General features: G+C 41.3%; 11 protein-coding genes and 1 non-coding gene across 21 annotated transcripts; 8 read left to right on the top strand and 4 right to left on the bottom strand.

The window, feature by feature from the left end:
* Nucleotides 1–2,663: 2,663 nt before the first annotated feature.
* Nucleotides 2,664–7,272, top strand: LOC103711771 (inosine-5'-monophosphate dehydrogenase-like). The gene is made up of 4 exons (XM_008798041.3): nucleotides 2,664–3,808; nucleotides 4,249–4,428; nucleotides 5,615–5,872; nucleotides 6,960–7,272. Exons 1-4 carry the CDS (start codon nucleotides 2,810–2,812, stop codon nucleotides 7,029–7,031), a joined length of 1,509 nt encoding a protein of 502 aa, XP_008796263.2. The 5' UTR covers nucleotides 2,664–2,809; the 3' UTR covers nucleotides 7,032–7,272.
* Nucleotides 7,273–10,825: 3,553 nt separating this feature from the next.
* Nucleotides 10,826–11,209, bottom strand: LOC103711811 (glycine-rich cell wall structural protein 1.8-like). The gene has a single exon (XM_008798095.2). It carries the CDS (start codon nucleotides 11,207–11,209, stop codon nucleotides 10,826–10,828), a length of 384 nt encoding a protein of 127 aa, XP_008796317.2.
* A 9,368-nt stretch (nucleotides 11,210–20,577) lies between these two features.
* On the top strand, nucleotides 20,578–22,752 carry LOC103711810 (subtilisin-like protease 4). The gene has a single exon (XM_008798094.4). The coding sequence runs from the start codon at nucleotides 20,578–20,580 to the stop codon at nucleotides 22,750–22,752; it is 2,175 nt and encodes a 724-aa protein (XP_008796316.2).
* Nucleotides 22,753–27,245: 4,493 nt separating this feature from the next.
* Nucleotides 27,246–29,651, top strand: LOC103711809 (subtilisin-like protease). The gene has a single exon (XM_008798093.4). The coding sequence runs from the start codon at nucleotides 27,266–27,268 to the stop codon at nucleotides 29,558–29,560; it is 2,295 nt and encodes a 764-aa protein (XP_008796315.4). The 5' UTR covers nucleotides 27,246–27,265; the 3' UTR covers nucleotides 29,561–29,651.
* A 5,722-nt stretch (nucleotides 29,652–35,373) lies between these two features.
* On the top strand, nucleotides 35,374–39,097 carry LOC103711769 (ubiquitin carboxyl-terminal hydrolase 21-like). Its single transcript, XM_008798038.4, has 9 exons — nucleotides 35,374–35,610; nucleotides 35,700–35,771; nucleotides 35,885–36,005; nucleotides 36,109–36,219; nucleotides 36,748–36,920; nucleotides 37,020–37,355; nucleotides 37,438–37,557; nucleotides 37,631–38,030; nucleotides 38,252–39,097. The coding sequence occupies exons 1-9, from the start codon at nucleotides 35,572–35,574 to the stop codon at nucleotides 38,650–38,652; spliced, it is 1,773 nt and encodes a 590-aa protein (XP_008796260.2). The 5' UTR covers nucleotides 35,374–35,571; the 3' UTR covers nucleotides 38,653–39,097.
* A 1,913-nt stretch (nucleotides 39,098–41,010) lies between these two features.
* On the bottom strand, nucleotides 41,011–50,318 carry LOC103711768 (probable ADP-ribosylation factor GTPase-activating protein AGD8). Its single transcript, XM_039118922.1, has 7 exons — nucleotides 50,167–50,318; nucleotides 49,789–49,907; nucleotides 46,663–47,089; nucleotides 46,096–46,356; nucleotides 42,145–42,270; nucleotides 41,735–41,836; nucleotides 41,011–41,444 (listed from the first exon to the last, which is right to left on the bottom strand). Exons 1-7 carry the CDS (start codon nucleotides 50,233–50,235, stop codon nucleotides 41,337–41,339), a joined length of 1,212 nt encoding a protein of 403 aa, XP_038974850.1. The 5' UTR covers nucleotides 50,236–50,318; the 3' UTR covers nucleotides 41,011–41,336.
* A 3,925-nt stretch (nucleotides 50,319–54,243) lies between these two features.
* On the bottom strand, nucleotides 54,244–61,344 carry LOC108511475 (exosome complex exonuclease RRP46 homolog). 7 transcript variants are annotated; one of them, XM_017843953.3, is made up of 6 exons: nucleotides 59,733–61,308; nucleotides 59,256–59,276; nucleotides 58,586–58,658; nucleotides 58,443–58,510; nucleotides 57,838–57,957; nucleotides 54,244–54,714 (listed from the first exon to the last, which is right to left on the bottom strand). In XM_017843953.3, the coding sequence occupies exons 1-5, from the start codon at nucleotides 59,757–59,759 to the stop codon at nucleotides 57,865–57,867; spliced, it is 282 nt and encodes a 93-aa protein (XP_017699442.2). In that variant the 5' UTR covers nucleotides 59,760–61,308; the 3' UTR covers nucleotides 54,244–54,714; nucleotides 57,838–57,864. The 7 variants fall into 7 exon arrangements, 1 of the variants encoding a protein (XP_017699442.2); XR_005508293.1 differs by having other exon boundaries at nucleotides 57,838–58,510; nucleotides 59,106–59,276; nucleotides 60,727–61,342; XR_005508292.1 differs by having other exon boundaries at nucleotides 57,838–58,510; nucleotides 60,656–61,339.
* Nucleotides 61,345–69,124: 7,780 nt separating this feature from the next.
* On the top strand, nucleotides 69,125–71,880 carry LOC103711767 (transcription factor MYC2). The gene has a single exon (XM_008798035.4). It carries the CDS (start codon nucleotides 69,418–69,420, stop codon nucleotides 71,479–71,481), a length of 2,064 nt encoding a protein of 687 aa, XP_008796257.2. The 5' UTR covers nucleotides 69,125–69,417; the 3' UTR covers nucleotides 71,482–71,880.
* A 3,215-nt stretch (nucleotides 71,881–75,095) lies between these two features.
* On the bottom strand, nucleotides 75,096–79,615 carry LOC103711765. Its single transcript, XM_026806462.2, has 3 exons — nucleotides 79,418–79,615; nucleotides 75,947–76,059; nucleotides 75,096–75,664 (listed from the first exon to the last, which is right to left on the bottom strand). Exons 2-3 carry the CDS (start codon nucleotides 75,992–75,994, stop codon nucleotides 75,200–75,202), a joined length of 513 nt encoding a protein of 170 aa, XP_026662263.2. The 5' UTR covers nucleotides 75,995–76,059; nucleotides 79,418–79,615; the 3' UTR covers nucleotides 75,096–75,199.
* A 107-nt stretch (nucleotides 79,616–79,722) lies between these two features.
* On the top strand, nucleotides 79,723–79,807 carry TRNAM-CAU. The gene is given in 2 exon segments: nucleotides 79,723–79,760; nucleotides 79,772–79,807. It is a non-coding gene; the product is annotated as a tRNA-Met (tRNA).
* Nucleotides 79,808–80,303: 496 nt separating this feature from the next.
* Nucleotides 80,304–89,774, top strand: LOC103711808 (protein HAIKU1-like). 2 transcript variants are annotated; one of them, XM_039118892.1, is made up of 3 exons: nucleotides 80,304–82,174; nucleotides 88,421–89,435; nucleotides 89,539–89,774. In XM_039118892.1, the coding sequence occupies exon 1, from the start codon at nucleotides 81,001–81,003 to the stop codon at nucleotides 81,949–81,951; it is 951 nt and encodes a 316-aa protein (XP_038974820.1). In that variant the 5' UTR covers nucleotides 80,304–81,000; the 3' UTR covers nucleotides 81,952–82,174; nucleotides 88,421–89,435; nucleotides 89,539–89,774. The 2 variants fall into 2 exon arrangements, with proteins under 2 accessions (XP_038974820.1, XP_038974818.1); XM_039118890.1 differs by having other exon boundaries at nucleotides 88,421–89,774.
* A 4,724-nt stretch (nucleotides 89,775–94,498) lies between these two features.
* Nucleotides 94,499–101,306, top strand: LOC103711764 (putative WEB family protein At1g65010, chloroplastic). Of its 3 annotated transcripts, none has more exons than XM_039118888.1 (4): nucleotides 94,499–94,688; nucleotides 95,569–95,776; nucleotides 95,881–98,137; nucleotides 100,928–101,306. In XM_039118888.1, the coding sequence occupies exons 1-3, from the start codon at nucleotides 94,669–94,671 to the stop codon at nucleotides 98,119–98,121; spliced, it is 2,469 nt and encodes an 822-aa protein (XP_038974816.1). In that variant the 5' UTR covers nucleotides 94,499–94,668; the 3' UTR covers nucleotides 98,122–98,137; nucleotides 100,928–101,306. The 3 variants fall into 3 exon arrangements, with proteins under 3 accessions (XP_038974816.1, XP_008796253.1, XP_008796254.1); XM_008798031.4 differs by having other exon boundaries at nucleotides 100,909–101,306; XM_008798032.4 differs by lacking the exon at nucleotides 100,928–101,306 and having other exon boundaries at nucleotides 95,881–98,401.
* The last annotated feature ends 1,390 nt before the right edge of the window (nucleotides 101,307–102,696 follow it).

Genomic DNA, 102,696 nt, shown 5'->3' with positions numbered 1-102,696 from the left:
GCCCCGGACACACCCCTTGTCACCACCGCCCCAACTGGCAAATTGAAGCTGCTCTCTGTGGTCGGACTGCCCAGCTCCTCCGAACCAGTTCTCCCGGCTTGAACAGTGGTCGACAGAGCATGGGAAGCACTCGCCACAGTCTCTGCAGAGAGGCAAGAAACTCCCTTCTCGTTGCCTAGCTCCACCATGAAAGCTTCACCACCCTCTCCTCCTTCGACACGAGCCGGTCCACCAACATCAGCCGCCGCCACCGGCATCATCAGCGCGCCCCGAGTCAACCGAACCGACCGGCTCGACGTGGAGCCTCCGGCATCCGGGGAGGGGGGGGGAGCACCGCCCTAGCAGAGCACAGCCCATCAACTTCAGGCCCCGCCACCGGCTCCGCCGTCGACATCCCCTCACGCGTCGGCTCCATTCCGCCCGACGCAACACCACCCTCAACCGGAGAGGCACTCGGCTGCAGCGCCGATGGAGACTCCACGACCCCCCTGCCGGGACCTCCGGTCAGCTTCGGCTTCAGTCGAGCAGGAGCCCTCGCCGGAGGCAGGGAGGCACTCCGGAAGTGTCTCCTCCCAATCTCCCTCCAGCGACCCTCCCGACCATCGAAGGACGAAGATGAAGCAGTTCGGGATAGGCCCTGGGTCGGCCCCGCCCCCAGCGCTGGACTGGGCTTGTGCGGGCTCCTAGCCCGCTTCATTGGGCTTGGGCTCTGACCCCTGGCCAACCCATGGTCCACCTGCTGGGCCGACTCATCCGGGCCCGACTTCTGGCCCATCTCCTCTGCTGGGTTCCGGGCCAACCCAGTCAACTCAGGCAGCACACCGAGTTGGGCGAACTCACCGTTCATGGCCTGCGAGCCGCTCGCCTCCCCCGTCGCCGGCGACCTCCGTCTGGCCAGCTTGGTCGGCTTTTGCCACCCCTCTGTGTCAACAGGCGACTCGGGAGAACCCACCGCCACGCATGGAGAGCTCGGCCCCGGCTCCGGAGAGCGGTGAACCGGTGGTGCTTCACCCCTAGACTCAGTCGTCTTCTTCATCGGTTTGGTCCCCCTAGGCTGCCAGATCCTGGAAGTAGACAGCCACGGCCCAAAGGGGAGCCGATTCCCCTCTGCTAGACCCATCTTCACCGCCTCCTCCCCATCCTTCGACTTCGATGACGATGCCTGCTGAGCGCCATGGTCGTCCGCAGCTGCAGGCATCACCGGAGCAGGGGAAAAAGAGCAGGCATCCTCTCCATGACCAAGACGGCCGCATTTGTAGCAGAACCCCGGGAGGTTTTCAAAGCAAAAGATCTGCCAGTGCAAATCCGACCCAACCCGGATGAATGTACCTGGCCGGATCGGCTCCCGCGCATCCAGTTCCACCTTAACTCGTGCGAAGCCCAGTTTCCGGCCGAGATCTGTAATTTTGTCCAGTGCCAGGGGACGGCCAGCCTTAGCAGCAATGTTCCATATCATACCTTTCGTCCAATACTCCATTGGCAAGTTTGGAAGACGAAGCCAGACGATCAGCCGGCTGAGCTGCCTGTTATCCGGAACAAAGTTCGGTCGCCACCTCTCCATCGCAAGAAGTTGGCCAGCAACTAACCACGGTCCAGCCTCCATGGCGGTTTCCCGGTCGGTCTTTGTCCGGAAGCCGAAAGCGAAGGTGTCATTTGATAGCAGGAATTCCTCGACATCATAGTCGAGCTTCATCACCGTCCGCATCTCACGGCGAATCCATTCCCCCGGCACCCGGCGACCCGCACTCCGCACGATCACCGCGGTCTCCCTCCACGCCGCTCTAGCCACCTCTCCCTCCTCCGGCGATATCTCCACCACATCTGTGAAGCGCAGTTTTAGGGCCTCCAGATCCTCTTCCGGGATTTGATGATTCGTCCAAAGAGGCAGCCTCGTCGTCCCCTTCGTGCCCTTCGCCACATCCGCCCACGACCGAGCTGACGTTAGGGGCCTCGCCGGCTTCTCACCCTGTCCCACCGCCGGCTTCGCTCCCTGGCCCACCGCCTCTGTCTTGGGATCGGTCGGCGCCATTCGTGTAGCCCAGGTATTCGACCCCCTGGGAACCCGAAGATTCGTCATTTCCCGAAGATTCGTGTAGCCCAGGTATTCTGTTGTTATTGCCCGTCATTTCCCTTTACAATCACTCATACTAACCGTTATAATAGCCATCAGTTGAAACGGAACAAATAGCAGTGATTTTGGTGGATTCAATTATGGGGGATAATTGGAGTGTCATTGGATTCGTCAAACGAAATATATCTCCCAGGATTAGTTTATGGATTAGATTTTTATTAAATTATTCTATTTATGTGAATAGATCTTTAAGGATTAGTATATATCTTCCAGTTTATCCAAAATAATTAAGATAATTATTCACCCAAAAAATATAAAAATAATTTAAAAATTCTAATACCCGGAATAATCGGAGAATCGTCATCACGCTTCCATCCTGTTACTTTCCCGGTTATCCTCGAACGCTTTCCCAAAAAAAAAACCGCCCACCCTATTCATTTCCCACTCAGCCCCTCGGAGTCCATCCATCTAAACCGTCCATCTATTGGCCCCGCCATCAGGTCTCTCTAATAGGCCCGGAGAAATCCCACTTCAAAGTGGGGCCCGCTGCATATCCGGCGCCACCTAAAAAGGGCACAATGGTTACTAAAAAACCCTATTCGGCTCTGCCCATTGATCCGTCGCCGAAGCATCAGGCCGGCACGCATCTCTCTCCGGAGGCTGGTCTCTCTCGCCGCCTCTTCCCCTTCCTCCCGGCAAAGCCCAAGACCCTAGAAGCCCTAACCTAGCTCCGGCGCCATGAACGGACCTTGGTCCGAGCTCGAAGACGGGTTCGCGGCGGGGCGCCTCTTCTCCCAGGGCGTCTCCTACACCTACGATGACGTGATCCTCCTCCCCCACTACATCGACTTCCCCGCCGACGCCGTCGACCTCTCCACCCGCCTCTCCCGCCGCGTACCCCTCTCCATCCCCTGCGTCGCCTCCCCCATGGACACCGTCTCAGAGGCCGCCATGGCTGTCGCGATGGCCGCCCTCGGCGGAGCCGCCATCGTCCACGGCAACGCCTCCCCGGCCCACCAGGCTGCCATCGTCCGCTCCGCCAAGTCCCGCCGCATCCCCTTCGTCACCGACCCCGCCTTCTTCTCCCCCTCTGACCGCATCGCCTATGTCACCGATTTCAACTCCGCCCTCTACGCCCTGGTCACCGAGTCCGGCACCGCTAAGTCGAGGGTGGTTGGCGTCGTTGCGCTGTCCGACTGGGAGAGCCTTGCGGACAAGAACGTGCCGGTCTCCGAGTACATGCGGCCGGCCCCGGCTTCGGCTCCGGCAAGCTGCGATTTTGAGCAGGTGGCGGCGTTCTTGGCCGGGGAGGGGCTGGAGTACGCGCCGCTGGTGGCGGTGGACGGGGAGGTGGTGGATCTGGTCATGGCGGAGCAAGTGGAGAGGATCCGGAGCTTCCCCAAGCTAGGGGTGCCATCGTTGGGTCCGGATGGCAGGTTCTTGGTGGGGGCGGCCATAGGGACCAGGGAGGAGGACAAGGAGAGGCTGGAACTTCTTGTGAAGGCTGGGGCGAACGTCGTCGTGGTGGACAGTTCTCAGGGGAACTCCATATATCAGATTGACATGATCAAGCATGCGAAGAACCTGTACCCACAGCTGGATGTGATTGGGGGTAATGTGGTCACAATAGCCCAGGCACAGAATCTGATCAAGGCCGGTGTTGATGGGTTGAGGGTGGGGATGGGATCGGGGTCCATCTGCACCACCCAGGAGGTCTGTGCTGTGGGTAGAGGGCAGGTACAATCACTCTTTCGTCTGTTTTACTGCATTCCATCCTCCAAGGCGTGACACGTAATGGCTACCTGAAATACTCTGTTTTCAGAATTATTTAGAAAAGTTCATGCATTGACGTTTCTATTTGAAAATAGTTGGAAAGTTCAATTGTATTTATTTATTATCATTGAATATTGATAATTAAACTGAGGATAGCAATTGAATAACAAATTCTGATTAATTAACGTAACGTCTGCTAACAGAAGCGGCTTTTGCATGCAGTGGTGGTGTTCAAGTGTTGGTTTAAAATGTCAAAGCACTTCCTTTGTATAAATGATGCAGCTTTTGACAAGATTTTGATTGCCCTTCCTTTGAGCCAACTCTCCTTGCCGTTGCTTTTGTTGCTTGTAGATTTTATATATTGTGGCTCCTCTCTAATACTACCTCTGTTTTGATTATTATAGGCAACAGCTGTATACAAGGTTGCATCTTTTGCCAAGGATCATGATGTGCCTGTAATTGCTGATGGTGGGATTGCAAATTCCGGACATATTGTTAAAGCTTTGGTATTAGGGGCATCTACTGTTATGATGGGCAGCTTTTTAGCTGGCAGCCATGAGGCTCCTGGAGTTTATGAGTATCAGGTGTGCCATCTAAATATGAAAATCTTCTGAAAAAGGAAAGAAAAAAAGATATTTCTTGCTTAGCGTCTTCAACTATAATATCTTTTTGATATAATTTGTGGTGTAATAGAATTTGTTTTCTGAGATATACTTTATACCCACTTCGTATTGATGGATAATTATCCATTATTTGGTATTCATGTTTCTTTTAGGTGTTTTTTTTGAGTTACAAACTTAATTGAACACGATCCTTTCATTCCAATTTCCAAGGATGGTTTTTCAATTAGTTTATATCAGTTGATGGATTTTCTTTCTTGGCTTTTTCTTACGTGACATTTATTGAATTTCTCATCTTGGTTGATATTAAGCTTCAGACGTAGAACATGCTTTATGGCTTCCTCTATTTCTCTTGTTCCCATCATGTTTTGCTTTAGCTTTTTACTCCTTATTAATGCTCTGTGTTCTGGAGCATAAGCATAAATGCCATCACATTCTTGAGAGGGTTCATTCTTTAGTTTCTTTATTTTCTTTCATATCCATTTTTGGCATGAGGCATTTTGATAGGGATGTCCATCAATAATTATACCTTTTTAAGTCCACTGGCACATCACTCTTCGGTGGCTATATTCTTAGACTTCCTACTATTTTCATCTTAATAGGTTTTGCAATGCTCGATCAGGCAAACTGTAACTTCTAACTAGCCTAACTTCAATTAAGTTTTCAAAATTTCCCCAAATGATTAAAAAAATTCAAAAATATACAATAAATACGAGAGGCTCTAGTTTTCGCTGACTTGTTTATAGAATAACTTTAGGATATTTATATGTTATTCACTATGTTACTATTTCTTTGCACTTTCTTTCTCGATCTTTTGGTGTAATACCTATGTTCTGTACTTCAAAATTTTTCCCATAGCTGACTTATACTCAAAAGCTGAGCTTCGACTATGCTTCTGTGTGTACAAAGTTTTCTGTTATGCTCTTGACAATCAAAATAAAATACAAATTAAAATTTCAGACTTTCCACCTAAATATGGTTTTAACTGGTGGCTTTGTGTCTTATGGTATTTGCCTTCTATGTAGCATTATTAATGAAATGGAAGCTCTTTGACAGGACCTTCCCACAAAGAAGTGTTATTGGGGCAACCATTTTTTTTAATCTCTTTTCTCCTGTTAATTTTGTTTCATCTGACAATTGGCTTTACCAGAATGGTCGCCGAGTGAAAAAATACAGAGGCATGGGCTCTCTTGAAGCTATGACCAAGGGGAGTGATGCCCGATACTTGGGTGACACACTAAAGCTGAAAGTTGCTCAGGGAGTTGTTGGAGCAGTAGCAGACAAAGGTTCAATATTGAAGTTTATTCCCTACACAATGCAGGCTGTCAAGCAAGGATTCCAAGATCTTGGTGCATCCTCTTTGCAGTCGGCCCACAATCTTCTACAATCAGAGGTGCTAAGATTGGAGGTATGTTGGAAGTTGTGTTTTCAAATCTTGCATGCTTGAGTATGGCATGTGTTGAATATCCCTGGAGCTACGGTAGTGTTCTTTGGATCCAGTTTGCTACTGAATCTTCTCATTTTCAAGAAATAGTGCTTGGAAAGCCTTTGGATGATAAATTCATTATTTTCTGGAATTTGTGTTCCAAAAAAGCAGGCATTATATTGTTTACAAAAGGGATACCTGGAGAAGTTAGCTTGAAAGAAACAATAAAAAGTTTTTGTAATCTCATTTGTTTTCTGAATGATGACTCAGAAACTTGTTCATATATCATGAGTGCTGCAAATTATACATCAAAACTTACCTGTCCTTAATCTTATTTGGTATCACTTACTTTATAGTACATTGTATCCAGTAGATGCATGTTAATTAGATCTAAGTAACATTTGATTTGGGGGAGTTTTGAAGTATGCATATCATTGATTAATGAGTAATAGATGCAGTTGTTGGATTCTGAATCTAAATAGCCTATTATTGTTTTGATAGGTATTTGACACATCCTATTTGTAGATTCTTGTTCCCCTCCCCCTTTTCAGGAAGAAAAGGGGTGCATGGTGAAAAATTTGTTGACTCTGTCATCAAAGAGTTCATGATAGATCCATTCACCCATTGATTTTGATATGACTTTAGTTGTTAAATCTTGCATAGAGGTTAGGAATTGCCTTCATGTGTTGGTTTCCTCCCTTTGTTTGGTAACAGCGCCATCCCTTTTTTTAAGTTAGTATGTGATTTTTTTGGAGGTATTTGAGGAGTTTAAAAGTATTGTGGTGGGCAACCTTGTTATATTCGTTTACATGGCATGAAAGATTTGTGATTTTTTTGTTGGATGGTGAACTATGCAGTTTGTCAATACTAAAAGCATCTCTTTTTTTGGTATCAAACTTTCTTGAAGGACATTTTGATCTAACCCAAAAAAGGTCATTTTGAGAAGCAACAGAACCAAGAGAAGATATTTTGGTTATTCTATGTTATTGTCCAGAGCATGTTGGAAGTTTACTGTTATCCTTCCGTTGAATAATAATTTAATCTTTGCCTACGATATCTTGTCTTTCAGGTCCGGACAGGGGCTGCACAAGTTGAGGGAGGGATACATGGCTTAGTTTCGTATGAGAAGAAACCCTTTTGAGGACTGACAAAATGTTTGTTTCTGATAGAACCTTAATATTATAGTTCTGAAAGGTATGAATTTGGTTAGGCTGACATTCTTCAGCCCAAAAATTAGGAAGCAGTCCTTCCATTCGCTTTGATGTCTTGCAGTTTTGCTTCAATTCTGGAATTTTCTGTAACCTTCAATGAAAATGTTGAACTTTATAAATAACTGTTGGGATCTTATTGTGAGATTTAATTGAAGTATATTTTCTTGATCATGCCCCTTTACTACTTGGAATTTTGCATGAATTTGGAAATCTACAATGTAGGAGTGTAGCATGTATAGCTAAATTAGCTGGAGATCCATACTTGGTAAATTCATTAGAAATCACTACTGGAAGTTACATCCTGCTACATTTATTCTTCAATCAGCAGAAATAGTTTTAGTCCAGCCACCATTGAAATGCAAATCTTGTGATACAAAGTGATAAGCTGCTTTTCATGGGCACTGAATTCTGTTGGGGTGCTTATAAAATAGAATTTTCAAGTAGGACCTCCGTCCCCGAAGCGAAGAAAGAGGATCGATTTCTTTTTATTATATAAATTTGATTTCCATTTTTTTTTTAATGGGAGTAGATTAAATCTAGTAATTGAATTTGATAGTTTTGAAATTTCTTACTTGAAGTTTCCAATCCAATAAAATACTTATTAGGTTAAGTCTTGGGTCTCATGTCAATTGTGAAATATCTCGTTTGTTGAAATGATTCCTAAAAAAAGTCAAATTGGCATCTGAGGAGCATATAGTGCCATATCTTGCTTCTGTTTGATTCATTGGGCACCCAAGAGTTCTAGCTTTCATGTTTACCACTTCATATAGCCATAAGTTTGAGTCACCAAAGGTGCAATTGGGACTGACAAGCACTTAGATGAAAAGTTGATCACCTTTTTGGTGGAGGTTTAAGGTTTGACTCATGGGGGTGGCCTGGATGTGGATGATATGGCAGGTTGTGTAAGAGGTGCTTTCAAGGTCTGTATATGCTAATTAACCATGTAATTGAGAGACCTGAATGGATAAATATGAACTTGAGCTGGATGCTCCATATCACCATCTACTGCCTAGTTGAGGTTTTACCTTATATGTACGGTCAGTTGAGGTTATACCTTAATTTTTACAGCTTGTTTGGTTTTATGTTGTTTCTATAGCTTATTCGACATTGCGCCAGTTGAACATACATTTATCCACCCTCCCTTCTAAAAATAATTGTATACATTCATCATAGTGGTTTGCAGAGTGAGTTGAGCTTCTGGAGGTAAAGGGAAGCCCACTTTTGACACTAAAATCGCCTCATGACACCCAAAGCTCGATCTTTCCTTATTAAAGAAAAGAAACCGAGAGGGCCTCATCACAAACCTTTCCGTTGGACCGTGCCTCGCATGTTAATGGTTCCTAAGGCTAAAATCTTGCATCAGTCAATGATCTGGTAGTAGAATTAGTTGCTATTTGACTGACATTAGAGAAAGTATTCATCAATCATCATCCATCTTGAAGCCTATGTGTCTGATCATCCAGTGTGTAGCTTATACAAGTAGAACTGAATAATGTAAGCCATATAACTAATAAAAACAGCGGCACTATTGGTGGCCAAGAGGACTGGCAGCTCACTTGATCTCAAATCAACCTGTAATTTAGAGTATGGAGTCTGTGAAAGACGCCCAATTGAGCTGTTGTGTGGGATTTGATATCCAATATCAGACCCGCAACCTATTGCATTGGTTCTGCATCAGCATCAATATATGGTGGCAGGGGCACACACGGGGTGGTTTAGCAGGGGAGCGAGCAATGCTTTCTATGGTTTGATGCAATTTTGCAGCAGCTCAATGCATTTTGGACCTGCCGCTGGTTCCTTTGAAGCATGGTTTGCGTGCAATGACTTTCCAGCCTATTAGCTCCTGTAGTAGGTTCGGCACATTCAAAACATTAAGAAAGCCTACGAGAGGGAAGGCCAGAAGAGCTAGAGCATCCTCTTCTATTTGACACACGCCGTTTACTCCGGAAGTGTCTTGCGGTTCAGGTCAGGCATGTTCTTTAGAAAGCGAATCTGGCTGCTGACTACGTTGCCCCATTTGCTGCTCATCATTCGGAAGGTGTTCTATAGACTCTGCTGTCTTCCGTTCTTTCTGCTTTGTGTAGTCTTATTGCTAGTGATGCAACTGGTTGCGCTCACTGAAAGCAATGTGGCTAGCCGATGTACCATATATATATTTGATTAAGACTATTATCATAGTGGCTTTTCTGCTCCTTATGCGATATGTCTATTTCCCAGCATCTGCTGGTGGGAGTACCTTGGTGGTCAAGGATTGGTGCGGTACACGGGCGTCCCTGTGCTCCGTCTCATCAATCGCCATGCACGGGGAAGCGGTGAAATATTTTTCTTTCTTTCAGTGATTTATTATTAAAATAAACCTTTTTCCAGTTTTATGAGTTGGAGTTAATAGATAATCATAAAAAAAATAAGGCACTTTTGTTCTCTTAGGAGGACCTCCAAAATTTCAGTTTTTAGTTTAGCAAGTTTGTTGATCATGCTAGTGACTAGTGGTTAACTGGCTTTTGTATGTTATCCTAGTATGTTGCTAAATAAAAATGGAAGTGAACAATGATGATACTATTGCAGAATAATATTTATAATTCATTAATTCATCCCTATATGCTAAAGGGAAACTCAGTTTGATTTATGCGTTTTATCATTTGGGATAGGGACTTTTTCAGCTGTCATTTCTTTTTCCTTCTCTTAAATCAGAGAGAAGAGACAGTTGAATTTTCCTTGGAGATGCCCTATTTTGAGAGGAGGGCATCCTCTCAAATGATCTTCATATTAGAGGTTGCAAAAACTAGGAGGCATCATGAGTCCACAAATCTTGCAACACCAGCGTATTCATGTTTTTACTTTTTATTGTAGCGCAGGACATTATGAGCCACCTTTTTTTAAAAAATGGATTGGAATATCTTAAAAAGGTTCAGGATTTGGGTTAGCAATGGCTTTTGGTGATATCTTTCTTTGTTTTTTTATGGGTCCTTCTGTCTGCGTAACAACAAAGTGTGATGCTGTTGCGTCTTTTGGCAGTTTTGTCACCTCATAAAAATAACCAGCATCATTATACACTAAGCGTACAATCTTCCATTCAATGCATATTATGCATTTATAATTGAGTCAATTAAGCTTGGTTTCAACATGAAACAATCCATTCCAACATCACTACTGCTGATGCGCTCGACTTCCAGATAAGCACACTTTAACATTGGCACCCCGTAACCACACTTATTTTATATTACTAATGGTTGAAGAATAATAATATAGGACGCCTTCCAGTAGTGATAGGGGACCGCCCTCATGGACGGTAGCCATAATGCACCCCGGCATACCCACCTCCGGCGCCACTCCCACCGCCTGCACCACCACCATACCCTCCAGCTCCTCCATAACCGCCACCTCCCCCACCGCCACTCCCTCCTCCGCCACCATGCTCTCCTCCACCGCCATAGCCCCCACCACCTCCAGCTCCACCACCACTCCCGTAACCACTGCCACTGTCTCCACCGCCATAGCCACCCCCACCACCGCTTCCACCACCACCGCCATAGCCCCCGCCATGCTCTCCTCCGGCTCTATACCCTGCACCACCACCGGAGCCCCCGCCTCCACCATAACCCCCTCCATGTGCTCCTCCAGCACCATAGCCGCCGCCACTACCGCTGCCACCACCGCCGCCACCTCCATATCCGCCACCGTTCTCTCCACCGGTACCATACCCTCCTCCACTGCCGCTACCACCTCAGCTTCCATATCCAACTCCATGCTCTCCTCCAGCGGCACCATAACCACCGCCTCCTCCACTGCCGCCGCCGCCGCCACCACCACCACCCTCCCCTACTCCATACCCAGCTCCGCTTCCACTTCCACCACCACTCCCATATCCAACTCCGTGCTCTCCTGCTGCACCATAGCCTCCACCGGATCCGCCACCTCCTCCACCACCATAACCTCCAGCAACTGCAACTCCACCTCCGGCTCCATCGCGGGCACCGCCAACAATGCCGTGGCCAGCACCATAAGTTCCTGCCTCTAGAGTCAACAGAGCTCTAGTGGCTGAGCATACGGTCACTCCCAGCAGCACTAGTAGTGCCACAGGAACAACCATTCCAGTACTAGTAGCCATGATGGGAGGTCTGTGTCTTATCGGATGGTGGGAGGAAGAGTCATGGGTAATTTATAGGGTTTGGGCTGCCCAAAGCCGCGTTCTTCCATTGGCCTTTGGCGCATGGCAGTGGTTGAAGGCATATGGGAACGGGTAGGATTTTGTTCCCCCATTGGGATGGCCCGGGCCCACGAAGGTTCCCCCTCCCTAGTGTTGCGCTTCCTCTGGCCTGCACATCCCTTGGAAGTATGTTATTTCTTCTCGTGACCTAAATTCCCTGGCCAACTTTTCCTTTGCTTGGTCGAGGATGAGTCATCTGAAACTCTTTTCACACCGGCAACCAAGGACCTACCAGTAAAAGCTCTAGGCATGCAGCGAGCACTCTCATAATCTCATGCAGCATTTCTAGAAGCCGGATTTTGGATCGCACTAGGTGCGTCTTCTGCAGTTGATCAATGTAGTTAGTGTCGCCAAAAGCTGCATTAGCTCGGTACCTATTCTAACTATAAATGGTCCTTTCAGTATGTGTAATAACCTGGAAGGCGGTCTAGTGCAAGCTTAAGGTTCATGTTTCGAGAGAAGGATGGGAACCTATCCAGCTTCATCTCAAAAAGAAGATTGATGAAACAAAAAAACTTAATGTTTAGATTTGAACATAAATAATTTGATGGACTCTGCCGATGGAGATGGACTTTTGGATGTCTAATTAGGATCAATTAATTTATAGTACTTAATGATCCCTGATGCTATATTGGATATAATTCTTGTCACCTTCTCTCCACCCCTCAAAGAAGAAAAATCCTTGCCACCTTCTGATCTTTCCTTCCGATCTGACAGAGACACTCAGTTGTTGAATATGGGTACGTATATTGTGATACTGTTATGCAAATCATGCATGAGGTTTCCATAAGAAGCACATCTCCTTTGCTTTTCTTAGAGAAAACCATCAATTGATTATCAAAGATAAGTTGAACAGTAAAATTATCGGAATCTTTTGCAATTGATATGTTTTTCAAAAGAATACAGTTTGAGGACTGTTTGCTTTGTAGGATTAGTTGGACATTCTCTTTAGCTTTAATGATTTAGAAAGCACTACGCGTCTGCGAGGTCAATTAGCCCACTTAGCCCACTAAAAAATGCATAGCAATATTCTGCTTATTGGTTTCCTAATCATGCAAACGATCTGCTATCATCATCCTTAAGTTTGGTAATATTCTATTCATGATAATTAACTATTCCTATCTTATGATCAATAACGAAATAGAAGTAAAAATGCAATCGGATAGCATGGAAATGGTGGCCTCCAACTAAGCATCGCAGTAGTTGAGGCTCCGTAGCGCGCAGAATCCTGTGCATACATGAGCACGACGAAACGATGCCAATCTTGGCAGCAGTGGTAGTGGTGGTGCTGTCTTTCTCTTATCATAAGAAACAACAAAAATGAGATTGTTATGCTGTTATTTCTGCATCTAAGAAGAGAAATAGGTTGGTATATATCGATCCCATAATCTGACTTCAAAAATGCTTTGCATAGGCTCTAGAAAAGCTTTATGAACAGTAACTCAGTTTTTAGGTCTAGTGATTTATTTCATGTGCCGTAAGACTATAAAAGCATCTTATTACGCATTTTCACTCGTTGAATGGAATATGGTATGTTAAACAAGAAACAGAAACCGCCAAAAAAAATTTAGAAAATGACTAACGATCGTGAGACTCGAAGACTCATTAAACCCAATACAGTCATAGAAAACTAGTCCCATCTCCTGGTTCTTCAATGTTGTAGCGTAATGTATCTGTGTGCATTACTGCAGTTGCGACTGATGGTGACATTGCAATTCCTTATGCAAGCATTCCTTCACATGTGCGTCTATAAAGACCTGCACTTATTTAGCTTTCGGTATATTAAGACTATGAGATAGCACTACATTATCATTTTTTCTATTGTCTCTTGAGAATACTTAACATAGCATATTAAATATTGTTAAGTATATGTGTGTGTGTGTGTGTGTGTGTGTCCGCATAGTATGAACCATAATCACAAACAAGCAGCTGTAGTTTCACTAATGAATTGGTTTGGTTTGCTGAATGGCACCAGTTACAGCCAATAGAAACTAATGAATTGGTTTGGTTTGCTGAATGGTTGGAACCTGCAATATTATTTGTGCAGTTAATGAAGCTAATAGGTCTTAACCTAGCTAGCTAGTCTCCATGAAAGACCTTTGATGAATCTCATCGGTACACCCTCGATATAAAGGTTAGGTCTCACGGGCGCCGACACGCTAAGAACCACGCGCTTGCTTTTCGTGAGTGCTGCCGCTCGCATCCTTAGTGCACGCGAGGTGAGGATAGTAGCTTCCTCGAATGTCTGGTTGCCCGCACGTCCGTATCTCACAATTGTCAACATTCCTTTTATTTTGAATCAAAAAAGTTTTGCCTTTAACCCCACAATGTTTACCTGCAAATCCAGAGCTCGAAAGATTTCCATGTGGGCCGGTGTGCTGGTTATGGATGTCTCTCTCTATTACTTTGGGGCCAACCCATGTGGTTTCTGCTCGGAGTGCAGTTCTACGAGCAACCACCGTGCTGCAATATTGCCTGCATTGGTACGTAGAAAAGAAGACAGTGCTCATAGTTGAAAGAAATTTCCTTGGAAAAGAAATTTTATACCATTTAGGTAGTAAATAGTTAAAAGCAAATACTTGTGTTTATTGATGGCGGAGATTGTTACATCAAGTAAAACGAAAAGTAACAAGAATACATAATATTTACATGGTTTGGTTTATTAACCTACATCCACGTGTATAGGTGATTCAAAAATTTCACTATAAAAAAATGGAAGATTATATAGCACAAGTTTTTCGCTCGAACCCTAACCTCCAGAGTAAGTCGGTTTGGACTCGAATTGTAAATCGGGTTAATTCGGCCCTTGGAGGCTCTGCCCTACACCCTTCGGCTAACTAATTGTATGACCTATACAAAATAAATACAACGGTCCTATTTGGCTCTACAAACTCAAGTCACACCCAATGGAGAAGTGCTGCTTTTACTTACCGCGTCCGCGCGACTATAACTTTCCGCGGTCCGAGCCGCATCATGCACGATGATGGTGAGGATCAATGGAAGATGGACGTGATGCAACGGGTGGATCCCCTGCACTTCACCAAACCTGTCCTGTCCAGCTTTTGCAATTCTCCGCACCCATTGGTCTCCAGTTCGACTTGCACAGGTCGTGGTTGCAATTCCAGCTTGCACCGCATCCTCACCCACTGATCTAAGCACAGGTCATGAGAAAACGATGGGTAACATGCGAAGAAGGAACATGCAGGACAGCCGAAGCGCAGAAGCGGACTCGTATTTGGTGGGGACAAAAGTTCATGCGCTTAGCTATGTGCCCAACCACTCCCCAGTAGCCAACTCCGCACCTTAGCCAGTGGGAATTCCCTGCTCCCCGATTCTATAAATAGCCACCCTCCCCTTGTTCCCATTCCATCCGAGGCAGTGCATTCCATAGTTAGCTCTTAACAAATTCCCTGCATGGGTACTGCTACTCGACTGGTTAGTGTTGCACTCCTAGTGCTGCTAGGTGTGACCATTTGCTCGGCCACTAGAGCTCTTCTTACTCTAGAGACATTGCCCTATGGTGCCGGCCACGGCATTGGTGGCGGCGGAGGTGGTGCTGGAGGAGGCTATGGTGGCGGTAATGGAGTGGGGTGGCAATTTACTCCCGGTTATGGTGCGGTAGGGGACCATGGGGTTGGCATGGGTGGTGGCTATGGTAGTGGTGGTGGAGGTGGTGCCGGCTATGGAGCTGCTGGGGAGCATGGAGGTGGCTATGGCGGCGGCGGCGGCGGAGGCTCTGGTGGTGGGTATGGAGTTGGAGAGTATGGTGGTGTAGGTGAGCATGGAGGTGGGTATGGTACTGGTGGAGGAAGTGGCGGTGGTGCTGGCTTTGGTGCCGGAGGTGAACATGGCGGCGGCTATGGAGGCGGTAGTGGAACTGGTGGCGGGGGCGGCTATGGTGCTGGTGGAGAACATGGTGGTGGCTATGGAGGTGGCGGCGGTACTGGCGGCGGTGCTGGCTATGGAGCTGGGGGTGAGCATGGTGGTGGCTATGGAGGTGGTGGCGGAACTGGCGGTGGTGCTGGCTATGGTGCTGGGGGCGAGCATGGCGGTGGCTATGGAGGTGGTGGCGGCACTGGCGGCGGTGCTGGCTATGGTGCTGGTGGCGAACATGGCAGTGGCTATGGAGGTGGTGGCGGAACTGGCGGCGGTGCTGGCTATGGTGCTGGTGGCGAGCATGGTGGTGGCTATGGAAGTGGTGGCGGCACTGGCGGCGGTGCTGGCTATGGTGCTGGTGGCGAGCATGGTGGTGGCTATGGAAGTGGTGGCGGCACTGGCGGCGGTGCTGGCTATGGTGCTGGTGGCGAGCATGGCGGTGGCTATGGAGGTGGTGGCGGCACTGGCGGCGGTGCTGGCGGTGGCACTGGCGGCGGTGCTGGTGGCGAGCACGGCGGTGGCTATGGAGGTGGCGGCGGCACTGGCGGCGGTGCTGGCTTTGGTGCTGGTGGCGAGCACGGCGGTGGCTATGGAGGTGGCGGCGGCACTGGCGGTGGTGCTGGCGGCGGTGCTGGTGGTGAGCATGGCGGTGGCTATGGAGGTGGTGGCGGCACTGGCGGCGGTGCTGGCGGTGGCACTGGCGGCGGTGCTGGTGGCGAGCATGGCGGTGGTTATGGAGGTGGCGGCGGCACTGGCGGCGGTGCTGGCTATGGTGCTGGTGGCGAGCACGGCGGTGGCTATGGAGGTGGCGGCGGCATTGGCGGTGGTGCTGGCGGCGGTGCTGGTGGTGAGCATGGCGGTGGCTATGGAGGTGGAGGTGGCACTGGCGGCGGCGCTGGATATGGTGCTGGTGGCGAGCACGGCGGTGGCTATGGAGGTGGCGGCGGCACTGGCGGCGGTGCTGGCGGCGACACTGGCGGTGGTGCTGGCGGCGGTTCTGGTGGTGGGCGTGGCGGTGGCTATGGAGGTGGCGGCGGCACTGGCGGCGGTGCTGGTGGTGAGCATGGCGGTGGCTATGGAGGTGGAGGTGGCACTGGCAGCGGCGCTGGATATGGTGCTGGTGGCGAGCACGGCGGTGGCTATGGAGGTGGCGGCGGTTCTGGTGGCGGGCATGGCGGTGGCTGTGGAGGTGGCGGTGGCTGTGGAGGTGGCGGTGGCACTGGCGGCGGTGCTGGCTATGGTGAAGGTGGCGAGCATGGTGGTGGCTTTGGAGGTGGCGGTGGGAGTGGTAGCGGCGGTGGCTATGGTGCAGGAGGCGAGCATGGTGGCGGTTACGGTGGTGGTGGTGGAAGTGGTGGTGGTGCCGGGTATGGTGCTGGGGAAAAACATGGCGGGGGTTATGGAAGCGGCGGTGGTGGAGGTGCTGGAGGTGGAACCGGCTATGGTGCTGGTGGAGAGCATGGAGGTGGATATGGTGGTGGCGGAGGATCTGGTGGTGGTTCTGGTTTTGGTGGTGTCAGTGGATACGGAGGCGGCGCAGCTGGTGGCAGGGGTGCCGGAGGTGGGTATGGGGGTGGCCACGGAGGCTACGCTCCTTAAGAAGGCCTTCAAAATGACAGGACATCACCTCTGTCATCTATATATGATTACTAGGTACGAATAAGTTTTGGCTGCTGGGTGGGCTTAAAGCCTAATTTAGAACGTTCTGAACCTCTTTAGGTTTGAATGGCGTCTTACCGTTAGCTCCTGTTGCTACTCTTTATCAGTAGTAAGAATGCAATGATGGTTTGCTCCAATGAAAAGAAAGTTCCAGTGCACAATCTGCTACTGAAACGTGAAAAGTAATTTTCCCATGGAACAGGTTCTGGGAAATTCTTACACCAACTTTGAGATTTTATAGCGGCTAATCCTTAAACAATTAACCTTTACAAATTGTAGTAATTAAAATAAATATTTCATCTTCAGAGAAAAAAATGATCACCTTTATAGTGACAAAAAAAAAGTTCCTTTCACCCTATGCTTTGAACCATGGAAAAACAATGCAGAAACGAAAAATAGGACCAAGAGCACTTTTTTTTAAGCGCAGGCGCACACATACACCACTTTTCATGTTTACAGAACACAAGCTTTGAGACATGCTTTTGCAAAGTCTAAATAACCATAATACAATAGCTATTGTATCTTGCACAATGACATTATATGGTCAAGGATGCTTTCTAAAAGCATAAAGTGTATGTTTTAACTTTTCTAGCTCATATATTGATTTACAAGCAAGGAATAAGCTTTTTGAGCGCTTGTACATTTATTTATGTTATTATTATATTAAAATTAGAAGAAATAAATATCATTGGAATAAGAACCATCATTTAGCGTTTTGACCACACTTGTATTAAGATTATATTAAAAATAATTTTGTCGTTCTATTTTCAAATAAATTCTACTTACATCTACATACTCAAACAATAACTTTGTTGTCCCGTTATTAATCAAGGTTTTAGATAGTATGTTATAACTGTTACAATGGTGGTTGTGATAATGGCCTTCATACCCTCTCATTGTAATAATGGAAAACATGAATGTGTTATTTGCATTATAATTGCCTGCAATAACATAAATATGGACCATTGTTTTTTTTTTTGCCTTTCTTTTTATAAAATATTATTTTTCAAAATTCAAACTTTTTGCAACAAGTTTTTCTTCAAAAGTGGTTGGATGGTTTAAATGTAATATTTTTTTATTCAACGTAAAGTGAACAAAGATGACACAAATTTTTTACCATAATAACCATCAAACTTGTGATTGGCCTAATATAAAAGTTAACGTTTCGATGGGTCTGTTAAACAACATATTTGAATCTTTGCACTTAGATTTTTTTGTAAAAACATTTGAAATTTTGACAAAAACATTTGAAATAAATAAATATTCAAACTATATGCCATTTATAATAGCAAGAAATCATATTAAATTCTATAAACAAGACTTATCCAATCCATGCCCCGAGTGCAGAGAAGGAACGATATGCTTTTCTTTGTGCCTGAAACCATTCAGTTTTGTATATTTGGTTCCTTGATCTTGTATAAGTATCCAAGATCTACTCAACGAATAACCGATGTGGAACTAAACAAACGTCCGCACGAGTCTTCACATACTCTCCTCGTGCAAACCCTAACGTTCTCGTAGTCAGCCTCAATGGATCCGTTCTACAGTATTCCCTAGTCTACATAAGTTATGAGCTGGGTATGCTCTGATATTATTTATAACAACCTAGGACCTCACGCAAAATGGCTAGCCGGAATGTATTTTTTAAATTCTTTGATTATGTATAAGTGCCTAAGAACTATCCAACGAATAATCGATGTGGGACTAAACATACGCCGCACGAGTCCTCATATACTACTCGCCCTGTTTGAAACATGGAAGTTCATTAATATTCATCTCCTCTCCTCAAGCTTCTTATTTGTGCTGTTCCAATACCCTCTTCCTCCAACACCACCATTTCTAGCCTCACGTCTTCCCATATTTTTACGATTTCTCTTGCACACGAACCACACGCCATCTCCTCCTCATCCATCCCTTCTCTTCTCTGTACTTGATCGCTATTCTCTCAGTATCACCCGGCTGGAGATGAACATAGTAAGAAGAAAACTAAAAGATAGAAAAAAAAAGAAGGAAGAAAGAAAATGCTCCAGAGCCCATCTCTGTCCCCTCTCTTCTACCCATGCATCTTCTTGCGCTTCCAGTAGCATACTCCTTCTCCCTCCCTTTCTTAACAGAGAAAAGGGCAATGACAAGGTCTAGTAACAAACGAGTCAAAATGATGCATCTCAGGCGACTGTTGGATGTATTGTCCGGGTGTGGGTGTGTGGTTGTGTGGGCTTCCTGCAGTTGATGTTGACCACTATCTTCTTGACCCATTTTTTCCTCTCATCTCAGCCTCCCTCAGTACCTATATTGCTACAATGGAACGATTCCTGAAGCGAGGCATCCAATGCTAATCACACAGAAGGAGAGTTCCTCAAAAGTAAACTAATATATAAAATTGTTTTTTTTATAGTTTCTATTCATATAAAAACTAGTCTTCCAAGCATAGTGTACAACGGAACCGAACATAGCTGACGGTGGCTGTGTGCGGACAAAGAGAGCGGGCCGGTTTTGCTCAGAAAAAAGAAAAGCATGGTGAAACTGGCATCACAATAATTGATCAAAAAGATGGATCTTCATCATTTTGGACTTGCTCAAAAAATTGTAGATCTCTAGGAGGTCATCATTTTGATTCATTTCACTTTAAGCATTCATAGAGTGCCACATGCCATGAACTTGCTTATAATGCAGCACAAATATCTCCAATTTCATGTCTACCTTTTGTTTTAATCAAGGAATTTATTTGCGCTTTGCACTTTGCTCTATATATACTTTGTATTCTTGATATTGTTGAGGCGTACAAATCTAGATTGTACAAGATGATTTACATTTCAGAGCTTTTTATGAAACATATAATCAAAAAAAATTGATGACAAAATTAATGTTTACATTAAATTTTATTTGGTCATCAGTATTGGTTATTATATGCTAAACATCAATTCATTGTATGAGCTTTTAATCATAGTACTTATTTACATCTTTTTTCGCTTTCCTCTATATTCAGTATTCATGACATGGTTGAGGTAACTGATGCCTCATAATCTGCCTCCATATTATCAATATTCCTAAAAACATGCACGCGCACACACATACAAAAATAATTAAAAGATCAATCCAAAGATTAGTCTACACTCACTGCAAGAAGTAGGCATGGATTTTTTTTTTCGTTTTAAAGGAAAAGGAAGCCTATGTAATGCAGCTGCATCACTCTCCCTTGTGTTTCCCAAGTTAGTTGCTTTGCATCCGTATAACTTTACATGCCGTGGACGTGACGATAATGCCGCATTATTGTTTTTCTTCCATCCAACCTTCGTTGTTTTATATAAAAAAACCCTTCTTCCGACTGCCGTGCAAATTATTTCCCACATGGACATCCCTGTACTGATGCCTTTACAACCAGCTTCCATACTATCGTAGCTCTCTTAATAACAAGCGGTTCCTTGGCCTTTTCGTCAGAGTTCAATTTGTCTATTACCAATACTATTTTCAGGTCTCTGGTTGCCGATTGATACCTCTAGCTAGGCGTTTAGAACCTGCCACTTACCCTATCTTTCCATCACTGCTCTCGTCTCTTATATAAAGAGCAGTGCCCTCTTGTTTTTCGCACTGACCATTTGTTCCTCATGGAGATTCAGAAATCCATCTTCTTCTTGTTTGTGGCCTTCCTCTTGTCTCTGTCCACTCCAACTCCTCCCTTGGTGCACGGCCAGCTTCTGCCAATCGTCCATGACCACGGAGCCAATGCTACCGCAATGAGGACCTATATCGTTCACGTACAAAAGCCCAAGGGCACCAAGTTCCTCAGGTTCAAGGACCGAGTAGCTTGGTACAAGTCCTTCTTGCCTAACACGACCGTCGACTCAGGGGAGCCACGGTTGATCTATGCATACCGCCATGTGATTAGTGGCTTCGCTGCGATGCTGACTCCCAAGGAAGTGGAGACCATGGAAACAATGGAAGGCTTCGTTCTAGCGCACCCTGAGATTGAGCACGTAGCTCAAACAACCTCAACTCCCGATTTCCTGGGTCTGAGCCGATGGGATGGCCTCTGGGTTGATGCCTTCTACGGCCAAGGGCAAATCATCGGTGTAATCGACAGCGGTGTCAAGCCCACTCATCCTTCCTTCAGGGAGCACGGGAATATGCCACCACCACCATCAAAGTGGAACGGCAGCTGTTACTGGGGCCCCCCCATTTGTAACAAGAAGCTCATCGGCGCCATGGCTTTCAGGCATGGTTTGTACCCCAACCCAAGTGACAGCGATGGCCATGGTACTCACACGGCTAGCACTGCCGCAGGAAGCTTTGTTGATGATGCCGAGGTTCTTGGCCAAGCGAGGGGCACAGCATCTGGCACGGCACCTAGGGCTCACCTAGCAATCTACAAAGTGCTATTCAACAGGCCAGGACGACCATCCACAGGCAACAGCAGTGATGTTTTGAAAGGCATAGACCAAGCTATCCGCGATCATGTCGACATCCTTTCGATGTCCCTTGGCTCAACCAATATAAGTCTCTCCGAGAGCAGCATTGCCAAAGCATCTTTTGCAGCGATCACAAGGGGAATCCTTCCCTGTGCCGCCGCGGGAAATGACGGGCCGTTCAAAAGCCTTATAGGCAACGATGCCCCTTGGATTCTAACAGTCGGAGCAAGCACCACGGATAGAAGGATAAGGGCGATTGTGAAGCTTGGAAATGGGGTGGAATTCTATGGAGAATCTGGCTACCAGCCTAGCCCATCCAATTCCACACAGCTGCCGTTGGTGTTCCCAGGTGCTCTGGGAACAAGAGATACCATGTTCTGCCTGAACGGCTCCTTGGATACCTTCAACGTAAGTGGCAAGATCGTGCTCTGTTCGAGCGGACAGATTGATGAAGTTGATGATGTTGAGAAGGGCAAGATTGTCGAGGCGGCGGGAGGGGCCGCCATGATCCTCTTGAACTTTCTTCTTATGGGAAACACCACGTCTGCCGATCCTCATGTCCTCCCAGTTGCTCATGTTGGCGGCGTCGATGCACGAGAGATTGTAGAGTACGTCGGAACGATGCAGAACGCCACCGCGGCCATCACCTTCAACGGCACCCAATTCGGCGTCCATCCAGCACCTGCAGTAGCCTACTTCTCCTCCAGAGGTCCCAGTCTCAGGAACGGCGGCATCATCAAGCCAGATGTCATCGCACCCGGCGTCAATATATTAGCCGCTTGGCCATTTGAGGTCGGGCAAAATCGTACGAATACTTCCAGAACTTTCAAATTTGCGAGTGGCACTTCCATGGCCACACCTCATGTCTCTGGGGTCGTGGCGCTGCTCAGGAACAATCACCCGAATTGGTCGGTGGCTGCGATCAAGTCAGCAATCATGACAACTGCGTACACACAGGACCGCGATGGCAATCCCATCACAGATCAGTACAATGGCACTGCCAGCGTCTTTGTCATGGGCTCAGGACATGTCGATCCAGTGGCAGCTAATGATCCTGGTCTCATCTATGATATCCAGCCCCATGATTACATTCGTTATCTTTGTGGCAGTGGATTCGCAGATAGTGAAGTCACTGCTATAGTTCAAGGCTCCGTGAATTGTTCTCGAGTGCGTGCAATCAGTGCAGAACAATTGAACTATCCTTCAATTGGAGTATATCTTGGTTCGAATTCAACTACGAAGACTATCAAACGGACAGCCACAAACGTGGGAGATGCCAATACTGTCTACAGGGTCCGATTTGAAGAGCCAGAAGGAGTAAGAGTTGATGTTTCTCCTAATACTCTTCAATTTTCTCAGGTTGATGAAAAGAAAAGCTATAACGTCACTCTGAGCGTTATCGGAGGCACCGCTCCAGTCGCAGGTCAAGTTTCGGAAGGGCATCTCGCCTGGGTATCTGGCAAGTACTATGTGAGAACTCCCATTGCTGTCACATTTACCTAGAACACCATAACCAGCAACCCCTCCAGTTTCTTCATGCATGCTTTTCTTCTTCGTGGTTTCTAAGTCTTATGATTCATAAGTTGTAGCATTCATGAGTTATGAATGGCATGTTACAGCGCTCTTCGTTTCGCAAAATAAAATGATAGTGGTGTCATGATTTACAATCGTGAAAACCTTGAGATGTCTTCTGGGATATGATTTATCTTAAACCTTGAGATGTCTTTTTGAATGTAATGCGGAGGAAGTGAGAGATTTATGTGTCCGTTTCGAGAGAGAGAGAGAGAGAGAGAGAGAGAGAGAGAGAGAAGAAAGATTTACGTGTCCCTTGGGTTATTTTTGGTTATATGGAAATGTTTTCGAGGAAATATCGTGTTGAAATCCATTTGGCCCTGCTGCTCCTTTTGGGGTCGTCCCAGCCAACTCTACGGCAAAAATTTGATCGAAGGGATATTATCTGATTAAAGGCTTGACTAGGAAGAAGGTTTTGCCTCAGCTTGATACATCCCATTCCTCATCATGGTAGCCTACATTTAAAGGTGGCCCTTAAACTGGATAATCATTAAGAGTGATTTTTCTATGCAAATAGTCTGTCTTCTCAGGTCTACCAGGTTTGTGAATGTGACGGTTCTATATATGAGTTAAAGCTAGTACTTCATGCATAATTTTTGAAAATTCTGCACAGCCATTAATTTTTACCTTGGCTTTTTCCAGAGTCCTTATGACCCTTTCTCCTTTTACTGCCATCAAACCTCTAAAATACTTGTTCCTTCGCTTCCATATGTCGATAGCATTATTTTCTTATAGGAAGTGGTTTGGATGATATTATCTATATTTTACATATATGCATTATTATTGGAATTTTCACGAGCTTATATGTTTTTTTGGCCAGAAAGAACAACCTTGTCCTTGTGTACTTCTCATGCCAAATGATATGAAATTTGAATGGATTATAATTGCAATCACTAGGGCAGCATGCTGCATTAATCACCTATTCACTTTATAATATCTTAGTCTAATGCAGGGAATATACAGCCTTGAGCAAACGTAGGATGGTTTTCTGGTTGAACATTACCCCCCAAAACAGGGGAAGCCAGAGCCACCCTACACTGACCCCATCCTATCCCATCCCACCCCACCCCACCCAAGCTTTAACCTAGGCTTCCAAGACCAGGACATTTTATCCGGGGTAATAGGGGGCCGAAGTCCTAAAATACTGAGGGCTGACACTAGGAATAGAACTCACCGACCTCTTGTCTAAGAGGCGAGAGAATACCATCCGAGCTAATGCTCGATGGTCATCTCTGGCATCTATCTTTCTTGCATCTAGCATTCTTATAACATTTTTCTGAGAAATAGCATTCCTTCAGGCTATAATGCGACATGCCATGAATTGCCATGAACATTATCTGACAGAGCATTATTGCCTTCTTCTTCCGCATAGGCTTCCCCATGATTGAAACCTTCATGATCTGCTTCTGCATTATTAAGCCCTCTAAATGTGAAACCACTTAAACTGGATCTCCATTATTGATGCCACTTATTACTGTCGATGCTTGTCTTCTGCTTGTGAAAAGTACTCGGAGCATTGTTCTCCAACTGTCATATCGTCAATGCTCGCGTCTCCTATATAATGATGCGATCAAAATAGTGATTCTGATAATGGCAGTTCTCGCCTGTTTCCAGCAGCGTAGCATTTCCATAAAACCTTCTGATATGGCAGCTATGCCATCCTCATTTCGAGAATCCCATGAATATACTCATTTCGTATTTTGACTCATGTTATATATAATAAACCCTTTTCAACATCATAGTAGTCTGGAACTTGTAAGTCTAAAATTGGCCTCCCTTGTCATAAAAAAAAAATGGTTGTATGTCTAAAACATTCTCCATCTGTAGTAGTCTTGTTTTTTGTGAGTATAATTTTAGAGATCACATAACAACCTACATCATCTATAATATTTTTCTTTATTAACATGCTCCCGTATCAATTTATATCATTTTTTTATTAGCATGATCTTGTTAGAGTGATTTTAAAGATCACATAATTAACAACTTGTATCATCCATAATATTTTTCTTCGTTAGCATGATCATATATTAGTCTATATTATTTTTTTATATAGTGTTTATACACGACTATATATAACTTCTGAGATGTATTGAATATGATAGAACAGAAAAATAAAATCACTTCTCTCTTTCTTTCTTGTTTTTCTTTAATTTTGCTGAAAATATTTTAATGCGTCGTCCACATGCACGCTAGGGTGAACAGCTCCGAGGGGCCCTTTTTTTTTGGTAGAAAACGACATTCATATAGCTCTTATATGGGTACAGCCTGCCAAGTCAGAAATAATAAAATGATACAATGGAGAGAGAATCTCAGTGTCAGTAGTCCAAAAAAACTCTTTGGAGTGCCGAGCAACATAGAAGGCAACCCAGTCTGCAACTCTGTTCGCCTTCCGATACACGTGTGCTACCTGGAAGGAGGCCAATTTCCTAACCAATCTGCGAGTCTCACAAATCAGTGGATGACCATCCCCATATCGATCACCTCCCCGTATCCAATCAATCACTGTGGAGAAATTCTCCTCGAGTTATATCCTGTCTGTATCAAGTACCCTCCTTGCATAGAAGATACCCTCGCATGCTGTCCGAAGCTCAGCCTCAATGACAGTCAAATCAGGAGAGCGCCGACCTCCTGCCCCAACTAAACTACCATGGTGGTCTCTGATCATAAATCCCACTCCTCCATATACTTCATCCGCCGACATGCTGTGAGTTTCTCTCCGTGGGGGACTTAGCCCAGAAGAGATGCATGGATGGCTCTAGTTCTGGCTGCAAATTATTATAAATAGATGCCATGGGGGTTTTAGAGCCAGATCTAATAGAACCAGCGTTCCTTCACATAAAAACTCCAGGTTGCCAACTAGCACTAAACAATCTGCACATATGATATACATGATCAAATTTAGTTCCGAATTCCATAATGACCGTATTTTTTTTGTTTGAGATGCAAGGAGAGATTGAAGCTTTTTGTTATCAAAAACTAACTTTTGAGTCTACCGAATAAAAAAAGACTAACTTTAGGGACTGAGAGCTTACCAAAATTAGATGAGGAGGGGAATGAAATATATCTATAGTTGTGTCTGTCATCTCCTATTCATTAGGCTTCTCTTAATATATGTTTCTATTTTGGAACAGTTCTTCTGGCATCCAATGCTAGTCGTACCAAAAGATGGCTTTTTTTTATTTTTAGTATTATTTTAAAATTATGAGATGCAAGAGTTTTGTATTTGTTGTTCTCTTCGTTTAGAAGCCAACTTTCTATCTCTAATTCACCTCTTACACAAGTGCTACGTACCTACACTGTAAACCACCTACATCCATTTATATGCAGGCCGGATGTGTATTGGATGCAAGATCCACTTGGACGAAGGGGTACTGTAATTTACTTCGCCTTCATGGATAAATCATTACCTCTTTTACGGAAAAAGAAAAGAAAAGAAAAGAAAAAAGACCATGCCACCTCTTCTTAAATAATAGAGAAACATATTGCGAACAGTCTTGGCTGCATTCAGGGAGCAGCTTCTTCCTCTAAACCATGCTGAAAGCGTGTTAAGGACCACAAGTACACCAAACCACACGGACCACACGTCAAATCACCTAAATCATGTTGAAATACCTAAAATGGGCACAAGTTGTGCCCAGTGCCACACCATACCTGAACCGTAATTGACTACATCTTAGGACCAAGTCGCCTGAAATCTAATACCTTGGATACCTTGGGAGGAATTGCCTGTCATTTATCGGGTTACCCTTGTGAGGAACTAGCTGTCAGGCTTACTCAAAGATGGAGGTCTAAACTCTTCTTTTCATCATCGATCATGCTATTTTCACATATCAATTTGCCATCGGGTCCTTCACACAATTATCACATGCCGTTCTTTGATTTTTCTAGGGAAGATTATTTCATTACTTTGGTTTGGCTGCCGTTTGAGTATTAGGCCTTGACCAAGTTTTGATTATCTTTTGATCTCAATTATATATTATATATGTGCACAGCTAGTGTCTTATATCATATACATATTAATGGTTAAGTTTGACATAGTTAAATCTATATTAGGCTCAACCTGTGATCGTTTTATATGAAAGATTAAGGACAAAAATAAGTAAAAAGGGGCCAAATTTTTGATTAAATGAACCTCTATCATCAAATGACTGCAAGAAAGAGGCCAGTAGAAAGTAATTTTCTGTTATTTAAAAAATGCGTCACACTCTACATATATAACATGCCTATATTGCTCTATTATTATTTTCTGATCTCTGCCAGAGCTCTTTTCTGTCTGTTTCTTTCCTATAATTCAGGCTCCTTAATAATCCCACCAATTATTTAGGGTCCCTCCAAATATCTTCCCCTTCTTTCTTGCCCACGCTTTCTGCTTTATGGCTGCATAAAGAAGGCAGCCCCATTCACTTCTCCCATATGCACTCCACGCTGCTCATTGGCAAAGGGTATGGAGACTCATCAGAAATCTCTAGTTATCCACTTCCTCGCTGCCTTCCTCTTCGTGTCATCCAGTCATCTACTTTTAGCTCAAAGCCAGCTTCTCCCCATCATCAACGACCAGGTGGCCAATGCTACCCAGATGCATACCTACATCGTTCACGTAGAAAAGCCCAAGGGCACCAAGTTCCTCCACTTCAGGGACAGAGTAAATTGGTACACGTCCTTCCTGCCCAACAACACCCTAGACTCCGGGGAGCCACGGATGCTCTACGCTTATCGCCGTGTGATCAGTGGCTTCGCCGCAAGACTGACCCCGGAGGAAGTGGAGGCCATGGAAGCCATGGATGGATTCCTGCTGGCGCATCCGGAGAACGAGTACGTTCTCAAAACAACCTACACGCCAAAAATGTTGGGCCTGAACCAATGGGGCGGTCTCTGGTATCCCTCCACGTTGGGCCAGGGGAGGGTTATCGGGATGATCGACTCCGGGATAGATCCTACTCACCCCTCCTTTCAGGATGACGGGATGCCGCCACCCCCGAATTACTGGTCCGGCAACTGCTACTGGGGGCCTCCCCTTTGCAACAACAAGCTCGTTGGGGCTGCAGCGTTTAAGTATGGAAGGACGACGAATCCCCAGGATGACGATGGCCATGGTACACATGTCGCCGGTACGGCGGCAGGAAACTTCGTCAACGACGCTCACGTTCTTGGCAACGCCAACGGCACGGCGTCTGGGATGGCACCTAGAGCTCACCTGGCAATCTATAAAGTGCTGCATGATTTCCAGGGCAAAACCAGTGGCTTTGATAGTGATATATTGAAAGGGATAGACCAAGCCATCCGCGACGACGTCGACATCCTCTCCATGTCTCTTGGTTCATCCAGAGTGCCTGACTATCAGAACGGCGTTGCCAAGGCCTCATTCGCTGCAATGACAAGGGGGATCGTCCCTTGCGCGGCTGCGGCGAACGATGGGCCTTTCAAAAGCATCATGGCTAATGATGCTCCTTGGATCCTAACAGTTGGAGCGAGCACCGTGAGTAGAAGAATACAAGCAATCGTGAGGCTTGGAAATGGGATGGAACTGCTTGGAGAGTCTGCCTACCAGCCGGAGTCCTTCGAGTCGAAGCAGTTGCCCCTGGTGTACCCGTGTGATCTACGGACAGCTGATGCCTGTGGTTGCAATGTCTCGATGGCCAACTTGGACGTCCAAGATAAGATTGTGCTGTGCTGGAAAACGATCATTGATGTCCACCAAAAAGCCAGCATCATCAGGAATGCCGGAGGGGCCGCCATGATAGTCATGAACGTTTGGGATCAAGGTGAAACAACCGGCGCCGAGACTCCTGGCCTTCCGGCCTCCAATCTCCCCCTAAGTGCTGCAAAGCAGCTCGTGAAGTACTTCAGAAGTACGGCGAATGCTACCGCAACAATCATTTTCAATGGCACGCAGTTTGGAGCCCGTCCGACGCCGGCAGTCGCCTCCTTCTCTTCAAGAGGGCCTAGCCTTAGGAACGGGGGCATCATAAAGCCTGATATCATCGCTCCCGGCGGGAACATTCTAGCAGCATGGCCATGGGAGGTCGGTCCCAATCCAACGGGCACATCCAAGACTTTCGATTTTCTGAGTGGCACCTCCATGGCGACGCCTCATGTCTCCGGGGTCGTGGCCCTTCTCAAGAACACTCACCCAAACTGGTCACCGGCCGCCATCAAATCAGCACTCATGACAACTGCACGCAGGTTCGACAACACCGGGAATCTCATTGCCGATCAGTTCAATGACACGGCTGCCAGCGTCTTCGCCATGGGCTCAGGACATATCAATCCTGTCGCTGCCAACGATCCAGGCCTGATTTATGATCTTCATTACTATGATTATGTCCATTACCTCTGTGGTTTGGGGTACACAGACAGGCAAGTTTCAGCTATTGTTCGTGGCAGAGTCTACTGCTCCCAGGTCCATCAGATACGTCCAGAAGACTTAAACTACCCTTCAATCATGGTTCACCTTGGAACTTCACCTTCCGCGACGACGGCGGTAAATCGAACAGTGACCAATGTAGGAGATGCTGATACTGTCTACACGATCGAAGTTGAGGAACCAGAAGGAGTCCGTGTAGACGTTACTCCTGCTACGCTGCAATTCTCCCAGGTTGATGAGAAGCAAAGTTTCGATCTCACATTCAGCCACAAGGGCTCCCAACAGTGGAGCGCAGGAGAAGTCGTAGAAGGGCAGCTTAAATGGGTATCCGGCAAATACCTTGTCAGGAGTCCCATTGCAGTCACATTCCTTTAAAATGCTATGCGCTGGCCTCCTTTAATAATAATTACTGCTACTGCTTATAATCTCCTTTGTAAAGCTTTCCTGAAAATAAAAATAATAGTTTCCTACGTGAAGCCCCAAACCCTAATTATACTTTATGCTTAATACATATGCAAGACATGTTTTATGTTTACAAATTGAACTTCTCTTTAATATAATTCCACCAGTGATCTCTTCAAGACCAACTATGGTTTTAGCAATTATGCAATTATCTTTTGCCAGATGCATATATAGATTTCTAAGCTACAGAACATTATGCAATAAAATGTGTCAAAGCACTTATCAAATTCCAGTTGGTAATGAATCAGGTTTGATTATTACACATATTTACTTGTTCTAATTGCATGCTCTTAATTATTCAATTTGCCTCCTTGGCGATTTCTAGTGTATTCCTGGGATGGAGACTCAACCTGGTCATATAAACGGCAATGTCACCTCTACGATGTATTTTCCACAATGCTTGACCAATTCTTCGGAGTTAGAGGAAGATCGACGCTGAACAAGAAGGAGCTGCTCTCGATGTGAGATCAACAGTAAAAAACTATCAATCATGGCAGCAGAAACTAAAAAGAAGGAAACGTTGTGTTCATCACAAACCAGTGTAAAATCCAGTTTAGATTGCAGAACAAGTAGTCCAGAGCCTTACTCTAATGCTCCAGCCTCACAAAGATCAATTTGATAAAGGTGTTCACTTTGCCATCCTTTAAATTCAACAATCATGCTGTTTCAAATGCAATGACAAAACATAAAAAACGTTTAAGATAATTCAAAATCTGAAGCAAACATTCAACTGAGTTTGGTCACTACGAACTGCCAAAAAAAAAAAACTTTTGTTAGTCAAATAATTAATTGATAATCAAATTAGTTCAAGGACGTCACCAGAAAACTAACCTTAACCATCCATTTATTTGCAGCATTAACAACTTACCACGAGGTTTGTGCATATTATTAGGCTGTGAAACTCATGTTCTTCACTCATATAGAGAAAAATTACTTTGCTCTTATTTGATCCAGAGAGACAATTGATGAAATCCGTCATTGCGCAAAGATAACTCAGCTTTATTGGTGTTCACCTTTTTCTTTTCTGGGGAAGTGGGGTGTGAGGGGTGAGGCAATGCTCGCTGTTTCAAGAGTAAGTCTAAGCAAGAGAACTACAAATTAAGAAATCAAAGAGGCAAGAGAGGGGAGATTATTGACAATTGGAAAGGGGTGACGAGCTGCATGTGGTCAAACTTAATTACCAGGCAACTACATACACCTTTTTCAACTCCATTCTTCTCCCCTATTCTCTCCTAATCGACCTCTTCTACTCTCTCTCTCTCTCTCTCTCTCTCTCTCTCTCTCTGTGTATCCCTTACCATCGACCTTCTGTGGTGCCTCCATGTAACGACCCAGGACCTCACTCAAAAAAATTAGCTGAAAGATGTTATTTAGATTCCTTGGCTTTATACAATAATACAAATATCTAATATCTATCTAATGCATAGCTCATAATCCATTCAAATAACATCGTGCTGCACTATCCTCTAGTCCACATGGGTCATGGGCCGGATATGCTCTGATATAATTTGTAATAACCCAAAATCTCCTCCAAAAAGATTAGCCGGAAGATGTTAATTAGGTTTCTTAGTCTTGTATAGGTATTTAGGATCTATCTATTGCATAGCCGATGTGAGATTAAACACACATATGTGTGAGTCTTTACATTCATCCATCCTCCACCTTCTTTATTCCCTCCTTTACCTCCAATTCTGCCTAGGCAACTCCATATCACCTAAGTGCCATGTAAGTACCCTAGCCATCCATATAACATTGTTCTTTTTTGGAACCCCAATAAGTAGTCCAAGTATACTCAGAATAAAGGAGGGGAAAATGGCAATGGTTTGCAGATAACATATTCTCACAAAGTCTTTTGGATGCAAGAAATTAAGAAGTCTATAAGAGCACCAGGAGCCTCTATTACAAGAAAAAAAAACACAATATCCCAAAATTTGTCATTCAAGATGACTCAAGGATCTGATTCAATGTTAATACTGGACGTATTTTCTTCTATCTATTGCACAAAAGAATGATAAGATTAGAAAAATATCTTGCTAAAGTAGAATGGAAATAATACACATGAAGATGAAGTACGCCTTCAAGTTTTACAAACAGCGGACACTGAAATCAGGTCCAGTGTGCAATTTTCAAAGAAGCTGGTTGAGGTATGATAAAAGAACTTCCTTAGCACATGAAGAAGTACAGTAGACAACATCTACTTTAAAAGGACCAAGTGCATGAAATTGTGTATGTTTGCCTAGCACAAAGATATTTATGTTACTTGCTAGGAAAGAACAACCAAAATTCACAGATGACAGGTAGTAATGACCGTAAGATTCCATAATGAATAACAGATAATACCGACCTTCAACAAGGCACTATTGATATCAAAATCCAATTACATGGAACAAACTTAACTTTGAACAAAGGTGAAAATAAATTATTTACTATCAATTAAACAACATAGCTTTCTTAATGCAAACAACTCACTCACGAGGAAGCCTGAAATGTTTTTCTTGTGGCATGCTGCTCTATTGATCCTTGTGGCATGTAAAGTAATAAATTTGTGGAGGCATGTCAGAAGCAATGCCATTATTGCTTTGTCATAGTCAGCACTCCAAAAGTAATTCTCCAAACGGGTCCTTGAAAAAGTTGTAGCTCATATCCTCATGAAAGCCAGAGTCTGCTTGGTCCAAAAACTTTAAAGCAAAAATCAAGAAAGACATATGTATGAAACTGAGATATGCCGTAGATACATCGATTATTTTCCTTTTCTTTATGATGGGTGAACTGGTATTTTTAGACTCTGTTGGCAATGTCAACTCGGTTGCCATCAAGTCAAAGTAGTTCTAAAATCACCTTGTGCAGAAAATATAAACCAAGGAACCAGAACTTCAAAAATTCATGAAGGTTTAAAGGGGAAGGAAGATTGAATCACAGATTCAGAACATTGCATGTTATCTAGTCTGTTTGATTGCCACATCCGCGTAGTAAAAATATCAAAAACAATTCGCACATCATAAATTTTATAAATACAGATAAACGCATTAAGCATGTCATCATGCATTCTATGTCGAGAGCAAGCTTCATAAAAGGAAATTTACATCATGCATTTCCAATCCCTCTCCGCACACACATGCACACAGCATGCGTACAAATGAAAAAAGAAAGAAAGAAAATGAAGAGGAAGAAGAAGGTATATACGTGTGTGTGTGTGTGTGTGTGTGTGTGTGTGTGTGTGTGTGTAATTTTTTGTTATTGGGAAGGAGAGGTCAGGCTGCCCAAGATAGAGCAGATGATGCTCCCTATTTTGATATGTTAACATTCTCTGCACTGTAATCTCTAATCTTCTTCCTTCAAAATCAGCACAAATGAATGTGCTATATACACTTGCACCTTGTGGGTCAAAGCCACCTAAGTACAACATCAACCATAAGCATTCCTTTCTTGAACCAAGTCAACATCCAGTTTGTGCAGGGTTTGAATGTTAAGGGGGACCAAGCGTGTACGTGCTTGATGCAAAGTACACGTCTCTATTGAGCACTGCTTTTCTATATTTAAAAATAAAATAAAAATTAAAGTTGGCTTGAAATTATAAGTTCTAGACCCACGTGGCATTAGAAAACTTATACCTAGCTAGGGATGAAAAATAAAGATCAAAATAACCTTCTATTAAAAGGATACTAAATTTGATCATGTTTTTGTCGAAAATTTTTTGATCATATATCAATGATATGGAGTTATAAATAAAGAGGTTTAGACCACTACTCCTTCCCTACATTGTCTTTTGATTGGGCATATTTGAACACCTAGAAACCTTTTAAGGAATTGCTTATGTTACTTCAGCTAAAATTTACCACTATCACGAGTCTACAATTTGAGTTACCTTCATAAATTAACTTTGACTGAATTTGCCATAGCACATGAAGGACTAACAAATGAGTGTAGCGAAATTTACATGTTTGGTGTTAGCTACAATTCCGCCAAATTTTGGATGAAGCAAATTCAGAAATTTTATTAAACTTGTTAATTTAAATATAATATCAAAGTTACAAGCTACGTATCCCAATAGCTGCGGTTGAAGGCTCCACAGTTCCAACATGCTTGACAACTGTTCATTAGTCATGCATGATGCATCTATCAACTGTGGATAACAAAAAAGAAATAGAATATGGGTTTGATCATCAACATATACCAATGTTGATCCATGCATGGACTGTTGGACTTGCTAATGTCGGAGGCGGTGATTGAGATTTACCTTTTGGATTGATCACCATTTTACATTGAATCCATATTAGATGGAAAATTTACACATTACTTTTAATTCCAACAATTATTTTTTGTTTAATCTCTTGATTTGTAGACTGTATATCAGATGTAGCTAACTACGCAAGTAAGAAAGGCCCAATTTCATGCAAAAAGAAATAAAATAAGTAGTAGGACTAAAAATAAAATGCTAATATTTATGGGCTAAATTAATACGATAGATAAGCAAAGAACCAATAATTTTATCTCACATGAGATCTTAAATCTGTATGAATACCACTGACTCACATAAAACCAGATAAAGGAACTCTAGGCTCCAAATCATTAAGCTAAAATAAATCTAGCATGCAATATTAAATTATTAACACACCTGAGTCAATATTTTCTAATTTTTATTTCTTTGAATATTGTTAATTAATAAATATCAAAACCAATGTCAAAAAAGAATTGCTGGTTTTGATTCTATCTGCCATTTTTGGTATTTCTGCTAAAATAAAGAAAAATCTCCCATAGATAAACCAAGAGATCTATCTCAATATTTGAGTTCTATACAATCTAGAAAAGGACCGGCTAGTTATTTTTTGAAAAAATTCCATCTCTAGCATCAACTAATAAGAGAAATTTCGGGGCCTATAAAGAATAATTAGATAATTTTTTTGTTTTAGAGGCAACTCAGATTTAATAAATCGACCAGGGGGACTACAATATTTTCTAATTTTTATTTCTTTGAATATTGTTAATTAATAAATATCAAAACCAATGTCAAAAAAGAATTGTTGGTTTTGGTTCTATCGGCCATTTTTGGTATTTCTGCTAAAATAAAGAAAAATCTCCTATGGATAAACCAAGAGATCTATCATCATCAAGATTTCCATATTTGAGTTCTATACAATCTAGGAAAGGATCGGTTAATTATTTTCTGAAAAAATTCCATCTCAAGCATCAACTACTAAGGAAAATTTCGGGCCTGTAAAGAATAATTGGATTTTTTTTTTTGTTTTAGAGGCCAACTCAGATTTAATAAATTGACCGTAGGACTACAATAATTTTTAATTTTTAGTTCTTTAAATATTGTTAATTAATAAATATCAAAACTAATGTCATAAAAGAATTGCTGATTTTGATTTTATCTGCCATTTTTGGTATTTCTGCTAAAATAAAGAAAAATCTCCTATGGATAAACCAAGAGATCTATCATTATGGAGATTTTCAATATTTGAGTTGTATACAATCTAGGAAAGAACCGGTTAGTTATTTTTCTGAAGAATTCCAGCTCAAGCACTAACTAATTGGATAAATTTTTTGTTTTAGAGGCAACTCAGGTTTAATAAATCGACCGGGGGACTACAGTATTAGACGCCTTCAAACGCACCACCAGTGACGTGGACGCGCTGGTAGCGATCGGTGCACTTTCGACGGTCCGATCTTACGCTGCGGTTTAGAGTTTAACTTCGACCTGGACTCGGAAAATAATCGGAAGCCGCGCTATGGAAATAAGATTCCCCCGCAAAATCCGATGGCGCGTCCTCTCTTTCAAAAGGCCGCGAATTCTTCACCCCCTCGGCCCCTCGGCTTCGATTTCTTATGATAATAGGAAACCCCATCTCTAATTCCGAAACCCTAACTCCGCTTCCGAGTCCCACAGAGTCGTGGATATACGAAGGAAACCCTAGCTTGCCATGGAGGCCGAGTCTCTTCATCCTCCTCCTCCCCAGACGGTACGCGTAATTTTTTTTCTCCAGATTCTTCAGTATTCTCTCAGGGTTTTTGCTGAATCGTTTCTTCTTCTTCTTCGGTAATCCTGCAGGAATCTGATCCGGGAAACATGGAAAGATCCTGGCTTTCGCCGCCTCCTTCGAATTACCAGCCCCGCCTCGTGGTAATTAGCCCCAATCTACACTAATTCTATCCTTTTTCGATCTCTGTTCTCCTATAGAAATTGCGTCTTTTTGTGATTCTATCGTGAATCTATTTGTTTCGGTTGTGGTTTAGGGAGCCGCTCTCTGGAATTTAGGGAACACGTGCTTTCTCAATGCGGTTCTTCAGTGTCTCACGCATACGGTTCCTTTAATACAGAAGCTTCGATCGGTTGATCACTCTTCTACTTGTTGTGGTATTGGATTTGGTTCCGCTCAGTACAAAGACTGAATTTTTTTTCTCTAATGTCTTATTTTTTTCCGAGTTGGTAGACATTAGAATTTGGGAAAATTTTACAGGAGGCAATGGGGATTTCTGCTCTTTCTGTGCGCTGAGAGAACACATCAACCTCAGTATTGTCAAGTCAGGAAACGTTATCTCCCCCAGAAGGATTGCTGATAATATGAGCAGTATCCTTTGAATAACCTCATCTACTTTATATGGCTTCTCTGGTTTGGTCTTTGGATGATTAGTTTCTATTCATCTGTCCATATATTGATATCTGATATTTTCTTTGATCTGATGGGCGGTTATGAGTTTATTTCTGCATTCTCAAGTCGAATCTTGCTTGGATTCTGAATTATTGACTCGATACAATTCTTTACCATTTTTGTTGCCTGTAGTTACAACTATGATGATCGATGACCCTTGAACTAATCTGGTGTAATCTAATAATCTAGTAACAGTTGGAAGCTTGAAATTAGGGTGTTTCCCTCTTTCGATATAATCCTAACTCGGGTTTTAAGTTTTGTAGACTTAGATGCAGCATGATTGTCTTGGTGCCGTATATTTCTTGAGCTGAGAGATAATTTGAAGATATCTTGGTGCTTCAAATTTGGTTTCATTTGATCCAAATTAAATAAAACATTTTTCCTTGTGCACACAGAGAGAATTACGGATTAATATAACATTGTTCTTCTTGACCTTTTGATTACCAGAAATATCATCTTGTTTTCAGCTGGGCAATCAAGGGGATGCCCATGAATTCCTCCATGCTTTGCTGGATAGCTTGCATGGCTGCTGTCTGGACCCCATCTTGAAGGACCACCCGTCTTCATTAGAGAAAGATAGCCTTGTCAAGCAGGTTTTTGGAGGGCGTCTCAGAAGCCAGGTAACTGCCGCTAAGTCACTCCTTTACTTGGTTACCGGCCTGCGTCTCCTTTTAACTAATATTAACATCGTTCCTTTAATGGCTATGCCATTGGTTCAGTTGCGATGCTGTGATTGTGGTCACTGTTCAGACACTTTTGAGCCCCTGCTTGATCTCAGCTTGGAGATTGGTGATGTTGACACCCTCACAGATGCTCTGGTGTCTTTCACCAAGGTGGAGAAACTTGATGATCCTGAAGCCAAGTTCACCTGTGAAGGCTGCAAGGCTCAGGTGTTGGTGGAGAAGCAACTTAAGCTGGACCAAGCTCCAGAAATTGTTGCACTTCAACTCAAGCGATTCAAGAGCATTGGATTTTTTGCTACAAAGATTGAAAAGTTTGTGGAGTATCCATTGGAGCTGGACTTGAATCCTTTTCTTAGTTGCCCAGAGGATGGGGTAAGCATCCCTTCCATTCCCCACTGAAGTACATTTTGGCGCACAAATGAGTTCTGATCATTTAGCATGCTTTACATGGCAGGCGCAGTTAAAATACGACCTATATGCAGTCCTGGTGCATGATGGTTCACCTTATTCTGGGCATTATTACTGCTTCGTTCGTTCCTCTCCAACAGCATGGTTCCAAATGAATGATTCCGAGGCAAGTGTTCTACCAATATTTTATCTACTACGTGGGTGTGCTTATGATTCTAATGAAACCATGTCTGTTGCAGGTGGCCAGAGTTTCTGAAACCCATGTGTTAAAGGAATCAGCCTTTATCCTTTTCTACATAAAGCAGGGATCCTCGCCCTGGTTTTCAACCTTAATGGAGGCACAGAAGGTACCCGACCTGGATGGCAGCAATGATGCGTCCCCAGTATCTGTGTTGGATTATGTAGATCGAAATCTTGTTTCACCTTCTATTGGAGAGACTAGTTGCAGCAGTTCAAGAGAAATGCAAGGGAAGGATGAAGACCCCAGCCAATGCTTTAATTTTTCTCCTGTTGTAGATGAAGAAAGATGCCATGATGCAACTCCTAGCGCTTGCTACCACAGGAGCCTTGACGAAGGGTCTTGCAAAGCTATGCCAGACAAGCTTAATATCGTTGGTATTTTCCAAGATGAGCCATTGGGTAAGGGTTTTCCATCAAAAGGAGTAGTTAGAATATTAAGATCTCTACGTAGAAAGCCGCTTTCTAGTTTGTCGGCTTATATTGCTCTCATTGCTATACATGGGCTATTTCCTTTCATCATTATCCGTTTTCTTGTTTGAAATCGAGTGATACTTTAATGTCGAAGGCAATTTTATTCATTCATTATATTCTTTTTACCTCTTTGTGCCATAATTTTACAGAAGATGAGAAGGAGAATCACCTTATTCCACAATTCCAAGGGGAATTGAAGCTCACTAGGGAAGTAGGGAAACCCACCCTCAACACCATGAAGGATGTGCCCATGAACGAGCCACTCAAAAGATTGGTGCGAGGCATGCCTGGTTCACGGAGGTCAAGCATTCTGGCCTGCCTTGCTACGCAGCACAAGCCTTTACATAGGCGACCTCTTCAGGATAAAGGCCAGCTTCCCAGTAATAAAAGAATGAGAGCGAGTTTAGATGGTTCTTCCAGGGAAGCAACAGCGGCAGCACAGCTAACGTCTGCATCTCGCCAGAGCCTTAGCCCTCGCTCCATCAGACGTGGTTTGTTTATAGATGACTCCGAATTGGATCTTGAGCTTGTCTCTCGTCAGTCAGAGTAGCCTCCATAGATGATTACCCTGGCCGCTGCATCTGCCTTCGCCTATTCAGGCTTGATGATTAACCATCCTTCCATCTAAAGCTTCTTTTCGCTAAAACTTCATGTCAATGTTGATGTTTTCAGACTTTTAACCCATTCTTGTCCAAATGCTCTATCCTCTGTGTAACTTCGTTAAAAATATTTTTTTTTGTAGTTCTTACATGATTTTTCCTCTTCTCATATATTCTTCCTTGAGGTAAATACTTTGGCTCTTAGGTTGTCAGAGTATCACATAAGTACATGAATCTGGTGGGTGAAATAGCAGTTTATCCACAGCGCCAGAAAGTTTGTAAAGGCGAAAAACTGGTCTGTTTTAGAAGGTGTTATGAGCATTTAGCCAAAATGACGTACAGTCTGCACTTTATTGTCATAGGTGATCTGATGGAATATATCTCATTTCGTTTTTATCGTTTTCGAGCCTATTTCAACTCTTAATGTGAAACAATTCTGTCTTGTTTCTTGCGTTCGGTATACAATCAATTGCCCTTGCATCAACTTTGACATACAATAATCAGAGTGGGCCTTGTATCTGCTTAGACTGTGGGATGGAAGATGAGAAAATTTTGGAAGGGTTCAAGAAATTTGCCAGACGCTAGGTTTCTCTTATGAGCCCGGTTTTTAGTCCGATGCGCGGTGACGTGGTTAGGTTTCTAACTTAAGAGTTAATCCCTCCAACGCCCCACCAATAAAGTGATGTTAGACTAGTATTAAAGAAAAAATGATATTTTTTATTGACATTCCTAACGTGTTTCAAGTTTTCCCAGTAATTTTTCCACCCGAAGACGAAGAGTTTACTGTTGTCCTGAATGCCACCAAAGGGTACAGTGACTTCCCTTATCCGCGCCTCCAAGGGATTTTTTTTTTTTGGTTTTCTGATGGAAGACTCCAAGAGATTATTGGACTCTTAATTATATGAGCTGTCTCTTTATCATCAAGCTGTCTCTTTCATCCGTGAGGTCTTTCTTCTCCTTCTAAATCTTTTTTTTTCTTTCATCTGGAAACTGTGTATTGATTCACTTAAAAGTATATTGTTAGAATGTTGAATGATTATTTTGCTAGTTGTGTATCACCTGATCGTGCAGTATGTACTAGTGAATACTAAGTTCTAGAGGCTATGTATCGATTTACTTGAGCTATATATTGGGTTGCTATTAGATGTACATTAGAAAAACTTACAGTATGTATTACTGATGAGTGTATATCACTTGGCTAGTGAGCATCATATCTTAAAAATTATATATCGATTTATCAAGAGGTGTATATTGGAACGTTAGATTACTATATTGCTAGGTTTGTATCAACTAGCCATATATTATATAATGGTCGATTTACCTAGGTATGTATTGAGATGTTAGATGATGATATTGCTAGATATATATCAACTACCTATATACTATATAATGATGCACATAGTATTCTAAAAACTATATTTCAATTTATCTGAAAATTTATATTGGATTGCTACAAGATGTGTATCAAAAAAACTTACAGCTTGTATCAGGAAGCTGATGAATTGTATTACTTGATGAGAAAGAAAAAGAATGAGATGGATTTTTTTTCGTACAGTCTCTATTGGTACATAAAATTTTTCATTTTTATTTTTTTAATTATAAAAGTGACAAACCCAGTTAGTAAAAAAACTATTTTTATTTGTCTTCTCTTTTTTTTCCGTATGATATATGCGGGTTTGCTCGGTAGCGCATGATGGAGAACGGCGTACATATTCCGCCAAGGGCGCAAAAATAGTATCTGGCTCTACGAACAAGATTCTGAGCAAACTGTGTCGTTAATTGTCCATTTAGTTCCAAATACTATAATACTAATGACTACTAATTGGCATATATATAATATAGGGAATCATTTCGTACCTATTTCATTAACAATATCAATCCAAGTTGGAACAAATTACACTATCTTGAAACAACTGGAGGCGGAACAAATTGGAGGAATAAAAATCGAGGTTGGGATTAGTCATACCACCTAGATATGATTTTTTTTTAAAGGAAAGGGAGGGCGACCCATCTGATATAAGTTGCGCTGGTTCAAATACAAGACGGTATATAATTCAAGACAAAACCAAAACCAATAGTGACAACTACAGTAATGCCCTCCTTCACAATTAGGTTAACCAGCATAATGATCCTAGATTGTGGTACCAAGGATCCGCACAAACGCAGAATAGAGGGATCCTGTTTCATTGAAGGCACGGTACTAGCTTGCCTTTGCACGCCCAGAGCTGTATGTGAAATGAATTCCTATCACTGCTTACCTGATGTTTTGCAATGAAAAAATTGTAAACTCTACAGCAGAGGAGCAGCACATAAACATAAATGATTAAAACATGTGCAACTTTTCAGGCATCAAATTTGCCGAGTCCATAAATACAAACCCCAAACTTTTTGGAGCTTCAAGAAGTATAAAATCCATTCTGCTATGGGTTCTACAGCTCCGAATGCTTCCACTATTACAAAAGTAGGTCATGCACGGTAACTAGGAAAGATGAACAATGTATCTCTGCGAAAAAAAGGTATGATATAGATTTAAGATGGTAAGCTAGCAACCTCCCTCAATGTTGAGATTGATCCTTTATTGGAAAAGGTAGCTGTTCTTTAGGCATGTACATGAATGTGACCACATGAAGCCCACTCAGAGGATTCTATCCTGAAGATCATTGATAAGGCTGGAAGCTAAAGATGTCAATCTTTTCCCGGTCTCCCCAGCTATGTTCTTGAGGGAGGATATATCCTGTGTTGCCTGAGAAAAACAAGATATTGAAGCAAATCATTTGGATAAAATACATACTGCAAACACCTGAAGGCATCAAATTCGATGGTTTGCTTCTCAATAAATAGTTAAGGTTGTAAAGGCAACATCATTGTGGCGGCGAATAGCAAGCACGGAATAGAACTAAATACAAAGACCAGTAATCACTCTTCGTGTTCAATCATTTCAAGAAATTCATGGATAGTCTGCATTTCTGATGTTGACCTATCAAGTGGAATCTCCTGGAATCATCATATAATATCTCATGTTCAAGAAAGTACCTGGAAGGAAATTCGGTTGATAAGGTCTGCTGCACTGAGGTCAAGTCCAGAATCAATCGTATTGTGACCAAAGACATCAGCACTCGAAATGGAAGTTGAGCCCTATATAGAGGTATGTTAAAACCAGTGGCTTTTGAACAGTAATCCAACTTCTTAAGCATTAATGTTTAGAATCTGATAGTTGAAAAAAATAACATCCAAATCACAGTTGATCTGCCAAACCATCCGCAACAGAATGCAATAAAATTAACAAGCAGAGCTCCAGAGATGAGAAACAGGATTTTACACAAATCATGATGAACTAACATAATGCTGATATTATATATCCCGAAATCTACTAATATTAGATAACCTGAACATTTTATATATAAGATTTCAGTAAGATTTGTGATAACAGCAAGAGAGCATACCGAAAACTTTTGCAGGGAAATTTGAGCCTCCTTATCAGCATCTTTGTTCTGATCACCAAAGAATTGGGCTGATGAAATTGATTTTGCATTTGAGAATTTCTGCCTTGCTTCATTACTTTCCTGGATCTGAAGATCATCATGCAAACTAAAAATCTCAGAGCATAAATTCGATGTCCAACAACAAGATCAAGTGCCAAATGATTTGAAATGCCTATTATATAGTTGTCCACTGCATAAACCAACAGATCCGTGGATCTAATTATGATTGGTAAAAGAACCATCTTTCATGACATACAGTGGACATTATGACAGTGCCTAGACATTCACTGGGAAACAAAATGCATATCTTTTAAAACAGCCATTTTAATGCAACTGAATAATTGATAAAGTTCTCATGTTCTCAAACGAGGTTAATCCTTATGATCATATGCATGAGCTTCGGTTAATCCTTAGCCCACACACGACCAGCCATTAAGTAAAAAATCCAAAAACAATAGAAACAAGATACAAGGAAAGATCTGTACTGCAAAAATTAGTGACACTAGAATAACCTTGCACTACTTTGAACCCTAAACAGACTTCTATTCCTTAATAAACTAGGACTCCCAAGTACAGGACTCTTTCCACTTTTTTGTCTCCAGAAATAAGAAAGAAACAAAGCAAAACTTCGCCCATAAAGTTACAGACTAGAGAAGAGGCAAGGATTAAGAGGAAGTTAGCAAGAGGCTTCATCTCATGGCTAGCCCTGTGTAATGGCTGCAACTTCTCTGTCCTCCTATTTAGCCCCAATTAATTTAGCTGGAGTAAGTTATGGCCCACAGAAACAAAAGTTGGCATGACGCTAATTATAAAGATCACATAATTTCTAATCTCAGCACCCCATTATCTAATCACCTAGTACAAACAAAAATATCCTATTTAATCTCCTAAGATTGACTCAGTCGCACCCAAATCATCCTCTTATGGACATCAAGACACAATTTTCTTCCTAGATTACATCAAATGTTAAGCAGTGTCATGTAGATATCATGTAGCAATAAGTGATGACACTCTGATCCTAAAACCCTCTAGTGTCCAAGTAACACTGATGATTGCAGAAGTTCTTGGATGATGTGTGACCAAAATTTGCAATAGTTTACAAGTCAATCTTGACTACAACATTACAAAAGGTAAGAATTAGGATAAGGCCTATGGTTAATTGTGCAAAAGGTAATCTTCGTAGCACAAAGCATCTCAATTCATGAAAAGAGCATCTTCCCCAACATCACTAAACCAATAGTAATCCATAGATGAGAGCTGCTAGCTTCTTGGATGAGATGTCACCGTAGCCCCATATATAGGCAAGGCCATAACCATGCTAGCAGTACATCACCATCCCACTAGGGAGAATTGCATTCCCTCATCTCAAAAATGCAATGAAATTAATCTTGAAAGTTCAGAATGATTTTCTTCACATAAGAACTTGTCCCTCATCATCATGATCATCTCCACAATGCCAAGATTCGTAGTTAAGGTATATGAATTACCGCTTGAGTTTGTTCCACGATCTATCAAGAAATAAAGCTAATCCCGATTTTCTTGCAACCTTACTAGAGAAGGTGACCCAGAAAACTAAATCTTTAAGAGCCAAGCAATCTTTTTCAATTTAGGGAACTTACTTACAGTTCATGATCTGACTTCTTTTGATTTTGGAATGCTTTCTCCTTCATATTGAAGAGATTGATCTTTTCAAAACAAAACGATCATCCAAACAATTTTTAAAAAATAAACATGCTTATTTTATATGGTACGATATGGTTCCCAAACATGACAGAGATATTATTTTCACCAAAGCCTTTAACAACCAACAGAAACATGATAGAAATAGCATTTGAATAAGAAACCAGTTGCATTTCATTAAGTTACTACTAGAAATAACAAAAAGGCTATCTTACATTGCATTGGGTAACATAACTTGTTACCCAAAGCCATGTAAAAGATGCAATTTTTACATAATATAGCTTGTCAAAAATGGGAGGCTTGCTAATTTTCAAATATCCAGGTATTAGACCCGGTTAAGAATGATGGTAGAGAAACTTCTACTGGACCAAAACTGTATCAATTTTTCAAACATTCCCCTTGGGCACACGTCCAATAAAAGGTGCCTTGAATAAATAGTCCATAATCATAGCCGTGTCATGGTGTCTCATCAACTGTAGTCTGTATCCACGACACTTGAAATATCCACGAATCATACCATGAAGGAACTGGGGAAGTGAAAGAAGACTTTCACCACTGAAATCTCATATTGCAGTCCTTTGCTGTCCAAGCATTAGTCCAGTGCTTCCCAAATAACTTATGGCTATGACGATATCACGTTATGACACCTTCAATTACCCCCCAACAACTTAGGAAATTCAATCTGTCCTCGTACCATACCTACAACAGTACTCCATTTGGCATAACCGCAGATTCAAGTCAAATAAAATCACATTCTTTAATATAGCCTTTTCCTCATGCTTACCACCACAATTTATCCTACTTTTACAATTGTTGAAGAAGAGAAGAAAAGCCAATAACGGCAACAATAACTTTGCAAAACAATAACTTCTCCTGAAGTTCTTTGTATGCTTCTACCCTGCTAACATGTGGATAAACTACATTGCATTTCCTAGCAGCCACTCTGATTTCAAGTATCTGACATGAGCAGTGAATAAGAAAGAGATTCAAAGACAATGTTTGTGACTCCACAGATATCATCATACATAATGCACCAGAAAGACAAAATCCATCCACTTAATATCAACCTTGGTAAATATTATTCCTGACATGTACATGTATAAGAGGAATGATTGTGCTTCTTCAATAGCATCAAACATGCAACTGTAGTCTTTGGTCCATTAAAAACATGAACTTCGTCTAATATGGAATACAAATTCATGCTAGTTAAGTATATTGAAATTTAATATATCTAGAAGTAAGCAACATTAACCAAATAACCAATATAATTTACAGAATAATCATAGATTTTATGCTCGTACAATTAGAGCACAAGTGCTTGCATTCAGTATAAATTTGAAACTCAAGTGTGTTTAAAAGAACAATAAGTAAGCTTGCTTTGTCACATAATTACATACAACCAATGAATTTAATACATGTTTCTTTTTGTTGCAACAAATTCATCAGTTTTCAAGCAGCATGTGGTAATATCTCCTAGGAATTGCATGTGAGGGGGACAAAAGCTACACAGTACCTCTGTTCACAAACTGATGGTAAATGGTAACTTTTGATGGTTAAAATTATATCAAATTATAGATTAAATGTATAACCACACAAGATCAAGGACATAAAAATAAAAGAAGCCAACAAAGATATACACGACAGACCATGAACATGGAGTGTGACTTCATGATGTGAAGTGTGAGAAGTCACATGTTCTAGTAGAAATTAGACAGAAAGCCTGCCATGATTAAAATGGTAAGGCAGATGACCATAGAAGAAATGAATTAACTTATGCAAGAGGCAAGTAAGAAAGACAACAGCTTCTGTAACTAATTAGTTTCTAGAAGAAGCTGAAGCAATTTGTTAATTTGTTAAATTACAGTAGATAAGTTGGCCCAAATTTGACTTTTTTACTTCTCCCCATGCTGATGGAAATAGTTCCTACCATCAACTGAGAATAGTTTAATTCACAACTAGATTAGATGCATCACACGAAATGGGACCTGACATGCAATAGGCAAGAAGTATTCAAAATTCCATGGGAACCCAACAGTTTCAAACAAGTACCATCATTTCAGGCCTCAAATGGGACAGTCATGCAGACAAGGCCCAGATCTGGGTGGTTTGGAAGGCATGCTTTAGGGGCATTTGGGGTCAGCTATGCACTGTCATGCAGCCCACTAACTCAAATCCAAATGAAAGAAAAACCCTGATGATTTTGTTGAGAAAATATTTCAAATATAACTTTACCTCTACTTTTGCTGAAGTGGAGCTTGATTTTTTCTGAAATGCACTCTCCATTTCAAACTCTGCAAAGAAATTTGAAGATTTTGGTGGTGCAACATGATGGATCACTTGAGCACTTCCTGAACTAGACTCAGCAGATGGTATGTTTTCCATGTACTCAAATCGAGAAGGAAATGATGGGCCATGTGCTGTCTTGGAATTAGCCAAGGATGCTATAGCTGGTGCTGGCTCTTCAGGTTTCTGGTTATAAAGACTGTCGTTTGGCTGCAAATTAAATGCTCAGCATGGTTAAAACTGTTGCTAGTCACTTCTTTCTCATGCCCCGAAAGTACTGCACTAAAAGTCATAAATGTTGACAGCATGCTAAAAGGCACATATGGAGGCTCCCCAGCCACATGACTATATAAGGTCGGATAAGAAGGATAAAGGAAAAAAATCGTGGCCAACTACCAAAAAATCATTTTGATGGTCTCCTTCTGAAACCATCAAAGCATAATTTAATTCGTAAAGTTCCTCAGACTTCATTCCTTTTTAACTTATAATTGTTAGAATGAAAAAACACAAATTTACCTTTGTCGTAAGCCTTCGGACGCCTAGCCCCCCAGTCTTCTTCGCACCAATAGGCTTTTTAGCAGCACTTATAACTGCAGAATGGGTTGGAGCCTTAGGTGACCGAGTAGTCTCAGGTTCACGCTTCTCATTTGAATTTTCCTTTGGCACATCCACAAAATTGAGCTCTGGAAGACCATTGCCCGCATCTGGTGACTGGGATGCTACAACAGGCAACAAAGGCAAGCTACTATCTTCAGCAACGCTTTTAGCAACCTCTTTGGAAAGTAACTGCCTGTACAATTCAGCAGCTCTTGATGTATATTTTGCCTCAATTCTACCACCATCTGTCCATCCATGCTGCTTAAAGAAAACCTGTGCACGGTTGTTGCCCCCAAAAGCCATCATCTTCAGCTGCTCCGGAGTCCACGAATCTAAATTTGTAGACCTAGAAAACGAGAAAAAGGAACTCTTAATTGAGTAATATATTCCAGAACTTCCCCAAAAAACAATCAACCACAGGCTATATTCAAAACATTAATTCAATTTATAAAAAAAACATAGCCTCCAAAACATGAATAATATAAATGCATCAAAAGGAAAAAGTGAGAGAAAAACAAATTAAAGAACAAAAACAAAGTGATGAGGTACTTCTTTTATGGTAACTACAACAGGGTTTACAAGTCAAATTCAATCCAATCTGATCAGCAAACTACAGTCATAACAGCAATATACAATTCTGGTTCAATAGCAAAAGCACTTGAACAGGATGTAATATCAAGCATGTTTATCTTACATGCTGATAGAAGATTCTTTTCCAATGACAAGGTTACTACCAGTCTATTTGATTAATTTTCTTTTCCATTGATGTATCTATGATCAACCTCATTTGTGACAACCTTATAAAAATGCATGTCAGAGAGAAATACCATTCCTTCCAAATTTATAACTCTTTGCAGTCAAGACTTCATAATTAATTGGTCTACCATTCAACAGAAGATCTTAGTCAAAAATCTTACTTTCACTTCATAAGATTTTTTCTCCAGTAGTTCTGATATAGGTAGGCTATAATTATGAACACAAGGTCGTGTAAAAGGCATATCAAGACAACTGAAAACTTCCAAACATGATAACCCATTTGGTGTTGTTTGCCATGCAACCATCTTAGATCAAATAAGAAGCCATCTCCAGTCCAGTTAACTATTGATCATTGTCAAGATTTTTCGTGCTTAACAATTACACTTAAATAACTATAACATGCCTTTGGCATCATATACAAAGAATAATCAATGAACCTTTTCAACATGAATGAGATAGAGTAAGTTAGGTCAATGCTCTCTCCACTAAACAAAATTAATTATTTCATCATTACAAAGGCCAATCATGTGATCATCAAACAAGGTTTGAGGTAATGCTGAATCAGCAAATTTAGGGCTACTTCTGCACTCAAAATGTTACCTTTTCCTCTTTCTGTTTCTTATTTTGAGGATTACATTATGGTTGACCCAGTCTGCCAGCCCCATTCCCCCAGTATGTCACAATACCCATGTCAGTTGTTGGGTAATTGATCACAATGCTTTAAAGCATTGGGAGTACATGATATGACAACATGAGTGAACCTTTGAGACCATGATTTTCTCATCATATGTGTCATGTCTTAATCATGCATCTCATGCATCACACTGAATTAGTTGAAGGAAGATTTGTACAGACCCCACTAGGATTTGATGTCAAGAGAATAGGTGTATATCCATTTGCACTTGTTCTCAGCTTTTATGCCAGTATATTTTTTTATTTCTGAGCACATATTACTCACATTAATTAAATCATTGTTATTTTATTCATTACATGATTCCTTATAGCTTAAATCTTAAAATTTGAGCTTATTTGCTTTGTTATACTTTGTTTGATAGAATCAAGGTACGCTGTCTTGGTGTCGGGCTCTACACCAGTGCCACCTTATTACCGTGTCTGTACAGGAGAAGGTTCGGCATACCAAGTATCGGCACGGCCTTCATACTGCGTACTGGTTCAGTGCCGGTACGGTATGGTGTATCTTGGATAGAACTGATTGGTCAGCATATCGATCCCTAGCTAAAACTTCTTGTTAGACAAAATCCAATCAAGATATGCTATTCTAGATTTCATATGCAAAACTTGTTTTCAGGTATACAGCTACAAAAGCAGAATCTGCTTTGCATGCATTACATTATCAATATCTAACTGAAAATAATCCCGAAGTCTAAAGGTCTATCAAAGCAAAAGCCCCTTAAAACCCCTGTCTCAATAATAGACTTCTAGCAACAAACACTCACTTTCTCCCCTCTCTACTTTCTGCTATTATAAGCAATAGATCTTTGACTTCTATCATGTTGCCACAAGCTTGCACCCATCCTAGAACCTACAATGTCAAGACCAAGGCTTGATTTTTCATTTTTTGGGGCCTTTTACCATAACCAAACTGGCTTTGATCACTTAACTTTTCGAATAGCCAAAGCAAATTTTAACACCTATGAAGCTGCCTCTTCTGTATCCTACAATCTATACCGGACATGCAAGAACCATATGCACAATATACATTGTTCAGTTAGAAATCAAAATATGCCTTGATCAAGTACCTTTCACCTTTTGCACAAACACATTGAGTTGAAGAGATATGCCAAACTTCCGAGATCCTGCCCTGTGACTTCCTACATATCCCAAAACTATTATCATCTCCATACAGTTCAGTGGACGGTGGTTACCACCCAAAGGCATCAAGAATGCAGCTGGCTAGCAAGAATTCTATTAGCATCTGATTAGCTTGATCTCAACTTCTATTGAAGGGAAGGGAATGTCACGTCAATACCATCTACTCATTCATTATGCACTAGGGGTTACCTATAATCAGTTTCATCTTATCAGGTATATAATTCCAAAGTTGCATGTTTTAAGGCTTTGAACATCTTTAAAAAAAAAAATAGCTATAAAGATTTGCAGCGACAGCAACATCATCGCCTCAGGTTTTGAAAGGGCCGATGGTTGAAAATTCAGAAACGGCCTTCAAATTAATCAGAGAAAAAACGGAATGAACCACAAGGACATGAAGAGGAACCCTAGAAGTTGCCTCCTTTGCTAAATCAACAAAAGACAATAACAATCCCATACCTCACGAAGCTGATGTGCACGCCGAGGCTACGGTGGACGGCCGAGCAGTCAAGGCAGAGAAAGATCCCGTACGTCACCGACGCCCACGTAGGGTTCTTAGCGTTGCAATCAAAGCACATCTGAGACGGAAAGATCCACGGTCAGAAGCGATCAGATCTGAAGGATCCCGTCGGGATCTGGAGTTCCCGCAGCAGATCCCCCAAACCCAAACGATTTTCAGGAAAACAAGTGATCGAAATTGAGTCGAACCCAGAGCAAATTTATAAGGACAAACCTACGAGACTGATTCCAATATAAGGGGGGGGGGGGGGGGGGGGGGGGGGGGGGAAGCAAAAAAGACGAAGAAGAAAAAGAAAGAGAAGAACTTGAACAGATTACCTTGTTCTCCGACTTAGATTTGAGCTTTTTGAATACCGCGTTCTTGTCGGTGAAGCTTTCGGGAGCCATGGCTGCGATGGTACGAGCGGGGAGAGAGAGGACGGGTTTTCTTTTTCCAGAGAGGGGGGGGGGGGGGGTGTGCGCGCAAGAACCTCCACTGGGGATATTGGGGAGGAGAGACCTTGGTTGCGCGAATTAAAATAACATTGAATTGATGGATAGTTAAACCTTTTATTAAATTCCTTCCGCTAGAGGAGTTGCCACTAGGCGTTTTTTTTGCCTTTATTTTTCTAAAATTGCGAGCCCACGAGCCGTGGGATTAGCGGCGACAGCAGGTTAAAAGGTTGGTAGGCCTCCGGTCCGTGGAACGACGATATATTAGATGGCACTCGGCTTTCCAACCGCGTGGCACCTCCCTTTGGTGTTTTTTCTTTTTTCTTTTTCTTTTCCGGGAAACCAAACTATGGCGTGGTGTCTGCAGATTTTTATTTACTTATTTTATTGTAAAATTTATATGTGGAATTTGTAGATATACTTTAGTCTCCTGGAACGCGAGCTAGCAAACACCGCTCACCGACTTGGCAGAAGATGTGCGTCAGAAATACGTTAGTGCTTTCAGAGATCAGATGGATTACCGGGAACAAATGATTCATCGATATTTTGGAGGATTGTTGGATAACCGAACAGTCGATCAGTCGTCTGCCGACCATGATGGACTCGGTTAGGCTAGCGGGACATAGGGTTAGTGATTTACTAGACCCAGATGGGGGTTGATGGAGGGATGGTTTGATTCGAGAGGATTTTGGTGAGCAGTTTGCAGAGATGGTTCTGGTTCTACTGATCTCCTCCCGGACGGAGCGTGACAGGCTAGTATGGTTGTCGTCAGGGCGGTCGTGGGTGCGAGTTAGGGATCTTCACGCTTTAATCAGGAGGAAGCAAGTTCGGCAGATTGAGGGAAGATGGATTTGGAGGATGTGGATTCACCCGCGTGTGGCACTTTTCATCTGGAAGGTGGCATAGGGTTGTCTACTGACTAGGAGTCTGCTTGTTCGGCGAGGTGTGCGGGTTACTTCGTGCTGTGAGGTGTGTGCAGATATCAACAAGAGAATTAGTCATATTCTTTTGCAGTGCCCTAGAGCCAGGGAGATATGGAGTAGATCACCTACACCTCTCTTTCCCATTCGGTGGAGTTGGCTCAGGACTTAATTCACATGCTGAGGGATTCCATGTGGAGTCCCAGCTCTGCTAATGCGGGGATCCTCAGAGCATATTTGGCTTATTATATATGATTGGACAGGAATGCCGGCATGTTTGAGGGCAGGAGGTCATCGCTGGGAATAGTGGTGGATAGAGCTATACTGCATGCGGGGGAGGTCACCGCAGCTGCCGGATTGTTCTCTTCCAGAATGGCCAGGAACATCTGGAGTACTCTCTCCACTGGTACAACGCCTAGGTTCACCCTAGTTTCTTGGGTGCCCCACCTCTTGGCCATTTCAAAGTGAACTTCGACGGCAGCAGATCGGTGGGGTTGGTCTGGAGGGATTGGTTTTATGATCAGAGACTCTCTTGGTAGGCTGATAGCAGCTGATATGCATCGCATGCTAGGACGCACAGTTATTGGGGCAGAGCTTTGGGCAGCTTGGAAGGGCTTATTCTATGCGAGGCGGGTGCTTGGCGCAGAGCGGGTACATCTTGAGGGGGATTCATCTGTGGTGATTGATTGGATCCGGGGTGTGGATAGATATGGTGATGGTCATCCTCTTATCCGAGAGACTCGTAGATTGGCTTAGGAGATGAGCGATTTTTAGGCAGCACATGTGTTCAGGGAGGCGAACAGGGCGGCAGATTGGGTCGCCTCCTTTATTGCCCGGCATGTTGCGGAGATTCTTTGAACGTCTGCAATAACCATGCCTTCTTCGTTGTACCTTTTACTTTTTCGTGATTTGGCAGGATGTACTCAAGTTAGAGCTATATAAAATTTGCCATTTCCATCCAAAAAAAAGCACTGCAAGAAGATTCATGAGGGCCGGCTGTTGTCTCATTAAATTCGCAGACTACTGGGGAGTGTCACTTCTACCATACCTCACACTTTTATAGGGAGACAAACGGAGCTACTGACTGGGTTGCCTCCTTTGCGGCCTACCACTTCGGTAGGTTCATCTGCTTGGATAACAGATTTGTGCGAGAGCCTTTATGTAGCCTTTTATTTTTTGCTTTTGTTGGCCGTATCTACACCTATAATATATAAGCCGCCATTGTAAAAAAAAAAAAAACATTGCAAGAAGATACATCATATTATTTTCTTTTAAAAAAATTATTTTTTTATTTTAAAAAATAAAAATAGACACAATCAGAATCATCCATTGAGATCGTAGATTCTGATGAATGCAGGTCCCGAACCCAAAACCTGATGAATTCCTTGAGGAGGAATGTAAAAGCGTTGTATGCCCACTATTTTTTTAAGAAAGTTAAAACGCATCCGAACAGACTCCGATAAATATAACTTTTTTTCCAAATAAAAGTCAAGTCACGGGAGGCTACACTGGATTTATTTTTTTTGGTGAAAAATAGAAGGAGGAGAGAGGCGAACATCACCCGCGTAGCAGCCTCCACTGGGCTCTCCTTCCATTAGAAAATGTTCGATGCAAGCCTTAAGTTTCCGCGTATCCTTCCCGACCCATGGTCTCCTCCACCGGGTTCATCACCTATGTATGAGTACGTCACCCCAGCGCCACCTCAGTGGCAAGGTTACACTAGATTTTCAAAAGCCAATATATGTCGTTGAGTTGCCAAAGTTTTCAAAATGCACGTATCCAAACATCTATTTAAAAAGTTAATACTATTATTGCCCAAGTTTTGTGCGACCATATCTTTGATAAGGAATAAAATCCTCGCCGACCATTTTAAAGCGTCGTGCCCTGTTAAATGAAATAAAAATCAAAATTCAAATATTTAGCAAATAACCCGTACCACACTCCGAAAGGGCCATCTGCCCGTTAACCCATAGGCACACGGATCAAAGACAACCACGTATTCCACCAGTCACAAGTAAAATATTTTCAGGTCAAATTAAAACCTAATCACAGATAAAAGGCATGGCTCAAACGGATCATGACCGCCCATTGCAGGAAGACACTGCTTGGGTCACATCCAGGCCCGGAAAACACCTTGGACCTCAACCTTGTCGCGATCTCAGAGTCACGGTCAAACCTGGCAACCGTGGTAAAGCAATTTCCTAGCTGATTCGAAGCTTCCCACATCACTCTAAAGTCCAAAAAGAGCTGGCCATCAACCCATCCAAATGCTAAAGTAGGCCAAATGCAGGTCATAGCTCTAAATGAAAAACAACAATTGTTTCGAGACTTCCAATAGCTAAAAACAACCTAAACCTATCTTGCTTCGTACCTAAACCATAACGGCAGCACCGTATGGATAGAAGATGAGGAGTTGCCTCAAAAACTCCGTGATATTTTGTTTTCTGATTATATTAGATGTATTCATGTACGTGTTGTATGAATTACTTGTCGTTGAAAAAAAAATACATGAATATCCTTTTAAATATTTAAATTTACATGAATACCTTCTTTGAATTTATATTTATTTCTTATCCTCATAAAATATTATTTTTGCACAAATATCCCTAATATAACTGTTCTTCTAACACCATTAATAAAAAAACATATTTATTTTAATTTAAAAATAAAATAAAATTTTAAAATTACTTTTTTGTCCTCCATCGCGATCGTCTTATAAATATTTATTTTTACACATCCACCTATTAAGAGTATTTTAATCATTTTAATTTGAAACCGTTAAATTTTTAATGGCGTTAGATGACGTAAATACATGTGCAAAAATAAGGATAAAAAAAGATAGAATAGCAAAACAAGTATTTTTATGAGGGTATACATACAAATATCAATTTTAGAAGGGTATTCATGCAAAATTAGATATTTAGGAGTGTATTCATGTAAAAAATTCTAAAATGAATTAGAACTAGACTATAAAGATTTTTTAACCCACAGGCATTTAAGGATTTGAAACATCAAACTGCCACGTGGCATTAACAAAAAGAAATAACTATGGATCAAGTGAACATATCTAGCTTCAACCATCATCAGATGAATGTTAATTACATGTGAGATATCAATTAGTTTATTCCCTCTTGCCAGGGCTAGGTGAAGGGTCAACCAATATTTTCAGGATGCTGTAGAGTGTTCATGAACCTCAAATATTGCAACAAATACACCATTTCCATTCCGTGAACTATCCATTTCAAAGCAAACCATATCGTGCATTGTACCAATGAAAGCATATCGTGCACACAAGTCAATGGCTTTTCATATCCTTTAGTTGAACAGTGGAGTCAAGGACCTCGCAGCTCATAAGCCCTGCATTTTGTCCAGAATCAACTTGAAGGAGAAGATCGTAGTTTCTTGCTGTGAGAATAGTCCAGATGAGGCTCCACACCTGCAACTGAACCTGTTGCAGCAAAATATGCTCCAAGATGTTGCACTTTTCTTGGCCTGGCAAGAACTGTCTATGTACCTTTTGAAATAGAAAAAATTCTGAGATCTTTGCAGCTGCAGCATGGCCATGTTCAAGGCAGTTGATATAATGACTATGTGAATGGAAGGACAACCAGAATTTTTATTTGGAAAACTTCGTGGAAGTATACAGATTCTGTTTTCTAATAGTTTTACATCGTCCTGAAGCATTCACCAATCTACAACTAAACTTTTGACTTCATTGATCATATACAGGGATCAGTAAAAGATTCCAGAAATAATGATGAAACTGTTCTTGTCTAACTCCAACAAGAGTAAGTGCAGGATGCTAGCCAAAGAGCATAACAGTTAAACAGAAGTACCCCAATAAAGACAGTAATACTTCTATCATTGCTTGATTTTCGTACTTATACTACAAAGGCTTCCAAAATAGGGGGCAACAAAGAAAATCATATCCTACAATTAAAGGGTGATTAAGGTTTACTCTTACAGTCTCTCTCTCTCTCGATCGAGAAATAGCAGGAGACCTGCCCGCAATATAAGTATCTAAGCAGATTTTTGGTGATGCACCACACAAGAATCAAGCCCAGAAACTTTGGCTGCTAAGAAACAGGACTGGGGCAACCCCAGTTCACAAGTTCACTCTTATAGTTATTTAGCATATTTGGCTGTTTGGGGTTTAAATAATGCAGTTGGTATATAAAAAGTTAACTAGAAAAATCATTTTGTTGCTCAGGTATTATCTTGTCCACTGCCAGTTTTGTAGGATGCATTTCAGTTCGATTCCTTGATATTTGTGCTTGAGAGACAGATGTAGTTTTCGCTTTGATACATCCAGTAGACCATGTACAAAATCCAGGCAATTTAATTGTTAGCCGCATGTATGATGACAAAATCACATATGTATGTGTTTCTGACTGAGACTCTGTGCATGTGTGTGTGTGTGAGAGAGAGAAATAGAGTAAACTAACCAAGACTTTTCTATTGATACGTTGATGAACAGATTTGGATAACCAATATAAATGTTGGTTTATGCATCTTCTAGCCTTAGGTTCTTTGCAGTTACAATTTTCATCAAAATTGTTATTTTCAAGAATAGATAAGTCTGATAACCAACAAATGAACTAACTCATCCACAATGCATTATCAGATCAATTGCCATTTCAGTCCCCAGTTAGCAAAACCTTGTCGGCTATGTAGTTATAATATATTTTATAATTGGGATGGAACTGTGTAGGAGATTTGAACAGAGCACGTAAACAGCAACACAGAGTTCTATGGAACATGTGCATAGACATTAATATATTGAATTAAGATATATGGTTTCCATCCAGTTGGAATTAAAGTTAAAAAGCCAACGGATCAAATGGTCATCAAAATCAGAAATCACTTGCATGTGCCCAAGAATACTTTTTAAATTGCAAGAAAGAAAAAATATGAAACTATGAATGCACTTAAATAAATATAAATGTATATATATAAGGAGGTAGACTTAGCTACACTCGAGTAGATCTCCATTCATATCTGTTGAGGTTCGATCGGACAACGGGTCCCTCATGGATGTTCGAGCCATGGTTTGCTATCTCGATATGGAACCCCATATAAGTACCATCCTCGTACAATGTCGATACACCATACATGGATAAGTTCAGCATACCGATACTCGATACGCCTCTCGTACCTACTCAATACTAGTATGGTATAGTTGGTACGTACAAGTACCAATTGGTACAATGTATCATGATTCGAGCAATTGAATATAATCTACTACTTTAAACTGCTTACACACCAAAAATCATATGATTTGGCGACTCCTAACCTATACCTCAGGTGTTCAAAAAAATATATATTATTTCATGTTATTCAAACTTTTTAATTTTTTGACCGTTTGATGCATAGGCTACGAATCACTAAATCACATAATTTTTGGTGTGTAGGCAGTTTTGAAGTAGGAGATTACATCCAACAACTCAAATCATAAATATGGGACCCTCATCATTCGATCTAGACATGACCGAATCTGAGTGGAGATCCACTCAAGTGGAGCCAAGTCTCTCTCCCTATATATATATATATATATATATATATATATATATATATATATATATATATATATATATATATATGTATATGTATGTATGTATATATATGCATATGTATTAATATATGTATATATATATATGTATATGTGCATGTGTGTATATATGGAGAGATAGAGAAAGTTAGGCTAGAATGCACTTGAATGTATTTAGCCCAAATGCTTCCTTATAGAAATCAATGTTGCTCATCTCGAAATGGAAATTGATACCGTTGATAATGATCTATGGTATAAAAAATGCTTGGAGAATAAAAATCATTTATTTTAGATGTCTCTTGCCTATGCATCAAATAAGCACAAAATGAACGATATTAAATATCAATATAACTAGTGAGCTAAAGTATATCACACTATAATTAGTAAATCTCAATCACTGATCTTGATTTAAATATTTTAAAACAAATATAGATTAAATTTCAGCTGATTTTGATGCTTGTAGAATATAGATCAAATGAAGACATGGCATCATACTATTAAAATCATTCATTTTTCATCAATTGGATGCAAGCGTAAAAGATCCTGGAATTGCATGATTTTTTTTGTTTCTAGGCATTTTATGCACCATAGGTCTTGTTCAATGGTGTCGATTTTCAATTTGAAATGTCCATCATTGATTTCCACTATATATACATGTATATATAATATATGAATATATATATATGTGTGTGTGTGTGTGTGTATATGCGTCTATATAAATACATACATATATACATATATATATTCACATGTATATATATGTATGTGTGTGTGTGTGTATATATATATGCATGTACGTATGCATGCATATATATATGTGTGTGTATGCATATATATATGTCTGCATACACATTATGTGTATTTATACATGCGCGAATGTATGTGTATGTATGTATGCATGTGTATATATGTGTGTGTGTGTGTGTCTATGGCACAGCTCAGTGTCATTCTGATCAGAAACAGAACGAGGTAAGTTTCTGAAACTTAATTTTAAGAACCTAATATTAGCTAAACACATTATGGAAATGTTTAGATTAGCAGACTGCAGGAATACATATGCAACATGGAAGTGGTAGCATAGAATTTTACCAGACATCAGCCCATGGATAACAAATGTTATGATTCCAGGTTCATCAACCACAGGTGACGATGCTTTAGGATGGAAAGTGGGGAATTTGGAAATACCAAATAAGCAAAGCTTTGCATTTTCTGCCATATTGCAAACAAATTAATATTCCTAGTCAATGTTATTGTATGATGAAAGTAAATAACAATCTGTACAATTAAAAACAACTAAATCTCTCAAACAAATTGATGTAATGTCAAATTCTCATTTAACAGTGGTGTGCAATGCAACAGAACAATGGACTGTGGACATCCATCCCATCATTAATAAAGAGCATGACTTTCAAAGGAAACATCCATCCTATCATTAAAAATAAAGAGTATTACTTTCAAAGGAAAGATTTATGTTAATACATTTTTGCGACATATAAGATTACAGAGAGAACAAAGTAATCAAGAAAATGGTGAATTTGGTGTGACAAGAATGAGGGGAACAAGGCTCAGAAAAGTAAATTGGGAGTTGGACATAGTGAAACTCCTGCACATGTGTAGCACCTATAACTTCTTGGACCTGTTTGCTTAACGAAAATTCCTGCACCTAAGGTTCTTTGTTAAGATAACATGCTTACCGCCTCTTCTGCTTTGGTTTGATCTAAAATTACAGAACCACTGTCGGTTAAACCACAACAGATTGCACCTGTAAAAGTTTATATCACAAGTTAAATTGCAGCATAAGGTAAATGAAGAACAAAATTACCATGATCTAGCTTACCAGAAAGATGTTTTAAACAAATACCGGCATCTACAAGGGCAGCACAGGATGCATTGATGGTACATGGGAGAATCTAGAAACATTTATCAAGGAATTATCATCATTGGAAACAATATTTAGATGTAAGGAAGTATCAAATATCAACTTCCTATGGTAATGAGTGAGGCGTGCAGAACAAAACCACGAAACCCTTCAACGAAAGTATTCCTACAATGCAAATGAAAAAGAGGACTTCTGTAGGTTAGCTTAACAACTTCCAGTGGAGGTCTTCTAGTTTGTTTAGGAATAGTCAAGTATGCTACTGTTGCCAATTTTCTCGCATATTTTTAAGTGAATAACACCTCTTAACAGACCAAACATTCAACAGAGTATAGAATAATCAATGGCAAATACAGTATTGAAGAGGCCTCTAGAAGTTGGGCAAAGGGTGGCTCATTCTGCAACTGATGCTGACATAATTTATCAACATTGCTATATAGTAAAAGTGGCATATGTGGTTTACACATAGATCCATGGATACCGATTTGTAAGAATCATGTCAACATTTCCATATTTATCTGCATACCAACATTTAACCATAGGATTTTTTTTCTTTTTAGGAAAATCAGTAATCATCAATATCTGAAAATAAGCACTGAAGAGGTACCAGTACTGAAAACATAAAGGATACAGCACCATCATCACCAGCAACCTGTAATACAGGAAATGATTATTGTTAGAAGGAGAAACAAAAGTAAATATAACTTGCTTCAAATTATATATGCATATGGATTGACTCGATATTATTTAGACAGCAGGTAAGTGTCAACCCTAGGAAATAATGCATTCTACCAGGTAACAAAATTGTAAAAATGTAATGATTCTGCTCAGAAACCAGAACATTAACAAGGGAAACAATCAGACTTTTATTGCATAGTTATTAATTTAAGATTCAAATAGTATTGCAGACAGTTTACTGTAGTTTTTTATTTCATGGGTTTCTTTTCATGCCCAGGCATGCTACACCACTTCCTCCTCATATTTTGATCAAATTACCTCAGCAAGCATAAAAGACTTCACCTGGAATCACATATTGGAAAGTTAATCACGAAAGAGGTGCAGGTTTCACATGCATATATCTTTTCTTGGTAAAGTCAAGTGCTTATACCTTTACATATATGTTCAATAGCAACATCTTTCAAATAAGCAGCACAGAAGGATGCAAACCCCAGCCCCGATGCAGAAACAAAAACAAACAAAAAAAAAAGACTTCAGAAGCTTCCCATTCTTTCTACCATATTCTTCTACAACACTCATGATGGCCAAAAACAGGACTCTGATCACTTTCTTGCAGGCCTGCTGATTAAGATTCCTTCAGAAATATATTCCTACAAATTCCCCATCCTTGAATTAGGTTTGGACCTAATGGTAAACAATTAGAGAAACATGAAGAAGCAGAACCAACCATCTTCCAGAAAGTAATTCTATCTTCCCTTCCAGTAGATTAAACGGTACAACTAATAGACTCCCCCCCCCCAAGAAAAAGCATGCTGATCATGGTACTCTTTATGGTATGCAATGAACATCATTCTCCACATTGCTTGGTAAATTCCACATCCAGTTGCTGAGAAGTTCTAACAGCTTTCAATCCAATTCATATCATGGATACACTATTACCACATACTCCTCTCCATCCCCAAATGATGTTGCTCTAATTTGCTGACAATATGTGCATGACTAGGACAAAATCCTATATAAACTAAAACATAAGTGAAAATAGATCCAACAAAGACGCTGGTAATCATTTTCTCTTCAACATTGTCAACATATTCATCGCAATCCTATTCTCTTACATTTACCGAGAATTCGAATACACTATAGGAAGACTAGCCACTCAGAAAGAATCAAATCATTCCGCAAACAAGTTCAATGCCAATCATGACATAAATCCTACTTCAAATGACAGAAGACTCAGAATAGTCAACATCTATGTTAGAATATGTTAGAATGAGCCCGGCTGGAACCCGATCTGGCCCGCCCGTTGAGCAGCTTTACTCCAAATCGGGGTTAGAGCTCATCAGCGGAACCTACTTGTCAGCTGAAGTGGATATGATTTGCCGGAACGCGGAGAAAATCGTGTGATGTCTACGAACAAAACCCACCTCCAAACTCTCATCCTAGCCCCATTCCATCCCCCAACCTTAACCTCCAATTTTCCTCCCTAAGACGACCACACGCCCCTGCCGGTGACCACTACGTTTAAGGGTGATGTTCTTTGCAAAATTTGTGGAGATGGTGGGCATCCCACCATTATCTGTCCCATAAAGGAGCGTCACCTATATGAAGAGCGTCCTAGGGGCTAGCGAGTTCATCTTGAAAGAAAACTCCGCTTTGATGGTCGATTGGATTCGGGATGCTGGGCGACATGTATATGACCATCCTCTTCTTAGCGATATACGACGGATGGTGAGAGACTGTGATTTCTTTTAGATTGCTCATATATACCGCAACTGAAAGGCGAACAGAGCGGCTGATTGGGTTGCTTTGTTTACTGCCCATCGCTCCGAAGAGACCTCATAGACATGGTCTGAAATTGTACCTTCATCTTTATGCCACGTATTGTATCTTGACTTTTTTTTTTTTTTTTTTTTTTTTTTTTTGCTAAACTGGACGCCCTATTCTGGGATCAAATACTTCTGAGAGAAACCCTCCCTGGGCTAGTGGTAACAATGCTGGAGACCCCCATGCAACGGTGGGTGCAGGGTAGAATGGTAGCAGCGGCGTAGGGGAGGAAGTCGTTGGCGGGGGCCGTGGGGCCGCCTTAGGGAGGAGGGTTAGGGCTTAGGGTTAGGAGAAGGGATGGGGTTGGTGCGAGCGTTTGGAGGCGGACATCACGTAATTACTTCCACATCAGCTGCTGAGAAGTAGATATCTCCATTAAACTATATCCAATTAGCTGACAAGTAGGTGACGAGCTCTGACCCAATTGGAAGGAGATTTGGCCGCACTGCAATAATGTGGAAATAACAAGATTGACATTACGGCAATAATATGAGAGATTAATGTTGGAGGAACATGGATGGATCTGATTCATCTAGGGGCCACCGTGAAACTTCCGCATGGCCGTTCGATGGGAATGTGCATTCACAACTTCCAAATTAATATTAAAAATTGGTAATAAATTAATTTATGTGCCTTCATGCCTACACCTGTGTGTATCCTAACCAAGCTTTCGCCAGGCTATTAGAGGAAAATGGGTATATAGGTGCAGATCTCTGTCCTGTTAGGCCACGTGCCCCATTACCGGTCACACACGTAAAACATAAAACCAGATGAAAATTTTTAAGATTTTCTCCCTTCATCTGTCTTCCCCTCTCCTCCCTCTATTGCCTCATATTAACCTCCCTCGCACTAAAGCGATCATCCTCCATTGAGGCATTGCCTGAAGCCTGGGGTGGGTATCAAAATCCATGGAAGCTTCAGGCGCTTCAACAGGTGATTCATGCTCAATAATTATTTGAGGTTTCACATCAAGAAGAAAAATAGGAGAAGGAACTTCATGGAAAAAATGTTAAACATCTTGACCTCGAATTAGACCGATTTTCTTAGCCTCAGTATTAACGAAGGTGAACAACTTCGATAAAAACTGAAAAGCCACTCCGCACGTGTTAATAAAGACTAGCAATTATGGTAACACTGCAGTCAATGCACGATCGATATAATTACCGCCCCACACACAATTTTCACGTTGTAAATGTGCAGCTGGTCGTTATATTGCAATTAATGCACGTTGCACCAAATCAGTCCGAATCAATAACCTCTTGGCAACTACTTTACAAAATTTCTTTCTTCCACACTGTTGTCCTATCATTCTAACTTAAGCATCGAAGGGTCCTCCGTCGGAAGCTTTCTAGCAAGTAGACTTTTTGCAAGTCATCCTTGAAGACAACTAGTTCTTCCTCAACTCAAACACCCATTCAGTTCGGTTCTCACTGACAGTGGAGCGAGCGGAGCAACTCTTCAACCTCGGTTTGAGATTTAGCGGCAATAGGACTAAATACCATTTTGAGCTTGCCTAATGTTAACATATTTTTAGAAGAAGAGAAAAACAAGAGAAGGAAGAGAGAGATAAAAAATTTTATATGTCTATTTCATCGCATTCGGTATATCTTAGAGATTATATATATACTACCAGTGTGGAGACTTTATATAAGAAAATTAAAACAAGCTGATACAGTATCATATTAATAAAGAAAAAAATAATGGACAGATACAAGTTGTTATGTTATTTCTGAAATCATACTAACACCCCCCCCCCCCCCCCCCTCAAAACTCAAGACAGTATCGCAAGTGTTAACTTGAGTTTGGAAACCGTATCACAAAAGCATTCAAAAGCTAATATAGTAGATTAGGAGTTGAAGTAGTAGTTCAGAAGCTGATGTGATAGACTAAGAGCTGACATAATAGCTTAGAAGCTGACATGGTAGTAAATCAGAAGCTGATGCAGCAGCTTAGAGGCCGAAGTGACAGATCAAGAGATAACGTCGCAGCACAGAGTTTGATATGCTAGATCAGCAGCTATCATAGCATCTCAAAAGTTGATGTGGCAGATCAGGAGCTGACTTAGCGGCTCCGAAGCTGATATAACAGATCAATATGTCAAGCTGGTATGCGAGCACAAAATTTGAAATAGAACTGGAGTTGATGCAGCAAATTGATATGTTTGGCAATGCTAATGTAGCTAACTAATGCGGTAAACCGATGTGTCCATTGATGTGGCTAACTGATGTGATAGATTGGTGATTTTGTCGACTTATCCGGATTATGTATCTAATCCTTCGTTTTCTTGAACGTTGCATATTGTTCTATCAATTCCTCGATGAGATCTAATCCTTCATTTGCGAACATGACTGGTTAAATCTTGATGAGACCACATCCGTCCGCGGACTACTCCTTTCTAATCTACCAATAATTCCACTTATTGCATTGTCAACCGCTCTCAAATATTCCACAATACTTTAGCAACAAGTACATCATGTGTCGTGCAAGTAAGATGATAGACATTCATGGATGCAGTTTTTCTTGAATTTCTATAATTATCTCTTTCTTTTCAATTATAACTACTTATCAAACACTCCCTCAATCTATGCCCATCAGATGCATTGCACCTTGTGCATGCCAACCATCCAGAAATAATCGCACTGGCCTTTTCATTTCACTGTAGTGCCCGTAGGAGGACCACATAAAGTAAAATATGTGTCTGATTTGATACCCAGAACATGACTTCCGCGTTCACAAGGCCACCCGATCCATGAACCTTGGCCCAGAAAAACCAGTTGGGGCCCATGGTTGTGGTCGTTGATAATCCAGAGGAATTTCTAGGTCCCAGCATTACCTCGAGTCTTTTCAATCAACTCCAGTGACCAGCGTGCGAACCTTCCAAGCCATCCAATCATGACTGCGAAGCGTCAGGCCCAAGTTTGGATGATTACTGGAACTTGTCTTAAATTAGCCGCATGGATATGATGTTTATTGCTCGTACCTAATTTACTTCAAGGTTTGAATTATATCATTATCCTAAGATAAAGATTGTTGTTTGATTTATTTGTTAAAGTTAGTAGACTGAGTCCCGGCTCATCGAGTGACATTTGAATGCCGGGTTCCAATAATCCGAGTTCAGCCCTCCCTATCTCAATCTTGACTCTCCTTGCCGTCCTAGTTCTCAAATAAAATAAAGTATAAAATTTGTTGAAGCTCTTATTCTATAATTATAATAAAAATAATAACTTATTATTATCAATATAAAAATAAAGTTTAGCACAATTTTTTAAGCTATTATTTATTGAAGAGAATTATTTTAACTTATTATCATCTAGTTTGTACCAAGTTTGCACGAGACCAACCGGCGGCCGGTTCGAACAGTTAACGACCGATTCCGATCGGTAAGAGACCGATTTTAGTTGATACAGAGTCAAAACCAAAAATATTAGCCAAACTGGTTCAATTTTGCACTGGATTTGCTAAGTACTATTCGAATCGAATAATTTGGCCTAGTTCGGTCATCCTAAATTTCTTACTTCCTCGACTGTTGTAATAAAAATAGTCAAATAATAATACGTTGGGAGAATGATCATCATCCTCGAAGGCTCGTTATAAAGTCACTGTTTTAGTTTTTAAACCTCATTCCATGAGTAAACATCATTAACTAATTCATGCCGGCGGAACACCGAAACAAGGAGGACAAAAGTCTCCATCTCAGCACGTGCTTCGGGCGGTGATCGTGGGGGCGCCCCGCGCCCCACTCCCCCGTCGCGCCCGAGATCCAACAGGGCGGTCCATAAAAAGACAACTATCGACCGGCACGTGGACGGTGCTGCGTCGCTGTCCAACCGCATCGCGGACTTCGAAACTGGCGCAAAGCTGTACGCCTCAGTCCCGCGTGGCGACACTCGGAGCAAGGCAAACGAGCGGACGCTAAGTGGCACAAGTCAGTCTCCCAAAGCCGTTTCTCAGGTCCACATGGATGGAGCCAACGTGGCCAGTCATAATTCACCCAACCAGATGCCACGTGGTTAAGAAATGGTTATGTAAGTACCGGGCGTCTCATATTCTTCCGGGGCTGACAAAGAATTCATGGTTCACATGTATCTCACCTCCTTTCCACGAAGTGCGAGCCCACCCATCACGTTTGTTTTCTTTCATCCCGTGGTCAATAAATTAATAATTATATACATATACATATACATATAAAAGGTGTGAAAACAATAATATTATAATAATAATAAAAGACAGGGGGAACTGATAAATTCACTCCTCGTGTTGGATTGGTGCACTCTTTTATCATGCATCGGCGACGCAAGTGGGATGTATCAAACAATAATTTTTGTTTGGATGAATTTATTTCACGCGTGGTGTACGCATCGAGGAAGGCGTGTTTCCCGTGCCGACAAGCAGCCAGCCGGGCTTAATTAAATAAATAAACACGGGTTGGGTTGAGGATGAGAACACTTAATTTCACATGCGCTGTGTGTGCAATGCCTTTAAAGAAATTGATATTCTTGACACCATTCATTTACTTAAATATGCCATTTTTATCATTTTATTAAAATATCTATACTAATTTAAAGCACGGTATCTTATTTAAAGCACAGTATTTTCTTTTATGGAAGCTAATAATTACTATTTTTATTTTCAAAATTGCTAAAGTGTGGTTCTACGGAGACACCATACTTTTTTTCCACTGTGACGACTCGTAATTGTGTAAATTAGGAGAGAACAGCTAGCTAGCCGGCTGCTTTTTTCGGATACGACTGTTTCATTCATTATGATTTAGTACATAACAGTGACATGTGTATTGGTGTGAATAGTCAACATCAAACGGCAAACACTTGCATGCAAGTTGTTCTAATGAGATGATTGTGCAACAAGAGATATTCATCTAAATATTTTGTTAGTCGAACTTAATAAATTTAATCTTAATTTATTACATAGTATAAGGGACTAGATTTAGTTTATTGTATACATTAACATGCGTGAGAAGATAAATTTCTTAGCCCCAATATTGTGATACATTCCATTTGCCAATTGGCATGTATGTTGTTGTATCTTTAGTGGCCGCTAATGCTATTTCTCTGTGATGCTTGAAAATCAAAAAAGTCATCTTACATTAATAAAGATGAAACTAATCTAGGTTGTAAAGTAATTAAGGTAGTATGTAATAATAACATAAATTTGTTCTTTGAAAAATGACTATGAACAAAAATTGTCACTGTCAATCTTGATCATGTTTCCGCATCTTTAATCAGGGTTAATGAATGCTACAATCCCTAGATGTTCAAGGTTTGACATAGGAAATTTGGAGTATGACTATATTATTGGATAAGGACAAGAGCCATAAATACCTGGATATCATGACAAAGCACGCAATGACTTTCTTGTAGATTGATCGCAGAAGGAAAGTAATAAAATCGATGGTCCTGGAGTCAAAAACCATATATATCCTTTCGAAGATTGGTCAGACATGGAAAGCAAGTTGTGTGATAATTTATAGGATGATAACAAAATAATGGGAAAAGAAAGTCCAAGTAACAGTTCTAAATCAGTTTAGTCAAGCTCAATCACCAACCAATATAATGTTTTTGTTAATGAAATCGATTGCCAGCTGAGAATTTGCTATGAAAGACCATGAAAGAATACCTCTCATGCTTCTTGATCTCCACGGATGTATCTATACTCGAATAATTTAATTTATTTGAATTACCTAAAAAAATATAAAAAACAACTTCCATGGACAAAGCTCCTTTTATAATTGCGCAAAGTAGTAGATGTTGCACAAAAGGAGGGCTTACAAGATCTTTATGTATTTTTGGGTCTTATTAAGTCAACATTGCTGGAGGTGAAGCCCTAATTATTGCAACAATATAACCCACCCTTACTAGGAGGATTAGGGTGCATTTATCCCTCACCTCTGAATTCAGGATGCAACATCTATCTCAAGATTTAATTTCATCAACATGTTCCATGCGAAGGTGCAGATTAACATTGCTCCTGGTCCTCTTTGTCGAGAGCATGGTCAAGCTTCTTTCCCCCCATCACATGTGTCCCTGACACCAAGGGACAAAATAAGGTGGGGACTAAAAAGAAAAACCATTCCCACACTCAAATTCTAAAACTTCGATGGCCTCAAGCATCTCTTATTCTATTCATCGATACATCCAGCGGGAATGCGGACTATGCTTCTTCCAGCGGCCGCCCGTCATCATCAAGACGTCTACATTTATAAACCCATCTTGCTTTAGCTAATTAACTTGCATGTATCCATCCCTTGATAATTAATTAAATCAAAGCGCAGCAACATAGCTGCTGCTGCTGCTTCTTTTTTCTCTTTTTTTTTTTTTTTTTTGAAAACAGCAATTCATATACCTCTAATGTGAGTACAACCTGCCAGATCAAGAGAGTAAAAAATACAAGAAAGGAGGTATGTCTACTGCCGATGTCTAAAAAAACTTTCCAAAGTGCGGGCGACAAAGGAAGCAACCCAGTCTGCTGCACTTTTTGCTTCCATGAATACATATGCTATTTGAAAATCGTTCAGCTCCTGAACCAATCTGTAGAACTTTCGGATGAGAAAATAACCATCACCATACCTATCCACTCTCCAAATTCAGTCAATTACCATGGAGGAATCCTTCTCGAGATACACACGCTCGGCACCTAGTACCTACCTCACATAGGATATCTCCTTTCAAGCTGTCTGAAGCTCTGTCCCAACTACAGTGAGTTCAAGTGCGTAACGGCTTCCAGCTGTTATCAATCTGTCGAGATAGTCTCGGATCACAAATCTAACAGCTCTAAATATTCCATTCGTCAACATGTTATCCTTGAAATTTATTTTGAGATGATCAAAAAAATGGAGCATCCAAGAAACAAGGCTGAGCCAACCGAAGCTTAAAGTCGAGCCTCTGCAACGCCGCACCAAATTTGGGCCCCCCTCATTCCACCAGCTCCGCCTCCGTGGAAGCGCACCGGAAGCGACGCGTGTTGCAACGACAATCTCTCATCACCCGGATCCAAAGCACTATCTCCCGGAAATCTCCTCCGATCCGATGCTGCTCGCCTTTTCTAATTTTTTTTCCCCATCAAGATATTCTTTTTATATCAATCTACGTAGCTAGGACGGTGACCATAAACAAAAAAAAAAGCATGCAACTTTAACACATGGTAATGCGTTTTGGCACGTGATCACGACAACAAATAAAACGTTGTTTTCGTTCGGACAAGGCGAGCAAAATGTGCTTCTGCGAAATTTCTCTGCTCCCATAATTTTTTTTTTCCCTACTAAACTACAAAACCTCGCATCGAATATTTTTTTTATCGCGCACCACGACAATACCTGGCGGCCAGCCGAAGGGCGCTCGCTTCATCAACAGGATACTTTATTGAATTTTATATTGTCAATTGATTTATCTTTTTTTGCCTAATTCTTCCCTCCGTCTGCACGTGGGCCAACTCAGGGTCAATGAAACCGGCGATTCCCTTCTCCAAGTCGTAGGAGAAGCCAATGACATGGCGGCACCCATAAACAGGTAGGGTAAAAAAAGGTAAAATCATGAACACTAAATAAAGAATAAGATTCTATTTTTAACTGGAATAAATCGCGGTGATTAGATCTCCGGTATCCAAATAGGGCGGAGAATTTATCCCCCAATTACCCGAAGGCCGGAAGAAGGCGCGAATTCTAAAGCCACGTGAGGGAGCCCGAATTAGGGGCACGAGTTCCGGCGGATGCGAGAGGCGTAGCGAATAAGGTTACCGGTTCTACAGAAAAAAGATAAAAAGAGAGTTACTGGCGATCCGCCAGTGGCAGATTCGTAATAGTAATTACAGCTGGAAGGATCTTAGGGGAGGGGGATATCGCGATTAGATCGCCGATCCGTTGAGGGAACCTCACGGTGATAACGACGAGAAAAAGCCTCGCAGTCATCAAAAAGAAGAAAAAGATGGAATTAAAAATGGAAATTCTAAACTCAAATTAAATGAACTCCAAATTACGCCCAAACCCATGCCAAATGTGAGAGGCCAGCATCCTATGCCTACCAATAATCTCTCCTTGCTCCCGTAGTCCAGCCAAACCTCTCTCTCCTCCTCCTCGGCTCTCCATCCGCGCCGCCTCCTCGTTCCCCGCCTATTTCCTCGCCGCGGAACCCTCGTTCTAGAACTCCTAAAGCCGCAGGCCAGAAACCTAACCCTAGAGTTTCGCAGCTCTGGTCCCGTACCGGAGCTGAGAGCTAGCGCGGTTACCCCACCGGCCGGAACCTGTTGATGCGACGGAGTCCGAGCACCGCCGCCCCCAGATGAACCGGTGGACTGACGACAACGCCTCCATGATGGAGGCCTTCATTGCCACCACCACCACCGACCTCCAGGGCTTCCCCTGGGCGGCGCCGCCCGCCGCGTCGGCGGCTGGAGGGGGCCACGTGCTCTCCTCCCAGTCAGCCGTCACGTCTGTGGCGCCGCCGCCGCCGTATTTTAACCAGGAGACACTCCAACATCGGCTCCTGACACTGATCGAGGGGGCGAGGGAGAGCTGGACCTACGCTATCTTCTGGCAATCGTCCGTTGACATGGCCTCCGGCGTGTCGCTGCTCGGCTGGGGCGACGGCTACTACAAGGGATGCGAAGAGGACAAGCGGAAGCAGAGGGTCACCAACCCCGCCTCCGCTGAGGAACAGGAGCACCGGAAGCGGGTTCTCCGGGAGCTTAACTCCCTCATCTCCGGTGGCGCCGGCGTGTCCTCGCCCGACGAGACCGTGGAGGAGGAGGTCACCGACACGGAGTGGTTTTTTCTCGTGTCCATGATGCAGTCGTTTGAAAACGGCTCTGGACTCCCTGGCCAGGCCCTCTTCGCCGATGCTCCGACCTGGATCCCCGGTGCGGACCGGCTGGCGTTGGCACCCTGCGAGCGAGCGCGGCAGGCGCAGGCGCTCGGTCTCCAGACCATGGCCTGCGTCCCGGTGGGGAGCGGCGTGCTGGAGCTCGGATCCACGGATGTCATCTATCAGAGCTCGGAGCTCATGAACACGATCAGAGTCCTCTTCAACTTCACCAGCCTCGAGATCCCTTCCGGATGCTGGCTCCCTACGGCGGCGGCGACGCCAGCTGTGGCCGACCACGGCGAGACCGATCCCTCGGTGCTCTGGCTTGCAGATCCAACCATGGTCGAGATCAAGGACTCTATCTCCCCTGCGTCTGCCACGGCCGATATCTCCGTCACCAAACCCCCAATCCAATTCGACAACCCTAGCTCCAGTACTGTCACCGAAAACCCTAGCTCCATTCAGATGCAGCGACACCACAACCAGCACCAGCAACAGCGGCAGCAGCACGAAAATCAGAACAGCAACAGCAATAGCAATTTACAGACCCAATCATTATTCGCCGCCAGAGAGTTTAATTTCTCCGAGGTTGTGTTGAACGGCCCTGCGCCACCACAGTCCTTCAAACCGGAGTCCGGCGAGATCCTAACTTTCGGCGATAGCAAGAGAAATTCCTCCCCAGCCCCTGGTAGCAGCCTATTCTCGCATCACCAGATTGCAACCGTCCCCGCCGCCGATGACAAGAAGAACAAGCGATCGACGGGGGCCACATCGAGGGGGAGCAACGACGAGGGGATGCTCTCCTTCTCCTCTGCCGCCGCCCGGCCCTCCTCTGCAGGTCAGGCGAAGTCCGGTGGCGGGATCCTTGGCGGGGCCGACTCGGACCACTCGGACCTCGAGGCCTCGGTGCGGGAGGTGGAGAGCAGCCCGGTGGTCGAGCCCGAGAAGCGGCCCAGGAAGCGGGGCCGGAAGCCGGCCAACGGCCGGGAGGAGCCACTCAATCACGTGGAGGCCGAGCGGCAGCGGCGGGAGAAGCTGAACCAGAGGTTCTATGCCCTCCGTGCGGTGGTCCCGAACGTGTCCAAGATGGACAAGGCCTCGCTTCTTGGGGACGCCATTTCCTACATCAACGAGCTGAGATCCAAGCTGCAATCTTTGGAGTCAGATAAGGAGGGGCTTCAAGCCCAGATCGATTCCCTCAAGAGAGACCGAGACTCCTCCCCTGCACGGCCATTGCAGCTGCCCGATCAAGATGCGAAAATGATGAACGGCGGACGGTGCCATGGAGTGGAGATCGAGGTGAAGATCCTGGGGCTGGAGGCGATGATCCGGGTGCAGTGCCACAAGAAGAATCACCCGGCGGCGAGGCTGATGGCGGCATTGAAAGACCTCGATCTTGATGTCTATTATGCAAGCGTGTCCGTCGTCAAGGACCTCATGATCCAACAGACAACGGTGAAGATGCCAAGTAGGGTTTACAGTCAGGAGCAGCTCAGCGCTGCCCTCTTCTCCCGAGTGGGGGAGCCCCCGAGCACTAGATAAGTGTGCTTCCCCTAGTAACCAAGGCTTGTTTTTGCAAGGATTAGCAGCCCAGGGTGGCTTCTAATGGCGCTGGGAGGAGTTTTTAGACCTCGGCTAGTTTGCAACTCCATATTATGTTTATAGTTTATATGAATTATGAGGGTAGATCCCATTCTGTGTTTCGGTCTGGGACTGTGATCTTCCTCTCAGGATAGCGCTCGAGAGAGGATGGAGAGAGGATTGTTGTTGTACACTAGAAGTCGTCTCGTTTACTTGTGAGTGGTTTAGTAAACCTGTAAATAAACAATGCATGTTTAGTGGGTCGAGTCTGATGTTTTATGTAATAAGTAGTGCTGTTAAAATTGCTTTTTGACTCGCTTTCAGGGAGGTTAAGCTTGGAATCCTTGCTCGATCGCTTTTGTGATTTTTCTTTTTCTTTTTCTTTTGCTGGCATGAATTCCCTGTATCTTGTGCGAGCTGACATCGTGCCCAAAGAACTAAACACATGTTATGTTTGATGGGGGTATCTGCCATTTGAGTTCTCTTATCACTTTATTCGTTGCTTGATGTTTGGGTTTTAGTTCATTCTCACCAGCAAATTCTGTTCATCAATGATTGGAGCTGTTTGCAGGCCCAATAATTGAGTGGCCAATCTGTGAATAGACAATTGATGCTTGATGCGATGTCTGATATTTGATCGAGTAACAAGTGGTCATGCCTGTTAATGGCTTTTGACTCATATAGCAATGGCATACCTACTTTGCTTTCTTGAGCTTTTTTCCTGGTATGAATGTCCTGTATTGGATTCAACCATACCAGCAATCTTTTTCATCAATGAGCGTGGGAGTGTTTTTCAACTTTATAATTTTGTCAGAAAAGAGGATGCTAATTTCTCCAAGTCGTTGCACAATTTGACACAGGCTGCTACTACTATTTCTGCTCTTTACTCGAAATTTGAGGTTACACGTGCGAAACAAATTCCATTGATTGCAGGGTATTCAACTGCCAAACAGAGAACAAGAAAGCAACCCTAGTTGCTCCTATCGTGAACAAAGTTGTAAAAATTTGTCCAAGAAGATGACGATGTCTCTCAAAACAGTCGAGAGATTCATGCAACTTCCATGGAACGCCAAATGCAGAATGAAAGATTGGGGCTGGACGTCCCAAACAATATGACAGGTCTAAAGTTGGAAGGAGCGAAAAAATGGAGAAGAAAGCAGGAGATTTTTTTGAAAATATCATCACAAACCAATTGCCGTCACAAACTTTCCAGAGAATTCACAAATGCAAAAGATCCTGCTACAAATCATATAAGTTGATGTTCTAATAAAAAAAATCGAACATTGCGAACTTCTCTTGTTGCCGCACATTAGCATGAATCTTTTTAAGGTGGAATACATCACTGTGCCTTGCCTTCACGTTCTCATAAAAAATCTATTTTCTCATTTCTCTCATTTAAAAATTACAACCAGACATCCGATATTTCTTTTTTTTTTAAATTGATCATACTTTTTTTTTTCTCTTCTCTCAAACCAAACGGGTTCCTAAAGTAAATTCTCAATATCAGTTAGCGTAGCCAACTTTGATTTAAATACTGTAAAATTATTAAGAACAACATTCAGCCGATCTACATATTTCTAGGATTATATCAAATTAAAACACAACATTATACAATCAAAATTGTCCTTTACATGTCTATTTGATGCATGGATGAAAGATCTCAAAAATATACTATCTAGTTCTGGCCAACATAGAAGTTGAAGCTTATGATTAATGATGTGCATTTACATAACAAGAAGGTCACTATTTATTTTCACTGGAAAATATTTGAAACTAGGATAAAATATATAAAAATTCCTCGAGGTGCATTTTGGAAAACATCTGCTTCACACTTTGCTTCTTGGTTTAACACCTCGACGTGTAGCCAATGCCAAGGCAGTGGGCCATGCCGAGCTGATTCTTGGCTGTTTGGCACGTGTATTCAATCAATGAGGCCAAGTAGATGCGACATCTTGAGCAATTTTTCTTATCTAATTTATCCTTGAAACCAAGTATATCCAACAACCTATGTGTATACAATTACTTATCTTTATGTATATCTCTGTAAGTTAAAATTACCATGTCTATCCCTATTATCTCCTATGAACTATAATTTATGCAGTTATCCGCAGATTATTATGCATAAACTTCAATATGCACGCAATGTTTTTGAATTTCTTAGGACATGTTCGGTTTGCAGAAAGAATTCTTTCTCGTCAGAATATTTTTTTGAAAATCTGATTTCTACAAATACAATGTCTAAAAAAATAATTTTGGCATATTTGGTTGAGCATAAAAAAAGTAATATATTCCAGAATGGCTTATGTTTCGCTGAGCATCTATTTTTGTGAGAAAGTTATGTAAAATATCAAATATATCCTTAACAAAGAAAAAAAATTAGTCATAAATTTTGATGGCTTAAGAGTAGTTTTGAAAAAAAAATCATAATTTCCACTAGTGAAAAAGTAGTTTTTCTATATCCTTCATAGATTTTTTTTATAAAATATTTTAATCTTATTTTCATTAGAATGCTACTTTTTTGTGTTTAAAAATTTCAAATAAATAAGAGGACTTTTTTATTTTTTTTATTAACCACCCTTACTTTCTTTCTTTTGCAGGTCAAAAGAGTCCTTATCAAGCAATTATTAAGCAAGAAAGTTTCCTACAACGAAACAACAGGCACATCGATGTATAATTATTTAATGAAAACTGTATATATAGCAGCTCATGGTTGCGGGTGAGACAAGGGATAAACAGAGCAAATTCCTCTTTACTCCACTCGATCCACTTTAACCCGCCAAGCCATCCCGTCCAAGCATACAATAGGCATTCTGAAAAGCAAGTAGAGCTACATTTTTTTTAGATTTATTCTAGTCTACAAAATGAAAGGAAGAAAAAGCATTTGGCCTCCTGATAATATTTGATTTGAAATCATCATTTTCAATCAGCAATCTTTTCATAACTGTTTGTCAATTGCATAAGGGAATTATCAAGATAATTATGCCTACAAATTATCCAAATTACAGCACCAGCCACATAGAAATGGTAAAGCTCTGGACAGGACCTGAAACTGGCTTTCACGCAAGGATAGACTTAAAAAGGTTTTCAATTTTTTTTTTAAGCCACTTCACATGGATATTTTAGAAGAAATGATGCAATGTTTGCTTTTTGTTGTTTGATAGGACGGACAGATCACACTAATCTAGTATGAGTCCGGGAAACATCCTAGAAAGGGAGGTTTGGATTCTTTGATAATATGATAGGCTCTGGTTATTATGCTTTCAGAGAGATCTGCATTCCATCCCAATGCCACATTAGACAGACATTGCGGTAATACTAAAACATTTCTACCGCACCATGCCTATTTGTTCGTTTGATTGCAAGATCAACCAACTTGAGATACATGTCATGCACAGAAATACAAAAAATTACAGACCAACACCATCAAGGCGTTTGGCAGCACCTTGCTTGCAGTCAAAACTCAATTACAGACCACAAAAAACAGTCCATGTAAACAGCATGAAGCATAACTGCATAAGCAAACATAGCCCACCAGGCAATTCCTGGATTTCAGTCAAGGATATTGCTGAACAGAATGCCCAACAATCAAATAGCATTTATTCGCATGTTTTCTCTGAAGCAGATAAATGGTGCTCTTCGACACCTTTCAGTTACTTGAAATGAAGAACTTTGGGGATAATTACTGAGGAGTTCTCACATCCACATCGACCTTGTTTCTTGCATCTGCTTTCCAGTCTCTTTTACCAGTTGGGTTTGTATGACATTCAAGATTGGATCCAGCTTCTAATGGTGGCTTTATCAAGTGAGGAGGAGGCACGCTAGGCACATTTGATGGGTCCATTAGCTCTTGGAGTAAATGTGCTCTCCTTGCATCCTGTTTCCATTTTCTACCAGAGTATACACGGGCTTCATATGTGAAAGTGTCTCCATTTGAGTGTGCCTCAAGGGGCAATACAAATTGGTAGGGATTAACATTAATAAAAATTCCATTTGATTGTGTTTCACTCGGCAGCAATGCATGCAAACATGATTTCTTCATATCTGCTTCGAGGCGCTTCCTTGCTCTGTACCTTCGCTGCCGCTCCCTGTTCTTCAGGCGCCGGGTCATTATGTCATCAGTGACAACCAGTGATGGCTGGACCATCTGCAGGAATCAAGAAATATACATAGATCATCCAAAAGGATCACCGGCAAACACCATAAAATTTTCACATGGCTTTGCATCGCCCTCGGTGCATCTGAGCCTTGTGGCATCATTATGCTTCATGTGGCATCATTTTTGGTACATTTATTTCCCCATTCTACATATATCCCAATTGTCTTTAAGATGTTGCTACTTTGCTGTCCCACATAACAAGAATATTAAGTAGTATGTCTTCTTGAATAAGATTTAACAGGAGAAGGCAAATCATATGTAAATACTCACCTCTAGTTGACTATCACCAGGCTCACTTTCTCCATCCCCTGCAATCATTCTGTGGTCCTGCTGCTGGAAGTTTGATGTCTTGATTTTGGTCAAATAAGTTGCTTTAAACCGCACTTGATTAATAAACAAACCATTCGTCAAAAAGGTTGCCAACAATAGAAGAACAAAGGCACACATTAAGCCTCAATGGTTGACTAATGATTTTTACACACAGCAAGCACATTACAACCCAATGAAGCACATAGGCTTTACATCCTCGGAAACTACATCAAAATATATTCATCATCACCTCTTATGTCATGCTGCATCAGTCAATCATGTGTTTCATGGCATCTGGAAACATTTCAATGGATGAGCAAAAACAACATGCTAACAACAAAAAAAATCCCATGAACATAGTTCCCCTTCAATGACATACAGGCAGATCGAGAAGCTAAATCACTTTTATATTTGCAAGCCTTGCGATACAGGCTTTGGAGAATAAGGAAATCAAACGCAGAAAAATCAAAGACTAAGGCTGTGTTTGGCATCGTTGTCACTTCAAAAAAAAAAAAAAAAGAAACAAGAATTCTGTTTCTAATTTCTTTTTCAGATTTCTGAAAACGAAAATATGTTTGATAGTCACCTTTTTTTTAAAAAAAATAGAAATAGAAACCCTCACTACTCTGATCAGCCGCTTCGGTAGCTTCTCCTCCGCCTGCGCCTCCACCAGGAATCCCCTCTTGACTAGGTCAAGCACCCCGTCCTAGACCAGGAACCGCTGCTGCAGCATCAGGTGGAAGGGGATGATCCCATGGATCCTCTCCATCTCGCTGTAGGGAATGCCCAGGTCCATGGTGGTCGTGAGGATGGTGGCATTGGTAAGGAGGTGGAGGTGGGCTGCGAGGGTGTTGGTTCCACCTCCAATGTTGATGGCACAGTGTTTGCGGAGCGGGCCAAGAAAAGGAGCCAGGGAAGGGGAAGGTCAAGAGCGGACTGGGCAGAGAGGAAGCGAGAGGCTTCAATCTTAGGGTTGAAGCCCAGGGAGGTGGGGAGGTAGAAGGAGCGGCTGCAAGCAGTAGGGGGCTAGAGGACTGTGGCATCGAGGAGGGAAGGGGGAAAGGATCAGAGGGTGGGGGACGAAGGGTCAATGGGCTTCGATAGGGTAAAAGAGATGCAACAGCAATAGAGGAGAGGTTGTAGTCATGGAGGAGGCGCTTGGCATGGAGTGGAGGTTGTGAGGGCAAGGAAAAGGCGGGGGAGGAGGAGGAGGCAGAGGTGAAGGAGGAGCTCTGGCTGGATGGCAATGACGACGAAGGAGGAGGCAAAGGCAAAGGAGAAGCTCCAGCACTGCAGCAATGGTGGGAGCGAAGACGGAGGCAGAGGAGGAGCGGACGCGAGTGAGGTGGGTGATGGTGGTGTGGATGGTATGGAGGAGATAAAATCCACTTTTTTGGAAACGAAAATTTTTCATTTCAACTTTTTTCAAAAATAATATTTTTTAAAAAATGTAATTAAACATCTTTTCATTAGATCGAAGTGTTTTTTTTTTTAAAAAAAAGATAAAAAGCAATACCAAACAAGGCCTAAGAGCATGTGGTACTGCCAATTTGGCATTCAAATGTAAGCTATAGAAACTAACAGCCAAGCAGAAGACTACAAGGATGCATTTAAGTATTCAGGAAGAGCTCAAGTGCTGGCCTCATTCAACACGTAAAACTAAGAAATGCATGCTTTTCTTGGGAAAAACTCATAAAAAATGGGCAAAAATTAGACTAAGATGCCGGGTGTATGAAGATTCAAAACAACTTTTGTTTATCCATGGTGAATAGTCATGCAGGGTACACGCCATCCATTCAGCATAATCACAGGACAATATTAAGGTTATAAGAATTAAACCGCTAATGAGGTTGGGCAAGTGACATTCCTCCAACAGAAAATAAATTACAGGCCAGTCATACATCAGTAAATGGGGCAAAAAAAACAATAATACAGCAGAAAGTCCAAAATCCATTGAATCCATACTGAGGCTGTACCAGTGTTCAGAAAATATGTAAAAATAAAAAAAAGTTTGCTGTTTTAATCATGATAAAATATGGAGAAAAAAGAACTCTTTGATGGAAACTATACGAATCAGTCGATATTTTCTTCGATAGTTGCAAGAATTTTTCATTTTTGATTGCCACGCAAAGCAGAGTGCTTAAATACTGTTAATTAAAGGAATTATTAATTAGACTTCTCGAACACCCTCCTATTGCAAGCCTCTTACAACCAAAGGGTTGCCATAATTCACCCTGATCACGAGGATGGGTGTCAGTTTTCAACACCTGTTCAGCATTCTTAGATTAAATAAGTACAAAGCATGCATCAAGACGGGCCATGCAACAAATACATAGTGTGACACTTCTGAGGCACGCCCCACTTACTCTATTTTGTCAAACATGAGTATTGTAATTCCCATGCAGTCATGATTAGTGAGAGGGAAAAAAAAGAAGCAAGAGCTCCATTTAAAGTTCTATTCCCAATAATTCGTATAGATCTGTCAGTTAGTGAGAAGTAGTAAATTGTGACCAACTAAAACAAGTATCTTGCACATGCACTGCTTATATAGGGCCTTCTGTGTAGACTACGTAATAAATTAGAAGTTGCAACACAGGCTTAAAATCAGGTTTCAATGCATACCAAGACCAACCAACCAAGTTAGGTGATTCATTCTATGCTCCCATGGAAAATGGCACCAAGCTTCAAACTCAACCTTGTCAGAATGCAACTTTGAGATGGCAATACAAGTTTTACCGTATCGGTATGTACCGATTGTATGGGTACCGAACCGGTATATGGTATGAAAGTACACCAAATCAGATCCATACCATATCAGATAAAGTAATAGAATGGTACTGGTACGGAATCCGGTACTGAGACAGTAAATCTCGGCTTACGGGCAACAGAATCATACATGTACCAACTCCACGCCAATCAATATTCAGAAAATGACAAACATCAAGCACGCATCTATGTGACAGGTGACAGTGAAACAAATCTACATGCCGCAATTTAGAGATACTTGGCTCCATGCCAACCACCAACACATTGATGGTCAAATAAAATGAATCGGAATTCACTTGTTGAACTTATTTTTACCCCGACAATCTTCAACCTCGTCCAACAAGATGTTGCTAATGTGCATCATACTCGTTGATCTTCAACGCAAATCATTTATCTTTTCCACTATAATCTAGAAGAAACAATGAATGTCCAAAAGATATAAATTTATTTGATCAGATAGGGCAAAATCGTTACAAAACCCTATTCAGCAAGAGACAAAAATAGATTAAAAATGCGGAGATAAACGTGTTTCTGCGATGTATCTAAAAGAGAAAAATCGATACAAAGTGAAGCGAAAACAACATGTTACAAGGTACACATAAATGAAAAAGTAAGCAGGGGAGGGAAAAAAAAAAGAAGAAGAAGATGCTCAATGGAGGCTCTTACCAATATAAAACTGGAATGGATTATTTTGTTGAGGGTGGAAGGGTTGGACGCTTGCGAGGGTGGCTGGGTCTTGGGAGAGGGATGGAGCTGGCTCCGTTTGGAAACACGGGGAGAGAGAAGGGGTAGGGAGGGAGAGGGTCGCGAGCAGAAGAAGAAGGGGGAAAGAGAGAAGGAAGCGGAAATGCCGTCTCTGATGAGGCGTGGCAGCCGCGCTCGAATCGAGCTTCGAAGTTTCACGGCGAGTCTCACGAGGTTTGAATAAATGTCCGATTATAGAAGCTATGAATGTTTCCCAGCGTTCTTATGGGGTGGTGGCGCAGTTGGCTAGCGCGTAGGTCTCATAGCTTCTGAGTTATCCTGAGGTCGAGAGTTCGAGCCTCTCTCACCCCAATCTTTTTTGGACCAGTTCAATTCTGCTTTGCACCACATGTCTTCATCAATTGTTATATCCATTGGCTCAATCAAATCCCATTAATTAACAATTTTGTTACAACAGTCAAATCCCATTCGCAAGGCTTTCAAATATCCATGAGATTAAATATATCTAATTTTTTGTTACAATAGTTTGTCGTAAAGATGCCAATTATTTTAATCTTTCTTGGATTTAACGGCGGTCCTACACAATAGCTATAAATCTTGCAGGTGTTAGAAGACTTAAAACATTTCATAGAAACAAAATTCATCAATCTTAGTATTAGACTCCAAATCGGATACCATGTTATACCCAGTATGAAAGCTGGTTTGGCATACGGAGACTCGATATGCCCTCGTACCGAATCTCAATTTAGAATCTAGGATACATTCGATATAGAACTCATTCGATATGGAACTGTATGCATTGGTAAAACAAATCTTGCATAGAAACATAATTCTTCATCTTAGTATTAAATTCCAGATCGGTACCCGAAGACGAAGCACTTCATCCCATCTGCATTCTGACATCTACCCAACATCAAAGCCCACGTGGAATACCATCGTCTGATTGCTTATCACCGTCTCATCCGGTACAATTCCCACTCCGAGGCCTTAAAAAATAAAACGTTTGATCGATTGGAAGAGGACCCGAAATAGGAGATCAAATCGGTGTAACACCATGTATGGAAGGCCGAATCACTTGCCCTTACTTGATCCGTTCCCGACTTTCAAATCACAAACGACGGCTTCGGCAGATCCAGATTCCAGACCGAGCTCCCACCCTCTTGACGCTCTTTTACTCTCCCAGTTTGACCGGACCCTAACATCTGATCCCACCCACTGTCCTCTCTCCCTCACTCTCAATTTCCCCACCAGAAATCCCACGCCCCCCAAACCCATCTGACGATCTCCCTCCCACGGGTTCCCGTTCTCCCCCATCCTCACCCCCACGGGAAGTCTTGAATAAGTCTCCGGATCCCCATACTCCCAGAAGTCAATACTCCCCAAAATCCCCTCCATCATTCGCCCTCCCATCTCCCAAATCCCGCCTTACGCCATCACGAGATGAAACGATCCAATTCCACACATCCCTCACCCCCTACGTCCTCTCCGGAAAGAAAGTCTTGATAAAAAAAAAAAAAAACTATCTGAATCCATACCATTGGAGAATGGATCACTCGAAGAATCACAATCAACATCTGGGCGTCAACAAGCTGGGCAAGAACATCCGCAAGAGCCCCCTCCACCAGCCCACCTTAGCCGCGAACGCGAAGCCGCCGCAACACCACCAGCAGCAGCAGCCGCCGCCCCCGCCGCAACCGCAGGTGTACAACATCAGCAAAAACGACTTCCGTAGCATCGTACAGCAGCTCACCGGCACCCCCTCCCGCGATCCCCCCGCCGGCAACAACCCCCCGCCCTCCTCCTCCTCCTCCTCCTCCTCCTCCAACCCTCCTCCTCCCCCCCGCCCTCCCCACCCCAAGCCCCCCAGCATGCGTCTCCAGAAGATCCGCCCCCCTCCCCTCACCCCCATCGCTCGTCCTCCTCCTCCCCCTCTCGCCCCCCCAATTCCCTACCAAAATCCCCGCCCCACCCCCGTCCCCAATCCCAATAACAATCCCGCCTTTGTCCCCCGCCCCCTCCCCTCCCCGACCGGCGCCGGCCCGGCCTGGGTCGAGTCCCCGGTCACCGCCTACATGCGCTACCTCGAGAGCTCCTTCCTCAGCTCCGACACCTCCCGGCAGCTCCAGCCCCAACCTCCCCCCTTCCCGTCCCCCGGCCTCCTCCCCTCTCCGCCCTTGCCCGTCTTCCCCTCCCCCCGAGCCAACGCCGCCCTACCCCCTTTTCCCCCGCCGGCCTTGCTGCCGTCGCCGGGCTCGCAGTTCCTCGTGCCGTCGCCCAGCGCCTTCTTGAACGTGCTGTCCCCCAAGTCGCCCTATCCGCTTCTGTCCCCCGGCTTCCAGTACCCTCCGCCGCTGACCCCCAACTTCGCCTTCTCGCCGGGGCCGGGGCCGGGGCCGGGGACGGGGACGCAGCCACCATCATCGCCGGGGCTCTTCTTCCCGCAGTCACCCTCGGGGTTCTTCTCCATGCTGAGCCCGAGATGGAGGAACATTTAGCGGCTGAAAGACCTCTCCTCTCTTTGTTACAATAGGAAGACTTCCTTCCAGCATCAAAATCGTGGATGGTGCGACAATTCAAATGTCTTATGCTTTGACCAAAATCCGAAGGGAAAAGTACGAGCGAAGATAGAAGTAACTATTCGAAAGCAGGTCTTCTCTCTCTGGAGAAGTAGGCTGTCTTCTGGGTGTTCGGTTCCATGGAGGTATACATGGAAATGAGGTAGGTGCAGTGCTGTGTACATTTAGTTCCTGTTTAATCGGTGAACTCGGTCGCCAAATGCTTGTATGTAACTCTGTTTCTGGATCTATTGATTTCATTCACTTGAAGACTATAGATGTTGTAACTTTATTATGAACTGCATTTTGGAAGAGTTATGATTGTTAATTGTCTATCCATTCTATACAGTTTGTAGTTATGCTATTTATGGTCTTGCAAATACATATTGATTGCAACAATGTGGAGTTCACTGCTAGTTAACATACAACTGTCTTTTCTATTCAACAATGGCTATTGGCATGAGGAGAAAAAGATAAACACTTGTTTGCATATATATATTTTAAATGACATGAAGGAGAAACCTTCGCAGTGGCCTGGTGTTGTTGATTTCACATTCTTCATGATCACCTGAGGTAGAATAGCAATTGTTGTTTGATTTGTTGTAGTAATTGCAGTGTGAAACTACTTTTTTTTGTTACCAAGCAACTATTGATGGGTGATTTTTGTTTTGATGCTGTTTCATCCTTACTTGAGATATGTAAGTAGTAGTAGAGGCATTTTTGTTTAACACTTTTCAGGATGTTAACTGTGGTTAGCTCCAAATGACTAATTAATAACCTACTATGGAGATTGATGTGGAATCTGTTGCAATATCGTTTCCTGTAGCATCGATTGATTAGTTGGAGTAGCTTGACTTTGGATGTGCTTGGGGTAATATATCATGATTGGTTTGCATAACGATGCGAGGGTGAGTTTGGTGCAATGGTGAGGTTGCTTTCTTGTAATTGGATGTCATGGTTTTGAAACATGGAACCGGCCTCTTTGCATGTGGGGGTAATGCTGTATACATCTAACCATCCCTAGACCGCAGTGGTGGGAGCTTTGTGCACTAGGCTTGCTTTTTTTTTTTTCTTTCTTTTTTTGTATGATGACCGTAAACCATAAATTTGGCATCAATAAACTTTGCAGTTATTTGTTTGTCGGCTTAGATGCTGACATCCTCACCTTGTTTTGTTATATAATATCTTTTACTGTATCTATGATATAGATAAGTTTTGCCTGGGGGTTATTATTAGGCAGCGAATTTAAAGTATAATGGTTTTATGAATTGATGATTGAAGTATGCTCCTTATCTCAAACAGATATCTTGGGGATGCTTGAGAAATATGGCTTTAGTGACCAACTGAGGTATATGCGACCATTGTTATTATATACATTGGTTCTAGTGATTGGTAGTTCTGGTCTCACAGAGTACTAAATGTAGGTCTATTAGTATTCTTCTGCCAATGATACTCTGTTTTTATTCTCCCAGGGTTTCCTAGAAATAAATTGTACCTGCTTGTTGTCTTATTGTCTTTCTATATCCAATTGGACGGTTGCTTGTGCAAGAAGACACATTTTTATCCATTAGGAGTGTCTGTTCTTTTCTTTTCTTATTATGGTGGTAGCATAATAAAAGAGACTTGGAGACTTTGTGCAGATTGGTTGCTCTTGAATTACAGTATTTGTGATACTTAAATATTTGCTTAACTTGCCAGTCTTTTCTTGAAGTATTTTATCAGTAAATAGGTAGTGAGTAATATGACCCTGTATAACATCAGTAGGAAGTCATTTTGCACTGTTTAAAATGGAAGAAAAGCAGCAGTATGTAAATTAGTGGGGCTTGTGAGAATCATTGTAGATAGCAATAGCAAGGTCATGTTAGCTAAAAGGCAAAATAAAGCTAAAAATGCCGAACAAATTCAGATGCATGCTAGAGTGAACTTTAAGGAATTTCGAAGACATGAAAATATGGACATGACTTTCAATGATGTGGAATTATATATATATATATATATATATATATATATATATATATATATATATATATATATATTTCTGAATTTCTAATTGAAATCTGAGACAGACAAGTTTTAGTTTTTCTTTGAGCATTGGGAAGTAGATGTGGAAGAAATAACTGTTAGGCTTGCTAGTTGCAGTTATTAGTTATTATTGTTTGTTTTCAAGATTTGCAAAGAATAATAAAAGAAGTAAAATCAGTGAAAAAAGTTGAGAGGGTAAAAATAGAATGAGTAATAATGCAAGGAGAATGAATGCATTATAATGAGGTCTATTCTCATTGGTCAGAGAGCCAATTTTTGGTAGGGATTTCAGCTTTTGGTAGGTAATTAGAAGGTGGAAATACCACTCACAAATGGCTGGTCATTATTTTGCAGCAAATATTGGGAATTGGATTAGATTTGAAAGCAAATATGGTGAACTGGGTTTGATTTGATAGCCTGATAATATCAATTTAAGGTTCATTATAAGTGGGTCTAATACAACACTCTTAGTTGCACATATTAAGGGAATATAAGGTTGTTAAGCATGCTTTTGCATCATATAAGAATGGTAGAAGCTTCGGTACTTTTCTGTATATGTAATGTTGGTAAAGAATTAAGATGAATTTAAATGTGGTGAAACACAGAATTCTCCGTGCAGATTGAAATTTTGCCAACCTAATCTTGTTCAATTGCTACTTTCTAGAAAAGGTTTGCTGCCTTCAAATTTAAACATACTTAGTTCAAACTAATATTTCAAGGTCTTATGAAAATTTTGTATAGATTATGAGATATTAGGTTATGTCAAAGAGAACTAAAGTTGTCATTGGGAGGAGGACTGGACTTTAGTTATTCATTGAAACTTGAAAGGAAGGTCATGTGAAGAGGATAGAGTTAGGAATAAGGTGATTGAAAATAGGGGATGGGTATGTATAGCTATTTCACAAGGTGGCTAGCTTGGGGAAGAAAAATATCTGGAATAAGAGAGAGTACTTGTTAAGATACTATTTCTTCAACTTTTAAGGCTCCCGAGGTGTGAGAAAAGATGGGAAATCTGTCTTTTCAGAGTTATTGTCCCAATAAAAGAAATATTCTTGTGAGAGGTCATGTTCCAGGTCAAAAATATAGTGAAATCGCCTTTCCTATTCTTTCCCCGGAAGAGGTATGGCCATTACTACCTGTAATTTTTTTTTTAAGCAAGGACACACCGCTCAACATTGTTCATTTAGATTGAATCCTGCTTTTACCGGTCCCTAATCTGCCTCTTAAAACAAAAATGTTGGCTAAAGAGAAAAAAAGGTTGGATGATACAGCAGCAAGCAACCAAATAACAGGGGATCACAATTCTGGCGATTGTTCCTTCCTGTTACGAAGTTATTGAATTCTATCTCTGCACAACAAATGCTCTCACTTGTACCTGTATTCATACTGAAGCTTATTTTTTTCATCATAGGCTGTGTTTACCACCATTTCTACACCATCGATTAGCAGTGCAGCCTTGTTGCTAACACTACCAAATGCCACCATAACCATCACATGATTGACTAGCACCAATTGGTAGCGTTGGCCAGATTATTTCTAACCATTAGCACTTATTATAACTACCCTTAACTATTGACAAACACCAGACATCTGCTTACCCTGTTTGTAAATAATTTCTTTGACCATCAACCCTCACTCTACCTTCTAATCTGCCAACATCACTTTTGGGTGATCATCATGTTACATTGATTCATTGCCACTAACAGGATATCAAATTAGGGTAAGTGGAGTGGAATTCAAATAAGAAAACAGATGAGTGTGAATCCATAGTCAAAGTAGATAGCTAACTGATAGCCCAAAATGGTAAATTTATTATAGTTTTGTCATACAAAATTCTATTGAAATAGGGGAGAAACTTACAATAAAAAATGAATGCGATGGCATTTTAGTGCTGCTATGCTTTAAAAATGATGTGTCATTTGTGAATTAGAAATAAAGATTTACCTGATAATAATAAGGCAAGCTATCTTATGACTTATGTTTGTCAGAAGCAAGGAGGAAAAACAGGTGTGCGCACATTGACATCAGCATGCCGACTAATGTAGGTTGGAAAACTTTGAAGGACATGAGTCCATGAATCAATCAAAAGCCAATTTGTGAAATCCTGTAATTACAAGGAGTGAGATTGGTGGACTGGTTATTTATCTCTGTCTCGATAAGCCCCTTCTTCAAATGACTTTTCAGCTAAAGTCTGCATTTTTTGATCTGCGATCATTGTATTGCAAGTCTAAATTGTTTTTTTTGTTTTGTAAATAACAGCATCCAAACGACCACAAAGAAAGCTCGAGGATTGTATTTCCGAGAGTACATTTATTAGATATTAGATATTGTGGTGACATGTAATTCACCAGTGGAAGCCACAATAAGGAAAGTCTCAGATTTGTGAGCGATAGCTGGATATGGAAATGCAATCTTTTGATGGAAAAGAACAAATTTATCTATGAAAAGAATAGCATTTAGAAGTAACAAGTTTGACCTCTTTACTTTTCTACATGGAAGTTGGAAGCACATCGCACTAGAAGAGGTTTTGGTACCAGTTGAAAGTTTGGGAATTAACCATTTTAAGGTGTGCTACCTGGAAGTTTTTTGTATTTCAGGGTGAAAAAATTGTAGTTTACCACTTGGAAGATATCACACGAATAAATTTTGTATATCTGTTAAGTGCATTAAGTTTAAACTGCAGGTTTGATTCTGAATTTAGGACTTCTTGCTAAATTACAAGGACGGATGGTTATGTAAAACCAAAACACAAAGGTAACTCGAAAGTTCCTGGATTTTGTGCTCATAAGCCATCCATGGTTCTCTGAAACCACTTGCCTTTTAATTACAGAAAACCACATTCCATATTCAATTTTTAACCCTGTTCTTTAAGGCTAGTTATCAACACCTCCAGGTTTGTAAATTTTGAATCCCTTTAAAGTTACCACCTTCCTGCACCCACTAACTAGACCCCCATAAAAAAGATGGAAGTTCCTTCAAATCCTATGCTCATCTTCTCCTCCCTCCTCCTGAAAACTTTTCATTCTAGCCTATTATAGTATGCCTTCCATGTTCATCTCTTTGAAATTCCTACAGCTCAATATATCCCAAGCGACCATCTTTCCTAGTGCTAGAAATCCTGCCACAATTAGATAAATTTAAGATCAACTTTTGATTCTTAACTCCTGAACACCCAAAATGCTCCCTTTGTAAGCTCTTACATCTTAGTCAACAATGAAGGCACAGTGATGTATACGAACCTGTTGTCTAAGCTCTTGCAGCTTGCCATATATCGATGATATATATGATAAGCCAGAGTATATAGCACATTTGGTCCCCTCACGAGTTCTTTCACCTCAACCTGCTCATATGGCTTGCTCAAACCTCCATAATCAAAAAACCTTACCTTTGCCTTCAAGTATTGCCAAAGGCCTTCAGAAGACCCATTGGAAGGAACACTTAGGACTAGCATTTTTTTCATCTCGCTAGTCCGTTGTCAATTGCATCTCTGTGTCATAGACAAAGCATGACGACTGCATTCCATATTGCCCTAGCCTACTCTATGTTGTTTCAGGAATTCTCTGCTTACCTTCTCCAGCTTGTCTATTTGCATTTTTTGTGAATAAAAATATGTTCTGGAATATTTGAGGATGAGGCAACTTTTATCAAAAAACTGAAGGTAGAAAACCCATTATTTATATGAGAACAAGCTGGTAAAAAAAAAAGCATGTGCAATATGATTTGAAGACTATAAGTACTTATCAAGTTCATTTGAAATGAAAAATAAGGGCGAGTTCTGATTTAGAGTTTATGCATCACTTGGTTTGGATTGAGGTATTCATAATTTGGTTTGGAGTTGGGATGCTAGTTGGTTTGCATGAACCAATCATATATGAAGTATGCAAGGCAGCGATGCATAAGCTCTATAGAAGAATATGGTTTATGTTTATAGTTTCATAGGTGGAGTAGAAGACTGGAAGTTGAACTTGTAAGTTGGATTAGCGAATGTGGTATCAAGAGTGGATAATTCCAGATACAGTTGGATTTTGCAGATATATAAAAGTAATTATGTGTTCTATGTTTCATTATTTGATCATGAGACCTTTGGACCACTGGAGATGGCTTCTTACTCGATGTTGAATAGAAGTGGGGGTTTCTAGGAGCATCTCTAACTTGGGAAATTGCTTCCACTTTTGAAGGTTGGCATGGATTTAGTATAATATTCATTTATTTTATCTGATGAAAAATTCATCCTTTTTGCATATATAGAGATTTGATTTCACTGTGTTTTTTGGGTCATTGCATGGTTGGAGCTTCTGGAAGAGGTTGCCACCATGATTTGTCTGGTTATATTTCTTTTGCAAGTTACATCTAATTGATAAATGATTATACAATTCTAATGTGGCAGATGTTGTCAACAATAGCTAGTATTTTGAAGTGGAAGACTTAGAAGGGGACGCTTTTGCCACCATGTTGAATTGTCAAAAGGGAAGCTTGCCTTTTGCTTACCTTGGATTGCGACTTCATATGAAGAAACTTTTAAACATTGCTGATTTCCACTCTTAGAGAAAATGAACAAGAGGCTGGCAGCTTGAAAAGGTAGACTTTTGTCCATGGGAGGTGGGATTTGTCTCATTAATGCTATACTTTCGGTGCTCCCAACTTATTTCATGTCTATCTTCAAAGTTCAAAAATGAGTGCCGTCTAAGTTTTTTCAACTCAGAAGAGCCTTTCTTTGAAAAAGAAAAGATAGTATTAGTGGATTTTATTGTCTTGCTAATTAGGACACGGTATGCCATGGTAAAGAAGAAGGCGGACTTGGCATCAAGAACCTTAGAGATATGAATCTCTCCCTTCCTGCAAAATGGACTTGGAGATTGATGATGCGTCCTAGTGTTGGTAGTGGCAGTGAATCTATCTGGAGGAAGCAAGTTTCAACTGCTTACTACACTAAGATGTAGATTTGCCATGCATGTCAGACGGCAACCCTTCAGAGCCTCCCCGGTTTGGAAGGGCATTTGCTCCGATCTTGAAGCCTTTTGGAACTGTGTTTTCTTTAAACTTGGTAATGGTGAAAACATTAGATTTCGGAAAGATTGTTGGTTAGGACCAATTTTCTTTGAATCCTTATTTCATGATCCGTTCTTAGAGTAGTCAAGTTGCTTCCTCATGTAGGAGTTGTGGGATCTGCTCTCCTCTGTTTGTCCGATTGATTCTGCTGATGTGCCAGTGTGGAAGCCCTGTTGAGATAGAAAATATAGAGTTGATTCGTGCTACAAGTTCATTAATAGCGGCGGGTTCGTTGTCAATTCTACAAGACGATTTGGAAGGCTTCAGCGTCTGAAAAGGTCAAGGTATTCATTTGGCTGGACCTCAAAAGTAAGCTACGTACTAGAGAAATTTTGGCAAGGAAAGGATGGAGGGTAGGTGCCGGCTGCCTCTTTTGTGGTTCCCGCTCTGGGATTGCTTCTCACCTTTTCATTCGCTGTCTCTTTGCCTAAGCATTGTGGTCTCCTCTTTTATCAGGCTTGAACATCTGGCACTCTCGTGAAACATCTGGCACGAGAGAAACTCAAGGATCTTCTTGAAAAGAAACGCATCGCCTGCCTCTATTTTGCATAAAACACTACTTTTTTTTTCTTGTGGAGCTGTCTTTGTAATGCCAAAACCTCTGTTTCCTACAAATGTCTTTTAGGTAGGCTGTCTTCTCTACGTGTGTAATTACCACCCTCCTTCTAAATATTTGTTTTTCTTCCAATAAAGTTTGGGGAAAGTTACTTACTCTCTCCATTTTACATCAAAAAGAGAGAGAGAGAGAGAGAGAGAGAGAGAGAGAGAGAAAGAGAGAGAGAGAGAGCGCGCGCGCGAGCAGATTCTGTGCATAAGTTTGCCGTATTTTAAGGCTTGTTTGGTTTGCGGGGAAAAAAAAAAAAAAAAGGAGGTGTGGTTAACGGAAAAATGAAAAAGATTTCTGATTTGGTCGAAATTTTCAAAGAAGAGAGATAGAAAAATAGCATTTACAGGAAAATAAGAGTAGCATTCCCATTAAAAAAAAAAAACTCGTGAGGAATATGAAAAAACTACTTTTTCAATAGTTGGGAATTAGAATTTTTTTTTTTCAAAGTTATTCTTAAGCCATCAAAATTTATGAATAAGATCTTTTCCTTTATTAACAGTATAATAGATATTTTACACATCTTTTTCAAAAAATAGATATTCAACTAAATATAAGTCTCTAAAATGTATCACTTTTTTATGGCCAACCAAACATGCCAAAACAATTTTTCGAGCATCATATTCTCGGGACTCAGCTTTCTAGAAAAAATATTCCGATGAAAGAAAATTTTTTCCATGAACTAAATGAGTTTTTGGTTGGAGGCTGCACCAGCCTATTTTATCAAAGAAAATCTGAATATCTGATATTTCCACAGGAGTACAATTTCAGAAATTCAGTTTGTAATGAAAGATGAGTTTCATGCTCCTTTTGTTTTAGATGAGTTTCTGGGATGCTCCTATCAGTTCATCCCAACTACTCCATTGAGATATGGATGCCTTCAAGTCAGGGAATTTTGAATGTTCCCTAGGCATGGACAATGCTCCAGCCAAATATAACCTCTGACCATAAGATTATGTGTAGAATTGCGTGCCATTTGTAAATGATGCAAGTTCAAAGAACATCATTGCAAATCATCAGCCTCTGATATGAGAAGCAACCCTTTCAACAAGCTAATAGCTTATTAAAGTTGAAGGCGACTAAACCATCCAGGACTCTCAGTTAGAGATGAAAATTTCAGTATGTTTGAGAATTTGGGGTTGAATGGTGAGTCGATCAACTGGCACTATTCTTGTACAGATCTTCTGGGATCCTATGCCCTTATAGTAGTCCAAGAATTTTTTCGATTTCTTTCTGAGAAAATGATGAACGCTGAATTTTAAAGGCATGGCACCGTAAAAAGAAAGTTGGATGAATTCTCAAACTTCGGCTTAGCAAAGTAGTTAACTGCTTTCATTATAACAACTCTTGACTTCTGAGTTCTGAAAAATGGTCAAGAGAAATTTCTTGTCATGGTAGATGCATACAATTGGTTGCAAATTTGAAATCACACTAACACAACTGATGAATGCCGGACAAATGCTAGGTACGTACTGAACCCTGAATGCATTATTTGAAGTCAGTTTGCCTTCTAGAAGTGACTACTTTTGTATGGCGATTATTACCTTCTGGCTTCATGCAGGACTGCAGGTATAGTGTGATAATAGTCTGAAAGGTTTCAGGGCCCCTTGTATGCCAATAAAAACAACATTAAAGACATTATTTGAACATGAGTCACTTGTTGCACAGTGAATACGGAGAGCAGGTTCTTTGTTTGGCATATCTTTTTTTCCTTCTTTTTTTATGAAAGGGAGGGCAAAGCCTGTTTATATATTGGAAATGTTTCCACGAGAGTCTCATTCTAGTTCTTTCTTTGGTATAACTATCTAGTTTTTGCAGGGGTATCTCTGTTTTTTTTTTTGGTTTTGATTTCTTTGCACGGTTGCTTAAAGCTTTCATTTCTTGGTATGTTACCTGTGTATTCGGCAAATTGTCTCTCTCATCAATCAATCTATTGGTTTGTAATATATGTTCTTCGAGGAGCTCACTGACTTGCTAATATAAAAGGACTTATTTCTTATGATACAAAGATTACGTTAAAACAAACCAAAACGTAACAGAACCAGATTTTTTTTTTTAAAAAAAAATAGTTTACGTCATGCCATCCACATTCCACGTACCTCGGGCCCCTTACCCATGGAGAGGAGGAGGAAAACGGGCATCGTGGATCTCCCTCCATGGTGCTCTGCTTCCCAAAGTGCAAAGTGGAAGGATCAAAGCCCACACCAAAACCTGCGAGGTGGATGGAGAGCTCTGTTAGGAACAGGGAAATCGACGTGCTCTCCGGTCATGGGATTGCAAACTGGTGTTGGATCCAAGTGAGACATGCGAGCGAAGCAGAGGAGGAGATACATTGCACGAAGCCGATACTCTGTAGGGGATGCCCTGTGAATGTATTGTGCTAGTTGTGTGGTGATCGGTGGATGTGGAGGTTGACGAAGGTTGGATCGCGGATCTGATGGGTGATCAGTTTAGTCTCCAAAAGAGTTTGGGGTGGAGACTTCAAAAATCAGGCGGCTGATGAGCTGACCGGAGATGAGACTCTGATTTCTTGAAGGAAAAGCTTGCGATTTCTCTTTTAAGCTTTTTAAATTTTACGAACCATATTAAGGACTCGTTTGGTTCATTGAACCTGATTTTTTTTTTTTTTTTTGAGAAACCGGCGGCTTATTATACGATGCCATGCTTAAAAAAATAATTTTTGTATGTTTGGTTGGGCATAAAAAAATAAATAGTTTATATTTAGTTGAGCATATACTTTTTTAAAAAAAATTATATAAAATATTTGTTATGCTTTTAATAAAAAAAATATTTTATCTCTTTCAATCTAAAAGTTTAAGAATACTTTTGAAAAAAAATTCTTCTATATGAATTTTTCTTTTCTATGAAATGCGAGGATTTGCTCTTATAGGAAAACTACTTTTCTATCTCTTTTTTTTTTAAACTCCAACCAAACATAATCCATTTCTCTATTTTTTCGTTGACTATACTTTCTTACCTCCTCTTCTCCCATATTCCACATGAGTTTTTTTTATATGAAAAATAAGAATTTATTTCTACGAAAAAATTACTTTATTATTGTTATTTTAAAAACTCCAGCTAAACATGAGGTACTTTTCTATTTTTTGTTGACCTTACTTTTCTCTTTCTCTTCCCATGAACCAAATGAATCCTAAAGTAATAATAATAATAATAATAATAATAATAATAAAAAGACTCCTAGGCTGTGACTCCTATAGTCCTATTTGAGAGCAATACTCTTCTTTAAGTTGGGATTTGATATTCTCCATGATCTTCCAAGAATTTGACATTCTTAAAAATCAAAATATAAATTGATTTATATGATGTAATGACTTGAATTTGTTTAGATTTAAATAATTTTATGAGAAAGGTACATTAGGACCTAATGGACACTTCAATATGCAAAAAATTATCCTATATAAAAATCTTGGTAGTAGCTGTGTATATTTGCATATATATTGTGATTAGTATTATAAAAAAATGCCAAATGAATTTTATTGGATAAACTTATTGATTGAAATATCCACGTTCTTTTAAAAAATATATAAAATGCATGCCAGTAATAATGGCATTTTTAGTAAATATTGAATATAATACATCTTATTTTTATCATCCAATTTGTCAATTGCATAACTTATCATCCAATCCATTGTAAGCCCTTGATACTTAATAGGTCTATCCAGCTCAACCTTCTATTAAAAAATAAGTTGAGTTTAGGTTTAAACTGCCGACCGGTCGAACTCATATTGTCTGTATAATAATTAGGTTATGATTTGATCCATTTAGGATATATTTAACTTATTGAAATTGTTTAAAATCATTTAACATGTTTGGAACCTTTTTAACTGTTTACCTATCTGAACTTGTTCATTAAAATGGGTAATGCATATTAGGTTGCGTTTTTACAACAAAGAAATTGGATTCTATTTTAGATTTTTTGATATGTTTAATAAATAGTTAGCTTCAAGCTGATGAATCCAGCTTGTTTCTCGACCCAACATAAATCTAAGTTGACCTTGCTTATTACCGCCTCTAGATATAATTGGTTCGAGAAATAATAGATGAATCCTTGTAATCCACAATTTAAGAAATAATGGAGGCAGCAATAGTTAGAATGCCTTGCCAACTACAACAATATGGCCGTAGGGATTGAATAATGAACTGAAAAAAAATTAGTCATTCAAAGTGCTTGTTCAGCATGGTCCCTGATGACAAAGTATGTGGTAGCACAATTCAAATTAAATCTCCAAACAATCCTACTGCGAAGGATAGAAAACAAGAAAAAAAAAAGAAATAGAAGGGCTAACATTAGCCTTTAGTCTCTAGCAAGTTAGACAAGAAAGATGGAGAAGAAGAAGATAAAGATTGATTATGCAAGTAACTGCTTCTTGGCAAGAGACCGAGCTTGCCTAATCATTACCTTAGAAACGAAGAAGAATAGCGTCGTTTTTATATAAAGTTTAATAAGTTAAGAAATAGCTGTATGAAAAATAGTTTAAAATTTATACGCTGTGTAAATTGGGCTAACCTCAAGCCTACTGTTTACGTTTATGAATTAAGCCCAACAACATCCATGGCCCGGGCCCAATTTGTTAGTTTGTTTGTCGTATCCCTAGGATCAAAGACTCTTCCGTTAATTGATCATTTTTTAAGTCATTCTTTTTTAATCTTTACTATGTTTTTTTAAATCTTTACTATGTTTTTTTTTTCGGAGGGTAATGTTGAGAAAGGCTATTCCGGTAAAATCGTATCGAACACTTCGTCTTTTTTCTAGCCCCAAGGGGAGAAAAAGCTACAAATAAAGATAGAAAAGGTACCGAACTGCGCTATTACACTACTACTGCTCCTCAAGGAGACGGGGGTTCGTGGGATCTTTTCTCTGTTTTCTGAGGCAATCGCCCTCCTTTCTTCAACTCTTCATCCTCACCAGACTCTTACGTCGTCGGCATTTATAATCTCTCCTTCTTCCTCTGTCTGGCGACATGCTTACCTCCAAATCTAAGTAAGCACTCTCTTCTTACGAGATCTCGCCTCCTCTCTTTTGCCTCTTCCGGGTTTGGCAGCCAAGCTACGATTTTTTTTTCTTTTCCATGTTTTTAAAGGCTCGGACAAAAGTTTTCCGCTGGATTTTGATTCATCCCGTCGGATTTCTGTTTGATTGAGCCAAAAATTATGAGCTGGTGATGAAATTTTGGTTTCCTTTTGTCAAGATACCTTTTTTTTTCTTTTCTTGCTTCTTTTAACCTTAATATCTGGTGTTAATGTGGAAGATTTCGGCTTTCCAAATCAGTAGGTTTTGAAGATTGCGAAATTTAAGTTAGCTTCACCATTTGACTGGTTTTTGCCGTTCTTAGCTTGGTTTGAGATAGGCTTTGGTTCTTTCTTTGGCTTTCACCATGACCAGTTGGTCAAATTATGTTTTTTCTTTTTCTTTTTCTTTTTTCAGTTGTTGATTTATTTATTTATTTTTTTTTTTTTGGGTTTCGTGGGAGCCGGGGGGGGTTGGTGCGGTTCATGATGACACCGTTTGTAGATTTTTTTTCCCCTTTCTTTTCTATCGCCAATGCGAGATGGGCTTTTATCTGGGTGTAAGAATCCAGTTTATTTGAGCTGGATTTTCTAATCTTAGCTTCGTATCTTGACATCGGTTATATACTCTGTTTTTCCATGTTGAGTTTTGTCGGTTTTCCAGTTGTAGAATTATGAGATTAGGCTTTATATTTTTCCTCCCCTAGTTTAGATTGGCTTTTTTGGATGGATATAACTTTAGATTTCTTAATTTGCTGCTCGAGCTATCTTTGGATTTCATCACATTGCAGCTATTCTGCAATGCATTAGAGATTGCTTGCAGAATGGCTCTGAAATTTGGGTTTTGTAAACAGATCTGGTTTATCTGAAGCTTCGAATAACAAAACCACACCGGCAACCCCTAGGGTTAGCAAATTGGGCAGGGCAGGATCCGTCAAGTCGGAGGTTGATTCGCCTTCACCCCAGCAAAATCCACGCCTTTCCATCGATCGATCGCCGCGATCAGCTGATTCCAAGCCCACTGTTGAGCGTCGATCGCCTAAAATCGGGACCCCTCCTGATGTAAGAGGACTGAAACTTTGTTAAAATTCTCCTCCATATCTTCTTACTATTCACTTTTTATGGTAGACTCATTTGATCTTTTCTTTATGCGTTAAAATTTATAGAAACAACCACGAGCATCGAAGGGATCAGAGTTGCAAGCACATCTGGGAGTGGTTCAAGAGGATTTGAAGAAGGCAAGGGAGCGATTGGCTTCTGTGGAGAAGGAGAAGACTCGAATTGTAGAGGAATTGAAGGATGCGAAGAGATTGGCTGATGAGGCAATCGAGAAGCTCAAGGAGGCTGCTGTTGCTCAGAAGAGAGCTGAGGAGGCCACTGAGATTGAGAAGTTCCGGGCCGATGAATTGGAGCAGGTGGGCATTGAGGCTGCTCAGAAGAGGGAGGACAAATGGCAGAAGGAGCTCGAAAGTGTCCGAGACCGGCATTCTGTGGATGTTGCATCACTGGTTTCCACCACGCAGGAGCTCCAGAAGGTGAAACAAGAATTGTCGATGACAAATGATGCAAAGAATGCTGCCCTTAGCCATGCTGATGATGCGATGAAGATTGCTGAAATCAACGCAGAGAAAGTGGAGCTCCTGTCAGATGAAGTGAGCCGCCTGAAATCCTTGCTTGATTCCAAGCTAGAGAGTAAGACCAATGAGACCGCCGAGCTGCTTAAGAAGTTGGAATCTGAGGCCTCAGTGTTAAAGCTTGAACTTGAGAGAGCAAAGGTAGCCGAGAGTAAATTGGTCGAGATGCAAGCATCAGTTGAAGGGCTAAGGACCGAGGTCATTGATGCAAAGAAGGCTGAGGCGGCTGCAGGCCAGGTAGTGGATGAGTGGAAGAGGAAGGTGGAGCTGTTGGAAGTTCAGCTGGAGGAAGCTGATCAGTCTGAAAAATCCACAGCCGATTCTCTTGCCTTAGTGATGAAACAGCTGGCGGAGGGCAGTGCATTGTTGCAAGACAAACAAGTCGAAGTTGCTGCTCTGAAAGAAAATGTGGAGTCCCTGGAGCTTGAGGTGGCTAGGTACAAAGCAGATGTTGATGAGTCAAGTCGTCACCTTGATGTGGCACAACAGGAAGCTAATGAACTGGGGAGGACGATTGAAGTTCTAAAATCTAAGCTTCAAGTTATGGAGGAGGAAAAGATGGAGGCTCTGAACAATGAAAAGGTTGCATCTTCAAATATCAAAAGCTTGACAGAGGAAAACAATAAGCTTGCTACTGAGCTCGAGACTACTAGAGATGAAGGAGAAAGAGTTAAAAAGGAGATGGAAACCCTGGCTTCTGCATTGCACGAAGCATCTACAGAAGCAAGAGAAACACGAGAAAGGTTTTTGGCAAAACAAGTTGAGGTTGAGAATGCCCAAGCTCAGATAGAGGAATTGAAGTTGGCTCTGAAGAACACTCAGGAAAGTAATGAGAGAACACTCGAGGAAGCAAGGTATGAGATAGTTTGCCTCCGAAAATCTGTTGAAAGACTCGAAACAGAAGCCAAAAATTCTAGGGCTGAGTGGGATTTAAAGGAGCTAAATTTAGTGAATTCTATCAAAACATCAGAAGGGGAAATCATTGCCATCAAAGTAGAAATGGATAAGGTAGTTGAGTCTCTTGGAGACAGAGAGCATGAAATACTGGCTGCCAAGGATGAGGGTGTCCAGCTAATGGATAAACTGAGGCAAGCCGAATCTGAGGCAGCTGATGCCAATAGAGCTGCAGAATTAGCAAAGGCTGAGAGCTTACAGTTGAGGGAAAGGCTGCTAGACAAAGAGAATGAGCTGCAGAATATAACTCAGGAGAATGATGACCTTCGGATGCGAGAAGCGGCTGCTTTAGAGAAGGTCCAAGACCTGACTGCATTGCTTGCAGAGGTTACCACCAAGAAGCCTGAGGTAGATGGTGAGCTATCAAAGAGTGAAAAAGAGTGCGACCAACTGCCAAAGATGGCGGAGTCTCATGTGGAGAATGCTCATGATGCTGAATCTCAGAAACCCAGGTTAGATGTTCCAGCAGGGAAACTTGAGGAATGTTGTAGAGTGGATGAGAAGCTGAAAGAGGAAAATGGGAGTGGAAGAGCTGAAGAAAAAGAGCCGCTGGAAGAGGAAGGCAAGATGCAGGAATGCTGCAAGACCACGGATGACAAAGACTTGTCAACTGAGAGGGAGAATGGGGCTAAGTCGGATGATGAGTTGGATTCAAAGATGGATGGTGTTGGTGCCGATCAGGCAAATGGATTGCCATCAGAGAAGTTGGACAATGGGGCAACATCTCCCACCAAGCAGCAGCAGCAGCTGAAAAAGAAAAAGGCTTTGTTGCAGAAATTTGGGAGCCTGCTGAAGAAGAAGAGTAACCACAAGCAGTAGAGCATCCCTGCCACAGGTATTTTCTTTTTTCTGTTTGATCTAATGGATTGCTTTGCTTTGGGCATCATCAATCAATTTCATGGTTTCAAATGCTTGAAATAGTTGTATGTAGTGTCCACCTAAAGATTTAACCAACATAGAGTGTGTGTCGAAGATGATTTGCTTCTTTGTTTCTTTGCCATATTATGATTGTAATGAGCATGAGCTTTAGGCCTTTAATGTTCTTATTTTCCCTGCTTTTGGCTTATGAAAAAAAGGTATTTTCTGATCTTTTATTCGACATGCACACCATCAAGAATTTGAGTAATAATATTCCTCCCAATTCAGAAATCAAATCAGGTTGGCATGTGCCATCCTTGTTATCGGAATATATTAAGACCTCAACCACCAAGTGTTAGAAAGACAAAGGAAACAAAAAAAATAGTACTTTTGGCACTGCAACAACTGAGAGCCAACTAGGAGGATATGGATATTTCGCCAAACTAGAGGCAGTTGAGTCGTTTTGGTGAAGATTAGATAGATGGTTATCATTGTTTAACCTTTTACCTAATGAAACTGCCACCTTGGAGATTGGATCTTTGGATCTCATGCACCTTGCATTGACCTAAAACCATCCATTCGTCACAAAGGTTCTTTATAAGCTATTTTTTTTCAAAATTCATGTGCATTAGTTGTATGCAGATGCTTTTAGTTTGCATTGAGATTTTTGTTTATGACACCCAAATGTCTCTCATCACATTTTCACGTGCTCTCTCCTCCCTCCCTCCCTACCTCCCTGATTCATGAGCTCGTTCTTTTTACGTGAGCGTCGGTCATGTGAGGCTTTCTGACATCTTGTACTCGACCATAGACTGCTTTTCCTGGAACGTATTATTCCTCCCTACTCCTTCCTCGGCAACCAGAATACTGCTTCTCCATCTGGCTAATTGCCAACTCTCTCAGCGCCCCACACCCCTTTTTATTTATTATTTATCCTAAGAACTGTCTCATTCTCCTTCACGTATTAATTAGGCTTGTGGGTGTGGGACCTTGCTATAGGGGCAGTATGGGCTTATATATTGGTTCTTAAAATTATCCGGAATCTTTGTAGTTCCCACTACCGGCCGAGGCCTATGAGGCCATGGAATGGTAGACTGGTCGCTGTATCTTTGCCTTCCTCCTCGACTACTGATCACCGGTCACCACTTCCCATTCCAGTCCTTCCTGGGACCATTTACTGCGCAGATGAAATGCCCGAAGATTTTTTTTTTAATACAACAAAAAAAAACGAGAAATATAAAATCGTTCGATTATTACAAAATTTATATGTATGGATGAATAGTTACAGGGAAATTAGAGACGCATAACTAAAAAAAGTTTACTTGACAATTTATTGGAATGATTATTAAAAAAATAAAAAAATAGTCCATCGAGTAGATCAGTCATTACTGTGAGGACAGCGATATCGAGTAAAAGTGTGGATCCGAGTGGGTGTGCCTAAAAGATCTTGGGTACTTATACGGAACTAAAAAATCGAAAAAATATCTTTCGACTAGCTTTTTTGGGTAAGGTTTTTTGTTATGACAATTGGTATCAGACCAAACTCGACCTATAGCCTATATAGACTATGACACACTAAAATACGGATTCATGGAGGTTGGTTATGGGCCGATTGTGATGTTTGTGATTAGATTTGAATGGCAGGAGCATGTGAGGATTGTATGGATGTGCCCATAAGATCTTGAGTACTTATACAGAACTAAAAAATTCAAAAAAAAATTTGCGACTAATCTTTTTGGGTGAGATCATGCGTTGTGATAGAAAGAAAAAGTTAGATATTTAGTTTCGACTCCAAAATCCTTCTTCAAGACTCGATGCCTGGGCAGGAAGCCCGCCACCTTCCGATTCCTTGGTTTCTTTCTCTTCTCTTACAATCTAGCTGATCCCATTCTCCCTGCATCATATATAATTTCTACTAGCCAAAAAATAATATGATAATGCAAATTATGCATTTATCAAAATTTGGATAATCGCCCTCGACTTACTGGATATTCGAGACAATGTCTTTATTTTATGTATCTTATATATTTTAGAGAGTGGAATAAACCTGCCGACTTGGTAGCATCTCATATAGCTCATCATACAATTAGAGATCCATGGGCACCTATTCTTGATTGCTCTTTGGATAGATTGTTTCCTTGACTTCCTCTAGATTTATACCTGTATTTGGTTTGCTGTTACTAGAATCGTTATCGTGGTATGGCCCTGTTGGTACTGGGTGGTGATCCCAAACATGAAATTTCATTCCGGATTATAAGTTATCAACGGACGAATCGATTTCTCAATCCAAAATAGATTTGGTCCATCTTTCCTTCCATTAAGGTTTATAACATATTCCGAACCGATTTGTTCCAATCTTTGAAACCCATGCATATCTCGGTCCCTCCATTTCTCCTAACGCCATCCGAGAATAATGCATAGGAGTGACGAATTTCCCTTCTATTTTTTATTAAAATATTTTTAAAAAAAATAAAAATATGATGTTTTAAAAATTAATTTTGGTATGTTTGGTTCTGAGCATCTATTTTTTAAAAAATTCATATAAAATATATATTAAATTCTTAATAAATTTTGATGACTTAAAAATATTTTTGAAAAAAAAAAACTCAATTCTCGTAGTTTTTTCATATTCTTCATAATTTTTTTATAAAATATAAATTTTTTATTTTTTATAAAAAAATTCAACTAAATAAGAGATTCTATTTATTTATTTTTTTGTTTACTTTTTTTTTTTAATTGTCCGCGAAGGGTTTGGACGTCTTTGTAGGGTGGGTGGGAAGCTGCTCGGAAAGACGTGCAGGTGCGAGGGTGGACGGAACGAGATCCCACATGGAATGTCTCTGAGATCGCTCTCTGCTTTTATTTGTCCTTGTGGATTGTGGGGTCCAGTGCTTTACCCGGTGGAAATTTCCTGGTTCTTCCCTTAGGTTCCTTTTGTGGGTATTTGTATCAGATGGTCCTCCCCTTTGCGAGGCCGTGGCCCATCGTTTGGTTGGGGTTTGGTCAGTTGTGATGTCAGACTCTTGAGCGTGTTACGGGATCACTATCAGAGATTGGCTTGCATGTGCGATTCTTAGTTTATTACTAATGCTGAAGACTTTTTGTGTCCTATTTTATCGTTCATGCAGTGTGTCCTAGAAGACTTAGCTTCCCATGTTCCTCCTGAATCTGGCCTTTAACTAGCTGTTACTTTAGTTGCATCGAGAAACACAGATCAGCTGCGTCCTTTAAAGAATTCAGAGCAATTTCTGCTCCACTGCATGATGTGTCAGATCTCCATGGCACCTTTACTTTCAAATTGACGTGGACTGAGGGGGACTTTACCTTACATAAAGCTAGGGTGAGTGTGTTGCTTCGTCAGGAATCCAGCGCATCACTCCACTTCCAAGGCCACGCATTTTACGCAGTCTTGTATTCATTCCGAGCCTGCAACCACCCACTTGCGAGCATGAGTCAGTTTGTGCTTTACTGGGTCACTTGTTGACGGGAGAAAAAGATGAAAACTTGTTGCCTGATTTATATTCGGCTCCCACCAATTAAAAATTAAGGTAATTTTTTTCTAAAAAATAATTTTAAGTTGTTAGATAGAATAAATTAGTTTTTTAATCAAAGATATAACATATATATATATATATATTAATCAACGAAATATGTAAAAATTATTTTTTTCGGACATCATGTTTTTAGAAGAAATAATTTAATTTAAAAATATTTTTTTCGCAAATCAAACAAGGCAGTTTAGTCCTGACAAGATTTTCCTCCATTTTTTTTCTTGTAAAGAAAATCCGCGTCCCCCATGTAATTTAGGATGGCTTACTTGCTGAGCTGCTGAATAAGGAATAGCTGAAAGGAGTATGGTTGGTGCTACGTGGTGCATGGGATATCTTATGCATGCTGCATTGCTTGGTATATTATACCTTGTATTCTCGACGAGTTGGTGGCATTCACATTCGGCGACTTTCGGTGCTCCATATTGTTAATTTCAACGTTTTCCCTATTGATAAGAAAATAAGAAATGTAAAGGAAACACTTGCCATTTTGTGTTGGTGAAGCTAAGATGTTCGGTGAATCATGCGGCTCATCTGATCCTCTTTGAATGATGCCAAACCAAGGGCAACAGTAGACAGGTCCGACTCGTGCATCACGCGTCTTTTAATCTGTTTGCGAATCTTAACTTACCGAGACCATAATTAGAAAAAGGATTTTCTGGGTTTAGAGAAGAGGTCAAAAAGCTGTCATGGCATGTGACAAATAACTCAGCTAACAGCTATGCTACATGGGAGATGGTGATGTGGGAGATGGTGATGTGATCATCCATAACGTTGAACCAGAAGGGAAGGTTGGAACAAAGGAATCTTCTTGGATGGATATTAAGTCCATTCCTATCTAATTTAATGATTTTTTTTTTCTAATTTTGTTGGATATATTCATACTAGATGTGCATAAATCATCCTTCTCCTGCCTCCTTCCTTGGCCCCCTCTTTATCACTGTCACAGCTCTCCTCCTTCGGCCTTCACTCCTAATTCCACCCTATA

This window comes from Phoenix dactylifera, chromosome 2 (genome assembly GCF_009389715.1).
Source record: "Phoenix dactylifera cultivar Barhee BC4 chromosome 2, palm_55x_up_171113_PBpolish2nd_filt_p, whole genome shotgun sequence".
NCBI lineage: Eukaryota > Viridiplantae > Streptophyta > Magnoliopsida > Arecales > Arecaceae > Phoenix > Phoenix dactylifera.
This window is presented reverse-complemented; position numbering and strand designations above follow the sequence as displayed.

Bases quoted from the DNA above. Each gene is read 5' to 3' on its own strand.
- LOC103711771 (XM_008798041.3), top strand. From the start codon at position 2,810: ATGAACGGACCTTGGTCCGAGCTCGAAGACGGGTTCGCGGCGGGGCGC. The intron at 3,809-4,248 runs GTACAATCACTC...TGATTATTATAG, and splicing joins GTGCTGTGGGTAGAGGGCAG to GCAACAGCTGTATACAAGGT. The intron at 4,429-5,614 runs GTGTGCCATCTA...TGGCTTTACCAG, and splicing joins CTGGAGTTTATGAGTATCAG to AATGGTCGCCGAGTGAAAAA.
- LOC103711811 (XM_008798095.2), bottom strand. From the start codon at position 11,209: ATGGCTACTAGTACTGGAATGGTTGTTCCTGTGGCACTACTAGTGCTG.
- LOC103711810 (XM_008798094.4), top strand. From the start codon at position 20,578: ATGAGGACCTATATCGTTCACGTACAAAAGCCCAAGGGCACCAAGTTC.
- LOC103711809 (XM_008798093.4), top strand. From the start codon at position 27,266: ATGGAGACTCATCAGAAATCTCTAGTTATCCACTTCCTCGCTGCCTTC.
- LOC103711769 (XM_008798038.4), top strand. From the start codon at position 35,572: ATGGAGGCCGAGTCTCTTCATCCTCCTCCTCCCCAGACG. The intron at 35,611-35,699 runs GTACGCGTAATT...GTAATCCTGCAG, and splicing joins ATCCTCCTCCTCCCCAGACG to GAATCTGATCCGGGAAACAT. The intron at 36,220-36,747 runs GTATCCTTTGAA...TTTGATTACCAG, and splicing joins GATTGCTGATAATATGAGCA to AAATATCATCTTGTTTTCAG.
- LOC103711768 (XM_039118922.1), bottom strand. From the start codon at position 50,235: ATGGCTCCCGAAAGCTTCACCGACAAGAACGCGGTATTCAAAAAGCTC. The intron at 46,357-46,662 runs GTAAATTTGTGT...TTTAATTTGCAG, and splicing joins TCCGAAGGCTTACGACAAAG to CCAAACGACAGTCTTTATAA. The intron at 41,837-42,144 runs GTATGCTCTCTT...ACCTCTATATAG, and splicing joins TTTCCCTGCAAAAGTTTTCG to GGCTCAACTTCCATTTCGAG.
- LOC108511475 (XM_017843953.3), bottom strand. From the start codon at position 59,759: ATGTTGCTATTGAACATATATGTAAAG. The intron at 59,277-59,732 runs GTATAAGCACTT...CCTGTATTACAG, and splicing joins TATTGAACATATATGTAAAG to GTTGCTGGTGATGATGGTGC. The intron at 58,511-58,585 runs GTAAGCTAGATC...AAACTTTTACAG, and splicing joins TTGTTTAAAACATCTTTCTG to GTGCAATCTGTTGTGGTTTA.
- LOC103711767 (XM_008798035.4), top strand. From the start codon at position 69,418: ATGAACCGGTGGACTGACGACAACGCCTCCATGATGGAGGCCTTCATT.
- LOC103711765 (XM_026806462.2), bottom strand. From the start codon at position 75,994: ATGATTGCAGGGGATGGAGAAAGTGAGCCTGGTGATAGTCAACTAGAG. The intron at 75,665-75,946 runs GTGAGTATTTAC...TGATTCCTGCAG, and splicing joins CTGGTGATAGTCAACTAGAG to ATGGTCCAGCCATCACTGGT.
- LOC103711808 (XM_039118892.1), top strand. From the start codon at position 81,001: ATGGATCACTCGAAGAATCACAATCAACATCTGGGCGTCAACAAGCTG.
- LOC103711764 (XM_039118888.1), top strand. From the start codon at position 94,669: ATGCTTACCTCCAAATCTAA. The intron at 94,689-95,568 runs GTAAGCACTCTC...TTTTGTAAACAG, and splicing joins ATGCTTACCTCCAAATCTAA to ATCTGGTTTATCTGAAGCTT. The intron at 95,777-95,880 runs GTAAGAGGACTG...TAAAATTTATAG, and splicing joins AAATCGGGACCCCTCCTGAT to AAACAACCACGAGCATCGAA.